Genomic DNA, 144,179 nt, shown 5'->3' on the forward strand with positions numbered 1-144,179 from the left:
GGGAACATGCTCCGGCTTTTGTGGGAAAGCCCGCCGAAAGTTCCTTCTGGATCTTGTTAGAGAATACCTTCAGGTTCCTTCGTGGTTTGGTTCTCATGGGAGAACCTGCTTTAGGTTCATTCATTCTCTCTTGTTCCTCTTGAAGTCTTCTATGTTCCAACCCATTGACTTCACCTAAGTCAGTTCCTGTCTTCACATAAACACTTAAGAGAAACATTAGATTGAAGTTTGTTTGTCATAAACAAACTTCAAGTGAGAGAACTAATTAAACTTAAAGCTTATGTAAATACTCCTACACATATACAACTCATGTATGCATAGTGTACTTACCTTATGAAGCTAACATATGCAAACACCTATTTACATAGTTACCTTCATGGTTCTTTAGCCATCATCGTGTTTATCAACCATAACACTCATCATTGTTCTTGTTTCTCTATTTCTTATCATATATTGCTCAGGTTCCTTATATATATATGTGACTGCTTAGGTTCCTTGTATCCTGTTCCAAGTATAACTTGTTCTTTCTATGCACAACTTAACAAACACATTAGATAGATAATTTTCATTAGTTTACAATCATCAAAACCTAATTACTCAACACCACCAAAACCAACCGGTCGGCGAACCCCGACCCCCAAAATTACCAGCCTCACCACCACCACGCAACCTCGGCCCCCATTACCACCATTAGCGCGAATCCCTATCTCCCAAATCACCAGCCCAACAAATGTGACCCCCAGAACCACCATCCCGCGCGAACCTTGACCCGCATTACCACCAGCAACGCTAATCCCGACCCCCAAAATCACCAGCCCAGCAACCACGACCCCTAAAACCACCTTCTCACGTGAACCTCGACCCCCAAAACAGACAGCCGCGCGAATCTAACCCCGACCCCAAAATTACAAGCCGCGCAACTGCGGCCCTTGAAACCACCGTCCCCCGCGAACATCGACCCCCAAAACCAACAATGTTGACTAGAATGAACAGTACAAGAGGGGGGTTGAATTGTATTGTTGAGGAACTAAGGTAATTTTTGCGGAATTTATAAAGGAATTTGACTAAAAACTAAAAGTGCAAAGAGAGATTTTACGTGGAAAAATTCTTGGCCCTAATCAAGAAGAAAAACCACGACCACAAGGGATTTTAAACTCAATTCTTAATAATAATAGGGCAAACAACCTATTACAAATTAAGACTCTAAACTCAAGTCCCTCTATGAACTTAAGCTCCCTTCAACTGATCCCTCAATCAGTCGAACTCTTAAACTCTCTCTTTCTCCTTGCTTCACTCAAAGCAATAAATAGAGTTTCCCCAAACTCTAACCCAATACAACTCAAAAGATTAAACTCTAAATTGCTAAGTACAAAGACACTCAAGGACTCAAGTGGATTATGACTCTTTTTAAAAGCTTAAAAGACTGTAATGCTCAAGTGTATTTTTCAACTGAAAACCAAGGCTATTTATAAAAGAGTTAGGCAGTTAATTTGTTGTTGCCTTGATCACCACTTAATCACAACTCCCTTAAAACAAGGAAGTGCAACGAGTGGGATCTTTGGCAGCAAGCAAAGCAAATTTTAAGGAAGTAGTTTGACTAGCTTCCTAATTTTTCTCAACCTCTTTTGACAAAGTAAAACACTTGTTTAAGGAAGATAATTTTCCAACTCAGATTTTCCAAAAATAAGATAATATCAAAACAGAAAAATCTTTTTAAGATATTTTAACACAAAAGATATTTTCGAAATTAAATCAGTTAAAATTGGAAAATATAATCTTTATAAAATAAAATTAAATCCACTTAAATCCTATCAATAATCATTGTACTTAACATAATTACAAGTAGCCTAAAGTAAAAATAAAATACATTAGACTCCTTGATACTCTGAGAAGCTTCGATCTTGAAGCTTCAGTTCCTCACTAAAGGAACTTCCCTTCGAAGCTTCAACTCTGGAGCTTCAGTTCCTTATAAGGAACACGACTTGTGATTGACTTCTTTATCCTTCCATGGTGTAGGGAATAATTTCAAGCTTTAATCCCACTAGCTTGAACCCCACTGTGATCATACACTAAAGTACGGTGGCGTCCAAAAGGGAAGAAGATAGAGCAAAAGAGTCGCCAACAAGTTTTTTTAGGAACTTGTAAACCGTTCACAGGATGAAGGTTACACCCCTTAACGATCCAAGAGATCGTCAACTCCATAAGGTCTTGAACCAAATAAGGGTTCAGGGATGAAGGTACAAATCCAACCTAAAAGAGATTGACCTGCCCTAATAATAGGCCTCTACTTTATTCTGATCGTATTCATGTACGCTTTTTGATTAACATGCAATCAATAGGTTAACCCTAAACCTGTTTAATCTATGTTGGTTGAATATAATGCACAAATAAATCTATTATTGACGATCACTTGAATTATAATCACAATTAACCCTAAAAAAGATTATTAAATATCTTATTAAGCGTGATTACAAGTACCAATTCCCTTTAAACATACAATAAAAAGGCGTGATCAAGCAATAACAATAAATAAGCATCAAGCAACTTAATAATAATCAATATCATGAATAATAATTATAATAATAATAATAACATTCATAATCATCATAAATTATAACAATTATAATCATAATCATGTTCATGTTAATATTAAAGCATAATAATAGCAAGATCCTAGGCATGATACTAACAAGATTAATAACAAACCCTAGCATATCACTAAGCAATAAAAATCAAATCTTTGGCCCTAACATGATACTAACAATCACAAATATTAGGAAGAACATAGGAAGCATCATAGCAATCATATTTAATATTAAAGTTACCCTAGACATGATACTAGGAATATCATAATAACAATATAAACATGATTTCTACATCAGAATATCAATAAAATCAATTAAAGCACTTACTTTGATGCATCGTACCTCTTTCTAATAACAAAATACACACGTTAGTAACTTCAAGGAAAATAATAAACAAACAATTAAATTAAATAATTGAAATAGAGATTTGGGACCAAACCCTCAGAAATTAAACCTTTCACGTCTAGGGCGAAGGCAACTTCGAATATGGCTAGGTGTTTCTAGATCTTGTGAATGCGGAATTTTGTATGAAAAACAAAGTTTAGAGAAAGAAAGAAAGAATTGATTAATGCTAATTAAAAGTGATTGTAGATGAATGTAGATGAGAATTGATGATGAATGAATGAAGAAAACGGAGTTTTTAATACGATATTTATAGAGAAAATCAGCCAAAAAGATAAATTAAACAAAACAGAGTCTGACGCACAAAAAACAGAGCTGGCGCCAACCCTGGCTAGCTGGCACCAGGCACCAACACTAGCGCCAGGCGCCAGTCCTGGTTCCAGGCGCCAAGGCTTGGGGTTAGGCGCCAAGCCTAATTGTAGACACCTAAAAATGTCTCCCCGAAACCAAACCCGATGATGAACAACCTTTAACCGCCACTATTGGTCGGGTTTAATATTTAATCCCGAGAGTGCTTAAAAAATCATATTTTATTAAATTCATATTTTTGAATAGTCCATGGATTAGTCTTGATGTTTGGTAAAAGCATAGTTTTAATTTCAGCCCAAACTTATTAATTAATTTTAAGCCCAAACCTTTTTTATTTTATTGTTTTATTATTTATTTTTGGCCCAAACCCTTTATTTATTTATTTTCTTATTTTAGCCCGAATAATAAAAAGTCATAAAAGGCCCGAAATTATCAATCGGCACTTAAAATGTCGAAGGAAATTAGGGTTAAAAATGTATTTAGACGGAAAAACGGGCTGGAATTTCCCGCGCCACGGCAGGTACCTACCGTGTCACGGGAATCCTTCCCGTCTGACGGTGGGATTTCCCGTGACACGGGAATTCTGCCGTGACACGGGACATTCCGTGTCTTTTCCGCGTAAACCCTTGACGCGTTTTCTATCCCGTTTTCTGAAAATTTCCCGCGTCACGCCAAAAGTGTACCGTGTCACGGGAAAGTGTACCGTCTGACGGTGGGGCTTCCCGTGTCACGGTACAGTTTGACCGTGTCACGGGATATTTTTTTAGGGTTTTTATCATTTTAGGGTTCCGTGTGCTCCCTCAGCACATTTTCCCTATAAATACCCCCTCATTTATGATGTACGGGGCACGGAGTAATTCTCTTATTTTTATTTTCTCTCTTCTATGCTTTAGCCTAAACACTAGCCTACCCTTTTCTACTTCAAAATTCCTTCTTCAAGTATTCAAAGGAGTCCATACTTCACTCGTGGTTCTATCCTTAAGCCAAGGCGTGAAAGGTAGAATTGTTTGAGGGTTTGGCCCCAAAATCAATTTTACTTTATTTAATTTAATTTAATCATCGTTTTATTATTTCCTTGAATTTACTAACTCGTTTATTATTTTGTAGTTGCAAACAAACAGAATCAAAGTAAGGATCATGCTCCTTTTATTTTTATTATTTTTCTAACGATTTTATGTTGTTGGAATTGTGATTAAATTGGTTTTAATATTAATGTTGTTCTACTATTTTTATTATGATCACCATATTGCATGTTTAAAGGGAATATGTAATTGAAAATCACGCCTAATAAGATAATTTGGACAATCGGTTTAGGGTCCTTTTAATCTTATTATTAATTGAAGTGATCACTAATATTTTAGAATTATGTGTGCATTAATATTAAACCAATTTAGTTAAATAATAGTTTGGAGCGAATTGAATTATTGTTTGTATGCCTTTGAGATCACAGGAATGCTTTTCAATATAAGAATCGAGTAGAGGCCAATACAGGCGAATGTGACTCCATGACTCACTTCGTACCATCATCCTCGATCCTCCTTTCGTGGTTCCGAACAATATGGAGTTAGTAATCTCATGGATTATGAATGGGGTGTAACCTTCACGGGTCAATCGTTGTTGCCTATCGTTGTCCCTTATCGTGGTTGCCTTTTATGATCCGTGAACGGTTTACAAGTTCCTTAAAAACTTGTTGGCGGCTCCCTACTTTCCTTGTCCCTAATCGTATATGTCAATTCCCACTTCCTATGAGTGCCAAGCATATTCACCACATGCTTTAACGTAGGCGCACTTCGAACGACGCCTACACTAATTTTAAAGCGTTTTTGAAAATCAGATAAGTTTGCCGTACTGGAGGATAAAATCATATAATTTCCTCGAAAATGCTATTTGATTTTGATTAAAACTCTGAAAAAGTCAACAAAAGTCAATTTATCAATGCTAATTGAATTAGGAATGAAAAGAACCTTCTAGAAGAATCTAGAAGACTAAAACCATTCCTAATTGCATTAGGAATGATAAATCATATTAGGCCCCCCCTAGATCATTGGGCCGTACATAAAGCTCAAACCGAGCCCAGTTTGGTAAATTGGCCATAACTTCCTCAATATTCATCGGAATTGGGCCTATAATATATCGTTGGAAAGGTCTTTGCAAGCCCCATCCAACTACACTACTATTGGACCCATATCATAGACCAACCAAACTGGATTGGTTGTTTTCTTAAAAATAAGTTTTCAAAAACAGAGAGAAGAGAAAAGAAAATAAAACTTTCCGCAACACTAGACTTTCCACACTTTCACTTCATTCGATTATGATTCGACGCGAAAGGTACTCATCACCGGGTTTGGTTTTGGGGAGACACAAATGGGTGTCTACACATGGCTAACTTAGATCTTGTTCCATGCTCCCTTCCCACTCAAGAATGTCATAGCATAAACCTGTCATAAATCAAAGCTAAAAACGAAAGTTAAACTAGCATAGGTTTGCTTAGGTTCCTTGAGTCATCATCAAAACATAAGGTCAACAACCAGCTGAGTGAATTTCGACCCCTAAAACGGTGAATTGAAGGGTGGAGGTGCTCTTGGGCACCAGAGAAGGGCAGAGGTATGGTGGTCGGCCGTTGGGGGCAGAATGGTTCGTCTGGTGGTTGTGTGTTTTTTTTCTGATTTTTTTTTTTATTTTTTGTTTTTCTTTCCAATAATTTTTTAACCAATAATAATAAGAGATGTGGCATTTAATAAAAATTAAAAAACAAAAATTACCCCTTCATCAAGTTAATGGTCATTTGGCCTAATTAAAAAAAATGCCCCCCAAAGTTGGGATTATTCAATAATAATGGAAAGTTAGGATTAGTGAAAGTAAATTGCTTAAATTTGGGATTAATAATTACAAATTTTCCTAAATTAAATAGCAACACAAAAGTATTTGCACTAATAACAAAGGAGGGATACCCACTTAATTCCCCAGATAAACAAAATTGGTTTTTATGGGGATATAATTGTCTTTTCAAGTATTAGTGGAGGGGTATATGCGTCTTTTCATGTACTAGTTGAGGGGTACATGTGTAATTTCCTCACCAAACAATAAAAGCAAAAGGCAAACAACAATTGGATAGTGTAGGCGTCGTTTGAAGTGCACCTACGTTAAAAGCATGTTGTGAATATGCTTGACACTCATAGGAAGTGGGAATTGACATATACGATTAGGGACAACAATTGGGGACAAATAAAGTAGGGAGCCGCCAACAAGTTTTTAAGGAACTTGTAAATCGTTCACGGATCACAAAAGGCAACCACGATAAAGGACAACGATAGGCAACAACGATTGACCCGTGAAGGTTACACCCCATTCATAATCCATGAGATTACTAAATCCATATGGTTTGGAACCACGAAAGGAGGATCGGGGATGATGGTACGAAGTGAGTCATGGAGTCACATTCGCTCGTATTGGCCTCTACTCGATTCTTATATTGAAAAGCATTCCTGTGATCTCAAAGGCATACAAACCAAAATATTCAATTCGCTCCAAAGTATTATTTAAATAAATTGGTTGAATATTAATGCACACATTATTCTAAAATATTGGTGATCACTTCAATTAATAACAAGATTAAAAAGGATCCTAAACCGGTTGTCCAAATTATCTTATTAGGCGTGATTTTCAATTACATATTCCCTTTAAACATGCAATATAGCGATCAATAAATATAATAAAATAAACATTAATATTGGAAGCAATTTAACCACAATTCCAACAACATAAAATCGTTAGAAAAATAATAGAAATAAAAGGAACATAATTCTTACTTTGATTCTGTTTGTTTGCAACTACAAAATAATAAACGAGTTAGTAACTTCAAGGAAATAATAAAACAATAATTAAATTAAATTAAATAAAGTAGAGTCGATTTGGGGCCAAACCCTCAAACAGTTCTACCTTTCACGCCGTGGCTTAAGGACGGAACCACGAGTAAAGTATGGACTCCTTTGAGCACTTGATGAAGGAATTTTGAAATGAGAAGGGTAGGCTAGTGTTGAGGCTAAAGCATAGAAGATAGAAAAATAAACCAGAGAGTTAATTGATGCCCCGTACATCAGAAAATGAGGGGGTATTTACAGGGAAAATGTGCCGAGGGAGCACACGGAACCCTAAAATGATAAAAACCCTAAAAAAGTATCCCGTGACACGGCAAACTGTACCGTGACATGGGAAGTCCCACCGTCAGACGGGAAACATTCCCGTGACACGGTGCAATTTTTGGTGTGACGCGGGAAATTTTCAGAAAACGGGAAAGAAAACGCGTTAAGGGTTTACGCGAAAAAGACACGGAAATTCCCGTGTCACGGCAGACTTCCCGTGTCACGGGAAATCCCACCGTCAGACGGGACTGATTCCCGTGACACGGTAGGTACCTGCCGTGGCGCGGGAATTCCCAGCCCATTTTTCTGTCTAAATACATTTTTAACCCTAATTTCATTCGGCATTTTAAGTGCCGATTGACAATTTCGGGCCTTTTCTAACTTACTATCATTTGGGCTAAAATAAGAAAATAATTAAATAAATAAATAAAAGGTTTGGGCCAAAAATAAATAACAAAACAATAAAATAAAGAAGGTTTGGGCTAAAATTAAAAAATAAGTTTGGGCTAAAATTAAAACTATGCTTTTTCCAAACATCAAGACTAATCCATGGACTGTTCAAAAACATGAATTTAATCAAATACGATTTTTTAAGCACTCTCGGGATTAAATACTGAACCCGACCAATAGCGGTGGTGAAAGGTTGTTCATCATCGGGTTTGGTTTTGGGGAGACATTTTTAGGTGTCTACAGAAGCCCCCACTTTGACTGAGTTTGTAGAAACGTCAGTTTCGAAAACGATAGTCAAAGTAGCCGATAGGGACGGAGAATGATTTAAGACGTTCTGCGATCCTAAATCACTCTGTATACGCCGATACCTGCAGAAAATTTTTAGTTCTACAGATAAAAGGGTAAAAGGATAGAATACGTATCTGACACCAGTGTATCGGTGACAAAATGAGTTTGGCAGCTTCCTATGCTTGAAGGAATCCCCTTAGATGACGTATGTTGAAATGCTTTCCATGCCTGAGGAAAGCCGATTGAGGAGTTTGGTAGTTTTCTAAGCCTGAAGAACCCTACCGGATAATACTTTCCATGCCTGAGGAAAGTCGACGTATGAATTTGGTGTCATTCTATGCTTGAAGAAATCCACTGATAATGCCTTCCATGCTTGAGGAAAGCCGACAAAGGAATTTGGCGGTTTTCTATACTTGAAGAAAAAATCCACCGATAACGCTTTCCATACTTGAGGAAAGCCGACTTGGCGGTTTTCTATACTTGAAGAAAAATCCACCGATAACGCTTTCCATGCCTGAGGAAAGCCGAAAATTGCTGAAATTTGCAAGTATATGATGGTTCGATTATCCCCGAACGTGGGCCGCAGATGATTCACACCTTCAAATCGATTATCTGACCATATTAGGTGTTTAAAATGCCGAAAATAGACTTTGATGCTTGCTAGGGGTAAAATGGTAATTTTAGTCCCCTTTAAGTATCAGTTAGAATTTTCCGCGTAATTCCAGCGAAAAATAACTGTCCAATTTACGCGAAAAATCGTGCAATTTTAGTCAAAATGTCAGGAATATTCGCAGATAACTGTGTAGGACAGGCACAAAGCCACCGTGTCACGAAAAAGATTCCCGTGACACGGCACAGGTCCCCGTCACGCGGAGCAGTTTCCCGTGACGCGGTAGGGGGGGTCCCGTCACGTGGAACAAATTCCCGTGGCGCGGGAAATTTGTTGGCTGAAAAATCGGTCAACTGGCATCTTTGACCAGTCAAAGCATGTGCACCACACAATATATGACCGTTACGTGGGAACGGGGTCCGTTGCATGGGATTTTTTTGGTTTTAAATATCAACCATTTCTCCCATTTTGCTCATCCACCATTCCTCTTTCTTGTCCGATTTTCACCCTAAGAAAAATATTTTTGCTCGGTTTGCCGTGTCTTGGCGGCTTCTCACCGGTGCTCGGAGCTCGTTCCCGTCAGCCGGAGTCACCTACCGTGTCACGGCATTTCCGTGTTCTCATCTTCTTCATCTTTTTTTTTTTATTTTCGCTGCAACTTGCCGCTAATCGCTGCTGCTGTTGCCTGAAGTCATCGCTGGTGTCGCCGGAGCTCCGTCGCTTCTCAGGCTCACCGTGACACGGGACCCACTGACCATGTCACGGCATTGACTGACCGTGTCGCGGTGGTCTGCTGCTGTCTTCACGGTTTTTTCGAGCCTCGGGGATCAAATTCTCATCACTTTGGCTCTAATTTTTTGTTATTTTCCTCACTTTCGATTCTCCACAAGGATCCATGTAAGTTTCCTTTGATTTTTGTCTCGAATTTGCTTCAAATGAGTAATTTCATGAAAAACCCTTAAAAATCAATTTGGGGATTTTTGATTTTGAGGTTTTATGTTGAAATTCTTGCCATGAATTTACTTGTATATGTATGTATGTGTGTTTGTGTGAAATTTGAGACAAAAATTGCATGATTTGATGGAGAATTGAGCAAATCACCATTTTTGGGTACTACTTTTTATGAAATGATGTTCTTATTGTTCATGTTACTTCTTTGCACTTGAAATGGTGAAATATTGATGGTAGATGATGTGTTGATTCATTGTTTTTGTGCAACTCCGAAACATATTTCGTGTATGTACTATATCGTCATGGAGAACATAGTATCATGCGGCTAGGAGAACTGTAGTATTAGTTTGTCATGGAGAAACTAAATACTATAAATACTTCCATAATTTCGCCAATTTTTAGCCTTGAGGTAAAAATTTAGCGTATAATGCGATAAACAACTAAATAACTTAGGAAATGATGCTAAGCATTTAGATTTATTTATTAAAATGCAACTCGAATTAAATGTCTTAGGAAATGATGCTAAGCATTTAGATCTTTTATTTTTATAATAGCATGCCTAGGCGACGAGATCGTGACCTTTCCACCCACGGCCGGCGTCAGGCTTTTCGGGAGGACACTCCCACTATTCCTGAGGGTATGGACGACGATGCCTTAGAGTCTGAGCCTCGGGCTTCTTCGAGTAGAGGTAGGTGGGTTCCACCTCTGTGGACTCCAGACCAGTTGGTTTTCTGCCGTGAAAACCACGTTTCTCATCGCCCACTCTCCGGCATAGTCGACGGCACGCTTCGCCACCACGGTTTTGGAGCCGGAGATTTGATTCCTTGACTTCACCAGATCATTACGAGGGATCCTGCTACGAACGCCCTATGGGAATCGGCTGGTTTAGTAATTTCTATACGGCAGTCGTAGGGTTTCGCAGCCCCCGGGGTTGCGGTGCGACGGTCGTTCGCGCATTGTTGGAGTATTTTTGGGATACTACCAACACTTTTCATTTTGCTTGGGGGGAGATGACAGTGACCCCTCTGGACTTCAGTATGATTAGCGGGCTGCGCCTCACTGACCGGGTCGTAGCTCAGATGTCTGATCTGACCAAAGAAGGGAGGCAGCCGATTTGTTAGGTCTGATCGTTCAGCATATCAGGACCCGACCAGTGTCTCGAGGTGGTCCTAGGAGCGGGCGATCGGAGCTGGCTTCAGTTCTAGCTCGTGGCTTCGACATGGAGGAGACATCGGTTGAGCAGCGAGTGCGGATCTTCATTCTGATTCTGATCTCTATGACTCTTTCTCCTTATAGGAGTTCACGCGTACTCCTTTGCTACCTTCCTTCTTTGGCCAGGATCCATGAGATAGGATCCTATAGCTGGGCCACCCTCGGATACGCCGACCTTATCTTATCGCTACGTCATGGCTGTCGGTAGCTGAACGACGAGTCTCCCATCACTGTCTATGGTCTGTGGAGGGTCGTAGAGGTGATGATCTTTTCCTCTTCTTGTTTCACTTTAATTTGTTCGACTCATGTGCTCAAAGATTTTTTTTCATTGCAGCTATGGTTCTACGAGTACTTCCCAGGCTTGGCTCCTCGCCGGCGTCGTGGAGCGGTTCATGATTTCCCTGTTGGGGCCAGCTGGCGTGATCGAGGAGAGTCACGGGCGGAGTCTGTTTCTGCGCTGCGTGGGCTGCTACGCCGAGGCACCTCTTTTGTTGGCGTAAGAATTAGTTTTGTTGCCTGTTATTTTCCCTCTGGCGTTGTTTCCGGTGTTTCATGCCAACTTTTTATGGTATTCAGGTTGCCATTGATGTCCAGTATCGTCCTTGGGCCGGGATGACTGATCTTCCTAAGGCCTTGCGTCTTTCAGCGCACCGCACCATTTTGGTTGGTACCGGACGCTTTGTCTGGTATTTGGGGGAGCGTGTTGTTCGTCAGCATAGCGACGATCGCTTTGTTGTGCCCTCGTCTCCACCAGAGTCGATGTTGGACTCGCGCTTGATTAGGGAGTTGATAAACAAGGGAGAGCGCTACACTTTTCCTTGGCAGGAGCTTGTGCACATGGAGGGTGATTATGCGCAGGACTTGCTTCCCTCTCTGGCTCCTCCACCCCGTCTTCCTGAGGTATGATTTCTTTTGAGGATCTTTGTTTGTTTTAAATAGTCGAATAACTTGATTATCCGATCATATTTTCAGACGACTATTCGCCCTGTGGGGAGGATCGAGATTCCGCCTCAGTCTGTCCGCTACCCGGGGCCAGTTGGTATTACCGAGGACCATATTGCTGACGCGCCAGAGGGTTACAGACAGGCGCAGGAGTCTCTGCCCGAGGTCTTTGAGCCGGTAAGGTTTTTGATGCATTGTTCATCCTTTTATCACCGCTTGTTACTGATTTTTCTTCGTTTTATCCTCAGCCTAACCGCCCGGAGATGATGGGATTCATGAAGCTGGTTGACGCCCTGAAGTACTGCATTATCAAGCTTCGGCGTGGTGCGAGTTGTCGGAGCAGTTCTAGCGACGTTCTTGAGGTATCATTAATTTTTTTTTTTCACTTCTACCATTTGTTTTATTTTGCATTGTTGACACCTTTTGATTTTGTATCTTTCAGGAGCAACGGAGGTCCTGCTCGCGCTCGAGGCATAGAGGCTCGGACGAGGAGGAGCTTGGTCGTGATAGACGATCTCCTGAGATTCACCGGCGTTCTCATTCTCAGCAAGAGCCTCAGATTACTCAGCCGTTTCAGGAGGCTCAGTGGCAGCAGCCTCAGTCTTCCCAGCGCTTTCCGGGTCAGAGTCAGGGGCAGCGGCAGTCGTTTTCACAGCCTGAGTTTGGGTCCGTTTTGACTCCCGTGGATCCTGGTTTATTTTCAGCTCCATCGTCTAGGATTCCTCCACCGGTGTCGGGCTTGTTCTCAGTTCCGATGTATGGGACGATGCCTTCACCGACGATTCCCGTGTCTTTGAGTCAGTCTACACCGTTTGCCGGTTGGACGGGTCCTGCCTTGAGTTTGACTACTGCTGGAGTCACAGGGACTAGTAGGGACACTACTCCCCGTACTCGGATGATGGCGGGACTCTTTGGCTCACCGTTCCCATATTCACAGGGTGGAGATGATACTGATTCTGGTTCTAGAGACTTTTGACCGAGGGTTTTTATTTGTACATACTATGATGACACTTGACGCTGTTTATTTATTATGATTCATTTTGTACATTATTCATAGTTTATGCATTTATTATTGTGTGTTAGTGTGTGCTTGAGACTTATTGTGTGTGATCGTGTATTTATTAATGACGCGACAAAAAACGTAAGTGGAGTAATTGGAGGGTACCGACCTTCCCCAAAAGAAAAAGAAATAAAAAGACAAGTAAAAATAAATAAAATGATAAAGAGAAATAAAAAATAAAATATTAAAGTGATGAATAAATAAATAAAATGAGATGATAAAGATAATAAAAATAAAAATAAAAATAAAAAAGTTGAGAATGTTATTAGGAATAAAACTCTTAGAAAACTGAAAAATAAACGGTGAAGATAAAATACTAAAAAAAATCCGGATAGATACGGGAAAAGATAAAAAAGAAAACGCGTGGGGTGCCGTGACACGGCACTGTACACCGTGTCACGGCAAAAACTGTCGTGTCGCGGCAAAAGTTCCCGTGACACGGTGGAATTTCCCGTGTCACGGTACGCGTATTTGTCAGGGTAAAGTCGTATCCCCTAATAAAAAATAATTACCTAAATCACTAACTAAAGTAGATAGGGAAGTAGGGTCGAACTCCACAGGGAAACAGGTCTTTTTAATTCTAATTAATTATTATAATCTAAATTATCTAAGTAACCAATAGTTTTAGGTATGAATTCTATACTACGAAGAATAAGTTTAGGGAGATCGCGAAAAGAAACAATAATAAGGAAGCCTAGGGTCACAGGTTCACCAATAATTAATATTCCGGGATAGAACGAAGTAATTAATAATTAACAATGCATAGATAACATGATTAACAGGCTCTCGCAATTTACTAATCAACATAGATCTAACAGGCTCTCGCAATTTACTAGACCTAAGTTCCTATTAAAATTAGCCTTTAATATTAAATCAACATCTGCTCGATTCATCAATTTAATATTGCTAAACATTCACAATCAAATTACATCTGCTCGATTCATAATCTAATTGCAAAGAATTAAAACAATTCAATAAGAAATTATCATGCAAAATCAATAATCAATATTAACAAACTATCCCTTCATATTAATTATGGATCCCCATAAACCCTAGAATGAAACTACTCACTAATCATCATAACTAAGCCAACCAAGTAAATAATTAAAAGCATAATCAAGAAAAGCAATTAAAATAGCTGAAATAAAAAGGGAAGAAATTGTACCAAAAATAAATCTGGAATTAAAGAAAGTATTAAGAACAAAAGTTTAGAGAGAATTTTAGAGAGAGAAAAATACTAAGTAGAGAGAGAAAGTCTAAGAAAAAAAGGTCCGCTAATAATTCCGTACATAATCGTCTTTAAACCTTTCTTAAACAAGAATTAAAACTAAACTAATCAGCTACTAAGAAAAACACGCGCCCGATCGGGCGAAGGGCCGCCCGATCGGGCCCGCCTTTTTACTCTGCCCTTGCTTGGTATGCTGCGCTCGATCGAGCCTACGCTCACCCGATCGGGCGCGCTTCTTCCTTGAGGATTGCTTTTGCGTGCACTCGCCCGATCGGGTGTATGCTTGGCTAAATAAACAATAAAAGGGCACAAGCAACAACATGGGTAACAAGAAGGGAACAAATGTATCTAAATACTCTGAAGGCTACCTAAAAGAATGAACGCCTTCGTCCTCCTCATGTGCATAATAATAAGTCATGAAACACTACTCATAGTTGCAAATCAATACTCAAATTCATTGACATATCAGGAACTATGGAACTATCACACATTTCCTAACCAAATCAACTAGTCAAGCACTATATTCACAAGTAGTTGGGCAAAATTGACTCATGTTTAGGAACCCAAGCAATTAAACTTCAAATCATGACCAACAAATCCACAATGCTCATTATCAATAACCAAGAATCAAAACAAATTTTTCTCAAGTATGGGGCACAGGGAAGCATGATTTACAATTCATTGGAACGTATTTTTGAATTTTTTTATTTTTCAATTTTTTTTTTGTATTTTTCATATATAAGAAAGCAATAAAAACTACACTAGGAAAGCAAATAAAAACTATACTAGAAAGCAAATAAAGAGAGAAAAGGAAGAGAATTACCAAGTGAAAGAACACCCCCCCAAGCCAAATCAAGCAATGCCCTCATTGACTTGGGAGAGTAGCCTACTCCTCATCCATCCTCGTATAGCCCCCGCCGTGGCTAGAACCGGCTCCTCCATGGCTAGAGCCACCATCTCCATACCCCGAACCACCTGCAAAGTAGTTAGGGTCCAAATTCCCCCCAAGCCTACCAAAAGGTACATCGGTCCCATAGCCATGGACCGATGAGTAGTCGACGTAGGTACCAAAGGCACTTGGGTTCGTATATCCACCCTGCGGATATTGGAACCAATCAGGGACAAGTGAATCGGGGGGAATAGACCCCCGACGGGCGTAGTCATCATACACGGGGTATAAACCCCTCCCTAGGTTCCTCTCCACATAACCTACCCTTCTATCTAGAGACCCTACTCTAGCATCCAAACCCCGAACCAAACCCTCAACTCTCCCTTGCCCCGTCTCAATCTTATCCAATTGGCTCCTAAAAGCCGAGAAGTCATAAGGGGCGTTGGGGTCTATGTTATAGTTGGTAGAGGAAGTGGGGATATCGTATGTAAAGGGTTGAGGTGGTGGATAATGTGGTGAATGGTGAGGAGGTGAGAGGTCAATGGGAGAGTGATGGGGTTGAGGTGAAGGGTGAGGTGGTTGCACCTCACCTTGACCGTTGAGCTCAAAAGTGTAAGAAGGCTTCCCCTTCTCAAATTTGGTCAAAGTGAGGTGGGGTAAAGTGAAAGCGTTATCCCTCCTACCCGATTCCCGTTGAATCACCCACCAAGTATCCCCTCCCATGACATTAACCCAATTGAGGCTACCTAGATAGGGTAGGTCCATAAGAGTTGGGCCGGCTACCTTACCATCATCGTTAGGGACAAAGCTAAGGTGTTTGACCGCTATATGTGTAACTAGGCCACCAAAGTAAAAGGGTACCCTAGACCTACCCGCTTCGGCCGCATTGGCCACCCGTTGGAAGTGGTTGGCCATTTTGTGGACTATATTGAGCTTTTCACTCCTAGGGATCATGTATGACCCTAGTAATTCAAGCTCATCCCGCCTAACATTGGCGGGTTCATGCCTTCCAAAAATGGTAAGGCCAACAAACCGTTGCCAAATCTTTGGCACGGGATGTTGTATCCAAGTACCTTTAGCATGTTGGAGGTTCAAGTTAGGATCCCCCGTAAGGGATTGGTAGACAACGACAATGTTGTCTTGGGGTGGTTCAAGAGGCCTATCCGATTTCAACTCAAAAATTTTACCAAACTCTTTCAAAGTCAATCTAATATCATTATTGAATAACCGAAATTGAACATGAGAAATTAAGGCATTTGATTTTATGACATTAAAACTAGAAACAAATTCTAAGGTTAAATAATCATAAGTATCGTAATGCATGTTAAAGAAACCGCTCATGCCAACTCCTTTGAATAATTTTTCCACATACTTTTCAATTCCTAGTCTAATGAGGGTAGGGTGATGAATGAAACGAGTGGGAATTACCTGCCTCGTAATGAGGTTAAGCATCCTCTGTTTTTGCTCTTGGGTGGTGATGACCACCCTCTCCCATCCCAAAATTTGCAAGTCCGGGTCAATTTTCGCCTCTTGGTTCCTTGAGCCTTCGCCCCTCACCGTTCTTGACCTCTTGAAAGCCATCTTCTTGTAAAATAGTAGGAAATTGAAGGTTTCTCTCTCTTAAGGTTTGAGAAAATTTGAGAGAAAGTAGTGGAAAATTAGTGTAGATTGTAGAGGAAGATGAGAGGAGTTGGAATATGTAAGAATTTTTGAGTTTTGATGGAAGAATTGGAGGAGATCTTGAATTCAAGTGTAGGTTGAAGGTTTGAAAATGGAGGTTTTAGAGAGAGAAAGTAAAATGAAGAAGATGAAATAAGGAGAAAGTGAGGAAAGAAAGAAGAGAAAAGAAAATAAAGGGGGTCGTGACTGATGGCGCGCCCGATCGGGCGAAAATTCGATTTTCCAGAACTCCAGTTGCGCGCTCGATCGGGCGAGCTCCGCCCGATCGGGCGCGAACACGAAGAAAAATTTCTCCACTTTGCTCACTTGATCGGGCGAGCTTCGCCCGACATATCTTTTCCTTCACTCGATTTTCCACAAAAATGCGCCCGATCGGGCAAGCTTCGCCTGATCGGGCGAAAATAGCTCCGAATTCAACCTTGCTTGCGCGCCCGATCGGGCTGCTTCGCCCGATCGGGCGAATTTGTGTCTGAAATCTTGGGTTGCTTGCGCGCCCGATCGGGTGAGCCTCGCCCGATCGGGCCCGAGCCCAACTCGGCTGCACTCCTATTTCTCCGATTTCTTTTCTTCTTCAAATTTTTCTAAGTCTTTATACCTTTCAAATTCATACCTGTATAACAACACTTATAACTGGTGAAATATCACTCTCCTCGCCTCTCTAAAATAAAAATCAAAAATAAGGAAAAGGGAAACTAGCCTAGAAAGCATGAAATACGGGTTGCCTCCCGCAAAGCGCTGGTTTATCTAGGTCCCGCACGACCTTCTTACCAAGTACAATATCTAGGACCCTTGGCCTAACGCTTGATCGAGTGGTTTCTCACCCGGTCTAGCGGTGTTCAGGTTGTGATTCAGTTTTCTGTCATACCCTGTGGGACGCCAAACCACCTTATCTGGTGGATCCTCTTTGACTTGGATTGGGGGATCTTGAATGCGACGCACTAAAAATCCTTCTTCGATCGAGTGTTGCTTCAAATTGTCATTGCGTTCAACACTTGCAACTCGATCTGGCGGAACACTTACCGTAGGCTCGATTCGCACAACTTGCTTTAACGGTTCCACCTTTTCACCCTCAAAACCAAGACCAACATTGTAGAGTGCTCTTTCTATTGCATCGACTTCCTTCTGCCATTTGTCTATCTCATCTGAAAAGGATGCGACACAAGATACCGCCTCCAAGGGATCTTTTTCAAGAGCTTGGGGCTTATTAGAATAATTTACAACCACATTAACACCGAAACATTTCTCCTTAGTCATGGAGCTTTTAGGGGCATTATTCAGATTAAAAATAACTTTATCATCCCCTACTGATAGTGTTAACTTACCACTTCGTACATCTATGACTGCTCCTGCAGTGTTAAGGAATGGTCTACCCAAAATAAGGGGTTTGCATATCCTCAGCCATGTCAAGAACAACAAAGTCTACAGGTATATAAAATTTACCTACTCTAACGGGGACATCCTCTAAAACACCTAAGGGGTATTTGAAAGAGCGGTCGGCCATTTGTAGAGTTATATTGGTGGCTTTTAATTTACCCATATTCAACTTAGAACACACAGATAATGGCATGACGCTAACACTAGCACCCAAATCACATAATGCATTATCAATCAAGAGATTGCCAATATGACAAGGGATAGAAAAACTACCCGGATCTTTTAATTTAGGTGGAGACTTATTCTGAAGTACGGCACTACACTCTGCAGTGAAAGCTACTGTCTCTACCTCACTAATAGACCTTTTTCTCGTCAATATTTCTTTCATAAATTTTGCATATGAGGGGATTTGTGTGATCAATTCAGTAAAGGGAAATGTTACCTTCAAATCTTTTACCACCTCCAGGAACTTACCAAACTGCTTATCCAAGTTTGTCTTCAATTGACGATTGGGGAAAGGAAGTTTGATAATTGGCTTTGGAACATTATTATTCTTGTCTGGAGTAGCCACCTTCTCTGGAGTTGTACCCTGCAATGTAGAATTAGATATGTTAGTTGTATCCTTTAGCCCTGCAGGGCTATCAACTACATTGTTTGGTTTAATGGAATCAAGATTAGCATTATTTGATAAAACAGGTTCATCAACTTTGGGCATAGAGGGCCCTTCATAGTTTTAACCACTCCGTAGAGTAATTGCAAATGCTTGATCCGTAGGCCTAGTAGGCTGTGCCGGCAAGGCTCCCTGTTGGCGGGCTTGTAGAGTAGCGGAGAGTTGCGCAATTTGATTATCCATAATTTTATTATGCGCTATAATTTGATCAATTGTCGCATCTCTGCTCTCCATGTGCTTTTGCATATTAGCCAACATTGCTCTAATTTCCACCAGAGAAGAGTCAGAAGATGGGGAGGGTTGTTGTGGCTGGTTCTTCTGGCTAGCATTGGGATGATAATATTTCTGCTGCTGTGGCCCCTGTGGTTCTTGTGGTGGTGGATTTTGAACATTAGTGCTCCGATAGGAAAGGTACGGATGATTCCGATACCCAGGATTGTAGGTGTTGGAGTATGGGTTATTCTGCCTATAAGCTTGGAAGGCATTAACTTGCTCCACGGAACTCCTGCAATCTTGCTCCCAATGACCTACAATACCACAATTTTCACAGAAAGCCTCATTAGAATTATTATTAATTGCAGAAACATTAGCTACATTAGCAGTGCTCAGATTATCTAATTTTTGGCAAATAGAGGTTAGTTGAGCTTGCAAAAAGGATACAGAGTCGACACTATGCTTCCCCTTGTTAGCAAATCCTCTGGGATTTCCATATTGGGAATTGTGTATCGCCATATCTTCAATAACCTGACCTGCATCATCAATATTAAGATTCATGAATCTCCCACTAGCTGCAGAGTCTAAAATTATTCTAGAGGAATTTCCAATGCCGTTATAAAAGGCTTGGATTAACTGCCATTGCGCTAAATTATGGTGAGGGCATTCTCTTTGTAAGTCCTTGAACCTCTCCCAAGCCTCATATAAAGATTCATCGGCTTCTTGGGCAAAGTTCTGAATCGCACTCCGTAGTACTGCTGTTCTCTCTGCAGGATAATACTTGTTATAGAAATTCAAAACAAGAGTTTCCCAGTTTCCCAGTCAGTTATACCAAGTGTAGTTCTATTTAAGCCATTAAACCACAATTTAGCTTTTCCAGTTAAAGAGAAGGGAAAAAGAATCTCCCTGATTTGGTCTTGAGTGACCCCGGCTTGCCTGATGGTGTTGCAATATTGACAATAGTCGGCAATGTGAAGATTCGGGTCTTCACCCTTGGCTCCACTGAATTGCTTCCTCTCTATCATCGTTATAAATTGAGGTTTGATTTCGAATTGAACCCCATCAAGAGCCGGAGTAGGGGTGAGATGTGGAAAATCCGTAAGCTTTGGTTGTGAATAATCACTAAGCTTCTTTGGAGCCGTCATCTCTGATTCTGCGTTTGATGATGCCTCAAAATCGCTAGAATCAGTTGGAGGATCGCGGTGATTATTGTTATTATCACCAGAATCCGCCGGGATTTGCTTGTAGAGATTTTTCTGTTTATGGAAGGAACGTTCGATCTCAGGATCGAATGGGATATAACCTGATCTGGAACACCTAGGCATAAACAAAAACAAGAAGCAAATGTGAGATTTGTCTCAGAGAACTATCGCTCTCTGAGACAAAAAGGGAAATAATCTAGACTACAAACACAATCAGAAAAAAAAAATAAAACCGTCTCCCCGGCAACGGCGCCAAATTTTGACAGGGTAAAGTCGTATCCCCTAATAAAAAATAATTGCCTAAATCACTAACTAAAGTAGATAGGGAAGTAGGGTCGAACTCCACAGGGAAACAGGTCTTTTTAATTCTAATTAATTATTATAATCTAAATTATCTAAGTAACCAATATTTTTAGGTATGAATTCTATACTACGAAGAATAAGTTTAGGGAGATCGCGAAAAGAAACAATAATAAGGAAGCCTAGGGTCACAGGTTCACCAATAATTAATATTCCGGGATAGAACGAAGTAATTAATAATTAAGAATGCATAGATAACATGATTAACAGGCTCTCGCAATTTACTAATCAACATAGATCTAACAGGCTCTCGCAATTTACTAGACCTAAGTTCCTATTAAAATTAGCCTTTAATATTAAATCAACATCTGCTCGATTCATCAATTCAATATTGCTAAACATTCACAATCAAATTACATCTGCTAGAGAATTAAAACAATTCAATAAGAAATTATCATGCAAAATCAATAATCAATATTAACAAACTATCTCTTCATATTTATTATGGATCCCCATAAACCCTAGAATGAAACTACTCACTAATCATCATAACTAAGCCAACCAAGTAAATAATTAAAAGCATAATCAAGAAAAGCAATTAAAATAGCTGAAATAAAAAGGGAAGAAATTGTACCAAAAATGAATCTGGAATTAAAGAAAGTATTAAGAACAAAAGTTTAGAGAGAATTTTAGAGAAAGAAAAATACTAAGTAGAGAGAGAAAGTCTAAGAAAAAAAGGTCCGCTAATAATTCCGTACATAATCGTCTTTAAACCTTTCCTAAAACAAGAATTAAAACTAAACTAATCAGCTACTAGGAAAAACACGCGCCCGATCGAGCGAAGGGCCGCCCGATCGGGCCCGCCTTTTTACTCTGCCCTTGCTTGGTATGCTGCGCCCGATCGAGCCTACGCTCACCCGATCGGGCGCGCTTCTTCCTTAAGGATTGCTTTTGCGTGCACTCGCCCGATCGGGTGTATGCTTGCCCGATCGGGCCCGGCTTCTTCTCTGAGGCTTGGATTTCGATTGGGCTCGAGTCCTCGGCCCAATCTGGATTTCCTCATTGGGTCTTTATTAATTGATCCAATAGCCCCGGTATCACATACCGAGCCCTTAATCACCGGCTCTCACCGATCCTGGGCTTCAAGAGTGGTCGTGTCCTTCTAGCTTCCGTAGTCGATCCATAAAGCCCGGGAAAATGCTCTAAGAGTGCAATTTCCTGTAAAATACAACTAAAACTACGAAAACACTAGAACACACAAATTAGTAATAAAAGTGGCCCGAAAGAGCCAAAAACACTACTAATAACGACCAAGGGACGGGGATAAAACACTACACTATATAAAATGGACATATCAGTATTCTATGGCGGTGTGGTTTGCGCGTACAAAAAGATAATTTCTGAGTAGTTCCGAGCGCTTTTGCTATAAAATAGGACCAGTATATTCATGATATGCATAATTACGAAACACAAAATAATTAGAATTTCATATTTCAATAATCATGTCTCAGAATTTTGATAATACATTGCGCGACTGGTCTTATTCTTTGACCAATGCTGACAAAAGAGAGTTAGAATTATTCCATGTCAGGGGTTTACTAGCCCTGCGACATGTAGCTATTGAACATGATTTTCTTAGGGCAGCATTAGATTATTGGAGTCCAGTAACACATTGTTTTAAATTTGATTACGATGAAATCTGTCCCCTGCCGGAGGAATTCGGTGCGATCTTTGGATTTCCTGCTAGAAATCTTATTGCCATGCCTACCCTGCGTGAATATTATTACCAAGATTTTGAACGCCATCTGAATCTAACAGATCCATATTTAAATAGAATAGTATGTGGTAATGAGGTAGACTTAGAAAAACTTGCAAATTTATATTTTAATCGCCCTATCTCTGAGTCTTATCATGTATACCGTAGAGGGGCATATATTTTTTGCATGTTTAGCAAGCTTTTATTTGCAAACGGTAGGGTAGGACATGCTTGTCTAGCGTCTGTGCTTGAACATGTCGAATCTGGGAGATCTCCTATGCCTACGTGCCTTGGAGAAACATTTCGTGGCCTTGACGAAGCGAAAGCTGACCGGAAAGCCATCAGGAAGGGCTCTCTGGTACTGCTGCAGGTACAAATACGTTCCGATTAGCCCCCGTGACATAAAACAGGCGCCGTGTCAAGGTGGGTGTCTGCCGTGACACGGTGTGGTCTGCCGTGTCATGGGAATCTGCACTTTTTTTTTTTTAATCAACGACTGATTTTTTTTTTATTTTTTTTTTTTTTTTGCAGATTTGGTTGATGGAGCGTTTAGAATTATTTGAAGCCCCCGACGATGTTGAAAAATATGGCCATAACGACCTAGTCCGCAGGAAAAAGAATTACTCTGCGAACATGTCGTATGAAGACTGGAAAAATTTCTTTGCAAAGAGGGAATTTTCCATTCGTTGGGTGGTGCCTTGGTGGAGGCTTACTAGGATGGTTGGCACGAATGATACTCCATATTGTCGTGTTCCTAGTATCTCAAAACTGACTTTTTATTGTCCTTCTCGACTGATGAGGCAGTATGGACTTGAACAAGTAGTTCCACGCTATAATGATAGTCCTCGTGAAGTATCGTTGCATGAAAGTAACATTCACAAGTACGAGACTTACTAGATTGTAAGACCTTTGTGGACCGTTTCTGCAAGTGACCAAGCTCCTCCTCCTTTATCTAGTGCATACAAGGCATGGGTTGAACCCTAGAAGTAGGAGGGAACGATTCAGATCACGCAAGTCTGATGTGAAGAGTCGTCTTGGAAATAAGAAAGCACCTCCTAAAGATCGTCTAGGTCCAAGAACACAGGGGATTGAGTTTAAGACTCCTATAATGCCGAAAAGGAAGAGTTATGTGAAAGGGAAGGGTAAAGAGAAGATGGTCTATAGAGAGAAACAACCGAAGAATTTAAAGAAAGGTGAAAGGGGTGAAAGTTCGACTAGGGGTGTGACGGTTCGGGCTACAAAAGACACATTAATGGTGAAGGCCGACCTAATTGACCAAGAGAAGGATGTTCCTAAAGTGAAGAGGGATTAGATCAATATTTATTTGCTTTTATGATTTTTAATTTTTATTTAAAATAAGGCATATGATGCCAATAATTGTAGTCACATTTATTTCAATAATAGCAAATTTATTTCAGCCTTAAATAAAAAAATACAATGACTTTTTTTTTAATTTTTTATTTATCCGAGTCAAGGAGTCGGACGCAATGGAAGAATGAAAATAAAAACCTCGAAATAAATAATGAATTCGCAAAGAAGACGTCACTAAAAAAAAAGTTGGAAAGCCTGAAATTCCACCGTGTCACGGTGAAAAATCCCGTGACACGTCACGGCAATTTTTTTTTTCCGCGCTCAGGTCCACCGCGCCACGGTGGAATGTCCCGTGTCGCGGCAGAAATCCTTTTTTTTTTTTGTCGTGACGCAATGCTGAACTCACGCGTATACTTGATCGACGGAGGGAGGATTTTTTTTTTAAAGTGGTTGGGCCCCCTTGAGGGGTTGCCTACGTATCCTTAAAGGAATCAGACCAAACGTAGCTCTATTGGGTCATGAACCCATGCGACTAGGCATAGAATTTCTTGAGTTGATCCAAGTTGGTTAAATTGTGGAAACCGTTACCGTCCATGTCTACCAATTGTGCCGCTCCGCCAGACAAGATGGCTTTAACAATGTACGGGCCTGACCAATTTGGTCTGAATTTTCCTCTTGGATCTAACACATTTTTGCGAAGTGCCTTAAGCACCAGGTCACCCTCTTTGATGTTCCTAGTCTTGAATTTTTTATTAAAATGTCGCGCCATACGCTGTTGGTAGGTTTGGACATGATGCAAAGTTGCCAAGCGTTTTTCATCAAGTAAGACTAGTTCATCATATCTTGCTCTAATCCAGTCGACTTCATCTAGTTGGCTTTCCAATGCGATTCGAAGAGAAGGGATTTCGAGTTCTATTGGTTGTACAGCTTCAACTCCATAAACCAGAGAGAAAGGAGTAGCCCTCGTTGATGTACGAACAGAGGTTCGGTATCCCCAAAGGGCGAAATGTAGCTTACTTGGCCAATCCTTGTAATTTTCTATCATCTTTTCGATGATAGTTTTCACATTTTTGTTGGCCGATTCGACCGCACCATTTGTTTGTGGTCTGTAAGGTGATGATCTGTGATGCTTGATATAATATTTTTGTAATAATTCCGCGCATTCGGCTTGGAAATGTGTTCCATTGTCACTGATCATCTCATGTGGTACCCCATTGCGGCATATGATATTTTTCTCAATGAGTTGAGCTACGTGTTTCGCCGTCAGCTTAGCATATGAGGCAGCTTCGACCCATTTGCTGAAATAGTCGATTGCTACGAGAATGAATTCATGCCCCCCTTGTCCTGGTGGTGTTATTTTTCCAATGATGTCGATGCCCCAAGTGGAGAAAGACCATGGAGAAGTATATGTGTAGAGAAGCGAAGGTGGAACATGCTGTAAATTTGCGTAGACTTGACACTTCATACATTTCTTGACGTATTCGTGACAATCTCTCTCCATAGTAGTCCAATAGTAACCTTGTCGTTGAATCTTTTGGACTAACATCTTTGCATTCATGTGCGTTCCACATATATCGGCATGAAGGTTTTCCATGGTTTTATGTGCTTCTTTCTTGGCTATGCATAAGAGATTTCTTCCCATTGCAGTTCTCTTGTGGAGTTCTCCCCTGATGAGCACATACTGTGAGGCCAGGAGCCTCAAAGCACGGCGTGCCCTTTTATCAGTATTAGGAGGGTATTCTCCTCTTGTCACATAATTAAGGATATCTGTATACCATGGCTCTTCATCTTCTTCTTGTGGTTCTTGTTCATCGTCGAGTGCGTGAACATAAGCCGACTCATATCTTGTTTCTATGGTCAATGGCATTCTGATTGTATCAGTTGGAATTCGCACCATTGATGCTAATTTAGCTAGTGCGTCGGCGAATTGGTTTTCTTCTCTTGGCAAATACGTATATTCCACTTCATCTAGTTGCTCCGTGAGATTTTCTAAATGAGCTTGATACGTAGCGAGACTTTCACTTCTTACTTTCCATCACTTGGAGATTTGGTTAATGATTAGTGAAGAATCACCATAGATTCTGAGTTTCTTAATTCCCAAGGCGACAGCTGTTTCTAACCCCAAAATACATGCTTCATATTCTGCGGCATTGTCGGTGACATCAAAGTCGAGCTTCATGGAAATTGGGATGTGCTCTTCATTGGGTGATACAAGCAAGACTCCTACACCACATCCTTTTTGGTTTGAAGCTCCATCGAAATAGAGCGTCCAGCTGTCATCTTCGGTCATGAGTAAATCTTCGTCAGGGAAATCGTACTCATCTTCTTCTTTCTCAACTTCTTCTAGCGGAAAGTCTGCTAAGAAATCAGAAACCGCAGAACCTTAGATGGCTTTTTGTGATACAAATCTCAAGTCAAACTGAGCAAGATTGTCTATCCACCTTGATAATCTGCCATTGAGTGTCGCTTTTTCGAACAAGTATTTGAGATGATCCACCTTGGACACGACATGCACCGTATGAGTGAGCATGTAATGTCTTAGTTTCTGTGTGGCCCACACAAGTGCAAGACACAACTTCTCAAGTGGTGTGTATCGCATCTCATATCCTTGAAGCTTCTTTCTCAAGTAGTAGATTGGATTGCATTCTCCTTGCTTTCGATCTCTTGTGCTAGCATTGCCCCCATCGTTTCTCTTATGACTGTAAGGTAGAGTCGAAGAGGAAAGTCAGGTATTGCTGGCGCTAGCACGGGTGGGTTTGCCAAGTACTCTTTGATTTTGTCAAAAGCTTTTTGGAAATCGTTATCCCATGTGACTGGGACATTTTTCTTAAGCTTCTTGAATATAGGTTCACATATCGTTGTGAGCTTTGATATGAACCTACATATATATTGCAGCCTTCCAATGAAACCTCGAATCTCTTTCTCATTCTTGGGCGGTGGCATGGCCATGATCGCTTTTACTTTTGTGGGATCTATTTCAATCCCTCGAGAACTGATCACGTATCCAAGTAACTTGCCTGACGTGACTCCGAATGCACATTTTGCTGGATTTAATCTCATATTGTACTTGCGGAGTCTTTCAAAGAACTTGCGAAGTGCAATAATATGGCCTGGGCGATATTTAGACTTAACGATCATATCATCAACATAGACCTCCACCTCTTTGTGCATCATGTTATGTAATAATGTTGTAGCTGCTCTTTGGTAGGTGGCACCCGCATTTTTCAACCCGAATGACATTACCGTATAGCAATATGTACCCCATTGCGTGATGAAGGTGGTTTTCTCCATATCTTCTTCGGCCATCAATACCTGATTATATCCGGCGTAATCGTCCATGAATGATAGGAGTGCATGGTTTGCTGTGTTATCGACCAGAATGTCAATGTGAGGTAGAGGGAACCCATCTTTTGGGATTGCTTTATTGAGATCCCTGTAATCAACACACATTCTGACCCTTCCATCCTTATTTGGAACTGGAACCACATTTGCTATCCATTCTGGATACTTGGACACTCTGATGAAACCTGCGGCCAACTACTTCCTGATTTCTTCTTTGATTTTGAGAGCCACATCCGGTTTCATACGGCGCAGCTTTTGTTTGACAGGCTTCATACCTGGAATGAGTGGTATCGTATGCTGAGCTATATCCCTGTCAATTCCTGGCATATCTTGGTATGACCAAGCAAATACATCAACAAATTCACTAAGCAAGTTAATTAGCTATTTGCGTTCATCTTGACTTAGTGTTAATCCAATTTTTACTTCTTTAACAGTCGTATCATTGGAAATGTTAACTGTTTCTGTATCTTCGATAACTGCTGTTTTATTTTCGTGTTCTTCCATTGCTTTTATTATTTCTTTGTCATTTTTATCATTAGCAAAGCAATATTGATCAGGGCTAGGGGAATGACACGCATCGTAAGCAAAGGTACTCATTTTATTGAATTTATTGGCTAATACATCAAGAGGGGCAAGGTCGGCTGCGACCTCGCCGGAATTATTTGGTCTAGAATGAGAGGACTCAACAAGAGACTCAGGGTTGAACTCTATAGCAGAAAGAGGGTTGGCCTCAGACTCTAAAGACTCGTCTACAGACTTAGATTCAGACTCGGACTCAGACCCAGACGACTCAGACTCATCAAACATAGGACCTTCGCCAGCGGTTATTTCCAACTTCTCTCCACTTGGCGTAGTGATCCTCAATGTCTTGCGTCATCCCCTTAAAATGTTGTCAGCTTGGACAATTAACTCGGAGGGTTCAAAATCCTTGTTTGCTATGACAACTTGAACGAGCTCGGAGTTATCATTGCGGACCGGCTTAGACTCATTCTTTTCCATTCCAAAAAGCAGGTTGATGCCTAGATCATCAGAGCTTGGGCTAGCTGGTTTTTCAGTCGTGAAGAGCTCTTCGTCTTCATCAAGAAAGTCACAATTGAGAAACATCTCGAACCCTGGTTCACGCTTCCCATCGTAGACGAATGGCTCAGGGAATTCATAGCATAGGAAGTCTTCCCCTTCTTTGATGTACTGACCATTGAGGGTGAACGGATATGGATCCATGGCCATTTCCGTCTTTGTGATTCGAGCATTATTGCGAGCCTTCATCTTCAATAAAGCTTGTTTCACATCTTCTTTTGTTGGCTTGAATCCCAGGCCAAAAGTATCCTTCTTGAGTGCACCAGGATGGCCCCAAGATTCAGCCATTTTCTTTTTGAGTCTCAGGGTCATTCCAGGGAAATGTCCTTGCTTCCTCAGAATGGCATTAATATTGGTGTTTGAATAGGGATCGAAGTCAAGATGGCACTTTTCCTCCTCTTCAATCACGAGAACATCATCTAGTGAAAACCCCCAAAGATCTTCATCTTCTTCGTCATGTTCGACATGGACGATAGGAGTGTCAATAACTTGAATGCGCATAGGAGAAGCATCGATAGTAATTGGAACCCCTCCAACTATGGCTTTCACTTTTTGGTGCAGCGATGATGGAATCGCCTTTAGCTCATGAAGCCAGGGGCGTCCTAACAATAGATTGAAAGAGGCCTTAATGTCCACCACCTGAAATTTAGTGCGACGTTCAATGGCCCCAGTAGTTATGTTCAGTATGATAGTACCCACGGCTTGACGGCGAGTATTATCATAAGCGCGAATCCCTTGAGTGGAGGGAGTCAATTCTTTATGCCCAACTTCTTTGCAGTACGGAGTGGGCACACATTGATTGCAGAGCCATTATCAATCAGGCTCATAGGAACATTCATCTGCCTACACACCACAGTGAGGTGTAAGGCCTTATTATGTTGGTCCCCTTCCGGGGGAAGATCCTTGTCAGAAAACGAAATCAGATTGCTAGTACTTGGCAATTCAGTAGTGAGAAAGTTGACCAGTCCTTGAGGAGTCATGTCATCATCAACTCCTATTTTCACCAGAGCATTCATTACAGCCTTTCGATGCTCGTGGGAGGTGGCCAAAAGCTTCCATACATTCATCTCCACCTTGGTCTTTTGCAATTGTTTGACCACGTCGCTGTTCACAGGGTCGATGGGATCAACTATCAGATGTGATTGTGGTGGAGGTGGATTAGGTTGTTGCAACCGTCCACTTCTGGTGAGAACCTTGACCTCAAAGTCCCCCCAAACATCTTCACTTGTGCCAAGAGATGAACAGGCTATATCCTTGAGATAGACGTCTTCATCGTCACTATCCCAAATTCCATTCACTTCTTCAGAACTCGAGACAAATACAACTTTCGGCAGAGGTTCATTCACAGGTTGAATGAGTATTGACGGATCAAAAGAGACTTCATCTCCCATGATAGCCAAAGCATCAGAAAGAGGACCTGTTTGAATGTTAGGCTTCTTGCCCCCTGGAGGGACAGGAAGTTGATTAGCATCAATCAGGTCTTGGATTGCATCCTTCAATCTCCAACACTTCTTAGTATTATGACCCTTTCCTTGATGAAACTTGCAATAAGCATTGGGGTCATAGCTAGCGGTCCTATTCTCTGGTCGAGGTTCTGGAAATGGTCTGATTGGCATAATCAGTCCTTGACCATGCAAACGGTCATAAGCAGCATCATAAGTCATTCCCAAAGGCGTGTAAACCCTCCTTTGCCTTTGGAATCTTTGAGGAGGAGCATTAAGGGCCAGCACATCATTGATAGCAATATTGTTGGTAGCATTATTGGGCTTAGAAGACGAAGAAGAAGGAGTGTCGTTCTTCTTGTTTTTCCAAGTGCTATTATTATTGTTGCTACCAACAGCCTTCATTAGTTCGTTCTCGATATTGATTCCAATATCGTATACAGCTTCAAAGGTACTCAGAGGCAGAAACTTCAAGTGTTGCTTGTACTTATGAGTTAGATTAGCAATGAACAAGCGAACCATTTCTTTCTCCTTGGGGGGATCCACCAAGAGCGCAGTTGTTTCCCTCCACCTGCTTAAGTAAGTGGTGAAGCCTTCATTCTCTTTCTGTTTGAGAATGGAGAGTTCTCATTAAGAAGTCTTGGCCTGAATGTTACACTTGTAACGATTCATAAAGCTTTCAGCAACATCCTCCCAGGTCGCGACATGTTTGGATTCCAAAGAATAGAACCACTGTTGACAGGCATGCTCCAAGGAAAGAGGGAACACCGTAGGGAAGAGTGTCACGTCTGCTCCCTTAAGAGCCATAGTTGCAGAAAAAGCCTTCAAATGGAAAAGCGGATTATCAGTAGGCTTGAATTTGGGAATGTCAGCAGTGGAAAACTTCTCAGGAAGCTTGTATCTTATGGATGAAGAGGTGACAGGCTGTTCCACATAAGTGAATTCTTCGGAAATCTTGCTCATCTGTTCCTTAATCTTGTCCATTGCAGCGGTAGTGACATTGTTTTGACTGTCTTGTTCTACCGTGCTGACTCTAGTGGTGAGTGTCTGCATCATGTTGGACAACTTTTCAATTGTCTTGTTGAGGTTCTCGATGTCTTCCTTAGTAGCCATTGGTTGAAAGTAGACTGGAGATGGATCTTGTGGAGATGATTGAGGTGGTTTCCTTGTACGCCTCTTTGGTATAAGAGGTTGTTGAGGTATTGACTCGAACCTTAACAATCTAACCCTGCTTCTTGACCAAGTGCTGTGACACCGAAACAAACACACCTTTAATGACCAAACTCAACCTTAACCCATCCGGATTAAAAAAAAGGAAATTTTTTTTTATTATTTTTAATTTTTATTAAAAATAAAAAAAATCTATAATTTTGAAATTCTACTTGTTTATATATATTTTTTTTAAATATGGGAGGATACCATCCGACTTAACTCCAAAAAAAACGACACAAAAAACAAGACTACCCTAAAATACGGTCAAAAAGTAGTGCACGACTAAAGAAAAAAGTGTGTGAACACAATATGTGAGTGATTAAGTGAGGTTATGGACGCGTGTTTTGACCGTACAGCTAGACATGACACCAAACTGGACACAACAACCACATATTTTCGCACTGAAACCGAAAAAAAAAACTGACAAGACACTTTTCTTGGGCACCGTGTCACGGTGCAGACTGTCGTGACACGGCGCAGTCTACCGTCAGACGGTAGAAAGCCCCGTGTCACGGCACTATTCACCGTGGCGCGGTAGAACATGTCGTGACACGGTGCACAGTTCCAGGTCATTTTTGTGATTTTTCCAGATTTTAAACGATTTTATGTCCGTACTAATTACTATGTGAGAATAAATACCCTCGGTCATGGGTTAAACAAAAGAGTAAACACATGAAGGTTAGCACCAAATAACCAAATAACATTTAGGCACGATGATGTAAAAAAAAAGTTCGCAACCTAGAGTCAAGATCTATGTTCAACTATTGGTCAAGCTTTGGGTGTCAAAAGGGTACCATGATTAAGAGTTTGGATGCGTTAGCAAGGCAGCCTCCCTTGAGGGTGTATGCTAACGGGCGGCTCCGCGAGTTCGTGACGAAATCGAACTCGACTCCATGGTTTGGGTGGATTTAATAACTCGGATGAACCCTTATTGCCATGAGCGTTTTTGGGTCGATAGAGCTTAAATCCCCCGGGGCTAAGACGCATGTAGAACACATACGTTTTTTCAGAAAAATCGAAGGAAGTTGACTGTGCGAAGAGAGAATAAGCCACCGGACTGATTTTAGGACTGCCGTGACACGGCAAAAATTCCAGTGTCACGGTACTGTGCACCGTCAGACGGTGCACTGTACCGTGACACGGCAGATTTTGCCGTGGCACGGCAGTCAGAAGATCTGACTGGTGCCTTGTTTTTCTTCGTGCGCAACCAAGTTATCCAATTTTTCCTACGGGACAGACCTGAATGCGACGTTAAAACGTCTATGCAGATGCAAAAAAAATGCCAAATTAATCACAGGAATATTTTTTCAAGAATCTTTGAAGTCTCATCCACTCATCTAATTAAATACCGATCACTCAAATCGATAAATAATCAAGAATCCTCCTCAGTGGAGTCGCCAAATTGTAGGCAACATTTGAAGTGCGCCTACGTTAAAAGCATGTTGTGAATATGCTTGGCACTCATAGGAAGTGGGAATTGACATATACGATTAGGGACAAATAAAGTAGGGAGCCGCCAACAAGTTTTTAAGGAACTTGTAAACCGTTCACGGATCACAAAAGGCAACCACGATAAGGGACAACGATAGGCAACAACGATTGACCCGTGAAGGTTACACCCCATTCATAATCCATGAGATTACTAACTCCATATGGTTCGGAACCACGAAAAGGAGGATCGCGGATGATGGTACGAAGTGAGTCATGGAGTCACATTCGCCCGTATTGGCCTCTACTCGATTCTTATATTGAAAAGCATTCCTGTGATCTCAAAGGCATACAAACCAAAATATTCAATTCGCTCCAAACTATTATTTAACTAAATTGGTTGAATATTAATGCACACATTATTCTAAAATATTGGTGATCACTTCAATTAATAACAAGATTAAAAAGGATCATTAACCGGTTGTCCAAATTATCTTATTAGGCGTGATTTTCAATTACATATTCCCTTTAAACATGAAATATAGCGATCAATAAATATAATAAAATAAACATTAATATTGGAAGCAATTTAACCACAATTCCAACAACATAAAATCGTTAGAAAAATAATAGAAATAAAAGGAACATAATTCTTACTTTGATTCTTTTTGTTTGCAACTACAAAATAATAAACGAGTTAGTAAATTCAAGGAAATAATAAAACAATAATTAAATTAAATAAAGTAGAGTCGATTTGGGGCCAAACCCTCAAACAGTTCTACCTTTCACGCCTTGGCTTAAGGACAGAACCACGAGTAAAGTATGGACTCCTTTGAGCACTTGAAGAAGGAATTTTGAAATGAGAAGGATAGGCTAGTGTTTAGGCTAAAGCATAGAAGAGAGAAAAATAAACCTGAGAGTTAATTGATGCCCCGTACATCAGAAAATGAGGGGGTATTTACAGGGAAAATGTGCTGAGGGAGCACACGGAACCCTAAAATGATAAAAACCCTAAAAAAGTATCCCGTGACACGGCAAACTGTACCGTGACACGGGAAGTCCCACCGTCAGACGGGAAACATTCCCGTGACACGGTGCAATTTTTGGTGTGACGCGGGAAATTTTCAGAAAACGGGAAAGAAAACGCGTTAAGGGTTTACGCGGAAAAGACACGGAAATTCCCGTGTCACGGCAGACTTCCCGTGTCACGGGAAATCCCACCGTCAGACAGGACTGATTCCCGTGACACGGTAGGTACCTGCCGTGGCGCGGGAATTCCCAGCCCATTTTTCCGTCTAAATACATTTTTAACCCTAATTTCATTCGGCATTTTAAGTGCCGATTGACAATTTCGGGCCTTTTCTAACTTACTAACATTCGGGCTAAAATAAGAAAATAATTAAATAAAAATAAATAAAAGGTTTGGGCCAAAAATAAATAACAAAACAATAAAATAAAGAAGGTTTGGGCTAAAATTAAATAATAAGTTTGGGCTGAAATTAAAACTATGTTTTTTCCAAACATCAAGACTAATCCATGGACTGTTCAAAAACATGAATTTAATCAAATACGATTTTTTAAGCACTCTCGGGATTAAATACTGAACCCGACCAATAGCGGCGGTGAAAGGTTGTTCATCATCGGGTTTGGTTTTGGGGAAAAATTTTTAGGTGTCTACAGATAGCTCACCAAAAGTACTGAATAAATGACCTTGCTTTTTCAATATATTTACAAAAATGCCATCAGATTAACAAAAATTCGTTTATCTGGCAGATTAACTTGTATTTTCCGATAACAAAGTGTAGATTTGTTGAAATAGTATGTGCTATGTAGAAGATTTGATTCCATGATGATCTGGCTCAATCTGACAACGAGAAATGGTTCAGTTTTAGTCGTTAACTATTTGTATGGACTAGTTTGACTAGCTGATTGTGATGGTATGAAATTGTTTGATCAATTTCTTATAATTAATTGTTTGTGTAAATATGTTTGGTTGTTAGTTGATAATTATTTTTATTGTGTATGTAAAATGACAATGACAAGATAAGCGTAATAACTAATATGTAATTTACTTCAGGAGTTCAGGATATACCAAAAAAAAAAAAAAAAAAAATCAACTTCAATTTAGGATCGAAAATATATTTCCTCTCAAATACCACAAACCTCTCTTTAAAAAAAAAAAAAAAAACTCTTGACCAAAAAAAATTGTCACATTGATACATTTTCATTAAAATAAGACTAAGAAAATACGAAGCGTATTATTTAGGGGAAGTTTCGTGTCAAAAGATAGCTACAATAAAGAGCATGCAACCTATTTTCGAAATTAGTCGAAGAAAATTAAGAATTCCTCTATCTCCTCATCGTCCTAGCTTAGCTCAACTAACAATAATAACCTCGATTAGTTCTTGTGGTGGATCTCCGGGTGGGATTGTGGGCGGCAATATCATCCGAACCTAATGGATTCCTTCCACCCAATCCAGATATATGGATTAATCTAAATGTATACGGATATTAATTAAACAAATTATCAATAGATCCGAGAAACGAATTAGGTCAGATTTGGGTGGATATCCATCCATCCTATCACCCAACCCATCCTCCCGTCCGTTCCTTTTGTTGATTAAGGTTTTACCATTTCTCTCACAATAGGAATAGAGAGAATAATTTTTTAAAAAAATAATCTTATGTCTATTTGCATTATTGTTAAGGATTGAATTGTGTTTTATTTTCGTAAAAAGCATCAAATAATATTAGAATGATTTATCAAAGTTTAATTTAATTATTACTTCATTCTCAAAACTTAATTTTCATTTTACAAGTGTATAAATACATTTATATACTTTTGTTCACATGATCCATACATAGATGATGAGTGAATCAAATACTACGTATAAACAAATTGATGAAAAGTAAATTTAATGATGGGTACTTGGATCAGGCGGCGGATAAATCATTAATGACCGAAGGGCTAAAACATGAGGCGACTCATTTCCGATTCATTGCCACCCCTGGGTTGGAGCAAATCGAACAATTATGAAATTCTGATATGATGGACCACTATCTGAGAGCCTGTTCACTTCAGCTTAATTTTATTTTAGCTCCAATCAGTTCAGCTCCAATCAGTTCAGTTCAGTTCAGCTCCAATCAGTTCAGTTTAATTTGGTTCAATTCAGCTCTAATTAGTTTAATTCAATTCAGTTCATCTTATTTCATTAGATGTGAACATGCCCCGAATACTTGTATCATAATTTAAAGGAGGAGCCATAATGCCAAATGTAAACATACATCAAGAATATTGTAGTGAAAAGTAGACTTTTAGGCACCTTTTCCTCCCTTTTTAGAGTTTTTGCAACCATTGGGTCCTTTTAATTTTGACATTTTTTATTATGACATACCACGCACACATGCCACATTGATGAATACGATCGATCTGATATGAGAAAATAAACTTTATGATATAATATGATGTCATAGCTACTTTTTATAAACATAATCTTTAACAATTTAACATAATTAGGTACATAGTCGCACAACAATATAACACTATAAGATCCTGTGCACCTTACCTTATAAAAATAATACTCATATTATGTAAAATTAATTTCAATTCAGTAAAATTAAGTTTAATTTAGCAAAACATAATTTTAATTCACTAAAAAATAAATTTAGTTTAGTAAAAATCAGTAACTTTAAGGAATAAATAAATAGAATAGATAATAGTCTAAATAATTTCAATACAGTAAAATCAATTAAAAAAAAATAATTCAATTCAACAAAAGTAATTTCAGTTCAGCAAGTAAGGTGAAGTAAACAGAGTCTAATTGTTAATGCATAAGTTTAACCATTACAGTAAAATATTACCTCGGTATCGTATTATTTGTGACATTTGTCGAAAATACTTGTTTTATATTATTTGCAACAATTTTTTTTTTATTTATAATTTGTCATTTCTCTTAATCACTCTTCTCATCACATGCATCTCTATCTTTCTCTCCTCAGTAGAACACTCACAAACAAATTTTACCTAACAATCTGTACAACCATACATCTAAAGTTGCAAATAATACAAAACAGAGTTAGTATATAATACTCTGTAAAATATTTGTAAAAATTAGTAAAATTTGATATTATGAAAGTAAATATTAATGCCTACGCTATTTAAGTAATATTTTATTGTACATGAAAACATTTAATTCAATTGATAAATTTTTCAAAAAAAATTAAACTTAAAATGAGTAAATTAATAGTGTAAAAAGTTAAAAAAATATCAACAATTCAGATATGAAATTAATATTAGTAAAAATTATAAAAATTATTTTTATTGTTGAAAATAGGATGTTTTTACAGCGGTTGTTTGAAGACTATCATATTATTTAATAATACATAATATGATCAGTTTATTTTTTCACATTATAAAGTGGACACAATTAGTCTTCTTATATCTACAATGCAAATATATTTTTTAAAAATTTTAATCCGACATAAATTAAATATTTTTCGAGAATCTATAAATTAAGAATAAAAATTATATAAATGAAACTAAAAATTTGATAAATTAAAAAACTGTTGATAATACTATTTTATAGCAATAATAAATTATTACAATTAATTACATGGGAAAAAATTGTGTTAATTATGAATTACATAATCATAAAACTTTATGGTAGTCATATTTCAAACGACTATTATAAAATTTTTAGTGAATATATGTATTATTACTAATTTAATAACATCTTACATGCTAATACTTGTGTTTTATGTATTATTTTGTAGTAAAAACAAAATAATAATAATAATAATTAAATATACAATTTATTACATAAAATATACTATTATTATTTAATGTATATTAATAATGTACGTTAAATAATAATAGTAAAAATAAAAAGAATAGACAGTAAATATACAATTTATTATACCAATTTATTCGCGAATTGTCGATAAATTATCAACTTAATACTAAAAAAGAAATATATTAAATGTTAATATTGCAGCCCTAAGGGCAGCATTGCCGCCGGCCCTACATATAGCATTACCCTAATAATAATAATAATAATAATAATAATAATAATAATAATAATAAACAGTCAAAGTTAATACTTATCAACACATGAACTTGATATGAAAAGTCAAGAAATAAAAAATCAATAAAGGCAATATATTGAGTAGGATCAAGAGAATGCAGGTAAAGAATTGTGAGCTCCAATCTATGATGACAAACATTGCAATCATACTCACATCCAAATATGAAATCCACTAGATTAATAATTAACTACGTAATCCATCATCTTTAACAACTTCAAATTAACTGTAAAGCACATTCTTTGTTTCTTTCTTTTTTCTCTGATCTCTTTTTACAGGCTCTCTAAAATCTGACCTCATATATTATATAGTCATCTACAACTAATACTAGATTACAAGTATCTTGATTCTTAATGCTAAAAATTTGGTGTTTTTTTTTTTTTTTTTTTTAAGCATTAAGTATTACGTAGTATTCTAAATTTTTTAAGAGACGATTCAAAGTATATCCCTTTGCCCCTTTTTTGAATTTTGTACTTTGTACATAATGTAGTGGTGTCTGTGGTGATGTAATTCATTACTCTATTCTCTTAAACAATTTATTTGGTTGACATATGCGAGCGTGCACACACACAAAAAAAAAAAAAAAAAAAAAAAAAAAAAAAAAAAAAAAAGCTATCAAAAGACTGGATTTATCATATTCATGTTCATATAAAATAATAGACATACATATTGATTAATGAAAAAAATTTGACGTTGACACAACCAACTTAATTGAACTTGTCGAAATCTGATCACTAATCTTAAATGTTTAATTAATTAGTTAGTTGTCTATCCAATATGTTATATCTTTGTATCAATTCAAGTCAAGGGGGTATAGCCAATGTTCTTTTGAGTTTTGGGCAGAGCAGAGCTGAGTAGAGTAGAGCAGGGCAAAGCAGAGCATAGTAGATTTAAGCATTCTTCTTCTTCTTCTTCTTCTTCTTCTTATTATTATTATTATTATTATTATTATTATTATTATTATTATTATTATTATTATTATTATTATTATTATTATTATTATTATTATCATCATCATCATCTATAAATTAAATATTACTTATTATTTTAGAAACACGGTTCTTAAAAGTCGCAAGAACCTAGCGCTCTCTCTTTCCCCCAAAAAACCCAACCGTCTCTCTCAAAATCGCTCCGGCCATGAGGCTCGCCGGCGGGTGTGCGGCTCACCGCCCATGCCACAACGTCGGCGAGCCTCCGATCTACCTCCTTATGGTGTTTCTTTCTTTTTTCGCTTTGGTTTTTTGTCCGGTCGACCTATCAATTTGCGCCACTCCCCCTTTTCGATTGCCGCTATTCCTCACCGGCCTTGTTGCCGGCTTGTCGCCGCTCTTATTTTTCGCTTCCCCGCCGTGTCTCTGCTCCACCGCCTTGGCCGTCGTTGCGACGTTTTGCAGGAGAACGAGGAGGGAGAGTTATCTCCCTCTGAGTCCCTCGCATATGGTCGTTCTCAGTCTGGTGTTTCCAGCCGTCGTTGCCGCGGTTCAGGGGTGTGTGGGGTTTGGGCTTCTCGGGCGGGTCCCTGCGGGTCGGGCTTTCCTGTACGATCGTATGTGGGTTGGGTTGGTGAACCTCGGTGCTTGGATGGTGGTGCTCGGATTGGCTGCGGGGTCGTTTGCTAGGGTTTCGTTTGTAGTTCTCGTTTTTAATTTTCTTTCTGTTTTTTATTTTAGTCGTTGTGTGTGTTGTTCTTTCGGGTTTGTTATTTTTTTCTTCTTGTGTGGTGCGTTTTTGTGCTATGGGGTGTGCAGATCGGTGTGCTGATCTTCTGGTGCAGGATTTGAACCGGGTTTTTTTGCTATGGGGCTTTGGTTTGATCTTCTTTTGGTTTGGGCTGAAGGGTTATGCTTCCAAGCTGGAGTCCGTGTTTGAATCGGAGATTGTATTGTCAATGGTGAAGTGTACGACACCCACTACAAGAAAATAACCTTTTCGTAGCATTATTTTAACCTTTAGTATCGATTGTAATTGCAACAAAAAGCTTTCCCAACAAATGGTCATTCGATACAATATCCCTCGTTGCCTTAGCCTTTAGTAGTGGTTTTAAATATCGTTGGGGTTGGCCTCAATAATCAATACGAAAAACTACAACCAATCGTGGTGATTATTGTAGCGATTACAATCGCTATAAATGTTTAACTCATTTTCTTAAAAAAAAAAAAAAAACTTGCGTATGATCTTTACAAGATTCGAACATGCAACCTCAAACTCTTATATTAAATGTTTCACCAATAAGCTATGACATATTTTATGTACTCTTTGTCAAACAATATTTATATATCTAGTGTTGAAAAGGCTTTTCGTATCGATTATTAGGATTTAGTGGCGATTGTAAATGATACGATTTCTCAAAATTATATAAATGTGTAAAAATAGTGTGGATATGTATTATATGTTTTCCGTATCGAATTTATATGGGAAAACCATGGTGATTGTAAAAATGATACGACATCCTTAATTATTTCACAAACATACTTTCATATTGTAGCGAATGTACAATCGCTACGAAATAATCGCTACGAAAAGTGATTTTTCTTGTAGTGTCCAAGTTTGATTTCAGGTCGAGGAGTACAGGATTCTGAGTAAATGAAGGTTCACGTCAGAAACTACAGCTTATTGCCAGACCCCCTTGCAAGAAGCTGCATAGGACAGCGTTATATGAGTCAAGGGTATTTCAGAAAGTCATTTTGCGCGTGCAATTGTAGTTTATTTTATTCCGAACTTGAAATTGTTTCATTGGTCTTTGTATTGTTCGATTACGATTTCTTATGTAAGTGTCGTATGGCTTATTATTAATGAATTTTAATCTCCCCCCTCAAAAAATAAAATAAAATAAATATTACTTATTATTAATAAATATTAATAATTTTTATTTTTATTTTTATTTTAATTAAATATTAATTATTATTAATTATTATTTTTAAGCAGAGCAATTAAGTAGAGCAGAGCAGAGCAGATTTTAGCAGAATAAAGCAAAGCAACTCTAAAGAACAGGCCTAAGTTTGCTAACTAAACTCATATGAAATATATAACTTTATTTTTTCTAAAATTCTTGACATTAGTAAAGTAAGTGGGTAAAGCCATTTGTGTTAATTCGGACAAAAAACTTAACACTTACCCACACTAACCCAATTATTAGAACACTAAAACTCAAGTTGGAAAACTTATCACTAACCCACTTATTTTGTATCCAGTTTCCGAACATTGGAATTATGGGGAATTGGGGACAATGGCAATGGAGGAGACTTAACAAGTACTCCCTTCATGTTTTAATAATTATGGGAAATTCTCATTGGTAGTCTCGTACTTTTGCTTATTTCCATTGATAGCCACTTTTTATATGAATTATCTTTAGTAGCCTCAAACTTTTAAAATTTTACTTCTGTAGCCATATTTAGCTAAAACTGCTAAGTCATTGTTAAGTTTAACTGAGATTAGTTTTATAATAATTAAAAATACTTAACTAAAGTTAGTTATCTCATAATTGAATTAATCTTAAATAAATAAAAATAAAAAACAATTTCCCCTAACCAGCCCAGCCATCCCCTCCCGTCTCCACCTCCACTGCCGACGACGACGCCGATGCCCAATTCCCGACAACCCAACCATAATTCACAACACCCCAACCCCAATTCCCGATACCTCAATCCTGATTCTCGAAAACCCCAGGCCCAATTTCCGAACACCTCAGCCCCTCCTCTCTCGCACACTAAACCGGCAAACCCCTCAACACTAGCCAGCCAGCAAACAACCAAGGTTTTTTAATGTTAACTGAGTGACTGATGGAGATGGTTGGTGAGGACGAATGGTGATGGTTGAATGAGGTAAGATCGTGAGCAGCCAAAGAAAGGAAAGAGGAACATGGTTGGTTGGTTATGAGGGTTTTCATAGTAAGTGGGAAAGAGAAAAAAAAATGTGAATTTGTGGTGTATTGGAGGTTGTGGTGGATTAAGGGGGATGGGAGGGACGACTGAGGGTGGGGAGAGTAGCGGCGGCGCCGACAGAGGAGGATGAAGATGGGACCAGGTGAGGGAGATGGTGAGATGGATAGGGCCTAGTGCGTGACTGTGTGGAGAGAAGGGGTGATTAAAAAAAATATTTTTTTAAAAGCAAAGAAATTAAATTAAAATTACTTTAGTTAAATTTTAACACCCACTTAACGGTTTATAGTAAATATGGCTACGGAAGTAAAATTTTAAAAGTTTGAGGCTACCAAAGATAATTAATATAAAAAGTAGCTACCAATGAAAATAAGCAAAAGTACAAGGCTACCAATGAGAATTTCCCTTTAATAAATGTTACAGTTTGACTAAATACGCATGGTGAGACATGTGACTATAGATTTATCTAATTACAAGTATATGTTAGTAAAATTATACTCGTATGAAAATTAATACTTCCTCCGGGTTTTTTTTTTTTTTTTTTAATTGCACCATAGGAGTTTAACACAAAATTTTTGGTAGTAGGAAAAAGGATGAGAGAGAAAGGTAAAAATACAAGATTGCCTATGTAATAGTATACATAAACTAAAAAATCAAGTGTGAAAAAGTAAGGGTATATTTGGTATTTGTAGTATGAATACAAATATTTCTTTTCCTAATATAGAAATGGTGCAATATTTGTGATATTTCCTTAAAAGGTAAGTGGTGCAATATTCAAAAAACGGAGGAAGTACGATAACATTTGTTATATATATATATATATATATATATATATATATATATATATATATATATATATATATATATATATATATATATATGTAAATTAATCAAATCAAAATCATTATGTGAATAGTGAAAAAAGTCAAACTGTAACACTTATTAAAACAGGAGTAGGAGGGTTGTTTGCCTTGTAAGAAAAACCCACCAGTTGTAACACCCCCGATTTACTAACTAATAATAAATAATAAATAAAGGAAAAATAGACAACATTTAAATAAAATTGCGGAAACATACACCTAAATCGGAAGTATTACCGCCACATTCAACAAACTGTCAAGTGTTAAGGCTTACAGTACAAAATCCCAATAATTACAACCCAATAAACTAGGTGAGCTATTTATACAACTTTTCAAACTCGATATAAAAATACTAATCGATCACTTGAGCTCCTTTAGCTACGATCACTTGAGCAACCTGCTTAAACAATCTTGACTGCTCACCATTAAGGACAAATTCCAAAATAGATCGTCGCAAGGCCACCATAAGAAAAAGATATGGCCGCAAACACAAGTAGCACAACAAAATAACACACATACACATCAGCAAAAGCTGAGTAATCACCACATATCAGAATACAAAGAATAATATAATAATTAACATTACTAGATTAATTAAACAATGTAGTTCAAAACTACATTACACATGTACTCTGAAAATAACCTTTATCAACTCAACCTCGAATAATAATACGAACTTTAACTCAATTAACTCATATAACCCATAAGTGTGTCATGCTCGTTGTTCTATACCTATCCTTGGACATGGGTAATTCGAATAAAACCAACAAGTATAAAAACTTGAATACTCCCAATAACCAGAAAACACCTTAAACCAGACCACATACGGGTCAATTCCCACTGTAGGGGACCATAGAAAAACAAATAATAAAGATTGTACCTCATTCTTAACTCATGATCATTATCTCATTACCAACATGTCAAGGACTAAGGTTTATAACACCGAGCCTCAAACCAATAACAAAATAATAATTTTAAACCTTTTGATCTCATACTTTGATCAAATAATCATTTACAAACTAATAAGCAATATCGATCTCAATAATGGCACATTATCCCAAAAATAAATAAAAATATGACAATCTGATTCATAAAACGTCTCAACCCTTATAGGGAAATAATTCTAATACCCAAATATAATCAATTCTCAACCCAATATTAATACTCTGCATTAATAGCCCTGAACCTCAAAACAATACTCCCTAGAACAACTACATTAAAACCTTCAAATTATAACAAAATCAATATAATCAATAATACAACAAAATAATACGACGATTAAATCATATATCACAACATATTAACAATATATACAATAATTGATCATATGAATAAAAATTGTATAAACCTACACATAATAAGACGAATTATAACAAAGCCAAAACTCCAAGAAAATTTCGTGTGGTTACATAAAATAAATAATACAATCAAATTATAAACAAACGATCTAAGGGTTGATAGTGTGATTACCTTCCGAAAATAATTAAGCAAATATAAGAACAAGATACTCCACGATTAACAACAACTCACGCAAGGTACTCCACCAATTCACAAATCACAAAACTTATAATTTTGGGGAAAAGTAATGATAATGGGTTTGATCAAGAGTTTTATGAAGATAAATACTTATCATATGAATTCATGGCAATATGGCTACTGCTAGCTATAACCCACGAGAAAGGAATTTTAATATCAAAACTTACGGCCGCACAAATAGTAATAGGATTAAAATAGTTTATATACGCTTAGAAAAATAAAGAGGCATATTTAAATTAAAATAGGATTTTAAACCTTTTCGAACTTTAGAATAAAAATATGAGATTAAAAAAGTTATATAATAAATAAAAATAAACTATATTTTTATAAAATATATTATATAAAATCATAAAATATTCGGGTATTACACCAGTACAATCATGACTTCAATAAGTCTATTGTAGACCCTGGTCTATATAGAATAAATGGACCACTGGCCCATATACACTACAAACCCCAAATCTTGCGGCTCAAACACTCTCAAAATTTCTTCAGTTTATTTCTTTTTGTTATTTTGCTCTAACAAACATATCTCTCTCCTCTGTAATTGACGAATCGCCATGAAAGAAAACAAGAAAAAGGTCTAGAAAGGTAATTAAATATTTGAACAACTTAAAATTTCTTTAGATTTCTTTAGATTTGTTAATTGATTTCCTTTGAACTTGTTGTAATTTGTTAAAATTAATTAAATTTTGGTAATTTGTGTATAATTTCTAAACATTTTTCACATTTTTTTGACAAATTATTCTACAAGTAGTGATGAAGATGAATTGTTGAAGCTAATCCGATCGATTTCAAGGCGTGCAATGGTATATTTTTACTAAATGTTCAAAATTTGCGATGTTCAGATTTTTTTACTAAAAGTTCAAATTAAAATTTGAAATTGTTCAGGTTTTTTTTACTAAATGTTCAAAAGTAAAGGTGTGATATATTGCGATTGTTCATATATTTTTAATAAATGTTCAAAATTTTCAATGTTCAGTTCGTATTTTTTTTTACTAAATGTTCAAAATTCGCAATCGTTCAGATTTTTTTTACCAAATGTACAAAAGTATAGGCGTAGTACATTGCAATTTTTTTTAGATATTTTTACTAAATGTTCAGAACTTTCGATGTTCAGTTCAGATTTTCTTTTTTTTTTTTTTTTTTTACCAAATGTTTAAAATTTGCAATCGTTCATATTTTTTACTAAATGTTCAAAAGTATAGGTGTGGTACAACGCGATTGTTCAAATACTGTTACAAAATGTTCAAAAATTTTGATGTTCAGTTCAGATTTTTTTTTTACTAAATGTTCAAAATTTGTAATCATTTAGATTTTTTTTAGTAAATATTCAAAAGTATAGGCGTGTTACATTGTGATTGTTCAGATTCTTTTACTAAATGTTCAAAAATTTTAATGTTTAGTTCGGATTTTTTTTTACTAAATGTTCAAAATTTGTAATCGTTCAGATTTTTTTTACTAAATGTTCAAAAGTATCGGCGTAGTACATTGCGATTGTTCAGATATTTTTACTAAATGTTCAAAACTTTCGATGTTCAGTTCAGTTTTTGTTTGTTTTTTTTTTTTTTTTTTTTTTTTCTAAATGTTCAAAATTTGCAATCGTTCAGTTTTTTTTACTAAATGTTCAAAAGTATAGACGTGGTACATTACGATTGTTCATATATTTTTATTAAATGTTCAAAATTTTCGATGTTAAGTTCAGATTTTTTTTTTACTAAATGTTCAAAATTTGCAATGTCCAATTTTTTTGTACAAAATTAATCGATCAAATTAATGACAACAATAAAAAAATATCAATTAATCGACCATATTGGATTACGATTGAAATCGATCAGATTAAGTGCAACAAATTCAATTAATATTAAACAATAATTTCATCCACAAATTCATTGTAAAATCAAAAAATTAATTAATACTAGATGAAGCCCGTGCGATGCACGGTTTGTTTGAATTTTTTAAAATAATTTTTTTATATATATATTTATGTGCTAAAATTTGTTATATATTTAGATAAAATTCCTGATATCAAAAGATAATATTTTATATTTAATTAATTTAAACTTTAAAATCTCATTCGTCAATTTTGCTTACGTGTCAGTTAAATTATTTAATTCTAAAAGAAATTAATAATCTCGTATTTAATTGGCTACCACTAAAATTTATTATCCTACGTGGCGCGTTGAAAAAATTAAATCTTATGTGGCTCTCTAAAAACTCGGGGAAAAACTCCCCTTTATATATATATATATATATATATATATATATATATATATATATATATATATATATATATATATATATATATATATATATATATATATATTAGATTGATCACAATGAATTCATAATAACTAATCTAGATTAATCTCTTCAAGAATATCGACAATTTCCATCACGTTAAATGTAGAAAATTAATGGGAAAAAAAATCAAGGGAATAGAGGAGAGAGAAAATAAGAATTTGAAAAAAAAAATTAAAGGAATGAATTAAAATCGAGAAAGAAATAAAAAGAGATCAGATTTTGTTTTTTTTTTTTTTAAAAAAAAAAGAGAGAGAGAGAGAGAGAGAGAGATTTTGTATAGAAGGAACAAAAAATTAACAAAAAAAAAAGGAAGAAGAAGATGTAAAGGTGCAGGAAGAAGAATGAGTTGAGTAGAGTAGAGTTGTATTTTATTTGTATAGAGGTGTCTTTAGGTGGTGGTCCATCTATTTTAGATGAACCAAGGTTGCGCATATTCTTAGGTGTAACCTCCTGCACCTAGAAATAGGTGTCACTGCTCAAAATGCATGAGAATCTACATAAAACGCAGCCCACTTATATTGTGTTCTCTAATGTTTCTTCCCGCCCAAGTTTCTTGGTTTCCTTTTTCAAATTTTTTGGTTTCCTCTTTTCCAATTCTTTCTCTTCTCCTATCTTTCCTAATTCTCATCAAAGTTTTCCATTACAATTTTCATTACTATATTTTGTTCTCTTTTTTTTTTTTTTTTTTGGACAAATTATTCTCTCCTCTGTTTTTTTTCCTCTTTTGTTTCAATTTTTTTCGAGTCAATTTTTCAATTGAATTTATTATGTGGTGAATTTGTGCTTAATTTTGATTGATTAAGTTTATCTAATTTTTGAATTCATATGAATTGATTTTTTTTTTTAACTTCGATCAATTTCATTTCTGTATGAATTTCATCTAACTTTTTGCATTTTTTTTTATCAATGAACATAATTATGCAAAATATGAACATATGCATAGGTTCCCTTAAATGTGAACATTAACTTTTCATAAAGTGAACATAGGCATAAAAAATTGGAACATATGCATTGCAGAAAGTAAATATAACAATTCAAAATATGAACGTAAGCATTAATTTCCTTAAAGTGAATATAAGCATTTAAAAGGTGAACATATGCGTAAAAAATATGAACACATGCATTCAAGAAAGAGAACATATGCATAAATAGGCTTAATGAGAATATTTCATGAACAACAAATATTTACTATGAATATTTACATTATGAACATATGCATAGGTTCCTTTAAATGTGAACATTAGCTTTTCAGAAAGTGAACATAGACATAAAAAATATGAACTTATGCCTTTCAGAAAGTGAACATAACATTTCAAATATGAACGTAAGCATTGGTTTTCGATCTTAAAGTGAATATAAACATTTAAAATGTGAACATATACCTAAAAAAATATGAACATAAACATTTAAGAAAGACAACATATGCATAAATAGATTTAATTAATATTTCATGAACAACACATATTTACATTATGAATATTTGAAATTATATATGAACATATAAAATATTAGGAAAAATTCATACCATTAATCCCAACTATTGGATGTCTTCTCATATTAATCCCAACTATGGGTTATTCTAGAATAATCTCAACTATGGGAGGTGTCTTCTAGAATTGATTTGTGACCTGTTTTAACTTATTAAACCGGTTGTTTGTATGAGGTGGCATATTGTGATTGACTTATACTTTTTTTTTTTAAACAATCTGCAATAATATATCTTACAAAAAAAAATCGACCCTGTCCTTTTTAAATTATTGAGTTCAGGGAAGAAGACAGAAAGAGAAGAGCTTACATTGTTGATTGATGAACATGACAGCAATGAGAAAAATTCCAATACAACAAGATACAACTACTGTACAACCTATCTATACTACTTATATAAACTATCATTGCCGTTTATGATTTTTCATTATATAAATTATTGTTGTTTGTCCATTGATTTTAAATGAAAAAACACAACAATAATTACTTTTTAATGAAGAGGAGAGAAATTAGGGGCAAGATGAAGTAAAGGAATGAAAATGCAATGGAAATATGAGGGATCGGAGGAGCTGAACTTGATCGGTGCGTGTTGAGTAAAAGTAGTAATACGACAATACGCTGATCAGTGGTGTAGATATGGTGTGCGGTGTTTTGTGGCTAACAAAGAAAGCGATAAATGGTGGTTATTTGTTCAAACCACCCACCGAAAGGAAAAAAAATGGGAAGGTCGTGATCGCAGCCGAGGTCGACAGTGGTCAACAATGGCATTAAGAGGAGAGAGCAGCAAAGGAGACATTGAGCCATTAAGGGCAAGCAAAAAAATGGTGCACATACGTATGTGGCTGGGTGGTTGAGGGGAGCAAAATAGGAGTGGTGGACCGGTGGTTATGGAGCTGGGCAAGGGGAGGAGAGAGAGTGATGTTTAAAATAAAAATATAAAAAAAAACTTTACCTGCTTAACCGGTTACAAGTCATACCGGATCATTTTTGGAAGACACTCTTCATAGTTGGGATTATTCTATAATAATCCATAGTTGGGATTAATTTGGGAAGACTATCAATAGTTGGGATTAATCATGTGAATTTTTCCAAAATATTATTATGAATATAATGCATTTAATTATGAACATAAATATCTGAAGAAATAAAAAATAATATGATTATGAAACATATGCATTATAAGTATTAAATGTTCATTTTTTTACATGATCATTTTTTATTATTAAATGTTCATTTTTTTCATGTTCATATTTTTTAACTAAATGTTCATTTTGTAGAGCGTAGTGTTGATTTTGGCGGATCGCGGATATGTTGTTTGGGTTAATAATTTGGGCCGCACGTTTTGAGCATTCCCTTGTTGCACCTATCTTAGGTGCATCCTGCCAATTGTCAAGGTTCAATTGGTCTTGGCTGCACTCTAGTGCAGCTAAGATAGCTACAACAAGTGAAGCCCAAAACGCGCGGCCCAAAAAAATGAATATTTAGTTGAAAAATATGAACATGAAAAAAAATGAACATATAAAAACAAAAAATGAACACGTAAAAAAAAATGAACATTTAATACTAAAAAGTGAACATGTTACAAGGAAATGATAATTTATTAAAATGAATCTAATTATCATATAATCATAAATTTGCTAGAACACGACCTTAAAAATGAACATTTAGTTAGAAAAATGAACACATAAAAAAAAAAAAAAGAATATTCAGTAATAAAAAGTGAACATGTCAAAAAAAAAAAAGAAATGAACATTTAGTATATTAGAAATGAACCTTTATCATACAACCATAAAATTGAGATCATATACATTGGAAATTCTCCAACTTAAGGGCAAATTCATTGTACATATCATATACTTCTTCATCACTTCTTAGTTGTTTCTTCACTAATTCAGAGTCTTTATCTTCTACAAACACAATTAATCTGTATTCACTAAAATATAACAAATAATCAGAATTTTCATAATCATCACAAAATTTCTTCATAATAATTATTTAGAATGTTTGTAATATATATAATCATCAATACAATACTTAAAAATATAAATAATATTCACTCTATATGTCATATATGTGTTCATAATCAATAACAGATATGTTCGTAAAGAATAACGAAACATATATATTCATAATAAATTGTTCAGATTTTCAACATAAATGTTCAGATAGTTTAACTTTCAACGTATTATATTTTACTTTCAACCTAATAAAAATGAACATTTAGTATTAAAAAATGAACACTTATAAAATGAATATGTAACAAAAAGTTATGAACATTTAGGATATTAAAATGAACATGATTTTCATAAAGGTTCAAATTCATTGTACATAATTATTAATGAAAAATAAAGATAAAATAAATTGTCGAAATATGTTCATTTTTTATGTATTTAATATTCATTTTCGGTGTACTTAATGCTCATTTTGTAAAAGATGTTCATTTTAAATTCCTACGTATTCAGTTTTTTTTTACAGAAATTATATTCAAGATCGATTGTAATTATTGAAACTCTAAAAAATTGATTATAAACCTTAAATATAATCTTGATTCATCATAGAGAAAATAATTATTGATTTGTAACATGATTAGAAATCAAAAGAAAAAAATCAAAAGAGAGAGAAAAAGATAGGGGAGAGAGAAAATAACTACAAATTAAGCAATACAATTGATATTAATTAACAATTAAGCAATTTAATTGATATTCATCACAAACTCATAATAATTTCAAATAATCAAACAATAAATCATCATGCATGATCAACGAAATCATACAAAATACAATTACAAATTGATAAAATCTAACCTCCATTGTTTTCTTTGACCTCAACTTTATCTCTCCTCCATTTTTTTCTTTCCTCTTTGATAAAACCAAATGATTGAATCTGAAACTCATAGATTTAGAAAGAAAGGAGTATACCCATCAAAACACGAATTCCTAACTCAAAATTTTATATAAAGAAGAAGAAAACTTTAAAGATTGAAGGGAAGTGAGGTAAAGAGGAAAGAGAAAATTTTAAATTGAGAAGAAAACTGAAGAGAGAGAAAAATAATAGAGCTAAGGAAGAAGAAGAAAGAGAATTAAGATATAGGGAAGAAAAAAAAACGTATGTTCATTTTAACGTACTATATATTTATATTTATTGCTGTTGCAGCTAGCTTGGAAGAATTTGTAGCCAAGGTTCACACAAGAATTAGTTTGGCACCAATAAATTTTGAGCCCAAAATAAATTCAACAGGCCCATGCAATTATTGGCAATTAACGACTACTGTACTTAGTGTTTGACACTCTTTCAGTCTTTCACAAGAGTAGTGTTGTAGTGATAATCTATCTTTGGGATTGGGTAAATATCATTTTCTCTAGAATTATTGGGTCTAATAAATTGTGGTTTACAAGTTTGTCAATATGTTATTAACTGGAAATACACTATTAACAAATCTAATATATATAAATAAAGTAGGCATTTTTGGAGAGCATTGGGAGCGCTACATAAGAAAACACATATTTTTGACCAATTAAAAATTAGATTTCTATTTTATTTTAGAATTAAAAAAATCACTCGCCACCTAAACAAAAATGACGAATGAAATTTTAAATTTTTGCCATGTAGGTAAAAACAACGAATAGTAATTTATTAGGATTTTAATTATTTGAGAACACTAAATTTTATCATTTTTATTTGTTACAAGACTAAAAATTATCTTTAGATATAAGGATTTATATTATTTAAAAAACTAAAAATTATATTTTGATATTTAAAAAATATAAATTATCATTTGATGTTAATTAAGAGATCACCAAAATATATTTATATACAAAATGTAAATAAAAATTCGTGCATCGCACGCCACATAAGCAAAAGTAATATTTCGACCAATGAAAAATTATATTTATATATTAATTTAGAATTTTAATTTTCAGTCGCCATTTAAAAAAAAATTAACAAATGAAATTTGAGAATTAAAAACAAAAAACAGTAATTTAAGATTTAAATTATGAATAAAAAAAATATCTTTTATATTATCTTTTACATTAGGATTTATATTATTTTAACAAATAATTAGAAATTAAAAAATATATTTTGATTTAATGATTTTATCTAATTATCCGATGAATGAGATAATATTTATTTCAATTTATAAATTCAAGTTCTATATATACGTAAAATTTGAATAAGAATAATTTAAAACTTAACAAAATATTTTACCTTAAATTAATGTTAAAATAATAGAATAGAAAATAAAAACAAAAAATATTAAGAAATTACAAAAAAAAATATACAAAATGAAATATTTAAAAACCGTGCATCGCACGGGCTTACATCTAGTAATAGAAGATAGAAGACTATATTTTGTATCACACTGCACAACTAAACAATGTATGTCTAAGCAATACTCATCACACATAGCCGCATAGGTGCGAAGTAATTGTGTAAATTCAACAGGCAGACCCATGCCACAATTTTTGTTTGACATAATAATTGAACAAAAATTACAAACTATTAGTGCGAAGTTGCACCTGTTGTCACCAAGAAAGAATCACTTTATAAGATCAAAAGAGATTCTATCCCAAAATCATATGACAATACGAGGAGAAATCCTTTAGCTCTATAAAATGTTTAAATTTTTCTTAATTTTTTTTTTCTTTTTAATACGAGGAGAAATACACTTATATATGTTGTTTGGAAATTTTATACTTCAACGGTTCATTTGTTCAACATCCATCTACAGGGACTACATGCATCTCAACCTAAATATTTTTCCGTTCTATCTTGATGTAAAGGAAGATGTAGAAAATTCATTTCCCGAAGTATTATAAAAGGGGTCATCACTCTTGCACAACACATACACAACATCTACCATACTTGGCCGCTTTGAGGGATCCTTATTAACACAAGCAACAGCCACATCCATCATAGTAATCAAGGCCTCAACTGAGCAAGATTCCGTTTGAAGGAAGTTGTCTATCCACTCCATCAACTTCTTCACCTTTTTGGTCTCATCATCAGTGTAGTCCCAAGTTTCATGGGCACTAGCCCAAAGTGCTTTTCCCTCCTGGTCGATGGCCTCCCTACCCGATAGCAACTCGAGCAAGACTACTCCAAATGAGAAGACATCCATCTTTGGAGAGACTATACCATCAGTTAAATATTCAGGTGCAATATATCCTTGGGTGCCTACAATATGCATTGTAATAGCGTTACACCCAGACCGTGCTAACCCGAAATTAGCAATCTTAGCTCTCATATTGGTGTCAAGGAGAATGTTGCTGCTCTTTATGTCTTTGTGAACGACTTGTGGTCTAGTATGCTCATGAAAGTATTGAAGACCATTAGCAATATCGATTGAAATTCTTAGTCTAGCTTTCCAGTTTAATTTGCTCTTGTTTTCGTGTAGCCAAAAATGAAGAGATCCGTTTTCAATGTACTCATAAACTAGGTAGCACGTAGCATCTTCAGGGTCAATGGAAAATCCTTCCAATCTGACCAAGTTTCCATGATTCACCTGTAAATGACAAGAGGAAATGGTAATACAAGTTAATTACTTAATTTATATTCCTTCCATCCGAATTCAGTTGCTAATTTTTTTTTAGAGCGCCACAAGGGCGGGGTGAGATTCAGTTGTCACATTATTACATTAAGTTAAACAATTTTCAGTGATTCTTGCTCCCCAAGATTAAACCCAAGTCCAGGATACAATAAAATGAAATAAGTAATTATCAGAAAATTTTAAACTAAATTGAACTAGTTCATTAGCTCATTGTATACGTACTACACATATCAAAATTAGCATTATAAATACAGCTATTTAGCAGAAAAAAAATTCCAAAATTTACATGTTAAAAGTTATGCTACCAAGACAAACTAATGATTCCAAGATGTTCAATGATGCAAAAATCAGTAGTGTTTTACATTAAATTAATTTAGTCTCATCCACTGTTCACTTATACTAGTTGCTAATTTATATGAGGATGTCCCAATTTATCATGTATGTTTAGGGGTGTCAATTCGGTTAAACAGTTCGGGTTTGGGTTGGGTTTATCAGTTTCGGGTTATAACGGGTCGGTTTATAACGGATTGAAATAATAAACGGGTCAGTTTGGGTCGGTTTTGAAAATTATCGGTCAGTTCAGTTTGGTTTTTTTAATAGCAGTTTCTATTCGGATCGGGTCCTTATCGGGTCGGGTTCTAGTCGGTTCGGGTCATAATCAATTTGGGTGAACTGGGTCGGTTTGAAAACGGGTTTAGCCCATTTAATGTGGGTTTCGGTTAAAAACAGTTCGGGTGTTAATCAGGACGGGTCGTAATTGGTTCGGGTCATTATCAGTTTGGGTTTAACTGGGTCGGTTCGAAAATGGGTTTCGGTTCAAAATAGATCGGGTGAAATCGGGTCCAACCATTATCGTTTCGGTTATAATCGGTTTAGATTGAACTTGGTTGGTTTGAAAACGAGTTTACCCAATTTGAAACGGGTTTCTAATCAAATCATATCGGGTTAAAATTGAGTCGGATGATTATCGAGTCGAATTAGTCATATAATGGGTAGGAACGAGTCATGTTATAATCAAGTCAAGTCATAAATAAGTTGGGTTTATCGAGTAGTGGGTTGAAACAGATTAGATCATAAACATATTGGGTAACAGGTTGTAAATGACTCAGTCATAACGGGTTACGGGTTTTAAACGGTTTGGTCATAACGGGCTACGGGTCGTAAACGGTTCGGTCACAACGGGTTACGGATTATAACCGGTTCGGTCACAACGGGTTACGGGTTGGAACGATTTAGGTTTATCGGATTTTTATCGGGTTTTAACGATTTTCGGTTGAAAACGGGTCGGGTTACTATCGGGTTTAAACGTAATCAGTTTGGGTTGCTTTCAGTTTCGGGTTGTAACGGTTTGGCTTGATAACGGGTCGGGTTAGTAACGGTTTGCACAAATTCGGTTTAGTTCAGTTTCGGTTTGGAAAAAATTGGGTCGGGTCAGTTTTCGGTTTCCAAAAAAGGGGTTTTAAACAGTTCAGTTCCTTTTCGGATCGATTCGAAACAGTCGGGTTTAACGGTTCGGGTCAGAAACTGACAGCTCTATGTATGTTTATCAAGTGTCAATTTGTAAATAAATCAACAAAAATAAGATTTTTGTATATCAATAAGTGTGACGTTTAATGAAAAGTTAATGATTTATTTACAATTTTACCATTTTATGTAATAAACTTGTATTTTTCTCTTACTCAACCAACCATATACGTAGTAAACAATCTTTAAGCAAAACTTCAATAATACAATTTCAAATAGATTAAAGTCAATATTGAGTCAACAATTCACACCTATTACTCTGGATATTCATAGATCTCATTCACTCTCATCCACTCATCACGGTTTTTCCTCTAATTTTATTCTAAGGGACACTGTTTTTCCTCTTGTTTGAATTAATTTGAATTCAAATTAAAAAGTCAATTCAAGCTCAGAGCATCTCCTATTAATTCAAATACTGGTGGCGGCCGCTGTGTACATATAGCTCGATTGTTGTATAGTGGTTCTAGTGGTATTTTAGAGAAATATAACAATGGGGTTGTTTGACAATCGGCGGTTGGTTGTTGGCTGTTGACTTGTTTACTTGACTTGTTTGACTAGCTGAAACTATTAGTTATATGTATTGGCTTTTAAGTTAGTTATCTAAGCCAGCTATTTACAAAAGGATTTGGTAAAATTAATTATTGTTGTTAGCTGTTTATTAGTGATAAAGTGAGCCAACAAAGCCAAAAACCAATCAAAAAGCTACTCTTATCAGCTTTTGACTTTTGGTGGAAAATCCAGCTTAAAAGTCAATTACCAACATATGTTTTTGGCTGTTTATCTTATTCCCAAACAATTTTTTTATTATTTTTTTTTCACATTAATCCTTAATGATGGAAATTTAGCTCTTTCTCTTATTCTCTCTCTAACATCATATCCTTCGTTGTAAAAAAAAAAAAAAAAAAAAACAACATCATATCCTTTATCGTTGAATTTTAAGGGGATATGAGTTTTATTAGTGGTAATCACAATCTTTATTTCTTGTATAAAAGATTTATAAACTCTTCCATAGTAATTTTTTCTTTCGAAAGTTAGGGTGTTTCATCACCTCTTTTGAGAGAGGATTGACTTATAAACACAAATATACGGCTTAACATTTGTTCTAATATATGTGAAATTGTTTCATTATAGAAGAACTGGATGGAAAAATTTGATCATTAATTTCGTAAATATAATATAATAAATTAGATAAAATTATTACTGTTACAACAAATCATTAGATTGTTTTTCCAAAAAGAATGTCTTTTCAAACAAGATGAGCGAAAATGTTCCACAAAACAAGATTTAATCGACAACCGTAGTTTATATTTTATAGAAAGAAAATTTATTTATTTGATTCAATGTGATATTATGAAAAACTTGAGTACTTTTCGAATGTCTTTTTTATCAATGAATCAATATTAAAACTTAAACCTAAATACTGATTCATCAAAGAATATCACGTACAAAATTCACATAATCAACGGAATAATAATACTAGTATACTACGTATTAAAACAAGAATGGAGTTAAAAAATGAGATAATATACCTTTTGCAAGATCTTTAACTCTTCATAAGCATTCCACTTCATCTTCTTCATAGCATAAAAATTCCCATCAATGCAACCTTTATAAACAGAACCATGTATCACTTTCCTCTCATCAAATCCATCAGTAGCCTTTCTCAATTCGTCGATTTCGAAAATCTTATACTTATCCAATGTATCAGAAACATCAGCCAACAGCAAGTTCTGTTCTAATTGCTTCAAAATCCTCCTCTCATGACCTACATTCTCCTGCCTAATAATTTCCTCAAAATCTCTCTCCTTTGACTTTTTCCTCAAGTCAACTTCCCAATAAACTAATAACAACCCTGAAACCAAAACAAGCAACAAAACACTAACCCCTAATCCAACACCTAAACCAACAACAACCCCTTTATGATCACTCTTACTATTCACCACAATTGTTTGATTACTGCCACTATTATTAGTCTGATTAGTAGGAACCCGAGGAGCCGGGGCCGGTTGAATCGGCTGAATGGGTTGATTAAGCTTAACAAGTTTCGAAACCGGAACGAAAATCGTTTCAAAAACTTCAGGATCATCCCCATTTAAATCAGCAATAGATTGCCTAGTTACTCCAAACAAAGATGCAATAATATCCAAATCATCATCAGGCTGAAAAACATAAGTAACCAAGAAATTAACATTATTCCTCAACTGGGTATTATTAGGACACTTACAGAAAATAGGAAAATAATAATCAACCCCAACAGAAAGATTAAGAGGTTTAGCATCAGGGTTAATAATTTCAGTAGAGTTGTAACTAGTTAGATAACCAAAAATTCCAGTAGAAACTGTATAAAAATTGTCATTTGGTTTAAAAGTATAGGACATTTTATCAAAAGAAAGGGATTTAAGGGTTTGATTTTGAACAGGGTGACACCCACATGAAATGGGGATGAAAAGGGGTTGATTTGGGAGAAGAGATGAAGATGGGTTTGAAATATTACTGGGTTTTGCGATCGAAAGTCTGCTGACATTGAAGATATCACCAATTGAAGCAAGGTCTAAGAAATCAGGGGATGTAGCTCTGTATAATACATAGGTTTGACAGGGGTAATTGGTGGTTGTGCTGTTGATTGTGCAAGTGTAGCCATTTGTTTCTGGTTGAGAATTTGAATGCTGGATTATATTTAAAAGTAGAATTAGACAGTAGAATTTATTCAAATGAGAGATTTTTGGCAACATTTTTTTGGAGGGATTTTGGGTTTTTTTGTGATTGTTTGATTTTTTTTGTACAAGTATATATGAAGTACATTTTTTTGATGTGTATTTTATAGGTGAATTGAAGGCAAGTTTGTGGAGATAAATTTAGTGAATACTCAATAGTAGAATTGTCAAAAATGGGTGACCTTGTTAGGCTAATAATCCTAGTGTAAGTTTGAATGTTAGTTGCATTAGGAAGTCTACTAGTATGAAAGCCTGTTATTTATGTGGCCGTTTAATAAATTGTGTCTTGACTCTAATGAGATAAGGACATTGAAAGTGGTTAATCAATTGCACAAATTGAACGGCACTCCACAAGAATTTTCTTCTTGTATTCTCTCTCTTTTATTCCTCTTGTGATTTTATGATTGCCTCTCAAATCTCAATACAGTATTAAGGTTAAAGCGGGTTTCGGACCTTGTCTTATATTAGACCCACATGCTTTTGACTTTGTAAGCCCAATTCACTAATTACTAGCTATGTTCAAATCATCAAAAAAATTAAAGGGTGAGTGGGTGACTTATTAGATAAGGAGTACCAATCTAAAGGTGATTAGGGGTCAGACTTTGCCCAAAAAGTGGGATCATTCCAGCTAAAAAAAAACATGTCCAAACTCACTATTTTAAGCCTTTTTTTTTTTTGCTTAAAATCCAATTTTCAATTAAAAAAAAGAAAGGGTCGGGCCTGAAATTGGCAAATACTTAGCTACAAGCTAGTGTAGCTAAGCTAGACGCCAACAGGTTTAAATATGAACATATAGTACATAAAAAATGAACATACGTATTTTTTTCCTTCCTTAGCTCTATTAATTTCCTATCTCTTTTGGTTTATTCTCAATTCAAAATTTCTCTCTCCTCTTTTTTCCCTATCCTCAAAAGTTTACTTTATTATTTCCCTTCAATCTTTAAACTTCTTTGTCCTGCTCCGGATATTCTCCAATTCGTGACCACCATAGCGTTCTCCATCGTCATCATCTTCGTTGTGATTATGAATCTTAAGGTAGTTTAATTTAATATTTTTTTTTTGTGTTTATGAATATGCATGTGAATGTTGTAAAATTGTTTATTTCAATCAATTTTGCATTTGTGATTAAAAATCTATCATGTTATTGATCAATAATTATTGTCTCTATGATGAATCAAGACTAGATTTAAGGTGGATATATATTCAAATTTTTAGAGCTAAAATAATTACAATTGAACTTGCGTATAATTTATGTAAAAAAAAAATGAACACGAAGTACTTTAAAATTGAACAAGTTTGTACAAAATGAACATTTAGTAGACTAAAAATGAACATTTAGTACACTAAAAATGAACATATTTTAACGATTTATTTTAGCTTTATTTTTCGTAAATTTATTATATACAACGAATTTGAACATATATGAATGTATGAAATCATGTTCATTTTAATATTATATTAAATGTTCATAATATTATTTGACGTGTTAATTTTTTTCACGTTTTTATACTAAATCATCAAATATTTAATGTGCTCATATATTTTTACGAAATCTTCATTGTATTTGGTATGGTCTAGCTATTTTATGAGTGTATGATAAATTTTCATGTCTAATATACTAAAAGTTCATTTCTTTTATTGATATGTTCACTTTTTATAACTAAATGTTCGTTTTTTTAGGCTTTCATTTCTTATTACTGAATATTCCTTCTTTTATGTGTTCATTTTTTTTTTACTAAATGTTCGTTTTTAAGGTCGTGGTCTAGCAAATATATGATTATATGATAATAAATGATCATTTTTTTATAACATGTGCACTTTTTAGTATTACATGTTCATTTTTATTATTAGATGTTCATTTTTTTAAACTAAATGTTCCTTTTATAGAGCGTGGAGTTGATTTGGGCGAGCCGCGAATATATTATCTAGGTTATTTGATTTGGGCCGCGCGTTTGGCCACACCTATAATAGCTACATTAGTATGTAGCCAATACCCATTGCTTGAAATTCTGCCCAGAACTGACACTTTTCGGGTCGAGATAGCTTTGATAAGATCTACACGAGTCCAATTGCCCGAGCCCGACAATGCCCCAATGTGTGCCAGCTTGCATTCCTTAGGCCGGGTAAGTTTATTGCAAGTTTTGAGCAAAGTCTCAACATAGTCTTGCATAGAGTTTGGAAAACCAAAACTCATGTTAAGACTTTGCATGGGGAACAAATGCTGCAATATTTGGTTGTTTGCCAATCAAAACTTGCCACCTCACCAACCAAAAGTGATGGAAATTCAATCCCAATGGCTAGTTTGCATGTAAAGATACTTAACAAAAAAATGAATATATTTTGAAAAGGTTAAAAGAGTTGGAGTGAGTCTTGGGATAATTTGTGAATTTGGACAAAAACTTGTATGAATTTGAATAATATAAATGTATTTAAAAGTTAGTGGAAAACTTATGTGGTAAAGTCTAGAGAACAAGTTTCAATCTGGGGATAAACTCATCAAAATTAATTTATTTATCCGTGCTTTGTTTTATCAGGTTGTTCCTTATTATATGTATACATATATATGTATATATGCTGACCCATGACTCATTCTTCTTTTGCAGAAAGAGTCCATTCCACAAGAACACAGGAGGTTCCAGATAAAACCATATGATAATAGAGGGATCAACCCTTTAGCCTAATAAAGTATTGGGTTTTTCTACACAATACCCCTAAGGTATTCACTTTTCCAAGCTGTGTCCGTGTCCACCCATTTTCAAAATTCCACACTGTAACCCTAAGGTTCCTTTAGTGAGTATGATGTAACCCTATCTAATCTCGTCGTTAACTTTATGTTAACAGTTAACTTCATGTTAACTTCAAAATAAATAAATTTAAAAAAAAAACAAAAAAACCCTAACACTTCTCTCTCCTCCCTCACAAGTACCCACCATTGCATCTCCAATAGCACCACCGCCGAACCTCCAGCAGCACCCGCCGTCGAACCTCCAGTCGTACCTTCGATCCAGCTGCACCACTGCGCTTCGCTCCTCAATCTTTCCTCAACCTACCACCGCGTGACCCTCCTTTCTCCTTCTTTCTCAACTCTTTATGCCCAGATTTTCAACCATTTATAAAAAAAATTTAGGCAAACGTCGAACAATTTCGACCAATTGAACCATAATTCTCGCAGATTTCCATTGGAAAAATCAGTTAAAAAAAGTTTTGTGTATTTAATCTCAATCTAATTGAACCAAAATTGATGATATAACAATTAAAATCAAATCGGGGGAAAAATTAGGGTTTTCAATTGTTTTGAACCAAATTCTTTGATTTGAAAACGAAAACAACAATTAACAGCTTAATTTTGTAATTTGAATCCAATGAAACAAAAGCCCTAAACCAATTTTCAAAATTTCAATTCGAATTAAACTCCTCCATTGCATTCGAACTCTTTCTTTGGTGGTGCACTAGGTGGTGGTGGCCTCCGATGGGTAATGGTGGGGCTGTGATGGGTGATGGTAGGGGTCGCTTGCGAGGTTCGGCTCGCAGGTGGGGTTCGACGAGTGGCTTAGCTGGGGTGTGTTGGTGGGTGGTGGGTCGTGAGGGCTGGGATTTGGCGGTGAGGAAATTAAAACTAACGACAATAGTTAACGGCAACTTAACGGCAGGGGTACATCTATCTTACACATTAAAGGTGCCTTGGGGTTACAGTGTGGAATTTTGATTTGGGTGGATATGACTTGGAAAAGTGAATACCTTAGGGGTACCGTGTAGAATAACCCTAAAGAGTTTAATTTTTTTTTTTTTTTTTTTTTTTTTTTTTTTTCTTTCAATGTGAGACACTTACATGTGTTGTTTGGGAATTTTATACATCAAGAGTTCATTTGTTCAACAGCGGCCATCTACAGGGACTACATACATGCATCTCAACCTAAATATTTTTTTGATCTACCATGATGTAATGGAAGATGTAGAAAACTCAGTTCCCGACGTATCATAGAAGGGGTCATCACTCTTGCACAACACGTACACAACATCTACCATACTTGGCCGGTTTGAGGGATCCTTGTTAACACAAGCAACAGCCACATCCATCATATTTGTTAAGGCCTCAACTGAGCAAGATTCTGTTAGAGGGAAGTTGTCTATCCACTCCATCAACTTCTTCACCTTTTCAGTACCATCATCAGCATAGTCCCAAGTTTCATGGGCACTAGCCCAAAGTGCTTTTCCCTCCTGGTCGATGGCCTCCCTACCTGATAGCAACTCGAGCAAGACTACACCAAATGAGAAGACGTCCATTTTTGGAGAGACTATACCATCAGTCAAATATTCAGGTGCAATATATCCTTGGGTGCCTACAATGTGCATTGTAATAGCGTTACACCCGGACCTTGCTAACCCGAAATTGGCAATCTTAGCTCTCATATTGGTGTCAAGGAGAATGTTGCTGCTCTTTATGTCTTTGTGAACGACTTGTGGTCTAGTATGCTCATGAAAGTATTGAAGACCATTAGCAATATCGATTGAAATTCTTAGTCTAGCTTTCCAGTTTAATTTGCTCTTGTTTTCGTGTAGCCAAAAATGAAGAGATCCGTTTTCAATGTACTCATAAACTAGGTAGCACGTAGCATCTTCAGGGTCAATGGAAAATCCTTCCAATCTGACCAAGTTTCCATGATTCACCTGTAAATGACAGGAGGAAATTAAATTGCATCATGAGCTAATTACTTCATGACATATTACTATATGCACTCTGATCTATAACACCCTAGACTCCATTGTTGAATTCTAGAGGGACTTTTATCGGATTTTATTTTATAAAAACTCTTCCTTTTCTAAATAAAATGTCTTTTCCCTCTTGAAAGATAAGTTTTATTTATTTATTTTTTTATTATTTTTTATATTTGCTACCGTACGAAAGAACTTTTATTTTATTCAATCTATCACATTGTGTACTTGTATTAATTGTAAAATTTGAAAACCTTTTATAGATGTTGTATAATACGTATTAACTTTTTTAATTAATGAATTGATTTTTCTATTAAAATTAAAAAAAAAAATACTCTGTACTAAAAAAATAAAATTATAGAACAAGTTAAAAATGAGATATACCTTCTGCAGGATCTTTAATTCTTCATAAGTATTCCATTCCATCTTTTTTATAGCATAAAATTTCCCATTAATACAACCTTTAAAAACAGAACCATAAATCACACTCTTTTCATCAAATCCATCAGTAGCTTTTCTCAATTCATCAATTTCATAAATTTTATACTTATCCAAAGTATCAGAAACATCAGCCAACAGCAAATTCTGTTCTAATTGATTCAAAACCCTCCTCTCACTACCTTTCCTTGCATTCTCCTGCCTATTAATCACCTCAAAATCTCTCTCCTTTGACTTTTTCCTGTAGTCAATTTCCCTATAAATTGACACCCCAGAAACCAATACAAGCAACAAAATACTAACACCCATTCCAACACCTAAACCAACAGCAGCCCCTTTATGATCACTCTTACTATTCACCACAATAGTCTGATTATTAGGAGCACCAGGAGGTTGAATCGGTTGATTAAGCTTAACAAGTTTCGAAACGGGAACGAAAATCGTATCAAAAACTTTAAGATTATCCCCATTTACATCAACAATAGACTGCCTAGTTACTCTAAACAAAGATGCAATACTACTCAAATTATCATCAGGCTGAAAAACATAAGAAACCAAGAAACTAATAGTAGAATTGGTGAATGTGAATTGAAGGAATGAAGGTATAATCTGCATTAAGTTTAGTGAATTCTTAATAGTAGAATTGTCAAAAATTGGTTATCTTGCTTGGCTGCTATTCCTATTATAAGTTTGAATGTTAGTTGCAGAAGTACTAGTCATGGGAGTTTGTTATTTATGGGGCTCTTTCTAATGAGGAGAATGTGTCTTTATTCTTGAGATAAGGATGTGTTAGACATTGAAAGTGGTTAATCAATTGCACAAATTGAATGGAACTCTGCAGAAGAATTTTCTTCTTGTATTATCTCTCTCTCTCTTGTTTCTCTCATGTTTTTATGATTGCCTCTCAAATCTAAATACAATATTAAGTCTTGCTCTTAAAGATGGTTTTGGACGGTGTCTTGTATTAGGCTCACATGCGTGCTTTGGAATTGGTTAGCTCAATCCACTGTTTACTTGCTATGTTGAAATTCTCAACAGGGCGGCTTAGATAACAGTCTAGAGGTGATCACGGGGCAGACTTTGCCCAAAAAATTGGTCTATTTCAGGCTGAAAAAACCATGCTCAAACATGCTATTTCGGGCCAAAATTTTGAATAAAACTGGACTTTTAGTAGCTCAAAATCCATTATCTAAAAAAGGCCCGGGTTAGTTTCGAAATTATGCTCAAATTAGCATTTTTTAGGCCGAGTTAGCTTTGATCAGGTCTACACCGGTCCAATTTACCCATCTCCATGTCCCATTATGTGTTTATGCCAATATTATTTTATTTATGCGTGCTTTGATCTATCATGTTGTGCCTTATCGTATTTTTCCAAATATATATACGTAGTATGACCTAAGCCTATCACACATAGTGAGATGTCAAGTTGTGTCATTCGTATTTTTTCATGTTAGGTTACGTAGAGCCGCAAGTTGGCCTAACCCATTATCATTTTTCTATATTTTGTCCACCTTATCTTAATAAAGGTTAATAAGTTTGAATTACTTTTAAAAAGGTCCCGATAAGAGGAAAAAGGACGAATTAAGTTTAAATTACAACTAAATTTCTAATTTTTTTTTAATAAGGTCAATTAAGTTCAATAAGTGAAAACCGAGAGCATAAGAATGCACCCAACCCTCATTATGTAAGACTATAAGAGTATTACTACATTCATCCTGAAAATTTTAAGGTACAACAGCCTGTACCTAGCAAGGTACAAACAAAAAAAACGCGGAAAGAACATGTAGTAGTTTTTTAACGAACATAAAGTTGTTTTGTAAAGAACATATAACTGTTTTGTAAAGAACATCCAATTTTATGTTTTTTTTATACATCTAAAAAACATTCGTAATATTTATAAAGAACATGACAATATTATGTAATGAACATATATTCACCATAATTAAAAAAAAAAAATCAAAGAACATTTCACAATAAGTAATTAACATTATATCACAAATAAAAGTACATTACACTGACAATTAAAGAACATATTTCTTTTCACTCTTTTTTAATATAAATATGTTCTTTTTACTTTAGATAATATATGATCATTACTTTTTAATAGTATGTTTTTTTTATTACAACGATATGTTCTTTACATGTATGTAATATGTTCTTTTCGTGAAATAGTTGTACGATGCAAGGTACCTACGCCTGTAGGAACCACACATTGCATTCATCCCAAGATAATTGATACCCTCATTGTGGTCGTTAGTACTTTCATATGTATGTTTGGTAGCTTTAGGAACAATTTATTTATTTATTTTAATTTTTTCCACACATCTATAATTAACACCCTTTGGCCAAGAAAAAACAAATGTACATATTATTTGGACAGAGTACATAAAAAGCCACCAAATATGAGACTATCACAAATTTGAAATTTCTCTATATATAATCTATCATCCCGCTAACAGCCTAACACATGCTTTTTCTTCGCCTATAATACATTATTATTTGCATTTGTTTCTTTTATACCACTAAATAAGTTTAAGGTAAACAACTAAAATTCATCTATAAAGCAAGCAATCACATATTTATACCATCTACAGATCAAAGACTACACCACTACAGGCAGTATCTCAACCTAAATATACCTTTTTTGTTCTACCTTGCTGTAATGGGAGATGTAGAAAACTCATTTCCTGATATGTCGTAGAAGAGGTCATCGCTCTTGCACAATGCGTACACAACATCTACCATACTTGGCCGTTTTGAGGGATCCTTATTGACACAAGCAACAGCGACATTCATTATGTTTGTCAAGGCATCAACCGAACAAGATTCCTTTACAAGGAAGTTGTCTATCCAATCCATCAACTTCTTCACCTTTTCTGCTTCATCAGTGCAGTCCCATATTTCATGGGCACTAGCCCAAAGTACTTTTCCCTCCTCGTCGATGGCCTCTCTACCTGATAGCAACTCCAGCAAAATTACTCCAAATGAGAAGACGTCCATTTTTGGAGAGACTATACCATCAGTCAAGTATTCAGGCGCAATATACCCTTGGGTTCCTACAATGTGCATTGTAATAGCATTACACCCGGATCTTGCTAGCCCGAAATTGGCAATCTTAGCTCTCATTTTGGCATCAAGGAGAATGTTGCTGCTCTTAATGTCTTTGTGAACCACTTGAGGTCTTGTATGCTCATGGATGTACTGAAGACCATTTGCAATATCAATAGAAATTCTTAGTCTAGTTTTCCAGTTTAATTTTCCCTTGTTCTCATGTAGCCATGAATGAAGAGACCCATTTTCGATGAACTCATATACTAGATAGCAAGTAGCATCTTCAGGGTCTATGGAAAATCCTTCCAATCTGACCAAATTTCCATGATTCACCTGCAACCAAGAGGAGGAAATTGTATCAAGATTAAAGATATAAATCATTCTATTTCCACCCGAATTCAATTGTCACATTATTAGTTTAAATTTAAGGATTTTCAGCAATCCCCCCTCCTTCCCAAAAAAAGCTATAAAGAAGGTAAACCCAAGTCAAAGAGACAATGAAATTAAGTAGCTAGTCTAAAATAAACTTGCAGACTGATTTGAACTAGTTCATTGTATACTGCACATCACATTAAGTTTTTTTTTTTTGAAAGAAAACATCACATTAAGTTCATGATAAGATAATTTAAAACAAACATTTGGCAGAGAAATAAAAAAATTCTCAAATTCATCAAATATTAACAAGTGATGCTTCCAAGACAAACTAATGATTCCAAGAAGTTCAATAATATAAATCATCAGTGTTTTATTTTAATTCAATCTAAAACGCTGTCCACTGACATTAGTTGCTAAATTATTCAACCAGCCATATAAAAAATTCTTTAAGCAAACCTCCAATAATAAACTCACAATTTCAAATAGATTATAGTCAATAATGAGTCAAAAATTAACACCTAACCCCTAGTTTTAATATTGGTATACTTGTAATATTTAATCTCAGCTAAGCTAAGAAAACCGCCTTTCTATGTCTTAGACTCTAATCCACATCACGGTTTTTCCTCTATAATTCCATAGGACACTTGTTTTTTCCCTTGTTTGAATCACACTTCAAAGACTTTTCTACTACCTTTTTGGGCCCCCCTAATAAATCATACTCAAGGTACTTGAAATCACATCAAAGAGCTAATTCAATTTATAGTTTGTTTGGGAATTAGGATACAGCAAGCTCCTGACTCGTGAGCTCAGACATGAATGAAGCAATTAATGGATTAGTGTGTCCTGGAGCATAAAGCACAATTTCGGAGGTGCATTCTTATATCTAAATCCAATGGCTCTAGTGATATTTTACGGACTCGTGTGCTTCTTGCTGATCCAAAGATTAACCTATCAACTCTCGAATATCCATCATCTAAACAAAACCTATTAATATCATATCCAACATGACAGAATACTATATGAATTCATATAACACATCAATAAATTATCCAAGAACACACTAGACAAATTATTTACAAACTCCTGAGACAATGATTCTTGTGTAAATAAGGCTGCAAATTAGCATATGCTCCGTATATAGAAATACTTAATAGCTGAATTTCAACATACTAAATACATACATAAAAATCATCACAAAATATACATAACAGAAAAATATCAAGACTGAAACAAGGAAAAAACAATAGATATACCTTCTGCAAGATCTTTAATTCTTCATAAGCATTCCACTTCATCTTCTTAATAGCATAAAATTTTCCATCAATACAACCTTTATAAACAGAACCTTGTATTATCTTCCTCTCATCAAACCCATCAGTAGCTTTCCTCAACTCGTCGATTTCGTAAATCTTATACTTATCCAAAGTTTCAGAAACATCAGCTAACAACATATTCTGTTCTAATTGCTTCAAAATTCTCCTCTCACTACCCTTTCCTACATTCTCTTGCCTACTAATAACCTCAAAATCTCTCTCCTTTAACTTTTTCTTATACTCATTTTCCCTATAAACTAACAACCCAGAAACCAAAACAAGCAACAAAACACTAACACCCAATCCAACACCTAAACCAACAACTGCCCCTTTATGATCATTGTTTCTATTAACAACAATTGTTTGATTACTTCCACTATTAGTCTGATTAGTAGGAACACCAGGGGGTTGATTAAGCTTAACAAGTTTCGAAATCGGAACGAAAACTGTATCCATAGGCTTAAAATCATTCCCATTTAAATCAACAATAGACTGCCTAGTTACTCCAAACAAAGATGCAATACTACTCAAACTATCATTAGGCTGAAAAACATAAGTAACCAAGAAATTAACATTATTCCTCAACTGGGTACTATTAGGACACTTACAAAAAATAGGAAAATTATAATCAACCCCAATAGTAAGATTATAAACATCAACAGTAGGGTTAATAATTACAGTAGATTCCCAAGTAGTAAGATTACCATAAACATGACTAGAAACATAATAAAAAGTGTCACCTGATTTGATTGTGTAAGTCATATTAGCAAAAGAGATGGATTTAAGGGTTTGATTTTGAACAGGATGACACCCACATGAAATAGGGATGAAAAGGGGTTGATCTGGGAGAAGAGATGAAGATGGGTTTGAAATATTACTGGGTTTTGAGATTGTTAATCTGCTGACATTGAAAACATCAGCAATTGAAGCAAGGTCTAAGAAATCTGGGGATTTAGCTCTGTATAATACATAAGTTTGGCAGGGGAAATTGGTGGCTGTGCTGTTGATTGTGCAAGTGTAGCCATTTGTGGGTGGTTGAGCTTTGGAATGATAGATTATGTTGAGGAAAAGTAGCAGAATTAGACAGTAGAATTCACTCAAATGAGGAGTTTTTGGCAACATTTTTTTGGGATTTTTGTGAAAAATTTTCAAGACTCAAAATTTGGTTGTCATATTTATGAGTTTGGATGTGAACTGCATTAGTAATGGTCATGGGAGTCTGTCATTTTGGGGCCCTTTTAAGTTGAACAATTGTGTTTTCACTCTTTTCAGATAAGGATGTGGAAGACTGAAAGTGGTTAGTCAATTGTACAAAGTTAACAGAACTGTGCAATAGAATTTTCTATTCTTCTTTTTCTTTCTCATCTTAAATACAAGTATGAGAGTTGCCTCTCAATACAGCCATACAGGTCCTGTTCTTAAGAATATTCTTAGATCCAGCAACAAAATATATAGCTATTGAAGACATAATTTGGATATTACCAAGCTACCCTTGGTTTAGTAGGGCAGATTGTACTTTCTAATTTTGAATTTAGGGATTTATTCCTTATTAGAGACACTTTGAGAGTAGAAATCCCGTATTTTCAAAGTAACTAGCTTATATATATATTACATAAAAAAATCGTAAGGAATGAGGTCATTTCAAAGTTATTCTCCTTAACATTTAAAATAACACAAATTTTTATATACGGTCTGTTGTACCGTGCGCTGTGTGACAGAGGTTACTTGAGTTTCTCAGTCAGGGGTTACTCGAGTTTCCGGGGTTACTTGTTTCTCGGTTAGGGGTTACTCGAGTTTTCGGGGTTACTTGAGTTTATCGGTCAGGGGTTACTCGAGTTTTCGGGGTTACTTGAGTTTCTCGGTCATTGTTCATTCAAGTTTCCGGAGATACTTGTTTCTCATTCAGGGGTTACTCGAATTTCTTGGTTAGGGATTATTCGAGTTTTTCGGTCAGGGGTTACTTGAGTCACAATTTTTTGTATGCGGCTTGACCAAGAAACTCGAGTAACCCCTGATTGAGAAACTCGAGTAACCCTAACTTAGTAACCCTTAACCGAGTGAACTCCTAGCTAATAACCCTTGACTGAAAAACTCAAGTAACTCATAGTAAAAATAACTCAGATAACCCCTGTCGCATGATGTAGCCTACTACATCAAAAAGTTGCTACAAATTTGTTTTTTTTTTTTTTTATTTATTATTTTTTTTTTATGGAGTTAATTAGTCAAACAATCTATACTAACATATTAAAAGGCGTTACTAAAAATGTCCAGATGTCACGTAGACTCCCTCATTTCGCCATGTCATTTCTTATTATGCCACGTCATCACTCAACAGTCAACACCTTAATATGAATGAGAAGGTTCGAACACTTGACCTCTTTAAATAAAGGTTATTGTTCAACTATCTAGACTAATTGTCAATTATGCTTTAACCTTGCGCAATAAATAATATTATACTATAAAGAAATTAAAGACACATACTACATACACACTATTAGATGCTCTAAAAATTAGCAATTGTACAAATATAAAAGTAGTAACCTGAGGAACGCCCGGGCTACTCACTAGTAATATAATAATAAAAAAATAAATAAAATAATAAAAAAAAAAGGTACGATGATTTCTAACAAATTTTGCATTGATGAGAGGGGTATTAGATCACCTGTGACGTGTTGCCCAACTCATGTGGCTGGCTTTTCATGTGGTGTAGAATTATCAAAGGCGGCGTTCAAAAGAGGGCATTGAATTTATACGCTTCTATTTCAACTTTGTCTTGCGTGTCTTTTGGGGTAGCATTAGTTGGTCTTTTAATTTCGAGATGTCATCCCAATTCCCAAACAAACACTCCTGTGTTTCAATGGTGTACAAGATTTTTTTTTTTAATTTTATTTTATTAATATCTCTCTAAAATAAATATCCATTTTTATCGGCACGTTTATCAATATAGCTTATTAATATTGTATTATATTTAATTATCATTAACCATAGATTAAAACGATTATAATTATATAGGAACACACAAGAAGTTGAGAGGAGAAATAAGCCACAATCATACAATCTACTCGCATTATTTTAACTTATAACTTATGCTCTATCTTGCTCTAATAGGAGATGTACTAAAGTCATTTCTTGAAATATCATAGAAGAGGTCATCACTCTTGCACAAGGCATACACAACATCTACCATACTCGGCCGTTTTGAGGGATCCTTATTAACACAAGCAATAGCCACATTCATCATGTTTGTCAAGGCATCAACCGAGCATGACTCCTTTTGAAGGAACTTGTCTATCCACTCCATCAACTTCTTCACCTTTTCGGTATCCTCAGTGTAGCCCCAAATTTCATGGGCACTAGCCCAAAGTACTTTTCCATCATCGTCGATGGCCTCCCTACCCGATAGCAACTCGAGCAAGACTACTCCAAATGAGAAGACGTCCATCTTTGGAGAAACTATACCATCAGTCAAGTATTCGGGTGCAATGTATCCTTGGGTGCCTACAATGTGCATTGTAATAGCGTTGCACCCGGACCTTGCTAGCCCGAAATTGGCAATCTTGGCTCTCATATTGGCGTCTAGAAGAATGTTGCTGCTCTTAATGTCTTTGTGAACCACTTGTGGTCTAGTATGCTCATGGATGTATTGAAGACCATTTGCAATGTCGATTGAAATCCTTAGTCTAGCTTTCCAATTTAATTTTCCCTTGTTTTCGTGTAGCCACGAATAAAGAGATCCATTTTCGATGTACTCGTAGACAAGGTAGCAACTAGCATCTTCAGGGTCTATGGAAAACCCTTCCAACCTAACAAGGTTTCCATGATTCACCTGCAAATGATAGGAGGATATTATCTTAAATATACTGTTTTTATATGTAAAATTGATAATTAATATTGAAAGTTATTATGCGTGACGCAAGATCTAACGGCCTATAACACCTATTTGAGTATGAGTCAAGATGACATTTATAAAAAATAGTACTCGTAACAATTAGTTTGTGCTAGCAATTTCCATTTGCAAAGAATCATACACTTACCACTAGTTGTTGCCTTAGAAATGATTAATAACCACAATCATAGCAAATAATACTCCTATTATATTAATGGAGCCACCAATAATTGTAATAAACACACACTTTCTTAATGGAATCTATAGTCAATAATTAGTCAACAATTACCACCTAACCACTATGTTTACTAATGATATCTTCACTAACCTCGTTTAATTTAAAAAGACTACCTTTTTAAGTCGTATTAGTCTCTCATACACATGCAAGTTTTATCCCATTGGCAATTTGGCATCATTATTCTTCAATGAGTTTAATTTTTATTCAAAAGAAATTATAACTAATTGGGGATCTTATTTTCAAAAGAACATCTTGCATAAGCGGTTAGTCAACAAACTTATTATTATGCATTTATACATAGTGTTCAAAGTGCGTATTATTTTTTTTAAGTGATCACTCTAAGTTACCTAACATGTTGAATGTAATTATCCTTAATCCTTTTTTGTGTTTGAGTAATTATGTAAAAATGGTTAACTCAAATTACACATATTCTAACATTGGCCTGGCTAACTCAAATTACGCATATATATGTAGCTTTGACAAAAACGAGCTCGACTCTACATTTAGGGCCTGTTCACATTTACTGAATTGAGCTGAATTGAACTGAACTGAACTGAACTGAACTGAATTGAACTGAATTGAGTTGAAATGAATATTTTATGTGAGAGGGAAATTAAGAGCTGAACTGAACTGAATTGATTGGAGCTGAACTGAACTGAACTGAACCGATTGAAGCTGAACTGAACTGATGAATGTATAGTAATATGCTGGATCGGATTTATTCAAATACGAAGTAATTTATGAGGTTTTCAATTGTATGTTATAGGCACAATAATATATACTTGTATAAATTATTCTAACAATATAAAAGAACCATTTTACATCAAATTAGACTAACAATACGAAGTACAAAGATGAGTGAGTTTATAAACTTTCCTTTAACAATTTATATTATTCATCATTTAATTTCACCAATAAAAATAATTTATTCTTGTAAATTAACATGTACAACAAATCAATAAATATATATTAAAATACCTTTCAAAATAAATAAATAAATAAATTAAAATAAGGTTATAAGTTCAAATTACTAACCTTTTGCAAAATCTTCAATTCTTCATAAGCATTCCACTTCATCTTCTTAATCACATGAAACTTTCCATCAATAAAACCTTTATAAACAGAACCTTGAATCACACTCTTCTCATCAAATCCATTAGTAGCTTTTCTCAATTCATCAATTTCATAAATCTTATACTTATCCAAAGTATCAGAAACATCAGCCAACAACAAATTCTGTTCTAATTGCTTCACAATCCTTCTTTCACTACCCTGTTTTCCAAATTTCCCCTGTTTTATCCCTTCAAAATCTCTCTCCTTTGACTTTTTCCTGTTGTCAACTTCCCTATAAACCAACAACCCTGAAACCAAAACAAGCAACAAAACACAAACACCTAAACCAACACTTAAACCAACAACAACCCCTTTATGATCATGATCAATAGTAGTAGAAACCACCACAGTTTGATTAGTGGGAACTCCAGGAGGTTGATTGAGCTTAACAAGTTTCGAAACCGGAACGAAAATGGTGTCGTAAGGGTTAACATCATCCCCATTTACATCAACAATAGACTGTCTTGTTACTCGAAACAAGGATGCAATACTACTCAAACTATCATTAGGTTGAAAAACATAAGTAACTAAGAAATTTACACGATTTCGAAGCTGAGTAGTGTTAGGACACTTACAAAAGATGGGAAAATAAGCATTACTACCAATAGTAAGGTTAAAAATATCAAGAGTAGGGTTAACAATCATAGTAGTTTCATAAGTAGTAAGGTTGCCAAAATGATTAGATGAAACATAATAGAAAGTATCAGCTGGTTTTATGTTGTAGGTCATGTTAGCAAAGGAAATGGACTTTAGGGTTTGGTTACGAACCGGGTTGCACCCGCATGAGATGGGGATGAAAAGGGGTTGGTTCGGGTTGAGACCGAAAGACGGGTTGGCTATGTTGCTTGGTTCAGAGATGGTTAGCCGGCTCACGTTGAAGAGGTCAGCAATGGAGGCTAGGTCAAGGTAATCAGGGGGTTTGGGTCTGTATAATACATAGGTTTGACATGGGTATTGGCTAGTGTTGGTGTTGCAAGTGTAGCCAAATGTGTGTTTTTTGTTAATGGTTGGTTGGGAGTTTGAGTGGTGGATTTTGTTGAGGATAAGGAGGAGAATTAGATAGGAAAAATGGAGGATTTTTGGTAACATTTTTTTGTGGGATTGATTGGTTTAAGGGTTTAGTGTGTTTTAGGTTTTTTGGGTGGTGAAATGAGGATGCATATATAAGAGAGTGTGTTGTAACTATTGTTGGTTGAGGAAGAAGTTGAAAAAGTTTTGTTTACTAGTATTTGGTCAAGAAATTTGGATTACTAGAGTATTGGTCAAGTGATCATGGGGTCATGGTATGTACTACGTAGAGTTTCATTGATTTGAGGGGCCTTTTTATTTGTTGAATAAATATTCTAGTGTTGGAGTAGATAGGCATTTGGAAATGTATTTGTTATGGACTTATGACATTATTTTTTATATGCTTATGCATAATATATAAGAGTCAAACTTGTATACTACGTATGTAGAAAAAGTATTATAATATATACTTCGTATAAGTTATTGCAATCTATATATAAATCAAGACTTTTGTTTAAGTTAGAATTATCCATCTCTTATTAGCTATTACAGAGATGTAGTAGTTGAAATTTAGAAAGTTGGAACAAATGAACAACATTTACAATAGTTGTGACTTGTGAGTTTAGGAGTAGATATATATATATGTAAGAGAGCCACAAATACGAGGTGAGAATCAATCGTGAAATCTTCGAAAATCGGGAGAAAAACTCTAACCACTTAAGCTATCCCTCACTCTCATGGATAGAGGGATATCCATCTTGGAAGAGTCAAAAACTTCGTACTCCCTTTATGTTGCATTAATTAACAACTTTTATGATGAGATGGTATGTAGACAATGAAGTAATTAGATGAGATATAATAAATCACCTCTGACGTGTGCCAACTCATGAGGCTAGTCGTATAGTATGGTGTTGAATTATCAAAAGTTCAAAAGTGGCTTCTTTCAATAGGAACTGAAGGGTAAAAGTGCCAAATATTGTTCTGACCAATCCGATTTGAATTTTTTTTTATTCAGATTTCTACTTGCATATAGAGAAATAATTTAGTATAACTCAACTTTAAAATAGACTCAACCTAATCGAACTTGATCCAAATACACGAATTGACACCTCTAGTAGTATTGGCTATGTAGATGCACTTCAATAATCTACATACTGAAAATATGTGGACTAAGGTCATGTTATATACAAAATACTCCATGTATAGTAGAAGAGGGGAGATAAAGGAATCCCAACCCCAAACACCATTATTTGATTGGATTTGAACCCCAAACCTCTAGGATATCAGGTAAGAAATAACAATTAACATGTTGTTGGTTGTATATAGCTTTCAATAGAGTTTTATAATTTTTTATTGTTTGTCCCACATGGTAATAGTAGGAAGATACTTTTTTTAATAAATCAAAAGTGCTAATAATACATTTATAGATTTAATACTACATGAATTGGATTGAGCCCTTTAATTGGGCTAGCTTGGGTGTGTGCTAGCATTTTGGGCTGTAGAAGTGATGTTTGCTTGTATGTTTTTGCCGCGAAAAAAAAAATGTATACAACTTGAAAAACATCAGTCTAATAGGGATACAATTAGTTATCCTAAAGAGCTATTTACCAAATTAAAGTGGTAACCATCAATCTTTTAAAAATTTGGGTACATTATACACTATGTGGTCTATCATCCTGGGATTGTTGATCAAATCTGATAATTGAGGTACAACTTGAAAGGCTTTGAGTAAGATCGCTAAAACAAATTCCCATGGCGCATATGTTGCCTCTAGTCCATTATAGAATTCGCGCTAGACAGAACCTGTGCAGGAAAAGCAACAGCTCAAAGGCTCAGCTAGACAAACAAGTCCTATGACGACTTGAACATATGAAAGAAATAATAATGAAACACATCAAAGTAATATATAATGGCATACCATTTGAGTAAATTTGGATGCCATTTTTATATGGCTTCAACAAGGCGGTGGCCTTTTCTTGCAAGACCTCCCATGCTATATCGATATGCCTCTCTTCCGTAAGTGGAGCTCCCACAGCCAAGCGTAATACATACTTGCCTGACAGAACCTATATTTTTGAAGAGCAGTATGATTAGGAGCTTTGTCAATAATGCTACCATTACGTCTGACTAATTATGCAACTTAATAAATTTCCTAAATAATCTTAACAAGTTATTTGTAGAATAAAGTATGGCATATACATACTGTGTGAGAAATGAACATCTTTCCAGTAGAGTTGACGGCTTCTAAGAGCTCACGATTGAGCTTATCACACTGGTTTTCGTCTTTGGCAGGATGCAGCAACCGGAAACACAGTAATGCAAACTTTCTAGGAGTAATCACCTGCCCAACCGAGTTTTTAAGTTATGTCGAAAAGCATAATAGAGAAGGCACGAAATCAATAATGTAACAAAAGGATCTGTAGTTGATACAAAACACAGTTATAAATTAACTGACAAGCATGCAGAAGCACACATGATATTGAGGTGAAACTATGAAAACAGGAGAAATTTCAATTAGTCAAAATATGATTATCATCATTCATCAAGCCCTGCTCTACAATGCCACAACCAGCATCACAGAAAGAAAGAAAAGCGAGCCACTTGGTGTAAAAGATTACCTCAAATCTCAAATCTTGACGAACAAGATCTTCAAACCGTTTTGCCAATGCTATATGATTTCTAATATATGATTGCAGACCTTCTTGGCCATATAGCCGCATTACCATCCAAAGTTTTAAGGATCTGCAAGATACTAATCATTACTGTTATGAAGCAAAGTGAATCAGACATCAATTGAAGTGCTTAACTGCAGATTATGATGCAATTATTCTTGTAGAGACGAGATGCAAGAAATAGTAATTAGAGTAAAGCATCATTGATTTATGTAAACTCTATTACCTGACATACATATCTCATACAAGAATGGCTCATAATGAATGTTTTAGGCTAACCTGAATCGACGACCAAGAGGAATTTGCCAGTCTTTGTAATCCACAACTGTATTTGCTTCTGAAGCCTGGTAACCAGTTAGTATTTGTCAGAGAAAGAAAATCATATGCAAAGGAGATCCTCAGTTGAGATTTCTAGTTAATTATAAGCCAGAAATTTAAACAACTAATGCCCCAAAATGAAGGTGAACATCAAACTTTCAGAAAAATCTTGCTGACACTTTTCATGCAGCAGAACAGCCCCATCATACAGCTATGACATAATTGACATACTCCGATACAGAGTCAAGCAGATAAATATGCAACGCGAGAGCTTACTTTGTTTCTCAAATACTCTGGATAAGTGGACAAGGATTCAATCAGAGCGCTTCTGTCCTGTAAACATGAAACATTGTAAGACCAAAAGAGTTGAAAAGATACATACAGTGACAAATTTAATGAGGTAAGCAGATATATATGCAAATATATATGAGCTGACATACTCTAATCCAAAGAGCTGAGCAATCAAAATTTGTAAGGAGCCATTTATGTGCATTCATACAAAATGAGTCAGCTTCTTCAACGCCATCAAGATAGTGGCGAAATTCAGGACATATACAAGCACTTCCAGCGTAGGCACCATCAATATGAAACCAAATTCCATTACTCTGTCGACATTTTAAACAAGAAAGTCTTCTTAAGATACTAAAGATTAGAACAAGCCTAGTAAATTGTTATTATTATGAACTCCTGTACCCATTTCAAACTCTGAGAATTACTGGTTAGTCATTAGTATTTAGCTGATTACATACCTTAGCAATCTTTCCTAGAGCAAGCAATGGATCAACTGCAGTTGACGAGGTTGTCCCAATCTGCAAGCAATCATAATGCTTATTAGTCTTGTTAGATTTCAAAATTACCTTTGGTATCACTCCCGGTATTCCAATGATCATTACAGCACACGAAATACTTGCAGAAACGAGTCAGTTGCTTAAGGTAAGTCCACCAATAGTAATACAAACATTATCATATTTCTTAGTCAATCTGGTGAAACTTTAGAGTCCTACTCATTTGGTTACTGTTTTGATGCCAACCTTGGTATGGATTTTAGGAACTATTACTCCGGCCTAGATCTCACGCCGCCCTGGATATATGAGCTTACAGTATTTTACTGGTCTTAAAATTAACATTTGCTGTGCAAGTATTTTAAAGATTATACTTTGTAGTTGTTTAAGCAATTCTAGATAATAGTCGGACTAAATCACTTAGAAAAGAGTTGGAAACTAGAAGAAAAGTGGAATTCTCGCGTCTCACTAAAACAGCAAACAAAATCAGGATTGATATGAGGTATCAGAGTAATAAGGATTGTTATTCTTACAGTAGCACATAAGAAAAGAGGTATGAGACCAGAAGCAACATCATGTGATACCGCTTCAGAAAGTACTTCAGGACAAAGAGCATATTCACTTGATGAATCCGTCTTCAAAATTCTGATGTTCTCAGGATATATTCCTGCAATCTTATGTCATACAGAAAAGACAGAACATCAGAATCAAGAATCAAACAAGTCTTACAAACGCAAAACTTTTAGTAACATTGTCAACTTTCTTCTTCACCATACTCGAACTTGGGTACTTGTGTTACATTAGGCAAATAGGCAAGACTTGTGTATTTCATGTGAAGGATCCAAGTAACATAGCTATGTATTCAACTATTCTATAAACATGATCTTATGTTAGCTGTTAGCATACCGTGATTGAAACATTGACCCTTAAGATTCCAACAGACAAAATTCAAAATGTATTGGCAATTCAAAGCATTCTTATTGCTAAATAAATTTGTTTCATAAGTTCTGATAATTAATCTCATTCTAAAAGGTTCATCTTTTCACCTACTTCCCCTGTTTTTCATTCTCGAAGTAGAATATATTCACTGATCACATGTAGAAACAATTCGAAACCCTGAGCACATGACTTCAGACTAAATGACAGAAAGATGAGGATAAGAAAGAGTCAGTTACCAAATACCTGACAACCTTTCTTTACAGAAGCATGAGTTTGATCAGCAGTATAAACAACTAGTTTCCCCAAAGAATCTTTTCCTACTTTCTTCAACATCCGATCACGCGCAGCCACTAATGCAACCAGAACTGCTTCACTGGCAGTTCCCTGTATGACACCACCGCCTTTTCCTGCAATATCATTGGAAGCATCAGTTTTCATTGCACCCCACTTTCATGTACAATATTGATGTCACGTTCTTTAGATGGCCGTGTCTGACACTTGAACACGTATCTGAGTTCAACACCTCCAGACGCGTCTCAGTTACATAGCATGTAACAGCACTGCATCAGTCAGACTTACCTGAAGAAAGGAAGGCATCAGGTAGTTTAAGCAATTTAGCAAGCCAATCTAGAACAATCACTTCGAGTTCTGTTGCTGCAGGACAGGTAACCCAGCTAAAGCCAACAATGTTGACACCAGCACTAAGCATTTCCCCCAGGAATCCGGCGATACTGCTGTTAGAAGGGAAGTACGCGAAATAGCCAGGGCTTTGCCAATGTGTTACCCCTTGAAATATCTTTGATTTTATATCTGCAGGATATATACGACTCAAAATTTGTCGATTATGATTTAAAAAACATAAGACAGTCTAAAAATGGAGCTGAAATAATGGCCTAACCATTGAGAACATCTTGTAAGGATTCCGGTTGAACAGGTGGAGAGTCCGGTACAAGCTCACGAAGATACCCTGGCTGCATTTCACAGAGAATGCCATGTTGACGAGTTATATATTGATTGGATACGTGGGATATTATGTACATAAATCCATTAGTCTAGCTGAATCGTGCAAGGTCACAATAATCATCTACTACGACATGATACGAGGACTAAAATGAAGACGAAGATGAACAGATAAGATATCACCAACATTCCAAGAACAAATTGGCTTAAAATTTCTCGTTTCATATTATCCTAAGTATTACTTAGGAAAAATGCACTACAATTTGTTGGTTTTATATACGTCAATTCATTATTACTTGTTAGTTTTATAAATTAATGCAATAACAACAATGACTAACACCTAAACCTGTAACCTCATTGATGTCCTTGAATATAGTTGATAAAAATTTAGGGAGTATCATTTTACTATTGTTTTAATTCGAAAATATTCAATCTTGAAATCCACTATAGATTTCAACTTTTAGGAACATGAGACTAGCTAGAACAGGTTAAATTTTAATATCAAATATATTACATTCATTTTGCTCATGACATATGACTGGCCTTGCCATGAACTCATAGGTAAGATAAGATAGTACATAAATTTTACGTTCATATGATTAAGTACTAATTATGCTAAAACCACAAAAAAATTCGAACAAAAAATGCACATAAGGCCATGTTGACTTACTTTAGATACATCCCAGTATACGATAGAAGTTTTATAAAGTCTTAGGGCCTGTTCTCTTACGTTGAAATTCAGTTCAGTTCAGTTCAGTTTAGTTCAGCTCAGTTCAGTTCAGTTCAGCTGAGTTCAGTCAATGAGAACAAGCCCTTAGTTGAATCTATGCAAGAAATTTGAAAAATGCTACATCACCAATAGTGGTAATTAAGTACTAAGTAGTGGAATAGTGGGGACTAGGGAGTAGTAGTTTCAGTGATGAAGCCGTAACCAGGCCACTTAAACTGAATAAAGCTGTACTGTGAGTCTGTGACATTTAATTAGAGCAATCATAAAATTTTCAAGTCATGATTTATGACTCCCTTTCATTTCTGATTAATTGCAACATTGTTTTCCTTTATAAAGTATTGTACTCGTATTTGTTTGTTATTAATTGCAACCATTCTTTATTTGATAGAGCCCATTGTCGTGTAACTCGTGTTAGCTCAACCCAACTATCTAAGTTATAGTGCCCCCTCTCCCTATCCAAACTCCGTACAATAATTCATACCCACGATAAAATATGGGACCACTGCCCACCTGAGCTCTACCACTTAAGATCACACATGAAATTCTTAGTTTATCTTGCACAAAGTATATACTACTTCCGTTAAATGTTATGTGCAACTTTTGGGTATTATTTGTGAGATATAAAATATTTCCAAGTTACACATAACATTTAACGGAGGTAGTATTTCTAAATAGGCAAAAACTAATGAAGGTCTAGGGGAATTGGTAAGATGCTAAAAAAAAAAAAACTATCATATTAAAATAAATATTAATAACACCGATCGACGCGTAATTATGACATACATTTCCAAATTAATACTCCGTATTACCTCCGTCCCCGAAAGAACGACCCATTTGGCTTAAAATTTTAGTCCCAAAAAGAATGACCCATTTGCATTAAAATTCCCACCAGTTTGCAATAATATTTGTGTAAAGTTAGGTTTTCCATTTATAATTTTGTTTCCCTATGCACTTTTATTACTTTATCTCTCTACTGGTACTTTTTTACAAACCCCACGTAAATTTATATTTTCTATATATTTTTACTTCTTTTTATTTAACTTACTTAATACCCGCAAAATCAACCCAAATGGGTCGTTCTTTCGGGGACGAAGGGAATACTATTTTTAGAAATATTTTTAATGTTCGTTAGCAAAATTCTATATTTAATGCACATATTACAAAAGACAGTTACAAGATTGCCCATTAATAATGTAAATATCCAAATGTTGCAATTGAAAGAAATCAAAGAATGGAGAATGTAAATGTCATATGGATGATAATAGAAGACAATTCAACGGATTGTGTAACATTTACATCATCAATCTAACTAAATTTAGGAGGTCATTTATTACTCACCAATCACTTGAAATGCAACATGTCAAGTAGATCAAGTTTTAAACAAAATTGTCATTCTCTATCTATCTTAATGCTCCACCTTCCAACAACTTCTTCCCAAAATATGTGACATTTCCCTTTGATGGCAAAACTTACATATCACAACTTATTACACCAAAAAGGAATATGAAGGAAATTATGAACATTGTTTTTTTTTTTTTTTTTTTTGACAAGAACTTATGAACATTGTTCTAGAAACGTTACTTTCATAAATTATATTATACAAGTACATTCTATCTAATACTACGAATATGGAATGAATTATATTATCCATGATCAAACTACAAAAGAATATCTTTTTCACCATTATGTTTCCCATTTTCACAATTATGTTTACTAATGGATTTTTTTTAATTTTTTTATTATTATTTTTAATCAAAATAAACGGAGTCTAACTGTTCACATAGAGCGAGAAAAATAATCAAAGTGCAATTTTTTAGCCACCCAACCACCTATCCCTCTCTTATTGTTACCTTTTTTTTTTTAAGGAATCTAATATTTTTACTTAATCACCCTTCAATTCAAAAGAATCATTAATTAGCCTTTATATATTTTTAATAATTTCGCTACATTTCAATATTAAACATGCATCCTATAGTCAAAATGGCGATACTACCTATAAAAAATAATAATAATAATAAATTATGAAGGAATAAATTTGTAACTTGGAAGTTACTGATTTATTGTTGCATGTATATAAAACCTATTTTCACTTAAATAAAACTATTTTTTTTTATACAATTATAGAAACACTTTCAATGTGAAGTCTAACTACTCCACTCACTATCCCCCTCCAAAAAAAATTAAAAAAATAAAAAATAAAATAAATAAATAAATAAAAAAGCATATGAAGGCTTAATTAATTTGTGTATCCTTACCTTAAAAAAAAAAAAAAAGTAATTTAAAAAATTGAAGTCCCCATAAATTAAATACATACGAGTAAGTGAAAATGACCGAAGAGGAAGAAATAAACCTGAACTTGGCTAAGCACGGGAAAGTTTTCAATGGTCTTGTAGTAATCAGCTACAAAATCCACCATTTGATGTCCATATTCTCTCAATTGCTCTGCATCCATGGCCTTCAACTTTTCTCCCTCCCTATTATTTATTTTCGTATCCATCACCAAAATCGCGCAATCAACAAAACCATATATGTCGTATTACACATTAATATACTAGTATTTCCGTAGATCAATGGCTAGAGATGATCAATGGTATTCTTTACAAATTTTACAAACGGGTTATGCAAGATATAAGCATTGTAACGATTAATACTAGCTACCTCCGTTCTTTTTTAATTGACAGGTCGGATTTTAACAAAGTATGTAGAGAAAGGAATAATAGGGACTTACATTTTAAATTGGTGGTGGACGCCTGGTCTTTTTACTTGTGATGGAATCGAAATTGATTGTGAGCGTTCTGACGCAGGAATACACTCACACCCTTGACACTTTATATAGCAAGAATTTTTTATTTTTTTTAAATATTTTTTAAAATTCTTTTTATACAGTATTTATTTTTATGAAAACGATTAAATAGCAACTTAACATCTAAAGTACCAACTAATCCGTTACTTGGTGTTACCAAGTCAACATGAATAAATAGTACGGAGTAATTATAATTGACAACCATAGCATATTTTTATAAGATCAAATACTTCTTTGATCCTCATCAAATGATCGCGAAAATTGAATAATACTTTGTAGTTTTTTTTTTTTTTTTTTTTTTTTTTTTTTTTTTTTTTTTTTGAAAGGATAATTATGTACTATGAAATACATGATATTAATTACAGTATATCAATAATATTATAACTTGGGAGAATGAACTATCGAAGATACAAAAAATGAGAAAGTGGGAAAAGGAAAAAGAGAGAAGAAAAAAAAAGGTCTCCAGTTGCTCGTGGGAAAAGAAGATTAAAAAGTGAGAAATAAAAGGCAAAAAATTACCAGTACTCCCGTATTTGTGATTTGTGAACATATATAATTACTCCGTATAAAATTGTCGTTAATGACATGAGAAACAAAATTATGCGTATAATTTACTGACTCTATTTTTTTATTATTTATAATAAAAGGGTATAAATTATTTATAAGAGATATAATATTTCTTTATTGTAAATAAATAAAGGCAGAGGTAGTATTTGCGTGTTTGATTGATGAAGCACACAGCCACACGGGTGCATTCTAATTGTAAAATAAATACTAATGACCGAGCAGTGTATAAATTGTAACCCGACTTCTGCCGTTATGTCTCATATCTTTCCATGGATGGATCGAATGGTTGACTTTTCTCATTGACTAATTATGATATTTGTAAATATACAGGACTAAAAGCTATCATGTCATGTCATCCTTAATATAGTATGTGACAATCCTTTAATGTATTTAACTATTTATGTACTCTCTTTGCTCCTTTATATTGTGGCTACTATGAGGTACAACTTACAACTAACCATACCATTAATTAACTCCAAAAAGGCTTGATTATCTTCTAGTAGTTTGGATGAGTCATTAGAGCATTGCCACTAGTGGGCATTTTTTTGGTTGCCCAATCTCTCTCTAACCACTTTCTCACTCCTCCTCCCCATGGGCATTTTCTTGGTCATTTTTATTCTACACCAATGGTCATAAATTATAATCCCCACCATTCTCTCTCCTATTTTTAACCCTATACCCCACCAATATTTATCTCTCCTACACATCATTAAATTTGTAATTTAGTATTTTTTAATTTTATTGTTAACAAAACTTTGTATTGATTAAATTATTTATGAATAGTACAATATTAATTATTTTTAATATTAATTTTTGCAAAATGTATTTTTTAATAAAATAATAATATTTATTCTTAACTAAAATTTTTTATTGATTAAATTATTTATGAGTACAATATTAATTATTTGTGTCATTATTTTATGTGAAATTTCATTTTTCATTAGTACAACATTAACGATTACAACATTGGAACATAATGATCGTACACCAATCATACAAACCAAATAAATTAACGATTACAAAACTATTTATTCATTACGACCGTATTTTTGCCAAATATGCTCAACTAAATCATCTTTCAAAGAAAAATGGGTTTGGCTATCACGCAGGGTAATTCTTCTTTGAATATACGCGTCAAAATCAACGTTTGGTGGTCGGCCAACGTCAAATTCGAAAGGCTCGTTGTTATTCACTGTGGCACTTGTACTCGGACCGGACCTTGCTCTATGAAGCTGAGGGCGATCTTCTTCGTAATACCTTCTCAAAACTTCGGCACGAGTGTAATTGTGTCGTTCATCCTCGACAATCATGTTGTGCATAATGATACAAGCTTTCATTATGTCGCTCAAAATGTCTTCGTCGAAAGCAAGTGAAGGTTTTCGTAATATGGCAAACCTAGCCTGTAGAACTCCAAACGCACGTTCAACGTCTTTCCGAGCTGCAGCTTGTTTATCTGCAAATAACTTGTCCTTTTGGAGTTGAGGATATGTGATACCTTGTATAAATGTTGCCCAGTTCGGATATATACCATCTGTTAAGTAGTATCCCATGTTGTACTCATGGCCGTTTACCATAAAACTAATTGGTGGTGCCCGACCTTTCAAAACATCGTCAAACACCGGAGAGCGGTATAGGACGTTCAGATCATTACAAGAGCCGGGTATTCCAAAAAATGCATGCCAAATCCACAAATCTTGATCCGCAACAGCTTCGAGGATAAGGGTTGCATTCTTGCTACGACCTGCGTATTGTGCTTTCCAAGCCATAGGACAGTTCTTCCACTCCCAGTGCATGCAGTCGATGCTACCGATCATGCCCGGGAATCCACGCATTTCATTTTGGTGAAGGATTCTCCTTAAATCTTCATCTGTTGGACTTCTTAAGTACTCGGCCTCAAAATGCTTGATCACCCCTTGAGTAAAATGTTGCATTGATTTTCTAGATGTTGTTTGACCCATGCGTATGTATTCATCTACGGCATCCGGAGCAACACCGTACGCTAACATTCTTATTGCAGCGGTGCATTTCTGCAGAGGTGATAAGCCAAGCCTACCAGCTGCATTCCTACGCTGCTGGAAGAACGGATCGCCCTCAACCACTTTATTCATAATCCGACAGAATAAAGGTTTGTGCATTCGAAATCGACGACGAAACTGATTTTCGGAATACACAGGATTTATTGCAAAGTAATCATTGTACAATTGCAAATGCCCTTTCTCCCTTTCTCTATCTCCCCTATGCTGCGGGACTGTTTCATCTTCATTTACAATTTCGGTCTCGGATGGAGGTGGTTGAGGAAGCATTATGTTAGGTAAGTGATTTGTGACAAATTCGTCAACTAGATTATCAAATTCCGCATATTGATCTGAATCAGAAGAATTTGAGCTTGAGGTTGAGCTTATGGAAAACATTTTTTGTGTTTGGTTTTTGAATGTTTTGGTGTTGTGGATCAATTTATGGATTTCACACCTTTAAATAGGAAATGTTATCAGTGCATGTCCTTCAACTGAGTGTGAACTGACTACTCAATGGTTGTATAAAACAAAAACTGCAATTGGACTTGACTACTCAATGGTTGTATAAAACAAAAACTGCAATTGGACTTGACTACTCAAGGGTTGTATAAAACAAAAACTGCAATTGGACTTGACTACTCAATGGTTGTATAAAACAAAAACTACAATTGGACTTGACTACTCAATGGTTGTATAAAACAAAAACTACAATTGGACTTGACTACTCAATGGTTGTATAAAACAAAAACTACAATTGGACTTCACTCATAAATGAACAAAATATATGAAAATGTAATATAATTTGATAAATTTTTGGAACATAATTAATAATAAAAATTAATTCATTGCAACATAAAATAAAGGGAATACTTGAAATCATAATGCATAATAAACTACTCTACTTTCCACCATACACTTCTTGAATTAGTTCCTCCTTCCACGCTTCTTCAGTTGGTGTAAGTGGCGTCGTTTTGGACATAATTGCTTGCAACATATCAAATTTCATCTTCTTCTCTTGTAATTCGACCTGTTTGTTTTTCCTCTTTTCCTTTTCCCTTTCAAGCTCCAACCTTTGCTGCCGTAAATTTGCCTCAAAGCTTCTTACTTCAGTACAAGCCTGTATCTGTTCACCAATACTTAAAATTGCACTATCATGAGCAATAGCTTTTCCCTTACGCTTAGCCTTTGCTTTTTTTACCCCGTCGGGTCTGGGTATACCTCCTGATGAAAACCCACCAACGGGAATATCTCCTTCAGCTTCACTGTCAGTTCTCGATCTCTTTCCACTTCCACTGCTATCCTCGGTGTCCCCTTCCGGACGCAGTTGACAATCCTGTCGTTCCTTTAGTGACAATGCCCATCTGAGTTTAGGCCTCCACTTTGGGTCATTCTTTATCATTTCCCAAGCGTGGGGAAAAACAAAATTGTGTGGTGGTTTGGCTGATATATGGAACAACTTCGAGGCCTTTTGAATTCGATCAACTTCGTTGTATCCACTTCCAGTTAACGGACCCGCTTCATCATAACAACTTGTCCATAACAGTACATCTGCCGCCATCCTTCTCCAACGGTTCTCCAAACTCTTCGCATTTCTGGGTGGTAGTATTTCTGGCTTCTTAGCTTGAACCATGTCGTACGCCGCAGATATTTGTCGCCAAAGTTCAGCTGCTTTCATGCCCGTACCCACTATCGCATTTCCACTGTATTTTAAATATAGCCCAATAAGAGCTTCATCTTCTGCGACTGACCAAATACGACTAGCTTTAGCGAGTTGTTGGTTGGAACCCACCCGCATTCTTTGAGTCGACGGAGGGTATTGAGGTGTCTCAGGCACATTTTCTTCTTGGCTATCATCGTACTGAGAGTTACTTCCTTGGTAGTAAGGAGGTGATTGTTCGTAATCAGTGTTTTCAGTTGGAATTTGTGGAGGTATTTCAAGTTGTGGAGGTATTTGTTGTTGTGGAGGATTTTGCAGAGAGGTGTTGCTCAATCTTTGTAGGAAAAGTTGGAATTGAGGTTGATTCATGAAATTCTCATCAAAATCATTACAAATTTGAGAAAGTATTGAGTAAAAGGGGTTATTGGGATCCATATTATTTTTTTTTTTTTTTGGATTATTTTCAAAAACTAACACAATAATAACAATAATAATAATAACTATTATAAAAATAATAATAATAATAATAATAATAATAATAATAGTAATAACAACAATAATAACGAACAAGAATAATAATATTAATAAGCTAAAATAATAACAATAATAATTATACTTCCAATAATAATAATAATAATAATAATAATATTTATTGTAATAATAATAATAATAATATTTATTTTAATAATAATAATAATGATAATAATAATAATAATAATACTAATATTAAAAGGATGACTAATTATGAGGGAGAAATTGAGAGAAAATGTAAATACAACAAATTTATGTGAATTTTGAAAATATGAAAATATAGGCAAAATGGGTCTCTATTTGTAGAGAATTTTTTTTTCTAGCCGTTGGTATATTTTTTTTTTAATTTTATAAGCACAAAATACCCGTTACAAAATTATTACTGTTGCAATTATCAGAAATTACGTGATTGGTCCAAATAACCTGACAGGACGCGTGGCAGCGCCTGATTGGGCGTGCTGACGCGCCTGTCAGGGCTGCCGATATTATTTTTTTTTGCTTTTCGAACCCTCAAAACGCAGCGTTTTGAGGTGAAGCAAAGCGTAAGCTTCCTCAAAACGCTGCGTTTTGAGGTGTGCTTAGCAAAAAAAAATTATTGTTGCAGCTTGCACGTGGGGCCCACTTCTTCTTGGTCAGTTTTTTAATTTTGCCCAAACTTTGATCAAAAACTGATTTGCCCATGGGCATTTCTCATTTTGACCATTGATGGAGAGTTATTTTTTTTTTGTATTAAAACCCAAAAAACACCCATGGGCATTTTTCTCCCCATTGGTGAGAGTGCTCTAATAGGACTTAGAAGACATTTCAAATGCCTAATGGTGAGCCGCGAAGAATATATCTCTTGAGTAAGTTTAGTCCCAAGTCTTAAGATTTGGGGGTGACATCATCATTTTGAATCTTAAGACTTATGTTTAAAACTTTTCTCATTTTTTTTTCTTAAATATCAAGCAAGTCTCAAATTGAGTCTTGAAATTTCAAAACTCAACTTAAGACTTGAGATTGGATCCACCTCATTGTTATTGTTATTGTTAGTGTTGTTGTTGTTGTTGTTGTTGTTGTTGTTGTTGTTGTTGTTGTTGTTGTTGTTGTTGTTGTTGTTGTTGTTGTTGTTGTTGTTGTTGTTGTTGTTGTTGTTGTTGTTGTTGTTGTTGTTGTTGTTGTTGTTGTTGTTGTTGTTGTTGTTGTTGTTGTTGTTGTTGTTGTTGTTGTTGTTGTTGTTGTTGTTGTTGTTGTTGTTGTTGTTGTTGTTGTTGTTGTTGTTGTTGTTGTTGTTGTTGTTGTTGTTGTTGTTGTTGTTGTTGTTGTTGTTGTTGTTGTTGTTGTTGTTGTTGTTGTTGTTGTTGTTGTTGTTGTTGTTGTTGTTGTTGTTGTTGTTGTTGTTGTTGTTGTTGTTGTTGTTGTTGTTGTTGTTATTATTATTATTATTATTATTATATCTCGAAAACAAAAGTCATACAACCTACAATAAATTAGTGGGAAGCTGAGATACAATCTGGGTCCCCACTCCTCTAGCTATAGCAAAGCTTACCCTAGTGAATATATGAGCTGCAGCACGAGCCCCAATATCTTGCGTCGTCGAGAACCTTTGAATCCGCTTCAGCAACGTAACAACCTCCTTCTCTAAATCCCCAAGCGAAGAAAAGGAGAAGGGAATGAAACCATATCCAATCTCTAGACAACGAGCTTCATACTTAACCCACTTCCGACGAACCGCATCAGCCACAACCCGTCCCGGAACAAAGTCAGATAGCCCTGCCTGTGTCAAAGGAGAAGACCCTGTGAATTCGACACATACATCACGACCACGATCCCATGAATAAAGTAACACATCGGCAGGTCTGAGGGCCCCGTCATTTCCTCCAGACAATCTTATGTCAACCTCCTTTCTTGCTGAAATCCTAGATCTGTAGCAAATATCAACAAATGTATCCCGAACAACATTGTGCCGATGTTTAATACCTACAATGCCAGCACACGACACCGCATGGTCACTGAATACATCCCCAGTAAAAACCCGAGAGCAAGCAAAGCACGGTGTCGAGACAGAGAACAATGGAACACCCATCCGATAACACATCACACATCGGTATGTCTTAGCTTTCATCGTCTAACCCAATCCAGAAATACGGACTGCCCGAAGCCAAGCAGAGGTGTGATCACCCTACTACGACTTCCAAAATGCCAACTGCCGAGGAGACAAAGAAAAGGTGGATTCTGCAGAAGCGGTAACCTTTGTAAAATATATATCTGCCAATTTCTTCATGAGTTTAGGGGCAGCGACCTCACAAGGATTACCTAAAATGTCAGACTCAACCGTTCCAGTAAACAGACTCAACGCATCTTCAAAAGCTTGACCAAGACACACAATGCCAGTACGATGCAGAAGTTGCGTCTGCAACCAAGCAGACTGCAATCGAGAAGTTAGAAAAGCATAATGACAAAAATCACCTGCGGAATAAACACCAAGCCCTCCAAACGCAAATGGTAAGGTGGCAAGCCGCCTTTGCCAATCACCAAACCCGGGCCCCGAAGCAGTAACAATATGCTTCAAGGAAGATCGAAGAGCCTCATCGAAAACGCGCTAAGCCGCCTCGAATGCACCTGGAGGACAAATACGCAAGGCAAAGTAGAGTTTAGAAACTCCAATACATGCCCTAATGATAAGTGACTTTTATGTCACTTTTAGGGTGTTTATTGAGTCACTTTCCGGCTTATTTTCCAATAATTTAGCCCATTTTGTCCTTTATTTCTTTTATTTGCTTATTCTCGTCTTTTATCTTTTTTTTTTTTTAGTATTTTTGTAGTTTTTAATAGTTGTTAGTTTATTTTCGTATTTTTAGTTAATAATTCCTAGTTTCTCTCATTTTCTTATTTTATTTTATTTTCATGTTTGTTTTCATTATTTTATTTAATTTCTTTTGATTTTATTTTCAAGTTATTTTATTTTATTTTATCTTTATTTTATTTTATTTTATTTTATCTCGTCGTAATACCCTCGTGTTTTTGGTTGTAGGTGTTCCGGGTTTCAAAGTCATATTCGTGTTCGAGGTCCGAGGTTTGAGGCAAATAAATGCACAATACTCCTTGCACAAACAACTTGCTGCCCCTTTTGCTGCCCTCTTATCCTTCACCACACCTCACCTTAACCTCCACCGCACCAAAACACCAAACTTCCCCTGCTCCCTCTACTTTACTGCTCCCTGCCTTCCTCAACAATACCAACAGCAACAACAACAAACTCTCTTACCACCACACACACCAGCCACAACAACCCAACAATGTCAGGAAGCCACGCAAACCACCACCTCTGTTCGCAACCCACACCACCAGCCACCGCCAAAACCGCCAGCAATCACCACCACAATCCCCTGCTCCCTCACGCACTCCAGCCATCAATCACCACCAAACAACTCACCAATTAAACCCCTCAACTCACAGCAGCAAACCACCATCAACAACCACCCATCAATTCGACCCCAGCCTGCAACTACCTCCAACCAAACTCACTCTAACCATCAACCACCACCTACCCAACAACCACAAATCGCCAGCAGCGGCCTCCAATCAGAGCAGCCCGCAGCACCTGCTGCGCCTCCCTTTTCGCCACCAAAACCAGCAGCCAAGCAGTAACCCCTCTCCATTCACCACCGCTGCACAACCACCAATTCGCACAAGCAAAAAGCCCTATGAATTGTAGCAACAGAGTAGTCCGCAACTTATAGCCATAAGCCTCAATTTAGCTCCAATTTGATTGGGGCTTCGCGGGCGCGCAACCCTGTCAGAAGGCGCACAAATGGAGTCCAAATTCAGATTGTAGGCAGTAAGTTTGCGCGACCTCTGTGCGACGTCTTCGCGGGCGCACAAATGTGGGTTCAATCACGAGCTTCTCACGTGATTACTTATGAAGATCGAATGGTGTTGATTTATTGATGCCGATTTTTGATGTAATGAGCGGTGTTGATTGAAGGGTAATTGTTGCTGATATTGTTTGATGGGATGTGAAGCATGGGATCATTTTCCCCATATTAGAGCAATTTCAATTCGAAGAAGGGGAATGAGAGGGGGGTCTGACCGTGGGTTTTGGTGGACTTGATTTGTTTTTCTTTTTTTATTTTATTTTCTTTTTCTTTTAATTTCCTTTTCCTTTTACTTTATTTCTTTCCTTTTTATTTTTCCTTTCTTATTTTCTATTTTCTATTTTATTTTCTATTTTATTTATAGCTTTGTATAAATACCTATTTTGGGGGGTAATTAAGGGGGGGGGGGAGATTATTAGATCTTTTTCTCTAGTTTTAGGAGAGCTTCTCTCTCTAGGTTTTAGCTTAGATAAGATAATTTTTAGGGAGAGAAAGTAGATTATTGCTCAATTTTCTTCCAAGTATTCAACTTTTGGTCAAGTTTAATCTTCAAGCAAGCAATTCCTTCAAGTTTTCATCTTTCATTAATCCTTTCTTTAGTAATCTCTAATCCTTTCCGTCCTTTAGCTTCATTTATTTGCATTTATTGTTGCTTATTTTTGTTAATCTTATTAGTTCATCTAGTTGTTATTGATTTCATTGTTTTTAATCATGTTTTGTTTTGAGTTTCTTGAGTTTGTTTCTAGTTTTGATATTATGGTTAAACTCCCTTCTCTAGGCTAATCTTTTAGCTAGGGGAAGGGGTGGAAAATATGAGTTGATATTGGATGAATGATGATGGTTGGATTGAACTTATGCCATAAATTGATGAAAGAGATGATTTTTATTAGATTGAGATTATTGTTGCACTCTATTTGATATTTTCTAGTTTAAATGCATGAAAGTGATTTGAAATAGATTAAGATCATGTCTATTTTAATGATCGCATGAGAATGAGTTATTAAAGTGGAGTTTTTATGGATTGTGCTTCTTTATTCTCTTGATTTGATTGTGACTAATAGGATGCATGAGAATGATCCTTATTAGTGTAGACCTCTTTCATTGATTTGCCTAGACTATTGCATGAGAATGAATTATTTAGGTAGAATCTTGTGTTCTTTGGCATGTGTTTCATGATAATCATCATTATTCCCCTCTTTCTAATCATATTTGACACCCTCGTATCCCTAGCGTCATTTTCCCTTGGTTTTAATCATCAATTTCTCGCTTATTTGTAGTTTTAGTGTTCTTACTCAATAAAACCAACAAAAACAATCCCCTTTTTACTCTTGCATTAGTGATTATTGATGTTGAATTAGTGTGCTTCCCTAGTAGTTCGACCCTTTACTTGCCACTAACTAGTTTGGTGTAAGTTTAGGTATTATAAATGATTAATTTGATTAAGGTAGTAGCTTAACGACCTATCTAACCCTTGATCACCTAAGTAATAACAACTCACATTGAGGATCATCTAGCATAACAACCTTATCCATAAGCGCACTGGTCTTGGTCACCCTCTACATCACAAGCTCACCACTAAACCTGGAATCAGAACTAACGGAACCACCAAGCAACTTAACACCATGCAATGGTCGAGCAATAGAAGGGGGAAAAACACCCACAAGCCTGCTTCGAGGGTCTTCTGTAGGCCAGAAAACTTCAGTTTTTCCCACATACATTGAGATGCAACCCAAAACGATGTCCTTCCTCCATAATCAACTGTAGAACCTTCCCTACCACCAAAGTGTCTCCAATAATAGTACCGTCATCTAAATACCACACCTGAATACATACCTCAAAAGCATCTTTGATTTTACACACAAGAAGTTGTAAAACCAAAGAAAAAAGGAGAAGATCAAGGGGATCACCCTGCTGCACCCCCTGAGATGACCATAAGGTGTGGTCCCCATAATACAATATGGCTGGATTAGAGTAGCAGAAATCAACCCACAGCGAAATACCCGAACAACAACGACGGACTTCACGTAATATGACCGCACAATCAACTAGATTGAAGGCATTTTGAAAATCCACCAACAACATAGAAATACCAACGTCAGAACCATGATCCTTAATCAACCAATTCACAACATGAAGAATAGCCTCACCCCCTGAAGAAACCCCAACGCCAAATTGAAGACCATCAAAGTAACTTCCCAAAGACTGGCCAACCATAACAGCACCGACCTTCGAAACCAAACGTCGCCAAACAGTACCCACAGCTATAGGACGTATACCACCACTGGGCTTGATAAGTGGTGTGAGAGGAGCACCAGCAATATACTCTCCTAGTTCCATAGGACATCTGCCAGTAAGAAAGAGATTAACCAGGCGGTATACGCCATATAGTCACACATAAAATGCACTTAAACTTCATTGTTGAAAATTAGTAAAATTGAAAGAAAGGAAAAAAAATGATAATATTATTGTTGGAATCTTGGATAATATTATTATTTTAATAATTACTTAAACTATATGTTCATTTTTTAAAAGTAAATACTTCATATGTGTTTCAAATTATATAAATACTTTATCTACCATTACTAGAAAACAGGCCGTTTCCGACAGAAATTTTCCGTCAAAAACACCCTGAATTCCGTCGACAAACCCGTTTTCGACGGAATTTCGTCGGAAACGGTGGTCGAAAAAAAGGTTGTAGGAAATTCGAACTTTTCCGAAGGAAATTCCGTCAGAATCACTTTTCCGACGAAATTTCCGACGGAAAATCTGTCGTTGCCAAATTATCCGGTACTGGAAAAATCCGTCGTAAATCTCCGACGGAAACAAAGTCCGTCGAAACTTTTCGACGGAATTTCCGTCGAAAATTTTGTTTAAAAAAATAAAGAAAAACATCGCACCACCACCGGTGTGGCATATCACCACCCTAACCACTGCCATTGTCCCCTACCGTACCACCACCAAGATCGACCACCACCACCGAACCCAACCCAGACCCACCAAACCCACAAACCCAAACCCAGACCCACCACTGCGAATTCACCCCACCACCACCGAACTTTCCCACAACCTTAACTTCAACGACCCCCCACCACAACCCACAACCAACTGACCCAGATCCACCCATAATCCAAACCTTAACCCGAATCCACCCACCAAAACCTTAACCCGGATCCACCCACACAAACCCAAACATCAAAAATTTTGACAAAAAAAATATAAAAAAAAATCCAACTAATACCCAGATTTATCAACCATCAACACAAATTTGTTTAAAAAATCCAAAAAAAAAATAAATAATGAATATTAAAAAAAGAGAGATACATACCTTAATTTGACCACAAAAAACCACAAAATTGGGTTTAAAAGGCCAAATTCGAACATACAAACACCAAATCTAGAGTTTTCATGTTCGAATTCGACCTAACAAACCTTCGTTTGCACCGTTGACGAATTTTAGGGTTTGGGAAAAACCTTTTTTTGATGTTGTGATGAAAGAGAAAGAGGAGTGAGTGGTGAACGAGAAGTAGAAGAAGGGTAAGAAGGAGAACAGGGGACTAAGAAGAGGGAAAAGGAAAGAGAAGAGGGGACGAAGAAGGAGAACAGGGAACGAATAATAGGGAAAAGGAAAGAGAAGAGGGGACGAAGAAGGGGGAACAGGAAAGAGAAGGTGCAGAGAAGAGGACGAAGGAGAAAAGAGGACGAAGGAAAGATAGGCGGAATTAAGTGAGTGGGGAAATAAAAGAAAGAGAGAAGGGCTGACTCTTTTAGTGTTTGGGAAAAACGTTTTAATTTTTTTTATTATTATTTTTCGACGGAAAATTCCGCTGGAAATTTCAGACGGACTATAAATCCGTCGGAAAAGGTAATTTACGACGGAAAATTCTGTCGGAAAGCACATGTATTCCGAAGGATTTAAAATCCGTTGGAAATTTACGACGGATTTCCGACAGATTTTTTTAATTTCGTCGGAAATATCCGACGGAGCAAAAATCCGTCGGAAATTTTGCTTTTTCCGACGGAATTTCGGGTCTGTCGTAACTTATCCGTCGGAATTTGCCTGTTTTCTTGTAGTGTACAATTTTTTGTATGCGACTTGATATACCGTGCGACAAGGGTTACTCATGTTTCTCGGTTAGGGGTTATTCGACTTGTCGAGGTTACTCGAGTTTCTCGGTCAGGGGTTACTCAAGTTGCCAGAATTACTCGAGTTTCTTGGTCAAGGTTACTCGAGTTGTCGGGATAACTCAAGTCACTTGGTTAGGTAACCCCTGACCGAACCCTTAAGCAACCCCTGACTCAACTCCTTAAATAACCCCCGATCGAATTACTCGAATAACCCTTGACTGAACTCCTTAAGTAACTCTTGACCGGGTAACTCGAGTAACTCCCGACCAAGTAAATCTAGTAACCCATGACCGCGAGTAATCCCTAATCGAGTAACCATTGACCGAGTAAACTTGAGTTACTCGAGTAACTCCTAATCAAGTAACCCATAACCGAGTAATTAGAATAACCCTTGATTGAGTAACTCGAGTGAAACACCTAAATCTAGGGCTGGCAAAATCTGACCCGACCCGAAGACACGACCCGAGCCTGACCTAAAAATAGGGGGTTAGGGTTGAGGTTTTCGAACCAAAAACTTAAATGGGTTGACACGAACCCGACCCGAGATTTAAATGGGTTAGGTTAAGGTTGAAAATCTCAACCCGAAATTGACACATACACATAACCCGAAAAAAAAAATAAAAAAGCCTAAATTTATCATAAGCCCAGCCCAAATTCGAAATGAGCCCACCTAATAACATAAAATACCCTAAACTCGTCTATTCTTTCTCACTTTCACTTAGTCGTTCTCAGTTCTCCTCCATTCTCTCTCTTAAATTTTCTCTCTGTTCATTCCCTAAAATCTTCTCCAACCTTTTTCAAACTTAATTTCTATTTAATCCTTGAATTTTTTTCAGCAATCTACACTTCCTCGCGTTATCTCAACCTCACCTTCATCAATCCAAGTTATTTTTATATTTTATGTATCAGTTTTCTGAAAATTACGGTTTGTTATGAAAATCCCTCGGCGTTTTTCCACCACCATCACATCACACTTTCTTTGCTTTATCAGCCTCACCTCATCGTTGATTCAACACCGCTCGATCGATCTAGCAACAACAAGCATCAACCTCATCGTCATCTTACAATATCTAAATGATATTTCCGCAAATCATTGAAATTGGAGACACGTTTATGTTTTTTTTTTTTTTTCAATTTTAGATCTTACGTAATGTAATTTAATTTGGTATTTTATTATCCAAGACTCTTTCTAGAAGGGCAGCTGTTATATGTTTATGATCTACACTTTTAATTTGTTGATGGTATCAATTTGATTATTTATCAATGATTATTTGTATAAAATTAAGATATTAATATTTAAAATTGTAATGGGAAATATTAGATCTGAAATTTTAAGTAAATTCAGAATCGAAAAAAAAATGATCCAAAAACGTCAGGTCAGATTCAGGTTGACCCGAACCCGAAAAAATCAGGTTAGGGTTGAGCTTTTTGACCCGAAAAGTTAAATGGGTCAAGTTCAGGTCAGGGGTATTCGACCTGAAATTGAACTGACTCAAACACGAACCCGACCCGACCTGATCCGTTTGCCAGCCCTACCTATATCCCTTTGGCCGGGGTTAATCATACCCTTAATTTCTTAAGGTTTTTTGTTTATTTTGGCGTCACTCCATTAGAAATGGTAGCGTTTGATGTTATTACCATGTTGTTTGAGTATATATATAGGGGCGGGTCAATGGAAGTTAATGAGGCAGAGGAGAGCTGAGAGAATGCTTGTGTCAGAGAGACAGGGGCGGACCTATTAAGCCCTTATGGTGAGCAACTACAACCCCATTTTATAAAAAAAAAAAAGGTCCATAAGCCCAAGTAAGTTAAAAAATAAATAAGCCTAAAAAAATTGAACCCCCATTCTAAATGTGTTTGTTACATTAACTACAAACAAGTAGTGACTCCTTATTTCTCCTAAATGTTCACGTGATTGGGGAATATAAAAAGCAATATTTATTTTTTTTAAATTTTTTTTAAAAAAAAAGGTTCTTGTACAGTCACCCTTTTCACAAAACCCTTACCTAATTTTCTCTCTCAACTCAAATGCCTCAACACTTGCTCAAATGCCCAATTTCCCAGATCTACTGAGTACTGAGTAGTACTACTGCCGCCCAACCCCACCGCAACTGCATTTGCCGACCTGATTTTGCTAATTTGCTGCCGGAAAAGTTCATCACCGCTTTTGAGATCCGACTTCGTTCAACTTCTCCAAGTCTACAATCTACACTTGGAGATTTTTTCCTTATTGTACAAATTTAGATATTTCTTGCCTTTACTTTAGCTGTGTGATTTTTACAACATTATAATTTAATTTATTGTGTGTTTAATCAAGATTCAAGATTTTATTTTTACTTTGTTGAATTAATTTGTGTATTTGATTGATTTAGATTGTAGATTTTAACTTTAGAGTACTAATTAGACTACTAAAGTAACTGTGCCAGTGATTAACTTAGGTAATTGATTGACTTTGGATTAAATTTACATAAAATTGAATGATTGTCTTATTCTAAATTCTAATACTGTGCAATTGCCAATTGTGCAAATGTGACTGATTTTTTTCATCAGTTTGTTTCTGATAGTGTGTAGTTTTCGGTGATGTATCTTTGATATTTCTTTACTTTGTTGTTCGTACATTGGTATGATTAAGTTGAAATTTTATTTTGAACCCCCATTTATAAATTCCTAGATCCGCCATTGCAGAGAGAGGTGAGTCTTCTCTTTTTGGCTTTGCTCCTCCATTGTCAAAGTGTTATATGTCTTTATCTTTATTTAATTTGGCTCATTTCCTTCGTTGTTAAAGGAAGAAGGTGGGTCTAGCTTCTCTTTAGATCATTTACAGACGTTATTTGAAGAAGTTATGATGACATATAAGTCCACGTCATCACTAAAGGGGAGCTGTAATATTTTAACAAAATCTGCTCATTTCTCGTTAGATATGTGAGGGTAAAACATAGCCCAGCTTTAGGGCCTATTCTTTTATGTTGAAATTCAGTTTAGTTTAGTTCACTTCATTTCAGTTCAGCTCAGTTCAGTTCAGTTCAGTTTAGCTTAGTTCATTTCAGTTCAGTTCAGTTCAGCTCCTAATTTCCTTCTCTTATAAAATATTCATTTCAGTCCTGTTCAGTTCTGTTCAGCTGAGTTCAGTCAATGAGAACAAACCCTTAATTTGTTAATATAGAATATAATTAACTAGCTAGCTTATAAGTATTAAATATCAAAGATGATCTAGTATACCTCAAACCTCTTTCCACCAAATGTCCATAATCTTGTATTTGACCAACTATTTGTATATGATTTGTTATTTGGATTTAATGTTAAATTAAAGTTTGCAAGCTTAAAAATTAGGAAAATTTGCGAGGAAGGTCCTTTTATGAGGTCGACCTTGTGTGGAAGGTTTTATGAAAAAGGTGGCACGAAAGGTCCTTATATGAACATTGGGTTGCGAGGAGGATCCTTTGACCAAATTCTGGCGTTGACCAAAATTTTCCGACCATTTAAAATCACGTGACCCCTTAAGTTACCCTTTTTTTTTTCCCTTTTCCCCTCTTTTCTCACGATTTTCCCTCTTTCCCCATTTCTCCCTTATGAAACCCTAATTTCAGAACAAAATTAATCCCAAATCTTCAATTCTTATCCCTAAAATTACAATTGAATGCCAATCAAAGCCATTCAACCATAGCCGGTGTTGCATGTTCTTCTTTCCTCCTCACCTTAGTGTTGTTAGTTGCTTGAACTTTTCCCCATCGCCTTCTTCGTTCTTTAAATTTTGTCGGTTATTGGTGGGTGGGTGTTCGTGGGGGTCGTGGGGTTGGGTTCTAGTGGGGTGGATGTTCGAGGTGTGGGTTTTAATGGGTGGTTTTCGATCGTATGTAGGTGGCCGGTTCTGGTTTTGGTGAAATCAAACACCATAACAATTAACAACCATAATTCTAATTCTAATTCTAATTGTTGTTTCCAAGCTTAATTTAAAGGGAGAAACGGAAATTAAGGGAAAAGAGGGAAAAAGGAAAAAAAAAACCTCATTTAAGTGGTCACGTGCACATCACGTGATTATTTTTAGTCGGACAAAATTGGTCAACACCGGAATTCGGTCAAATGACCCTTCTCGCAACCCAATGTTCATATAAGGATCTTTCGTGCCACTTTTTTCATAAAAGGACCTTCCACATATGGTCGACCTCATAAAACAACATTCCTCGCAAATTTTCCTTTTTTAACGTTCTGACAATGAAAATGACTTCGATTATTCCTATGATACACCTTTAAATTATGTATGTTCTTTTAAAAAGTGTTGGTATAATCCATTCACCATGAGCTAAAATGGTCAGCAAAATATTCTCCACTATGATAACAACCACGTTGTGTGAAACGGCATGTAGTATAAAAAATCATAAAGTATAAAAGATGAGTAGATACGGATTTAGTTTTTGGATACTAATTCTTTGTCCCATTTAACCATATTCCAAATTTGGGCAAATAAAATATCTCTAACTCTCTAAGTTATTATTTTTTTCTTTTTTTTTTGGCCTAAACAGAACCTCTCCAATAGTCCAATATATTGACAATGTGCGCTGCCAAGGATTCTAATCACTGTTCATCTTGAGAACAAGGGCAATAAATTTTTGGATGATGAAGGTCCTTTTAAGTAAACCTTTTTGTGACAAAGGCCCTTTTATAAAAAAAAAAGGTGGCACAAAAGGTCTTTATATCATGTTTGGGTTGTGAGGAGGGTCCTTTGACCATTTTCCGGCCAAAAAAAGCCATGTGTAAAGCACGTGACTTATTAACTTCCCTTTTTCCCTTGTTTTCTCTTATTGTGGGGAGGATTAGCCTTGAATTACTTTGAATAGCCTTCAATTTTAAATTTTAATTTATGGAATTACAATTGAAGTTTTGGTGTTAATTGTTTTCAGAAATTAGGGTTTAATAAAGGAAAAAAAGGGAAAAACGAGGGAAAAGAGGAGGGAAAAAAAGGGAACTTAGATGTGACTATTTTTGGCCAGAAACTAAAAAAGTCAACGCCGGAAAATGGTTAAAGGACCCTCCTTACAACCAAAACATGATATAAGGACCTTCTTGTGCCACCTTTTTTTTTATAGGATTTTTTTTGTGAAAAACTACCTTTTATATACAACTTTTTGTGAAAAACTACCTTTTAAAAAAAATGTTGTAAATGACTACCTCTTTTTTAAAAAATGTTGTAAATGACTACCACTTGCCGGAATCTGGCCGTTGACTCACTTTTCCGGCGTTGATCACCCCATGTGGCGGCCTTTTCTCGTTTTCGACCACCCTCACCCCCTCCTCCTCCTCCATTTTCTAGTTTTCGACCACCCGTACCCCTTTGTCGTCACCTTCCCCTCCCTTGTCCAGTTTCCGACCACCCCTACACACTTCCGACTGCCGCGCTTGTTGCCCCTCCGCCTCCCTTTTCCAATTTCCGGCCATCCCCCACCCCTCGTAGCGCTCCTTTCTCCTAGCCCTCCTTAACCCTTATTGCAACCCTAGCCTCAAACAAATTATCAATTTCCGGGCACTCCCCTCCCTACCCCCACTTCCATTGAATCCGGCAGCCCTTTCCTTGCCAACCCCCTTCAATTTACTACTCATCATTCCCCCGAACACCTCGAAACCCTTCCCTTTCCTTTCCTCAATTGAGGAGTTATGATGTTGTTGTTTGAGGGTCGCGGAATTGGGGAGAAATTGAGGGTTTGTGTTGGATTTGTCGGGGTGGAGGCGGTTTCAAGTGGGGTTGGGTTGGTTTTGGGATGCGTGGGGGCGGTTGTAAGGGTGCTTTGAGGTGGGTTGAGGTGTTGTGGTGGTGGGGCGGTGGTCAAGATGGCGGCATTGCTGGTGGTGCATGCATAGAAAAAAAAATAAAGGTCATGTGACCGGCACGTGGGTGGTCAACGCCGGAAAAGTGAGTCAACGGCCAGATTCCGGCAAGTGGTAGTCATTTACAACATTTTTTAAAAAAGAGGTAGTCATTTACAACATTTTTTTAAAAGGTAGTTTTTCACAAAAAGTTGTATATAAAAGGTAGTTTTTCACAAAAAATCCTTTTTTATAAAAGGGCCTTTGTTACAAAAAGGTCTACTTAAAAGTAGGATTATTTGTGAAAAACTACCTTTTATATACAAATTTTTGTGAAAAACTACCTTTTAAAAAAATTGTTGTAAATGACTACCCCTTTTTAAAAAAATGTTGTAAAAGACTACCTATTACCGGAATCTGGTCGTTGACTTTTTTTCGCCGGCATTGACTAAGTCACGTGAGTAGCACATGCCCTTTAATGACCCTTTTCCCACCCATTTTCCCCCAAATTTCACGAATTCCTCCGATTCAGTCCCTTTTTGTAACCCTAGCTAGAACCCTTTTTTCTCAATTTCTTCTCCAATTCAGCCCCAATCTGTTGAATTTTCTTCTAATTATTGTAAGTTTTCCTTAAATCCATGTTTATCTTGCTTAATTCGTGCAAACCCCCTTTTCAATTGCTAGGTATATGCGAAAAATGAATGTTTAAAGCAATTGTGTTTTTATGTATTGATTGCGATTGCGAATATGATGCAGGTTCGATGGCTTTTCCTTCCAGAGACTAGTGCAATTGTGGTTTGAATTTAGGGAAGTTTGAAGTTTGTGAGAGGAATTTACAATAATTAATTTTTGAATTTGATTGTTGCACTTTTGTTGTTAGTGTACCGTGGTTGGGATGGTGGTTAGTATGGCTGCTACTTGCAGCTTAATGGGGTGTGTTGGTGTTATTGTTGGTGGCGTCAAGAGGTAGAGATAGAGGGTGGTGGTGCGGTGATGGCGTGGGAATGTGTGTTTGCTACGAGAAAGGGAATGTGCTGCTGTGAGAATCGCGGAATTGCGAAGTAGTGTGGGCTTGGATGTGTTAGATTCGACAGGCTAAAAGGTGGTTTCAAGTGGGGTTGTGTTGGTTTTGGGATGCGTGAGGGTGTAGGCCGGGGTGTTTATTTTGAGGTGGGTTGAGGTGTTGTGGTGGTGGTGTAGCTGGTGGTGCATAGAAAAAAAAAAGAATATTTTTTTTAAAGGTCGTGTGATTGGCACCTGGGTGGTCAACGCCGGCGACCAAAGTCAACAACCAGATTCCGGTATTAGGTAGTCATTTACAAGAATTTTTTAAAAGGTAGTTTTTCACAAAAAGTTGTATATAAAAGGTAGTTTTTCACAAAAAATCTTTAAAAGTACCTTCCTCACAAATTTTCCTAATTTGAATTTTTTTTTTTTAATTATTTGATCTATTGATTGTGATCGGTTTTATTGCTATAAAATAAAAAAGAGATTAAACATGTCACTTTTAGTTTCAATCGACATTACACACAATCTGAATCTATAAATAATCCACTTTAAATAATAAAACCGGAGATGATGACTTATACCAAACCCTAGTAAAAGGCTAGCTACTTCAGTTGCTACTAATTAATTTTATTATATCTACTTGTAACAAACACTTGTATGTATAGTTGTATGCAATAATGCAATAGTCATTGTATGACCTACAAGTGGAACACTTTATCATATATACTTTATTCACCTATTATCTACCTATTAAAAAAAAAAAGAAGAAGAAGAACTTTAGGCAATTATTAACCATACTGATGCACATAAGAAAAATAAGCATCTTTCACAACTTCACAAAGCCAAAACTAAAACAGTAATAACAAAACCCTAAACTATTTGTGTACATGAGGAAGAGCAGCAGCAATGGCAATAATAGTGCAGCGCCATTGTTGGAAATGGAAAGAGGCGGCAAGAGAAGATGGTGGGAGAAGATGATGGACTACAAAGAAGGGAAGGAACAAATATTGTATTCGTTGCCATTGGTGCTAACAAATGTGTGTTACTATCTCATTCCATTGCTTTCGGTTATGTTCGCGGGTCATCTTGGTCAGCTTCAGCTTGCTGGTGCTACTCTTGCTAATTCTTGGGCTTATGTTACAGGTTTCGCTTTCATGGTTTGTATTCTACTCTTCCCTTACTTTTTTTCTTTCTAGTTGTTACGAAGTATTAATTGTAAAAAAAGCAAAACTTGACATACACTAAGGGCATGTTCTCATACGTTGTAATTCAGTTTAGTTCAATTCAGTTCAATTCAGTTCAGCTCCTATTTTCTTCTCTTATAAAATATGCATTTCAGTTCCGTTCAGTTCAGTTCAGCTGAGTTCAGTCAATGAGAACAGACCTTAAGTATGTAACATTATTGCATACTTATATCTTATTATCAGGCAGATCCTTGAAGGTTTAATTCTCAAAATCATAAGCAGTAGCAAAAAAATGTGCATTGGAAAAATTAGGGGATATATATAAAATTTAATGATGTTAATTGATCGACTTTGGTGTTTTCATTCGAAGATTTGAGAAATTGATCAGTACATTTTCAATTTTGGACCTTTAGGACAACATTTATTTTTAACTGAGCAATCCCTTTATTTTTACGAGTAATTCTTATCCTAACATCGTTATACTAGTAAACAAGTTCTAATTAGTTAGAATTGGTTTAAGATTATATTTCAGCTGAAGTAATTGAGTTTGGATATTCACGAAGAATGTTTGTCTTCCTAAAAAACAAACTAGGAATTAAGAACGTCTAAATAATTATCATGTTATTATTATCACATTGAATAAAATTTAACTTACATTATATGGAAAAAATATGATATGTGCATGTGCAATTTGTAATTAAGTAGGCGGGAACATCCTATGATTTTTCTTTATCTTAAATTTGTTTGTTTCGTTCTAGCTTGTCTATTTTATGGCTTTAGAATTATACCTACCCCCACTTATAATTATTTGTTTTACGAGTTTACCTATTAAATGCTTATAAAAATCTACTTTATTAAATTGAAACTTAATTATATGCATCTACTTTATTAAAACTAGTATAAACTTGTTTTTCCTAAATAGAGGATGATGACTGTTCTAGTAACCCTCGATAGATTAATGTTTATTTAATTATTTGTAGAAAATCCGTGATCAATATATATATAAATTTGCTTAATTTTCTTTGGTTAAAATGTATATATATTAATTACTAATTGCGACCATTTTATGAATTATTGTAGCTTGGCTTAAGTGGTGCACTTGAGACACTATGTGGACAAGGTTACGGTGCAAAACTATACAAAATGATGGGAATTTATCTTCAAGCATCATGCATAATAACATTCTTTTTCGCCATAATTATATCAATAATATGGTGGTTTACTGAACCAATTCTAAATTCCTTACAACAAAACCCTGAAATCACAAAACAAGCAGCTATTTTCCTTAGATTTCAAATACCAGGAATTTTCGCATTTGGAATAATTCAAAACATCTTAAGATACCTTCAAACACAATCTATTGTTTGGCCTACTGTTGTTTGTTCCGTTGTACCTTTGCTAATGCACTTTGTTATCAACTATTTGTTGGTCTATTACACCACCCTTGGCCTTGGTGGCGCGGCATTGGCTACTTCCATCACATTTTGGATTTCCGTTATTATGTTGCTTCTTTATGTCAATTATAGTAAAGATTGCGAGCATACATGGACCGGCTTTTCTAAGGACGCGATTTATTATGTTGTTGGCAACTTGAAGTTAGCGTTACCGTCCGCTGCTATGGTTTGGTACGTCGTGCATACATACTTACCATTATTGCTTAATTTAATTTGTCATCTATTTGTTATTGTTCTTAACCATTTTTTCATGTCTAACATACAATTGATCAATTATATACGCGATTTTTCATCAGTTTAGAGTATTGGGCATTCGAGATCTTGGTGTTGTTGGCTGGCCTGTTTCCAAACTCGGAAATAACAACTTCTCTAATCGCAATGTGGTAAAAATCATCAAATTTAGTACACCCTTTTTCTTGATTATATGTTTACAATAGTAATTAATCAAAAGATTTTTTTTTTATTTGTATGATTACCAGTGTTAATACAGAAGCAATTGCATTCAATTTTACTTACGGCTTAAGTGCAGCAGCAAGGTACTTACACCCTTAATTAACGTTACAAAGTACTTTGTATATATTATATAAGAGTACCTTAATGTTTATAGTAATTGTAAGGAAAATTTGTCTTGAAGGGACTTATATGTTCACTATTTTGTCTGAAATGACCTTATATGCTGAAAGTTGTCTAAAAGGACATTATAAGTATGTTTTGTTGTTAGGAAGGACCTTAACATCGGAATTCGGCGTTTGACTTTGATTCTCCAGCATTGACCCCGGCCCCCACGTGCATGTCACATGGCATTAAAAAAAATACCCTCTCCCTTTTTTTCCCCTTAACATTGGAATCCGGCGTTTGACTTTGCTAGTGTTTTGAAGGCTAGGGTTGGAGGGAAAAAGGGGGGGAAAAAAGGGAGAGGGTAATTTTTTTTAATGTCACGTGACATACACGTGGGCCGGGATCAACGCCGGAGAATCAAAGTTAAAGGCTGGATTTCGATGTCAAGGTCCTTATAGACAACAAAACATACTTAAAAGGTCCTTTTAGACAACTTTCAGCTTAAAAGGTCCTTCCAGACAAAATAGTGAATATATTAGTTCCTTCCAAACAAATTTTCCTAATTGTAATTACGTGTTAACATAGTATTTTCTTTGTGGTAGCACGAGGGTATCGAATGAGCTAGGAGCAGGGAGGCCGAGTGTAGCAAAACACGCAATGGGTGTAACATTGAAGCTATCAGTCCTGTTGACTGCTATAATTCTTCTTGCTCTTGGTTTTGGGCACGATGCGTGGGCGGGTTTCTTCAGTGACAACACTGATTTAATGCATTCATTTGCTTCCATGACACCTTTTGTTTGCATTACGATATTTCTTGACTCAATTCAAGGCATTTTATCAGGTATGTACTAAATCATCTATATATTTGTCCTCAAAAACTCAAATATAATTATGAATTTATGGTTCGTTTTTGATATTGCATTGTGTTTTCGCCGATGGATAGCGGTGTGTAGGGGATGTGGTTGGCAACATTTGGTGGTCTACATAAATTTGGGTACATTCTACTTCATTGGCATGCCCATCGCATGCTTACTTGCCTTCAAGTTTGATTTGTATGTCAAGGTAATGTATTCAATTCTCTCTTTGTGCACTAATTATTTGAACTCTATTAGCTAATAAACAAGGACATATCTGTGTATACATTCGTTTATATAAGTGAATGGATAACTAGCTAACTATATAGAATGAACTTTTTGTTTCGTGATTGATGCATGCAACAACTGAACAACATATTACAATACTTGTACAATATATCTATATATATATATATATATATATATAAAATAAAAATATGAATCATTATTATAAAATGAACTTTTTTTATTTGTGATGGATTATTATGGGGTGTGAAATATATTTTTAGAATCATTGTAAACTAAACAAGGTTTTTTTTTTTTTTTTTTTTTTTCCTAGGGTCTTTGGGTAGGCTTGGTATGTGGGCTAACAGCTCAAAATGGTTCACTTTTCCTTATTACTCGACTTCGGAAATGGACAACAATTGAGCTTTCTCCTAACGTCGAAGATTTAACATTAGTACCTTAATTGGTTTTCAGAAAAAAAAAACATTAGTACCTTAATCGGTGTAACTTAATGGAATCAAAACCCAACGCATCAAGTAGAAGATGTGAACTTAGTTTTTAGCTCTCAACAATGGCTAATATGTAGCATGCTTACTTTGGAGTAATAGTTAACGCACGCATACATATATTCCTAATGATTGATATTTCTGGACATTGATTTTGCTTAACAGGTTATCTTACATCACTAATCATAGCATGTTGAATTTGATTTATGATTTGTCTTTTGCATTTCTCTTTGGTGGAAAAAATAATGAAGAGATAGTTTCATACTCCCTATGACCTGATTTGTTTGCTCTATTCCCCCCTCCACCCTCTTTTTAGCTGGTATTTAAAGATTGTTTCATGCATGCTACAAATATCACTCTATGTATCTCTCTCTTTCTTTCTCACTCACTCGCACACACACAAAAGCAGTTTGTGATTCGTATAAGCGGGTGTACCATATGCATGGTACATACGACCTATAAATAAAAGAACATAACTTCTAAATAAAAGAACATTACATATAAATATATTCTTTGAATTCATATAATAATGGACGTATATAAAAATCGTAGTTATAATAATTTATTATACATTACGAACGAACATAGTGTACATCATGTTTTCTGAAAAAAAAAAAAACAAAAAAAAAACATTACATATAGAATAAAGAACATTACATTTAATAAAAGAATATTAAATAAAAATCGTAGTTATAATAATTTATTATACATTATAAACAAACATGGAGTACATCATATTTTCTGGAAAAAAAAAACAATACATTTAAAATAAAAAAACATTAAATATAAAGGATTTTTTTTGTGACAAACTACCTTTTATATACAACTTTTTGTGAAAAACTACCTTTTAAAAAAAATTGTTGTAAATGAATACCTCTTTTTGAAAAAATGTTGTAAGGGACTACCACTTGTCGGAATCTCGCCGTTGACTCACTTTTTCGGCGTTGACTAGATCACGTGGCAGCATTTTCCCGTTTTCGACCATCCCCACCCTCTCCTCCTCCTCCCTTTTCTAGTTTTCGACCACCCCTACCCCTTCGCCGTCACCTCCCCCTCCCTAGTCCAGTTTCCGAATACCCCTACACACTTGAAGAGTGCCGCTCTTGTTGCCCCTCCGCCTCCCCTTTCTAATTTAGGCATGCAGTAAGAACATCACCTCAGTACGTCGTCCCGTCAAATACTCCATCAAACGGTGGTGCAACCACCATTTCCGCCATTACTGCAACTCCAATCCAATGGACAAGCTCCCAATTCTTCAATTCGAAGACAAAATCATTGAAACATTCAAGAACAACCTCATCACTGTCTTAATCGGAGAATTGAAACTGGATCCAGCAAAAGTACCCAAATTTCCCAAATCCTCTTCTAACATAATTTCGCCGATTCCAATACCATTTGCGTCACACAACCTCATTATATCGTCTCGTCGTCTCCGTTGCACGCCACGTAGCCCAAGAAATGGGGTTCCGACTTTGGGAAGAAGTTGGGTATGCAATTCAATTTGAAGATCGAACTTCAACAAGAAAAAAACCCCTCGAAAACCAGAACCCTTCCCTTCCTTTTCTTAATTGAGGAACTTATAGATATTGTTGTTTGAGGGTCGTGGAATTGCAGAGCTATTGAGGCGATTTCCAATGGGCTTTGGTTGGTTTTGGGATGCGTGAGGGTGGTTGTAAGGGAGTTTTGAGGTGGGTTGAGGTGTTGTGGTGGTGGGGCGGTGGTGAAGATGACGACAATGCTGGTGGTGCATGCATAGAAAAAATAAAATTAAAGGTCACGTGACCGGCACGTGGGTGGTCAACGCCGGAAAAGTGAGTCAACGGTGAGATTCCGGCAAGTGGTAGTCCCTTACAACATTTTTGTAAAAAGAGGTAGTCATTTATAACAATTTTTTTAAAAGGTAGTTTTTCACAAAAAGTTGTATATAAAAGGTAGTTTTGCACAAAAAAATCCAAATATAAATAAAAGAACATTAAATAAAATCAAAGTTATAACAATTTATTATACATTACAATCAAACATGGAGTACATCATGTTATTTTGAAAAAAATTACATTAAAATAAAGAACATTACATAAAATTAAAAGAACATTGCATAAAAATAGAAGAACATTAAATTTGTCCCAATGCTTTTTTTATTTTATTTATATGTAATGTACTTCCGGGTGTCCAATGCATATGGTACACCCTCCTCTACTATATTATTTTCACACAAAAGAGACAAAGAAAAAAAAAGTTCTATTACTTTTCCCTTTCATTAATTTCATCCAATCATAATTTAATAAAGTAAAATTTATATTATTTATTTCGCTTGACAAATATTGCAAAATTACCCTATTGAAAGTTTCACAAATATTGAAATAATTCCTTATTTGCACATATGATTTAGGTTCATGTGAAAACTATGTTTATGGTGCGAAATAGGGGGTGAACATGGTCTAGTTTGGTGCGCGGTTTGAGTCCAAACCAAACCGCAAAATATGATTTGGTCAATTTTTCAAACCAAACCAAAAGATAATAGTATTGAAATCAGACCAAACCAAACGGTTTGGTGTGGTTTATGTTGAGATGACATTTTTTCTTTAAAATGCTAAATAATACCACATTAACTTATACGGAGTAATAAAGTTTAAATTATTAGCCCAAATGATTAAATTTTATTTCAAATTTACAATAAAAATTATAATTATTATTTCTTTTAATTTTTTTATTATATAATAATTAAATTATTTTTATTTATTTAAAATTTATATAAATATTAAAATTTGGTTTATTGGTTTACGGTTTGGTTTATAAATTTTGAAAAACCAAACCAAACCGTAAACTATATTTACAAAAAATTCAAAATAAAACCGTATTTAATTTTTATAAACTGTAAACCAAATCAAACCTCTAAAATACAATTTGGTCTGATTTGGTTACGGTTCAGACCAAACTGTGTACAGCCCTGGTGCGAACTATTCTTACAGTAAGAACCACACATATGGTACATGCAATAGAACTAAAAAGTACATCAATTTTTTTTTTTTTTTTTCATTTTTTTCCCTTATCATATTCCTTTCTATCTTTCCCCTCTTCTTAAAATCAGTGTTCACTCCTATGTTGCAATATTAGGAGAATATAGGAACTATGAAGTATATGACAAGTACATGTATAATTTTATTTTTGTTGATCATGCAATTAAAGTCCAATGATTTTTCCTCCATTTTTTTTTTCCTTTTCTTGGCAAGACTAAAGTAAATGTGTGTCACATGACATGGAATAATATAATGGACTAAGACAAGTAAAATAAAGGAACGTCAGAATCGTGAAGCAATATTCAATAATTGTTGATGCAGCAAAGAACATTATAAAAGGAGTAAAAGGATGGCAAGGCATGTTAGAAGCTTTCAATAAAAAACCAAAACTTAAATGAGGTCTCTATAAGCTTTTCACCTTGGTAAGTTTGGTATCAGCAAAAGTTAAAAGCATGTTTGAAAGACTGAGAGTTTGTTATCATTGACTGAAATCAGCGGAACTGAACTGAACTGAACTGAACTGAACTTAGTAATTAGTGATTTTTAACTACGGATTAGTGATCTTTGATTATTTATTGATTATTTATTACTATACATATGTACATATTAAAATATTTATGAAAAATATACTTTATAATTATAATATTTACGGAAAATATATTATAAACATGAAACCCCAAAACATTTTAAACACATATACTATATAATTCAAAAATAAAATAGTATTATGACAAAAGAACACAAAACACTTTGTTGTTTAATTTTTTTTTTAAAAAAAAATAAAAAAATAAAAAAAATAAAATTACGTTTTCAGTTGCAAATAATCGTTGCTTATTGTACTCTACACAATTTTATTCGTTTACATGAACTAGGGATTCCATTCACGCACCAAGTTGAAGTCATGGAGTGAAGAGAAGATCATACTATGTACGATCCTAACAGAAAAACAACTATGGATATTGTACGACAAGAAATAACTGATCAGATATGGGAGTCAGTTCAGAGGAATGCCGAGGTAATGGAGGAGCTTGGTGGACAAGAAGAAGACGAAGAACTAACTAATTATGAAAATTAGTTTAAGTTGTGTAGTACTCAAACTTTCTCAATGAGTTTAACAATAGAAATGTGTATCAAAAAAATAGAACTATTTGAACAATGAATTATATCAATATTATTATTATTATTATTATTATTATTATTATTATTATTATTATTATTATTATTATTATTATTATTATTATTATTATTATTATTATTATTATTATTATCTTCGTTGTAATAAGAGCTTAAAAGAATGAAATTTGGGTTTATATCATTAGCAATATCATTAGACATAAACTGAACTGAACTGAATTTCAACGTATGAGAACAGGCCCTGAATAATGATTGTATGGTCGGCTTCACATACTACCACTTCCTTTCACATGCTTGTTAATTAGTGATCTTAAAAATTAAAATACCATATACTACCTCCTTTTTTTTTTTTTAACTTGACACATTTTGACTTTGTGCACTATTCACATAATCTATATTGACTTCGTTTTAGTATTAGATAGATAGTTACATTTAAAAGTATGTGCTTGCAAATGTTCTTAAATTAAATGTCTCAACTAATAAAGATAGAGGAAGTATTAATCTAATTAATCTTCTAAATTTGTTTTGTTTTTTTAATTTTTTTTTTGCTTCACCACACAATTTGATAGAGCTATATTGTGTAATAATAATATTGTCACAAAACCACAACTACTTATGTTGAAGCATAATGGTTTTGATGATGAGGAACTTGAACAACAAGCAAACTCAACTAATAAAGATTCTCTAGTGTGTGATTAGTCAAGGTGCAGATTGATCTTGGTGATTGAAGAACCATCTGAAACTAAGAAGATTTTAAGAAGATCCTTTTTGAAGAAGTTAAACAAATCAGAGGAAGAGTTCTCTAACAAGAACTAAGTTCCCTAACAGGAACGTTCCCTAACAGGAACTTGAAGACTAGCAGTTAAGTTCTTTGGTGGAACTTGATATGCTTGGAGCCCAAGTAATTTACCTGATCAAAGTGCGGCGCAGCAATAATAGTTAAGGTTTTATCTTAGAAATTATTGTTAATATGTTAAGTAGGTTAGTGCACGAAATTTATTAGAAACGTGATAAGTTTGCTTGGTAAATAAAATAAATATGGAAAATAATAAAAGATAGATTCTAGGAAAAGATTTTCTAAAAAGATTATTTTCTCTAAAGTCGATTTGTTAAAAAGATAAGTCTTCTTAATAAATATCTTTTTACACTTATTTTCGGAAAAGATTTTATTCCATTTGATTTGCTAAAACCGTGTTTAAAAGATAAGTTAAGTTAACATATTTATCTTTTTAGAAAACCTACTTTCTATACGAGTGTTACTTGTATAAATAGTAGAGAGCAAAATGATTATGGCTTTTTGTGAGTTTATGCGTGGAGAAATCACAATGCTTTAAATGAGTAAGTTTACCAAGCTTCTTACTTATCATATTAGTTTTGGATTTCGTGCATTGCTTACCTATCATACTAGGTGTCTTATATTTGTGTTGGGTTATTTGGGTGAATTTATAGTTTGTGTTACATACAGTTTTGTGTTAGCTTCTAGGTGAGGCTGTGAGTTTTGTACTGGGGTGGTACGAGTAGTTGTGCTTTGGCAGTACGTGTAGTACTTTGGTGGTACGAGTGAATCTAAGTGTGGTGCTTATATTGGGTGGGATAGGGTCCTATCAAGTAGCAAGTCCAGTGAGGAACTTGTGAAATAAAGGTCCGTGTCTAATAGGTTGTAACTTGGTGTTTGCTCTATTATAGTGAAGTGTTTTGTGTTTGAAATCCCTAAGGTAGGATCGAGGTTTTACTTCCAATTGGGCCCTGGAAGGTTTCCTCGTAAAATCTGTGTGTTTTATTAAGTTCCTATACGCATTGTTAATTTATCTGCAAAAAGTAGTCATTAGGAACTCTATACAATTCACCCCCTCTTGTATTAATCGTCTCAACTAACAACAACTTATATTAACCAAAAAAATCTTCATCTGTACTGTCTTAGAGTGTTCACATGTCGGATAATTAAAATCCAAAATCCAATCCCAAATTGAATTAAAAATTCAGACTGGATATTAGTATATCAATCTCCTATATTTTGGAAACTTTATTTTCCTCAAGTAAATTAGTTTGAGCATCCTACTTTTATTTTTAGCTCTAATGGTCACTTTAAAATGACTTGGTTAGTTGGAAGGGGTTAGGAAGGATATGAAGTATATGGATTTGCATGAGGATGAAGCATTGGATCGTAAGGAATAAATAAATAAGATTTTTGTCGATGACTACACGGAATAATCAAATTAAATTTGGTTCATGTTAGCCGACCCCACTTATGAGATTAAGGATTTATTTGATTGATCGATCGATCGAATGGTTACTTTCATAATTAGAGACCTGGACTTTTTAATATTGCAAACAACTCCCTAATTATAACCATTAGAGTTACTTTAGATTGAATGAAAATTTTCTTAAGGCCAACAGGTAATAAAACAATTATTTAGAAATCGTCCAAAATTGTACACATGCAAGTATTTAATACGGGAGTATTATCTACTACCTCCGTTATATATTATTTGCAACGATTAGACAATTTTCCTCTCTCTACTCTATGTCAAATCGTTGCAAATAATATATAACGGAGGTAGTATTAAAAGAAAGAAACCCTGTTTTTTAATGTTTTACTCTTGCGTTATCCAGGTTTTCTTTGGCACGACAAATAGGAAGATTGATGGAGAATGAAGAAAATATATTGATATTAAAATGTAAACGTAATCCACACCATATATTAATGATGATATTGAATTAATATGTAGAGTTATAAACAACATGATTGATGAAAAAATACAAAAGAAAAATGAAAAGTAGATTATATTGAGGAATAAAATAAAGTTACAAAGTAATTTGTTAAAAGGAATTCATACCATCTTCCTTGAAATAGAAACATATCTTACACGATCATTACGTAAAGAATATGAGCAAGTTAATTAAGATCCCCAGCAAGCTAAGCTAGTAGTATATATAATGATGCGAAGGTGAAACCAATTTACTAATTAACCTTTTTAAATGCTTTTTTTTTTCCCCTTAAAAAAAACCAAGCAAACAATTACAAACTGATAATTCATCATGTCATCCATGGAAGATAGCCGGAAGCTTTTCATAGCCGCCATGGATGGCAACATAGGCGTCTTCGAGGAAGCACGAAACAGAGAGATTGAAAATTGTGATGAAGAATACTTTTTGAGACAAACCTCATCTGATAAGTACAATATTCTTCATATTGCGATCAAATATCGGCAATATGAGTTTATTCAGAAAGTATTTGTAGATGAGTTATTGCCAAGAGCAGTAACTGATAAGCTGATTAATCAGCGGGATAATGACGGGAATACCCCTCTTCATGCTGCGGCAGAAGAAGGCCACATCGAGGCATTCGAAAAGCTCCTTGAATATGGGAAGGGGCAGCAGGAGGCCAACAAGGAGGCAAAACCGCTGGATTGGAGTGTCAGGAATAAAGATGGCAACACGCCCTTGCATGTTGCACTTCTCAGATGCAATTTTGAGGTTGCTGAATGGTTGGTAAAGCAGCAACCTAAGGTGGCTGGTGTAACCAACAATGATGGGAACACCCCTCTTCATGTTGCCGCAGAGGTGGACGCCGCGGGCTTTTTCAAGGTGCTCCGTGATGATAATTGTTAATGCAGCAAAGAACATTATTAAAAGAGTGTAAAAGGATGGCAAGGCATGCTAGAAGCTTTCAATTAAAAGCCAAAACTTAAATGAGGTCTCTCTCTAAGCTTTTCACCTTGGTAAGTTTGGCATCAGCAAAAGTAAAAAGCATGTTTGAAAGACTGAATAATGATTGTATGGCCGGCTTCCTTTCACATGCTTGTTAATTAATGAGCTTAAAAATTAAAATACCATATATATATTACCTCCTTTTTTTAAGTTGACATGTTTTGACTTTTTGCATTATTCACATTATCTATTTTGGCTTCGTTTTAGTATTAGATAAACACATAATCATGTGAGATTTTCTTAGATTCATCTTATCTCAATTTCTATTTTCCAAATATCAAAATTTTATAATTTTTTCTAATACGTATGTGCTTGCAAATGTTCCTAAATGAAATGTGGCAACTAATAAAAATAGAGGAAGTATTAATCTAATTAATCTTCTAATTTATTTATTTATTTTTTTTATTATTTATTTTTTTATTTTTTTGTTGTTTGCTTCACCACACAATTGATAGTGCTATATATTGTGTAATAATAAAATTGTCACAAAACCACAACTACTTATACTAACCAAAAAAATCTTCATCAGTACTGTCTTAGAGTGTTCACATGTCTGATAATTAAAATCCAAATCCAATCCAAATTGAATTAAAAATTCAGATTGGATATTAGTATATCAATCTCCTATATTTCAGAAATTTTATTTTTCTCAAGTAAATTAGTTTGAGAACCTTACTTTTATTGTTAGCTCTAATGGTCACTTTAAAATGACTTGTTGGAAGGGGTTAGGAAGGATATGAAGTATATGGATTTGCATGATGATGAAGCATTGGATCGTAAGGGATAAAGGAGGAAGATTTATGTCGATGACTAGACGGAATAATCAAATTAAATTTGGTTCATGTTAGCCGACCCTACTTATGGGATTAAGGCTTTGATTGACTAATCGATCTCATGGTCACTTTCATAATTAGAGACTAATTAATATTGCAAACAACTCCCTAAATATAACTATTAGAGTTATTTTAGATTGAATGAAAATTTTCTTAAGGTAAGCAGTTAATAAAACAATTATTTAGAAATCGTCCAAAATTGTACACATGCAACTATTTAATACGTGTAGAGGGAGTATTATATATTAAAAGAAACTCCGTTTTATAATGTCTTACTCTTGCGTTATCCAGGTTTTCTTTGGCACGACAAATAGGAAGTATACATAATGATATTTAAATGTAAACGTAATCCACACCATATATTAATGATGATATTGAATTAATATGTAGAGTTATAACTTATAAACAACATGATTGATGAAAAAATACAAAAGAAAAATGAAAAGTAGATTTATATTGAGGAGTAAAATAAAGTTACAAAGTAATTTGTTAAAAGGAATTCATACAATCTTCCTTGAAAAAGAAACATATCTTACTCGATCATTAAGTAAAGAATATGAGCAAGTTAATTAAGATCTCCAGCAAGCTAAGCTAGTAGTATATATAATGATGCGAAGGTGAAACCAATTTACTAATTAACCTTTTTAAATGCTTTTTTTTTTTTCCCTAAAAAAAAAACCAAGCAAACAATTACAAACTGATAATTCATCATGTCATCCATGGAAGATAGCCGGAAGCTTTTCGTAGCCGCTATGGATGGCGACGTAGGCTTCTTCGAGGATGCACGAGAAAAAGAGTTAGAAAATTGTGATGAAGGCTACTTTTTGAGGCAAACCTCGTCTGATAAGTACAATATTCTTCATATTGCGATCAAATATCGGCAATATGAGTTTATTCAGAAAGTATTTGTAGATGAGTTATTGCCAAGAGCAGTAACTGATAAGCTGATTAATCAGCGGGATAATGACGGGAATACCCCTCTTCATGCTGCGGCAGAAGAAGGCCACATCGAGGCATTCGAGAAGCTCCTTGAATATGGGAAGGGGCAGCAGGAGGCCAACAAGGAGGCGATACCGCTGGATTGGATTGCTAAGAATGAAGATGGCAACACGCCCTTGCATGTTGCACTTCTCAAATGCAAGTTTGAGGTTGCTGAATTGTTGGTGAAGCAGCTTCCTGAGGTCGTGGTTGAGGTAACCAACAATGATGGGAACACCCCTCTTCATGTTGCGGCAGCGGTGGACGCCACAAGCTTTTTAAGGGTGCTCCGTGATAAAAATGTAAAATGGAGGGTGCAGAATCAAGATGGCAACACGCCGTTACATGTTGCAATTATCAATTACAATTGGTATAAGACTGCTAAATTGTTGCTGGAACTGGATGCTGAGCTTGCTCGTGTTACCAACAAATCCAAGGAGACGCCTCTTCATCTTGCAATCATCAAATATCCATTTATGGGTAACTACTCCATCACTCTGCTCTCATTAATATATTGTCGTACATATTAGTTTAATAGAAATTTTGTTAATAACCACCCTTCAAAACACACTATTTAGAGAGTCATTTTAGTCCTTTGGGTTTGATTTAAAGTTACAATTGGAAAAAAATTATAAAAACCGAGTTGTTTTCCTGCTAATAATTACATTGTATTATGTGTTAATAGTTACATCATCTTACGTGATACATTCAAAATGAGGCATTTTTGATATAATTTTCAAATTCTAATCTCAAATTGATCCAATGACCCTACAAACCTTAATAGGGCAAATTTTGGCATAAAAATTATGTACTTATTTTTAAAATTGGAACTATTTGTTAAGACCAAAATTAATCATAGGTTTTAAGATTCTAGATGACATCATCAATTTTTAATTTTGCGGTCTTAAAAGACTATATTATTTTTAAGCATTTATGAATTTTGGTCTTAATAAAATCTGAAGTAAAATCTTGAAACTTTAAGACTCAACTTCCCAGGCCACTTTCATCAAGATTAGCCCTGGTGAAATCTAACGTTTTTTAATTTAATTAAGGGGTGGTTTTATAATTACGTAAAAAAAAGGATGGTTAGTTTATTCTAATAAAGTGTTTTAAGGGGTGATTATTTAAATTTTCTAGGTAGATTAAATGAGAAATATATACTCCATATTAGACCTATCAATTTCCGACCCGACCCGAACCCGACCCATTTTGTGTGGTCTTAAACAAAGTTTTTTGACTCGTAATCCGATTTAACTCGAACTCGTTTAACCTATAATTTGTGTGGTTAAACCCAACACGAACTCGACCCGTGGTCTCGATTTTATGGGGTTTTTTTAGTTAAAATATTTATTTAAAATTAATATTAGGTTATTGATTAAGTTTGATTGTTTGTCTACCATCAAACAAACATTTTATCTCTTTCCCATTTATCCGTTTCATATAACGATCTCTTGCTCAAATCCACACCAATCACCTCCTACACCAAATATATCAACCCACATTAATCGCATCTGTATAACCCACGTCGCTGTCGCGTCATACCACTGATTGATAGGTCTACTAAGTACTAATACTAGAGAAGGTTTTGCGTAGAACGGACTCACGTGAGTCCAGTTAATAATGACATTCATCCCCCACCCACTGCCACCCATGTCAGCCCATTCGACCGCCCGCTTTCGCCGCCATACGCCATTCCCAAATCGTTTAATCTTTGTCGCCATTAGTAGCGATTGAAGACGGTTGATGTTGTTATCGACTTCAATCCTCTACTTTTGCTGGTTTTCTTCTCTCTCTTCTTATTTCGCCATTGTTGCACCTCTTTTAAGCTCCTTTAATAATGTTGCTGGTTTTCTGGTTTTGTTCTCTCTCTTCTTATTTCACCATTGTTGCACCTCTTTTTGTCTTCTCTCTGTAGATATTTCTTTAATCTTAGTTGCCAATTCGCCATTAGTAGAGATTGAAGACGCCATAATATATTGTTTTGTTAGAGATTGAAGACAGTTGATGTTGTTATCAACTGGTTTTGTCCTCTAATAATAATTTTGGCCTCCAGAAACTTCAACAGTATATATGCCTCACGAATATTATGTAATACCTGACTAAAATTATCTAATATCTGCCCAAAATTATCTAATTTCTGATACTTATAACTTATTATGTAATACCTGACCAAAATTATCTAATATCTGCCCAAAATTATCTAATTTCTGATACTTATTATCTAATACCTGACCAATATTATTAAATTTCTTACACTTATTATCTAATTTCTGATACTTATTATCTAATATCTGACCAATATTATCTAATTTCTGACACTTATTATCTAATTTCTAATAATTAAATTTTTTTTTTTTTGTATAATTGGACTCACGTGAGTCCGTTCTACACAATACTTTTCCCTAATACTATGTCAAGAGATATTATATATAGTCCACATATATAATTATGTTGGTCTATTCCTTATATTTTCATATGTTTACAGTTTTATTTAGGCATTGATGTGCTTTGGTGAAATCGTGACAATTTAAATTATGAAGTATGTAATGGCTAAAATTAATGTGGTGAAAAAGTTTAATTAAAAAAATGGAAAAAAAAATTAGTATAGCAAAGTAAACTTGAAAATTCAGAAAATTGTAAAAATAGGCAAAAATAATTAAATTATAGATTATTCTAAACTCGTGAGGTCAACTCAAACCCGAAACTTTGAGCTAGGGTTATTGTCCATTTCTTGATTCGTGACCCAAATAAGTGACGACCTAACCCGAAATGACCCGTGACCCGGCCTAGAGCAACCCGACCCGATTGACAAGTCTACTTCATATGTTTCTATTTAAATGTCATATTGTCTCTATTTCTTTGACATTTTTAGATGCAATATTTGAACTGAAATATTATATATATATATATATATATATATATATATATATAATATTAGTTGCAAACTTGCAATGTTAGAATACTTTATATCTCACAAATAATACTTCAAAGTTGCAACTAATATAATTTTTAATGGAGGTAGTATTACCAAAAAAATAAAAAATAAAAAATAAAAAAAGTATACATATTATGTACTACATATATATGAAAACTAAAAATCAAAACAAATCTAACAAGGTATCACGTAATGAATAAATTATTTTATGAAATATTGAAAAGAACTTAAAAATAAAATATTAGGTATACATTATTTAGTAGAGCACCAATTATTCCATGTTTAGTTAAATAAAAAATGAAGGGTGACTTTGTTGCTGAAATAGCTACTTTTAAATTGCCCGTGCCATATGATTGAAGTGAGGAATGATAATTCATTTTTAAATTTTTTCAAGGAGTGGGAATATTTCGAAATGTGCAAGACAAGAACAATCCAAAATACTCGAGGATATCTACTATGGAGGTGCACCTTGAGAATGCTGCAAAGGAGGGAAATGTCGAGTTCCTTAACGAAGCACGAAACAAAGAAATAGATGATGGCAACTATTTTGCTGGGCAAAACTCTAGTGGAGACAATATCCTTCACATAGCAATCAGATCAAAGCAATATGACTTTATAGAACAAGTTACAAAGAAGTTGTCAAGATCAATAATTGATAAGCTGATAAATCAGAGGAACAACCACGGTGACACCCTTTTTCATGTTGTAGCTGAGGTTGGCAACGAACGCACTTTCAAGCTGCTCCTTGAATTTGATGAAAGTGGGAAGTGGTATGTCAGAAATTCAGATGGCAACTTGCCCTATCAGGTTGCTATCTTAAGTAGCAATCACCTTGATGACCTGGAAAGCGATAATATCACTGATTATCTTGCCAAGGAAATTCAAATTGGTAGCATAGATGAGGATTTAATAACAAGTCTTGTAGTAAAAGACAGTAGCGTGGCATGTTGGCATGATGAAGGAGGTTTGACCCCGCTGCATAGAGCTGCTTCCCTCGACATTTCTATTAATATGAGTGTCATTGAAAAGATACTTAAATGCTGCCCGGAGTCTGCAAAGGTGGCTGATATAAATTCTGGCAAGACCATCTTACATTTTTTAATAAATAGGGTATATACCTACCAACATGCCAAAGAGATGATGGAAATTCCAGAAATTAGCCTCCTGAAGGATGTCAAGGATAATGAAGGAAACACACCATTAGATTTAGCTTGGATATCCAACTTTAAAATGGCGCGACTTCTATTCCATTCCTCCACTACTTCAACATCTCACGCTCAGCAACTCTTTGATTTTCGTCAGGTTAGACAACCTTTCCGAGTATTAATATTGTTTGAAAAATTTGTCTGGAAGAAACTTATATCTTGACTCTTTTGCCTAGAAGGACCTTATATGTTCAAAGTTGACAAAAAGGACCTTATAAGTATGTTTTGTTGTCCAAAGAGACCATGACGTCATATTCCGGTGTTTGATTTTTTGACTCCGGCGTTGACCAGTCCCGTGATTTTAAAAAATCACCCACCCTTTTATTTTTTTCACCTTTTCCCTCCAATTCACATTCTCTCTCTTCTGTTCCCCTTAAAAGAATGGGATTGGGGAAAAAAACCGTAAGCATTGTTCTTACTTGATGCGAAAAGGCCTTAATCGAGAATTGCTTGCTTGAATTTCTTCGAAAATTGAGAACATCCAATGAATTAGATTTAACCTTGTTTCGTGAGGAGAGAGAAACAAATTTGGGGAGAAAATGAGGGGAACAGAAGAGAGAGAATGTGAATTGGAGGGAAAAGGTGAAAAAAAAAAGAGGGAGGGTGATAATTTAAAGTCACGTGATAGTCACGTGACTGGTCAACGCCGGAGTAAATAAGTCAAATGTCGGAATCCGGCGTAAAGGTCTCTTTGGGCAACAAAACATACTTATAAGGTCCTTTTTGACAACTTTGAACATATAAGGTCCTTCTAGACAAAAGAGTCAAGATATAAGTCCCTTCCAGACAAATTATCCATATTGACATTGCAATAACTCCCCTATTTTTTTCCTCCAAGTAAAAATAAATCTAAGTTTTATATATATAAAAAAATTAACATGAATAATCCTAACTATGAAAGACATTCTCATTTTAACCCGACATGTGACATATATATAACTCAAAATCTCAACTTTTGATATATATTTTGTATATATCGATAATAAAACTCAATTTAATAATTTTATCTTAAAAACTAAAATACACTTTAATAATCCCAATTATGGGCGATTTACCTACAATAATCCTAACTAACGTTTATTCTACAATAATCCTAACTATTAGGTCATCAGTTTTCCTCCAACAGTCCCAATCTGGTCAACAAAAGTCAACAACCTATTATTGTAGGTTGTTTGACACGTGTCAGCGTGTGAGTGGTCCCAAAAATTAATTAAAAAAAAAACCAAAAAAAATCTAGTAGCCAACTCTAACCACCACCTCTTGCCGCCCAACCACCACCTCCAGCCCTAACCATCACCTCCACCTCCTGCCGCCCAACCCTAAAACACCACCTTCTCCAGCCACCTAAGCCGGAAACGACTCCCACGACCAACTGTACCCCCAAAACCGGCCAACCACCCAAATCGCACAAGCAACACCCCAAAACCCTTGCCCGTGAAACCCTCTACCAAACATCTAACCCACCCCCAAACTCCGAAACCACCAACCTAGCTCACGCTAACCCCGAAAACCACCAACCTAAGCTACAACAACCCTCGAAACCTGCCCCCTACTTGAATCCGCCGCTATAACTGCCCCTCCTCCCTTCTCTCACCACCGAAACTGACGAATTTGAGAGTGGGGAAACGGAGAAGGGTCGTTTTAGGTGGCGGAGAAATGGGCGGTGTTTTGTGTTTTTGTTTGAATCGATTTTTCCGTCAAAGCGGAGGGAAGGGAGGAGAGTGGTTTAGGGGGTTGGGGTCGATCGGGGGTGTGTGTTTCGAGGGTAGGGAGAGCCGGCCAACAATTTTCGGTTGGTTAGGGAGGTGGTCGGCCGGTGCCGATCAGCTGCGGGTGGCTGGGAACGGCAGCGGTTGGCGGCGGTTGGCTGGGTTGGTTGAATCTGGGGATCATTTTTTTTTCTTTTGTTTTTTATTTTTTTTTAAATTAAGCTAATCATGTGTTGACATGTGGCATTTAAAAAACCAAAATATTTACCTTTTCAACAGCTAACCGATTTTTGGGACTGCTGCAGGAAAACTGACCTAATAGTTGGGATTATTGTAGAATTAACATTAGTTGCGATTATTGTAGGTAAATCGCTTATAGTTGGGATTATTAAAGTGCATTTTTCCTAAAAAACTATCCACAATAATACTTATTTGTCGCCTACGTGGTTCGTCATGCAATCCTTTTTTATAATGCAGTATATTTAGACATATAATATTGTATCGCTTATTTATATAATAGTATATATACATAGGTGACAAATAACTATTTATTAAAAGATGATTCATTTTGTATCCAAGTTAAAGGATATATACAAAATTAATCATAACTTTTAATAAATATCCTTTAACTTGGTTCTATTTCCATCATAAAATTGTTTTAAAAAATTATTTAAAAAATAAATAAACTCGATTTCGTAGCCAAATCACGAGACACTGACACTTGGCATTTCAACTTTTCACCAAGTGTGGAGCTATGTAGGCAAAAAATAGGTGTGACTCATATGATACTAAGTGAATTTTGGATAGATTTTTTAAGATAAAAATGTTAGTTGGTACATAGTTTTATTATTGACATACTTTAAATATTTCATATATAAAAAATTAATCGTAACTTTAATAAGCATCCTATAATTCATTTTGATTCCCATCATAAAATTCATTTTAAAAAGATTTTAAAATAAGATACATTTATTATATATTTAAAGTTAATTAAAAATTTGTAGGAAAAAAATATTATTAAATAATAATAAATAATTTTAGTTTGGTAAAAATAATTTCTATTCATTAAAATAAGTTAAGTTCAATATAAAAATTCAAGTAAATATAACATAAATATGTATTTAAAAATGAAACTATAAAATGTACACTATTGTATAAATAAGCGATAGTTTTTCAATAAAAAAAAGAATAAATAAATAAGCAATATAATATCGTATGCATAAATATACTACATTATCAAAACGGACTATGTGGTTATATTTAACATTCATGCCTAAAAGGTTACCCTAAAATTTTATCAACAATCCGGGCATCGCCCGAGAACAAAACTAGTCACTAATAAATAAAGTCGGTCTCGCAGCCAGGCCACGAGACGGATACACCTGACATTTCAGTTTTTCACCAAATGTCGCGACACATAGGCAAAAATTAGGTTTTATTGTGCCACATATGATACTAATTAAGCGAAATTTTGATAGATTTTATAAGATAAGAATGAATATTGTATAGAGGTTTATTATCGATATAGTTCTAATATATTATATATACAAAATCAATCATAAAATTCATTTTAAAAAGGTATTTAAAATAAGATCCATATATAATATATTAAAAAAATAATAGAAAATCATTAAAAAAAATTAACTGGTAAAAAAATTTAGTTTGGTATATATACTTTCATTGCAGTTTAAATAATTTAAGTTCAATAAAAATAATAAGATTTTACAAACTAAACTACATAAACTATATTATTATTTAAATAAAGTGATATATCATAATTCTAAATATCCTGCATTATCAAAAGGAATTATAGGATCGCATTTAACAATTCAAGAGAAGAACTTTATCTCAAAATTTTATCAACCATCAGGGTATCACTCGGGCACAAAACTTTATTTTTAAACTAGTACGTGCCCCGGGCATTTTCCTAGATACCCATTTTTAAGAGTTTACTTAGTTGTGGGCATGTTTTGTATTATGATTATTATAATTATTATAATAATAATAAATTTATTAGTATTTATATATTTTTTTTAAATATGTTAAATACAAAAAAAAAAGTAGAAATACTAATATTATTCTTTTTGGACGTTTGTTATTATTTTCTATTTTTGTAAGTTGAACTATTTCATAGTATGGTCTGCTACGATCCATGTTTGTGAATTATACATACAATATATATATATATATATATATATATATATATATATATATATATATATATATATATATATATATATATATATATATATATATAATTAAGAAATTGTTTATCAAAGTTTTATGTCGACTTATGTGCGTGATAAATTTCAATGGGACAATAAAATAATAAAGGGAGTATAATTTTGTGAAAAGATGAGTGTGTCAGTAAAAAAAAAAAAAAATTAAAATAAATAAAAGGTTAAAAGTAATTATTGTTAAACACGTAAAAACAACAGATTATATTATTTAATTAGACCATTTGTAAAATTATTTTTTCTCATTAAAACTTATTGTTTTTTTTTTACTAAATTTCTATTATTTTTTAAAAATAAATTAAATCACAATGCATTTTGTATTTGACTTTCTATTGGTTTTTAACTAATTTTCTATTATTTTTTTAAAATAAATTAAATAACAATGCATTTTGCATGCGGCTAGCGACATCATCTGGGCGAACAAAGTACTCCCTATAAAAATGACCAGGTAACACCTATAAAACTGACCGGGCAACCTTGTAATACTAACTAAGTAATAACCTCTAACACTGACTAAGGGTCTGTTCACATTTATTTAATTTCAGTCCAGTTTAGTTCAGCTCAGCTTCAATCAGTTCAGTTCAGTTCATCTCCTAATTTCCTTTTCTCATAAGATTTTCATTTCAGCTCATTTCAGCTCCAATCAGTTCAGTTCAGCTCCAATCAGTTCAGTTCAGTATAGCTCTGTTTAGTAAATGTGAATAGGCCCTCAGTAACCCCTATCTATATCACTAATTGAGTAACCACTATAACACTGACGAAGTAATCCGTAAGCTATATCACTAGCGAAGTAACTCTTGTAACAGTTGGTGACATAGTTTGGCGAGCTACGTATTAAATTAAAGCTTGTGATTAAATATATTATATAAATGGATCTTATTTTTAAAGAAACTTTTTTAAACGAATTTGATGATGGAAGTAAAATTGAGTTATATCATATTTATTAAAAGTTATGATTAATTTTGTATATATGAAATATTAGAATTTTATTGACAATAAAACTGTATGTACAACAATTTTATTGTAAAAATTTATCCAAAAATCGCTTATCTTTCTTAGCATCATATGTGTCACAATATATAATACCTATTTATCATCTATGTGACGCGACACTTGGCGAAAATTTGAAATGTCAAGTCTCGATGTCTCGTGGTCTGATTGCGAGATCGGCTTTATATATTAGTGATATAACATAATGTGATATTATATTTAAAATAAATTGATATAAGCTAACCACAAAAATGTTGTCAATGTGATCGATTAATCAAGTTTCAGAAATAAAGAGACGTACGGTTTGAAAAGGTTGCCTAAGTATATGATTTGGATTATACAATTATTGTTGGTTATAGCTAGTGAAGTTGGAATTAAATTGAAAAGATCACCATCCAATTGTCGAGATTATTGGCGTTAATTTTTTCGTTCCGTATAATTATGAGAGCTTATGTTCTAGTTTGAGATATCATTGGTATGACTCCGTATAATTGTTTTGATAAAATTATTATTTCTGATCGAATATATCATTGGTATGTATTCCGTACAATTGTTTTGATATCTAATAAATTGAATTGAAATTGCATGGAATGTTGATGACTTGTACAATATAATTTAATGCAGATGAAAAAGAAAATAAAGTGGACATTGGAAGAATATGGAGTAATTGATGGGGTAAATATCCAATTTATAAGGGAGAAAATATCAAAGTTTGGAATAAATTTTTTGTCCTCACGAGATTGCAAGAGAAGAAATGTGCTTCATAATTTGATGCGGTTAGAACGGAGAACTCCAATAGAATATGATGAATATTTGGATTTCATCATACAAGTTGTTGATACATATCCCATACTAAGTGCTCAAACTGACATTAACGGGGACACTCCAATTCATATTCTAATGCAAAATTCTCCTGATATAAAGATTTATGGTTGCACTACTACCCAATCAAGTTCCTATGTTACATGGTTTAAAAAGAAAAGGAAAGAAATTCACATGTGGCCAAACAAGTATACATTATTGAATCATCTCTTCCATATGAGTTACTAGTAGCATGTGTGTCATCTTTTCACAGTGCCGGAAAGTATGATGACCCAATGGTGGTACAGAACGTGGAAGGAAATACACCCCTTCATGAAGCACTCAAAGCAAATCATATTCTACCTGCTTTGTTATTAATAGATTATTATTCGGATGTGAGCAGAACAGCATTTGGAATGACTAACAAACATAAAGAAACACTTCTCCATCTTCTAGTTGGAAGCACTTTGGGTAAGTTTCTATTCTATTTTCTCGCCCAATATTCTTCATTTATTACTCTCAACAGAGTAACTACTCTAGCTACCAATGATATCATTGGTACTCTGTATAATTTTTTTGATTTAATGCTGGGTTAGTAGAAAAGAACATTTAAATTAGGAAAATTTGACAATTACCACCTGCAATTGTCGCTGTTTTTTTTATTTTATTTTATTTTATCACCTACTATTTTTCAAAACATCAAAACTTCCCACCTACTTGACTCTCAACTCAAATATAACGTCATGTGGGGCCCATTAACCACCTTTTTCCACCATATCTTTCTTTCTCACTCGATTTCTCATTCCTATGTATTGTAATCCTCTCAAAATTGGGGAAAAACTTCAATTTGTAAAATAATTAACATGAATATGTAATTTAATTTATGTTTTTCCCCAATTTTGAGAAAAATACAATATAGGGAAATGAGGAATTAAGAGAGAAAGAAAGAAAGAAAGAAAGAAAGGGAGGGAAAATACAGTTAATGGGCCCATATGACGTTACATTTGATTTAAGAGTCAAATAGGTGGTAAGTTTTGATGTTTTGAAAAATAGTTGATGGTAAAATTAAAATAAAATAAAATTATATGTGATAATTGCTGAAGCAGCAACAATTATATGTGGTAATTGTCAAAAAAATCCTTTAAATTAAAAGAACATAATCAAGAATTACAGATCTTAAGCTAGAGTAGTTACTGTGGCGAGAGTATATGACTATATGTATTTGTTATAATGTATTTTGCATTTGGGGCCTAATCAAACACGATGGATTCAGTGGAGTGGCCGCCTAATGTGATAAAGAAAGTGCAAAATGTAAATGAAGAGGCAGCGATCAGCCAAGACCAGGATGGTCTAACCCCGATCATGAGAGCGGTTCAAGCTGGTCACATATATGCAGTTAAGACATTGGATGATCTTAACCCAGAAGCGTCGAAACTTGTTGACAATAATGGTCATACACTCTGGCACATGTTACTGAATCAACCTTCACCCGAGACAGAGAACTTCGTTGATGACATTGGAAAAAAACAGCATTTGATACATCTATTAAAAATCCAAAACGCCGAGGGGAAAACGCCATTACATCTGGCGCTTGAATCTCGACGCTCTACCCATGCACGTCTTTTTCTCAAGTGCTCATATGATGATTGGTCATCTGCAGAAAAGTTGATATGGATGAGAGAACTTCTACGAATAAAAGATGGAGATGGTATCACTTCCGGTGATCTATTAGCATCTATTCCAGATCTTCCGCAAGATGTAAGTAAAATCTTTACTATGTTGTTTTTAGCATATTGGTGTGATCAACTAGTTTACGTTGATTTTGATTTATTGAAGGTTGGTATGGTATCCAAAGAAGTTCAATCTAATTTACTACAGTACCTATAGAACTAACATTGCTCGTACTATTTTAGACGGCCTTGTGTATTAAGAGTATTCCACATTGTCCCGTAAAAAAAAAATAATAAATAAAGGAAAATTTTTAAATTACCACCCAAAAATATAACCATTTTCGAACTAACCGCCCAAAAAAAAAATTATTTTAAATTACCACCCCTTAAAATAAATAATTGCTCATATTACCACCCATTTTGAAAATCCGGTGGGTTTCTGACTAGTGGGCCCCACTTTAGTTATTTTCCTTCTTACTTCTCCTCTCTTCTCTTCATCATCTTCTCCTCCTGGCTCCTACTCCACCTGTTCCGCCATTAAAGCTCCCTTTTCCCACCTTCTTTCTCTCTCCTCCAACCTTAATTTCTTCCCCTTTCTTCTCTCTTCTTCACATTTCTCATCTTGCCCAAATCAATCAAAAAAACCCTAATTTTTAATACCACCAAATCAAACACCCATACAAATTAAAAATTTCTCACCACATCAAATCAAATCGATTCAATCCATTCAAATCCGATTGAAATGAAACCCAGTGGAAACTCTTCACAATCGGATTAATTACTTTTTGGTACTCCTCAAACATCAGCGTAATCCTATTAAACAAGTATTTTGTTGAGCAATTATGGATTGAAATACCCAATTTTCCTTACAATATGTCATATGACAGCTTGTTCTCTCTTCAGTTACATCGCCATTGTTTGGTTGAAGGTTGTTCCGATGCAAACAGTTCGATCTCGTGTTCAATTTGTGAAGATCGCCGCTCTTTCCGCCATCTTCTGTGCCTCCGTCGTTAGCGGCAACATCTCTCTTCGCTATCTCCCTAATTAATTAAGCCCGCAAATTCCCCCAGTTACAATGTCACAAGAACCCTAATTTTTACAGAAAAATGAGATTAACTTTTGCAAATTGAAGTTCATTCATTGTTGTAGATGTGGTTGCAATTACAAACGAGCTCAAATTTGTGGATAAATTGCAGGTAGGATTGAAAATTGAACTAGGGGAAGAGCTTTATAGGAAAAATCGGGGAGGAAAACAATAAGAAAGCTGAAAATAACCATTTTTAGCCGTTACGTAGGGCCCACAGGTCAGAAACTCATCGGATTTTCAAAATGGGTGGTAATCTGAGCATTTATTTGATTTAAGGGGTGGTAATTTAAAATAAATTTTTTTTGGGTGATTAATTCGAAAATGGTTACATTTTTGGGTGGTAATTTAAAAATTTTCCAAAAATAAATGTTTGAAATCAGAAAGACTATAGAATAGCTACATTAAAATTGTGGCGTCTATACATATTACTTTTTGATTTAGACACTTCAATAGTTAGAGGAGACCTTATCCATTCATTTATTTAACCATAACTTTTTTTTATCCAAAAAAAAAAAAAAAAATTCTGATTTTACCAATTAATTAAAAAATCAATAAAACTCCATCGATTTATTTAACGAGGTATAACTGTTCCTCCATTGATGGAAGATTGAGAATCAATTTCCACACATATACTCGTATAATATAAACATTAAGAATTAACATTATATGATGAAATATCATTAGATATTGATTCACGTTAGCATTAGAATACAAAAATCGATTAAGGTATAGAAGAAATGATCAACTGTTGAATTTTGACAAATGTAATGTTTTTTAGTTTCGTTCTACTGTGTATGGTAACCTATGAAGACAATGAATTCATGGTAGAAAATCAATTGAGTAATTTACAAATGTAATATGAGGATTGGAGTACGGAAAGGAAGGAGGTTGTTAGTTAAGATGAACTACTACAGGAGGGGGGTGAATAGTAGTAGGTTCCAATCGCGGAACTTAAGCGGAAATAAACAACTAAAACGTAAAGGAACTTAAAGCACACATCAAATTTTACGAGGAAACCATCCAATGCCTGACTGGAAGTAAAACCTCGGCCCTATCGGGACTTATGAACAAATTCCACTATAATAGGCAACTCTCCTAGAACAACCTATTACACAGACCTTTGCTTTGCAAGTTCCACCACGGACACTTGACTATATGATAGGACACCTCCTACCAAACCTAAGACACCTCCTAGGACCCTTTTCTCCCTTTACCCAGGACACCTCCTTGGTGACCCAAGACACCTCTCAAGTTCTTTTCAATCACTGTGCACACACAGCTACCTCGAATTTTAGAGAATTCAAACTCATACACAAGCGTGAATTTAAGAGAATTCACAATCTCACCCCAAAACCAATTACAACACAAAGACACACTCTAACACATAAATGGAAAGCTACACATGAAACCCGAAATCAAAATGATAAAGCTTTAACCTTTGGCAAACTTACTCTGAAGCACTAAGTGGTTTTCACGCTTAAAACTCTCATCTTTCTATGCTGAATTACTTCTATATTTATAGATGTTGCTCAGCTCACAAAGTAGGGTTTTCACAAATAAGATAAGTTAAACAGAAATCTAAACTTATCTTTTTAAAACCGAAACCAAAAAGATTTAATTTCGCTCTTTATGAAAACCAGATTTTATCAAATTCGCTTTTGTTAAAAGATAGAGTTTTATGAAAAAGATAAAACCGAGTTGAAACAGATTTTTAAAGATAAAATCAAATAAATATTTTTTCATAAAACTTATAATTATCTTTTACGAATTAATTTGTTTGCCAACCTTTATCTGATTTCTAATAAGTTCCATGCATAACAGCCATTAATGAGTTTACATCAACCTACAAAACAAACTTATCTTTTATAAAACTATAAGTTATGAAGTCCATCTTTTTCGGTTAATATCTTATTCTTCGCACTGATCTTTGGTTGTTGAGGCTTGCCCCAGCATTACACCGGAACCAGGTCGTTACAACCCGTTTTGAAGTTCCTGTTAAGAAACTTCAGGAAGTTCCATTGCTGGAACTCTTCTTCTGTCTTTACTTGTCCTCATGGATCTTCTAGAGTTCCTTTGTCTCAGTTCCTACTTCAGCCAACGCTTACTGAACCTGCAAACATCACAACACTAGAAAATCCTTATTAAAAGGAAGTTTGCTCAATTCTAAACATCATCATCAAACCTCATTAGGGTCAACAGAGGTAATGCAATTTTCAAGTCAACGGACTCAACTCAATATGGAAGATGATGAAGGATAATCCTAGGATTAGGATAATTATCTACTTATATGTCCTATAGTGTTTATGTCCTGTAGCCCTTTCTATTTGATTCTGTAATTTGTACACCTGTACGTAGTAGGTAAGTAGGGCAAATCATCCTTGGTATTGAGTCCTAGGAGTATAAATAATGGGCTGCTAATGATATGTAATCAACCTTTTCAGCCGTCTTCTTTTGCTTTCCTATTTTCATTCTCTTGCTCTGCTTTCCTCTCCAAAGATTATCAAGTCTTCATGGTATCAAAGCAAGGTTCGTTTCAACAAGAGAAAAATTAATTGCAGAATCATCTTGACTTGATTTCACCGTAAAGATCAAATCTTGAATCTCAGACCACCCTCTAGCCTTTAAAGTTTCGATCTTTCTCACTTAAAATGTCAAAAATATCTCTTGCTGATATGCAAAACCCATTGTACCTTCACCCTGGAGATGGGCAACATTCTGTATCTGGGGAAAAGCTGACAGGTGAGAGCAACTATAGGGAGTGGAGGAGATCTATGGAGATCAACCTGGCTTCTAAGAGAAAGCTGGGATTTGTAAGTGGTCTGGTGAAGAAGCATGACACTGATGATATGAAAGCTGATCAATGGGACACATGCAACAACATGGTGATATCATGGTTGACATGTAATATGACTGATACTATCAAAGAGATCAGTGATGTTTCTTAACACTGCTGCAGAAATATGGAAGCAACTTGAAGTAAGATTCTTGCAAACTAATGGTGCAAGAAAATACAAGCTGAACAAGGATGTCTATGACATCAAACAAAATGGTGAATCCATCGGTGAGTATTACACTAAAATCAAGTCTTTATGGGATGAAATAGAAGGACTGAACGTGTTACCTCCTATTGTAAACATGACTGCAGAAATCCATGCATTTGTGAATGCATTGAACCAGCAAAGGGAAGAACAGCACATGTTTCAGTTTCTCAATGGCTTAGACACTGGATATGCTGCTCAGAGAAGCCAAATACTGATGCAGAGTCCTCTGCCAAGTGTTGAGACAGCTTGTGCAGCTCTTTAGCAAGAAGAATCTTAGAGAACAACTCTGAGTGAAGGCAAGCCTGAGGAGGAGCCTATTGCTTTGTATGGCAGGGAGCAGGAAAATCAAGTCCCAGGTTGTACTGTGTGTGGAAGAAAGAGGCACACTGCTACCAATTGCTGTTAGGTGATTTACAGGTTATCCTAGCTGGCATCCTCAGTACAAGAAGCAAGGAAGAGGTGAAAATGGTGGAAAACCTAAGTGGAACAAGCAGAAAGAAAGTGTTGGGCAGAAAGTTGCTGCAAATGCTAATGCTGAGGATTCAATAGAAACCACTGCTGAACAACTGGAAAAATTGCTGAAGCTGGTCCCATCAACATCAAAAGGAAACAAATCTGGATATGATACAGAGGAAGAGATAGATGCAAACTTTGCAGGTACGGTAACTTGTTACAATGCTTTCAATAATGAAAATAGTTGGATATTGACTCAGGAGCCACCCATCACATGATAGTTAATAAAAAAAAATGGCTAGATGCATGTAAACCTGCTAGAAGTAAAGCAAAAATTAACCTGCCAACAGGACAGACTGCAAGTATAACCTGTATTGGAAATATATGCTTGAGCAATGGATGAAACTGAACAATGTGTTGTGTGTTCCGAAGTTCAAATATAATTTGCTTTAATTTCTGTTGGAAAACTAGTGAAAGATAATGCTTGCAAAGTTAAATTTTTTCCTGAAACATATGTTATTTAGGACCTCGCAACTCAGAAACCTAGAGTAGTTGGGAAAGCTGCTAATGGATTGTTCTATCTTGAATTGAAGGAGGAATTGAAGAATAAGAAAAGATCAATTTGTAATAGCTCTAGTCTAGATATGTGTAGTCTATGGCATATCAGGCTAGGTCATGCTCCTATGGAGAAAATTATTAAGACTGGTTGTGTAAATAAAGTTGATATGACTGATAATTCTATGTGTTTGACTTGTCCTATGGCAAGATTCACTAAGTTACCATTTTCTGCAAGTAAATCTCATGCTCAAAAGTTGTTTGAATTGATTCATATTGATATTATGGGTCCATATAGAGTGTGTGCCAGGGGAAATTACAAGTACTTTCTCACTATAGTGGATGACCACTCTAGAGCAAATTGGGTGCAGTTGTTGAGACTGAAATCTGATGCATATAGTGTAATCAGAAACTTTATTCAGTTTGCAAAAACTCAATTTGGAGCCACTCTCAAGATACTGAGATCAGACAATGCTCTAGAATTTGATGATATTAAATGTAGGGAATATTTTGGAGACTTAGGAATTGTTCATCAAACCTCATGTGCTGATAGACCTCAACAAAATGGTAGAGTTGAGAGAAAGCATAGAAATGTTCTAGAAATGGCAAGAGCCTTGAGATTTGAAGCAGGTTTGCCCTTGCAATTTTGGGGTGACTATGTTCTCACAACCTACATCATCAACAGGTTGCCAAATTCTGTGAATGAAAATGTTTCACCTTATGAGAAAATGTTTGGGAGTAAACCCTACTACTCATATATGAAAGTGTTTGGTTGTTTTGCAATTGCATATAATCCTTCTCTAAGCAAAGATAAATTTGCTCCTAGAGGAGTGCCTTGTGTGTTTATTGGCTATTCTCAAAACCAGAAGGGGTATAGACTCCTGAATCTAATCTCTCACAAACAATTTGTCTCGAGAGATGTAAAATTCTTTAAGAAAATATTTCCTTATCACAAGAGGAACTCAACTCAAGAGTACAGGACACTTGTAAGCTGAAAGATACCAATAAATGATATCTCTTTGGAGGAGGATGTGCAAGAAGAAAATAATAATGATGTTAATCAAGGAGAATCTGAAAATGATCATGAGGAAGAGAGTGATGAAGAAATTTTTAGAGAAATACCGATGCAAGATTAGATGGTAACTGAACCAGAAATTACAGTGCATCAAGAAGAAGAAAATCAAATCCAGCAACCTGAAGTGAGAAGATCCAGTAGAGTAAGAAGACCACTAAGCTGGACTAAAGACTATGAACTTGGCAACAAAACAACTCAAACAACATGTGTTGCTAATTCTGTATCTGCTGTAGTCCACCCTCAATTTCATTCATTTCTCTCACAAGTATCTTATCAAGAAGACCCGGTGTGCTTTAAAGATGTTGTTAAAGAAGAAAAATGGGTGGCAGCAATGAACGAGGAGATAGCACCACTGGAAAAGAATGAAACATGGGAGATAACTCAACTCCCATCTGGAAAGAGAGCCATTGGCAGCAAATGGCTTTATAAAACCAAACTGAATCCAGATGGATAAATTGGGAGGTACAAAGCCAGAGTAGTGATGTTGGGTTGCAGACAGAAACATGGGATAGATTATGCAGAGACATTTGCTCTAGTGGCAAAAATAAGCACCGTAAGATCACTGTTAGAAGTTGCTGCAATGGAAAAATGGTTTGTATGGAAAATGGATGTTAAGAATGCCTTCCTTCATGGAGAATTAGAGGAAGATGTATACATGAATATGCCTACAGGGCAATCAGGCTGGTAGAGCAGAATCAAAGTCAATCAGCAAGCTCAAAACACTCATAAGTCTCAACTGGTCTGTAAGCTCAAGAAATCTTTGTATGGTCTAAAACAAGCTCCTAGACAATGGTTCTCGAAATTAACCATATCATTGGTATAGTTTGATTTTTCTCAGTCCAAAACCGACTATTCACTCTTTGTGAAACAGCAAGATCAGTCATTTGCAGTGGTTTTAGTGTATGTTGATGATCTCCTACTTGCTGGAAATGACATGTCTTTGCTTACAGAAATCAAGCAATACATGTCATCTCAATTTCATATGAAAGATTTAGGAGATGTGAGATACTTCCTTGGCTTAGAAGTCGATAGAACTAAGTAAGGATTCTTTTTGTCTCAAAAGAAATACACTCAGGATTTGATAAAGGAATTTGGGATGCAAAAGGCAAAGCCTGTAAAAATTCCCATGGATCCTCACTTGAAGCTCACTTAAAGCACTGGGGAAACACTATCTGATGTGACTAAGTATCAAAGACTCATTGGGAGAGTCATCTATCTAAGTCTCACTAGACCTGACATCACTTATGCAGTAAACTCTCTAAGCCAATTCATGCAACAACCCACATCAGTCCACATGCAAGCCGCAAAACGAATTTTGAGATACTTGAAACTGGCTCCTAGACAAGGAATTTTGCTAGCATCTGAATCTGCAGCTATTTTGACTGCTTATGCTGATAGTGATTAGGTGGGTGTCCAATTACAAGAAGATCAACCACAGGATTTTGCATCATGTTGGGATCATCACCGGTGTCTTGGAAGTCAAAAAAGCAACATGTTGTTGCTAAATCATCTGCTGAAGCAGAATATAGAGCCATGGCTCTGGCAACTTGTGAAGTCACTTGGATCAAGCAATTATTCAAAGATATAGGCTTGAACAAAATTGGTCCAACTGTGCTGAAAGTTGACAATAGAGCTGCATTGTCTATTGTTGCGAATCCAGTTCACCATGAAAGAATGAAGCATGTTGAACTAGACTGCCATTTTGTGAGAGACAAGGTCATTGCAGGGGAGATTATGCCTCAATATGTACCATCACACAACCAACTTGCTGACATCTTCACGAAGCCTGTGATTATTAATCAGAAGCAGCGTTTATTTCCAAAACTAGGAATAACTTTATATCATTCCTAGTTTGAGGGGGAGTGATGAAAGATAATCCTAAGATTAGGATAATTATCTACTTATCTGTCTTATAGTGTTTTTGTCCTATATCCCTTTCTATTTGATTTTCTGTAATTCTGTAATTTGTACACCTGTACGTAGTAGGTAAGTAGGGCAAATCATCCTTGGGATTGAGTCCTAGGAGTATAAATAATGGGCTGCTAATGATATGTAATCAACCTTTTCAGCCGTCATCTTCTGCTTTCCTATTTTCATTTTCTTGCTCTGCTTTCCTCTCTAAAGATTATCAAGTCTTCAGAAGACGTGGATCGGAATTAATACCGACAAATGTACGATGATGATTTAAACCTAATAATGGCCACAAAATTATTATAGTCATTGCAGCAAAATTGTCCATGAAATCATGCATAATACTTGTAATTATCTATATCTTTATTTCTTTGTTACTATAACTATATGCACGTGGTTTTAAAGAAAAATAACTATATGCACCTGTTGTGTGCAATAGATATGATTGGAAATATATTTATTTCATCTGTCTGATATAATTTTATTACATATACTAGTATAAATTTTAATTGAAAATAAATATATTAATTTGCGAATATAAAAGGGTGGAGAAAGGTAGTTGAGCTTGGTATCTAAACTATCAATGGTATCAAATGATTGTAAATATTTGGACTCAATTTTAAACAAAGAGCATGAATTTGATTGATTGGAAACTTATTTTTCTGGTATTAATTGATTGATTGTATAAATTGACATAATTAAAATAAATTTGTTTATTATTTATTGACATAATTAAGTAATTGATTGCATGCTACATTTATTGATGATGAGCGTACTCTTTGCTGATTATTATTGATGTTTTATTTATATTTGGAAAATTTGTTCAAAAGGACCAAGAAAGGTGTCCTTTTTGTTCAAAAGGACCAATCAGGATCTTTAACCAAAACGGCTAATTTGACAAAAATATTTACCAAAACGGATATACTTATTAAATTTAATTCCAAAGCTAGCTAAATTTTTGTAAGGTTATTATCCTTTTTTTTTTTTTTTGAACCAGTTTGGTTCACTTAATTGATTTTTTTCTTTTATATTTATTTTTTCTTTTAGGATTTTTTTTAAGTAAGAAAATTTGACCATGTACATATATACAAAGTATGTAAATAGTCGCGGAAACCCTAATTTGGATCACAATAAAAATAATAATAATATTTTTTCGTCTATAGTGTATCACAAAATTCTGGGATTTCAAATACGAGCTTTTATCTTCCTATCCCCCCCCCCCCCCCCGCGTAAGTGCAATAGATACTTTGGGTCTTTATTCCTTAATACAATTATGTCTTTATTTATAAGTTAATAAAAGAGTTGTATTTTTTATTTTATTCTTTAAAAAAATTGTTAATTGGAAGTTTGGAACAATTTTTTTGATTGTTTTTTTTTTTTTTTTTGTGTAACTTTTAAAAAAAAAAATTGAAAGTTGTTGCAAATATATTATGTTGGATGTTATTTGTCAAATTAATGGGAATTTTACACTATGGCATTAGAATTTCCCAAAAAAACAAAAAAATCAAAAATATAAATTAACCTAAAAACATTAATTAAAACAATAATGTTTTTTTTTAAAAAAAATCCGTAAAGTGAACCAAACCCGTTCGAAGGAATATAAGAAATAAATAATTTCCTTCAAAGTCAATAATTTAGCTAGTTTTGGAATTAAAATTTAAAATTAGCCGGGCCGTTTTGGTAAATATTTTTGTAAAAGATCCGACCAATTAAGCCAAAGTTGCTCAAAAGGACCACAAAACACACTTTGGGTTGTTGAGTGGGACCATGTCACATTTTTTGGCATGTCAACCCTGGTCCGGCATCGACCATCATGTGCTAGTCACGTGACTCATTAATTTGGGTTAAAAAAATAATCTTCATGACTTTCCCCCAAAATTCACCTTTTCCCCCAATTTTTCTAATTCTTCTTCTTCCTCTCTCCTCGAATGACTGTTCATGGCATTTCATTTGCTCTGCCATTGTTGGTGAGATTAGAGAATTCGAAGAAGTCACATCTTTCCACCATGTCTTCATCAATCCATTCAAAGAAGTCGCAACCCCTTTGCCCAGTTTCAAAGTCGTAAAATTTAGAACATCTAAATCGTCTTCAGGGTTGTCATGGGTCCAAGATGTCCTTTGCGCCAATGGAAACCCAAAATTGCACTTAGTTCTCTTCATTTTGCTCTAATTCAATTTGCTGCAATTCCAATTTTGTAGATAGCACAAAAACAAACCATAACAACCAAGATACCTAAAAATCGAGAAATTCAAAACAAATTCAATGTTTACCTTACCTTGTGCGACTTGACCTAAATTAAACTCTGATTTTGATATGAGAAAGAGGGCGCAATTGGATCCGATCAATCTAGGGTTTATGCAAGGAGAGAAAAAGAAGAAGAAATGGGATAAAAGGGGGGTAATTGGAAATTCTTGGTGTAATTCATGGAAATGAGGGGAAAAAATGATTTTTTTTTTTACCTAACTAAATGAGTCACGTGCAAAACATGTGACTGTCAATGCCGGAGTCCGGCGTTGACTAGCTTGAAAATAGAATGTGGTCCCACTCAACAAGCCAAACTGTGTTATTTGGTCCTTTTGAACAACTTTTGGTTTAATTGGTCTTTTTGAACAAAAGAAACCACTTAAGTGGTCCTTTTGAACAAAATTTCCTTCATATTTTTGTTGATTGATTGATTTATTTATTTAGTTACCTCTTCTATATATATAAAGAAAGGAGTGCTTATGTCTTTTTAGGTGGATACCATAATCTTTCCCTTCACTTATATACAGTTTAATAGATATATACTTATTTCTTTGATAATTTATAAATAACATGTGTCAATTTCATTTGATGTAGTTGGAAATTCTTGTAATAGAGAATCCTGTAGAAATGATGGGTTTTCGAAGTTTGTATATTTCTACGGTAGAGATGAAAGACTATGTGAACACGATGGGCGTAATAGCAGCACTTTTGACAACAATAACTTTCACAGCAGCATTCACTGTTCCAGGTGGAGCACTCCAAGATGATAATGATGTCAAAGATAAACATGCTGTAGGGACTCCACTTCTTATAAAGGCGGTAGCTTTCCAAACTTTTATGTTCTTTGACATATTGACAATGTGCCTCTCAACTATGGTCTTATTTTGTCTTCTTTGGATCTTCGCTACTAAAAGTAAACGCACATCGGTGATATTAATGGATTTTAGCATCTTAATGCTCTTAATTTCATTCTACACAACTCTTTTGGCTTTCATGGCAGGAGTGTATGCTACAACCATCCTTGTTAAGCCATGGATTGCTATATACACTTTGGTAATGTGCTCTTCGTTGATGCTGCTCATGCAAAAATATGTTATCATCAAGTATCTTGCACCTATTAGTCCAATTGTGACATCTACCGCTCGTAAGTATTTTCGATGTCTTTGTGATCTTAAATTGTGTAAGAAAGTGAAAGATATGGTTTGTCATGCCTCTAACACCTTTGCGAGAACTGTGCCAACCCCTCATCGCGATTGACTAGTCAGACGATTCGGTCCTATATATATGTAACTTGATAGTATGTACATACATAACACTTGTTTTTATTTGGGATTGTATAAGTTTGTATTGTTCGACACTACTTTTTAGCATATAATAAGTTTGTTGATTGTAAAGGTATTGTATTTATGTTACTTGTTTCTACATAATACTCCTTTGTGTTAGGGTAATAAAATCAAGATGTCCTAATGCGAGGTCTAATGAATGTCCGAATTCTCCTCAGCTATGCCTTGCTATCCGAGAGCTAGGCCTGCAAAAGAGAGAGAAGGTTAGCTGCCCCGGGGGTGTAACCTGGGAAAGCCCCTCCGATGCTTAAGTCAGCGAATGTACTTTCTAGAGAGATAAAGTAGAGAGAGAAGATTAGAGAATTAGGAAAAAGTTACCATCATTAATGATTAGATAGCTATTTATAGATGTACTTTCAGGTGGCAGATTATAGATGTACTTTCAGGTGGCAGAAGTTGTACTTGTTTGGACAGGTTAGGGGTAAATCCGTACTTTACTCTGATTAATGATGGGCGTGATCATGGAGGGGTATTTTCGTAATTTTTGTTCAATGGGCTTAGGACAATGGACTTGGCCCAAACATTTAGCCCCACGCGTGATGTGGGAACGAGATTGCATGAAGTTCGGAAATCACGCGGAATAGAGATGAAAGAGGTTGTCACATATGCAGGAGTGAATCCCGAGGCGTATTCGAGAGCTAAAACGAGCTCCAAGAGTATCTGAGGGCTAAAAAAGAGCCCCAAGCGACTTGCAAGGGTGAAAACCAACCCAAGCAATGCATTGAAGGTACTTTAATTCAGATGATAGAGCAGTTTGGAGAGCTAAGCCTGATGATGGCTTAGGGGTAACTGATGGATTTTCCTTTTTCAGAATATTTTTCCAGGTTGAGCTCCATGTATTTTGCTGAAGATATGTATTGTCTCTATTTTTGGCTAAGCTTGGGATTTTTAGGGATAAGCTGATGATAATTCCATGCTAATTAAGCTTGTAGTTAAGCTTAATCCTTCAATGGTGATTTTCTGGGCTCAAGTACTACCTAGGCCCATTTGAACCAAGGTTTTGAGGAGTTGCCATCTCCTTAGCTTGAAACATATGAACTCCCACCTCACTTCATTTGTTTTTCATTTCTCACTTGCCTTAGAGAAATTTCTCAAAAAATTCTCTTTAAATTCTCTCCCAAGTTCTTGAGAGTTTGAGTGTTCAAGTCACATAACCCAAGATCTCATCAACAGGTTCATCCAAGTTCATCAAGATCTTCAAGAGGTATGTGAAAAATTTTCCCTCTTAGATTTATTTTCATAAATCCGAAAGCATGTCTAGGTGTTTATGTACTTGGAATTTCTGAATTTGCTGCTTTGTATGATGATAGAGATCATACTGAAAAACAGAAGAATTCCGGCATTTATCCAATCCATCAACCGAGAAAGACACCTACGTTACACTAACAGGGGCGCGCTTCTTTATTAAAAAAAAAACATTATGAAATGAACCCACATAGAAAAGTGGTCCCCTTTTGCGGCAGAGTGTGCAGCATTCCTGCACGAGGGAGAGCGATGCTGCCATTCAGAAAGAACGCAAGAAGAGGAAAAAGTGCTACCTATAGTTCATTATAAGTAGACAGTTACTTACTGACTTAGAGTTTTCGGCTATGAATTCGAATTTTTTTATATTTTTTTTAATTTTTTTTTTAATTTTCAGAGGTATGTATAGCTGAAATAAACTAGGGTAATTTTGCTAGTCTACATTTTTTATTAAGGATGAGAGGGGAAAAACGAGGGAGCTATTAGATTTTGAGGGTGTATAGGATGGTCGGGGTAGATGCGCCGAGGGAGTTCCCTGCAATCCGAAGGGGAGAAAGGAGAACTGAGTTATGCGAGGTTTTCCTGAGGGCATTGGAGAGAGAGATGCGAGATAGAGAGGGATTTGAGGAGTCACCCATCAGGCCGATGGGGTTATTGTCGGGTGACAGGCTCAAGTCGTATTTACCTAATAAAAAATAAAACCTAAATCCACTAACTATGTAGATAGGGAAGAAAGGTCGAACCACAGGGAAACAGATCAATTTATTCCTAATTAATTAAAAGCAGTCTAAATTATCAAGTAACCAAATTTATTGTAAAAGAGTAATTGAACTACTAGAGGTAAAAGTAGGAAGGGAATAAAAAGGGATGTAAATCAATGAAGGGAAAACCTAGGGCATAGGTTCACTAATAAACAATACTTCGGGGTAAATCATAATAAGCAATCCAATAATAAACAATATCAAAAATTTTGACAAAAAAAAAACATAAAAAAAATCCAACAAAAACCCAGATTTATCGACCATCAACACAAATTTGTTTAAAAAATCCGAAAAAAATAAATATAATGAATATTTTTTAAAAAAAGAGATACATACCTTAATTTGACCACAAAAAACCACAAAATTGGGTTTAAAAGGCCAAATTCGAACATGAAAACTCCAGATATAGAGTTTTCATGTTCGAATTCTACCTAACAAACCTTCGTTTGCACCGTTGACGAATTTTAGGGTTTGGGAAAAACCTTTTTTTGATGTTGTGGTGAAAGAGAAAGAGGAGTGAGTGGTGAACGAAAAGTAGAAAAAGGGTAAGAAGGAGAACAGGGGACGAAGAAGAGGGAAAAGGAAAGAGAAGAGGGGACGAAGAAGGAGAATAGGGGACGAATAAGAGGGAAAAGGAAAGAGAAGAGGGGACGAAGAAGGGGGAACATGAAAGAGAAGGTGCAGAGAAGAGGACGAAGGAGAGAAGAGGACGAAGGAAAGAGAGGCGGAATTAAGTGAGTGGGGAAATAAAAGAAAGAGAGAAGGGCTGACTCTTTTAGGGTTTGGGAAAAACGTTTTTAATTTTTTTTAATTATTATTTTCCGACGGAAATTTCTGCCGAACTATAAATCCATCAGAAAAGGTAATTTACGACGGAAAATTCTGTCGTAAAGCACATGTAAATCCGTCGGAATTTTTAATTTCGTCGGAAATATCCGACAGAGCAAAAATCCGTTGGAATTTTGCTTTTTCCGACGAAATTCCGGGTCCTATAGGCACGTAAATTTTATAAGTGCCACATTGGATATTGTTCGAATCAAAGTCAAATTGTTGACTCGGGTATATTGACTAAATAATTAATCTGGGTTACTTTGGCCCATGTTATTTATTTTAATTAGACTCATTTAATTATTAATAAAGTCCAACAAATTGGATTTGGTTATAATTTAAATGGGTTATTCATAAAATGAGGTGAAAATGGATATGAGGCCCATTTAATGGTCATCTTGAAACCCTAGCTTGGGAAAATTCTATAAATAGTCTCTCCTCCCTCATTTCATACAGATAAAAAATCCGAAGAGAAAAAGAGAGGAAAATCTAGAGAGGAAAACAAAAAGACTACATCAGAATACAGAGCAAGCCTCTCAAAATCCTAAACCTCTCCAAGGAAAACCTCTCAAATACTCTAAACCTCTCCAGAGAAAACCTCTCAAACCTAGAAGAACAACAAGCATTCGATGTGCTGTTCTACTCTAGAAGATCACCCGTGGAAGAGATCAAGCCTCAACGGCCCTCGACACGAAGGAAAGAAGAACCTCAAATCATCAACAACACTAGTTCAACCTCTACGTCAAATAGTCATTGATCGAGATCAAGCCTCGTCGGCCCTCAATCAAGAATTCAAGTCAAAGGTCTACATCAACAACAAGTCAAAGGTCTACATCAACATAAGTCAAAGTTCTGCATCAAATCTTCGATCGAGATCAAGCTTCGACGCCATCGACGACCCTCGTTTGAGAATCAAGTCAATCCGTGAATTACGTCAAAGTCAAAGTGGAGATCGAATTAGAGGATCAAATTAGAGATTGTACCCAAAATTATCAAATTAATAAAATTCACACTTTGTTGCATTTGTTTTGAATCTATATTTTACAGATTTAAAATTTGTGTTTACAAATTTGGCACGCTCGGTTGGACAATTTCTACCTCTCATCTCTTTCTCCACGAATTGAAATGATGAATCACGTAGGAGAAATGATAACAAAAGACGGTGCACAAGACGAAGTCGTCAATGTCATGGCAATCGAAGCAAACACCATCAAGGAGGAGTTAGCAAATATGAAGCTACTTCTTGAGAAGCTCTTCAAGGACAACGAAGAAAAGGGGGCACAAATTAAGCTCCAAAGCGAACCAATTGCTGCACTCGAAAGAATACTCGAGAAGCACCCAATCGAAGAAAGTGAAGGTGATAGCAGCGGGTCAGAACTTAGCATAAAGACAAAGCATAGTTTAGAAAGTGAAAAAAACCAAGTGATCTGTTTAGCTTCCAAGCAATCCAAGAAATGATAGCTAATGCTATCAAACAACAGCTCGGTAGAGACGTCGGCAAAAATGGTCGCTACAGCGAACCTTACACCAAGAGGATTGACAAAATGAGAATGCCAAGCGGTTATCAACCTCCGAAATTCCTGCAATTTGATGGGACTGGCAACCTCAAGCAATATATTGCACACTTCATAGAGACATGAAATAATGCTGGGACCTCGGGAGATTTGCTGGTCAAGCAGTTTGTTCGCTCTCTTAAGACTATTGCTTTCGATTGGTACACAGATCTACCTCGA

General features: G+C 35.3%; 7 protein-coding genes, 1 long non-coding RNA gene and 1 other non-coding gene across 12 annotated transcripts; 3 read left to right on the forward strand and 6 right to left on the reverse strand.

Moving 5' to 3' along the window:
* Window positions 1-19,654: 19,654 nt before the first annotated feature.
* Window positions 19,655-19,761, forward strand: LOC145625747 (small nucleolar RNA R71). Its single transcript, XR_014110653.1, has one exon. It is a non-coding gene; the product is annotated as a small nucleolar RNA R71 (small nucleolar RNA).
* A 32,064-nt stretch (window positions 19,762-51,825) lies between these two features.
* Window positions 51,826-57,329, reverse strand: LOC145616237 (serine/threonine receptor-like kinase NFP). Of its 2 annotated transcripts, XM_081670940.1 has the most exons (3): window positions 56,787-56,944; window positions 55,822-56,451; window positions 51,826-52,723 (listed from the first exon to the last, which is right to left on the reverse strand). In XM_081670940.1, exons 1-3 carry the CDS (start codon window positions 56,814-56,816, stop codon window positions 51,986-51,988), a joined length of 1,398 nt encoding a protein of 465 aa, XP_081527066.1. In that variant the 5' UTR covers window positions 56,817-56,944; the 3' UTR covers window positions 51,826-51,985. The 2 variants fall into 2 exon arrangements, with proteins under 2 accessions (XP_081527066.1, XP_081527059.1); XM_081670933.1 differs by having other exon boundaries at window positions 55,822-57,329.
* A 3,143-nt stretch (window positions 57,330-60,472) lies between these two features.
* LOC145616251 (protein LYK5-like) lies at window positions 60,473-63,158 on the reverse strand. The gene is made up of 2 exons (XM_081670950.1): window positions 62,104-63,158; window positions 60,473-61,674 (listed from the first exon to the last, which is right to left on the reverse strand). Exons 1-2 carry the CDS (start codon window positions 62,770-62,772, stop codon window positions 60,937-60,939), a joined length of 1,407 nt encoding a protein of 468 aa, XP_081527076.1. The 5' UTR covers window positions 62,773-63,158; the 3' UTR covers window positions 60,473-60,936.
* A 1,402-nt stretch (window positions 63,159-64,560) lies between these two features.
* On the reverse strand, window positions 64,561-68,178 carry LOC145624152 (serine/threonine receptor-like kinase NFP). Its single transcript, XM_081677119.1, has 2 exons — window positions 66,837-68,178; window positions 64,561-65,541 (listed from the first exon to the last, which is right to left on the reverse strand). Exons 1-2 carry the CDS (start codon window positions 68,016-68,018, stop codon window positions 64,807-64,809), a joined length of 1,917 nt encoding a protein of 638 aa, XP_081533245.1. The 5' UTR covers window positions 68,019-68,178; the 3' UTR covers window positions 64,561-64,806.
* A 1,662-nt stretch (window positions 68,179-69,840) lies between these two features.
* Window positions 69,841-73,346, reverse strand: LOC145624153 (serine/threonine receptor-like kinase NFP). Its single transcript, XM_081677120.1, has 2 exons — window positions 72,056-73,346; window positions 69,841-70,722 (listed from the first exon to the last, which is right to left on the reverse strand). The coding sequence occupies exons 1-2, from the start codon at window positions 73,220-73,222 to the stop codon at window positions 69,988-69,990; spliced, it is 1,902 nt and encodes a 633-aa protein (XP_081533246.1). The 5' UTR covers window positions 73,223-73,346; the 3' UTR covers window positions 69,841-69,987.
* A 1,165-nt stretch (window positions 73,347-74,511) lies between these two features.
* On the reverse strand, window positions 74,512-82,637 carry LOC145624154 (phenylacetaldehyde synthase-like). 2 transcript variants are annotated; one of them, XM_081677122.1, is made up of 14 exons: window positions 82,271-82,637; window positions 81,893-82,016; window positions 78,751-78,823; window positions 78,432-78,662; window positions 78,096-78,259; window positions 77,447-77,587; window positions 76,881-76,940; window positions 76,572-76,736; window positions 76,408-76,464; window positions 76,093-76,157; window positions 75,760-75,883; window positions 75,345-75,482; window positions 75,060-75,207; window positions 74,512-74,944 (listed from the first exon to the last, which is right to left on the reverse strand). In XM_081677122.1, coding segments are annotated over exons 1-14 (1,503 nt in total). In that variant the 5' UTR covers window positions 82,273-82,637; the 3' UTR covers window positions 74,512-74,933. The 2 variants fall into 2 exon arrangements, with proteins under 2 accessions (XP_081533248.1, XP_081533247.1); XM_081677121.1 differs by lacking the exon at window positions 82,271-82,637 and having other exon boundaries at window positions 81,893-82,225.
* Window positions 82,638-85,825: 3,188 nt separating this feature from the next.
* LOC145625322 (uncharacterized) lies at window positions 85,826-87,019 on the reverse strand. Its single transcript, XM_081678380.1, has one exon. The coding sequence runs from the start codon at window positions 87,017-87,019 to the stop codon at window positions 85,826-85,828; it is 1,194 nt and encodes a 397-aa protein (XP_081534506.1).
* A 15,657-nt stretch (window positions 87,020-102,676) lies between these two features.
* On the forward strand, window positions 102,677-110,749 carry LOC145616262 (protein DETOXIFICATION 19-like). Of its 2 annotated transcripts, none has more exons than XM_081670966.1 (7): window positions 102,677-103,061; window positions 104,169-104,713; window positions 104,839-104,925; window positions 105,022-105,078; window positions 105,703-105,941; window positions 106,044-106,162; window positions 110,575-110,749. In XM_081670966.1, the coding sequence occupies exons 1-7, from the start codon at window positions 102,792-102,794 to the stop codon at window positions 110,677-110,679; spliced, it is 1,422 nt and encodes a 473-aa protein (XP_081527092.1). In that variant the 5' UTR covers window positions 102,677-102,791; the 3' UTR covers window positions 110,680-110,749. The 2 variants fall into 2 exon arrangements, with proteins under 2 accessions (XP_081527092.1, XP_081527086.1); XM_081670960.1 differs by lacking the exon at window positions 110,575-110,749 and adding an exon at window positions 106,514-106,846.
* Window positions 110,750-131,830: 21,081 nt separating this feature from the next.
* LOC145616278 (uncharacterized) lies at window positions 131,831-132,660 on the forward strand. The gene is made up of 2 exons (XR_014107621.1): window positions 131,831-132,053; window positions 132,138-132,660. It is a non-coding gene; the product is annotated as an uncharacterized LOC145616278 (long non-coding RNA).
* The last annotated feature ends 11,519 nt before the right edge of the window (window positions 132,661-144,179 follow it).

Source organism: Chenopodium album, chromosome 3 (genome assembly GCF_948465745.1).
Source record: "Chenopodium album chromosome 3, dcCheAlbu1.1, whole genome shotgun sequence".
Classification (NCBI taxonomy): domain Eukaryota; kingdom Viridiplantae; phylum Streptophyta; class Magnoliopsida; order Caryophyllales; family Amaranthaceae; genus Chenopodium; species Chenopodium album.

Coding starts and splice junctions, on each gene's coding strand:
- LOC145624154 (XM_081677121.1), bottom strand. CDS start 82,039: ATGGATACGAAAATAAATAATAGGGAGGGAGAAAAGTTGAAGGCCATG. Junction 76,941..77,446: donor CTCTTTTCTTATGTGCTACT/GTAAGAATAACA, acceptor GATTGCTTGCAG/ATTGGGACAACCTCGTCAAC. Junction 76,158..76,407: donor CAGAGTATTTGAGAAACAAA/GTAAGCTCTCGC, acceptor ACTGGTTACCAG/GCTTCAGAAGCAAATACAGT.
- LOC145616262 (XM_081670960.1), top strand. CDS start 102,792: ATGAGGAAGAGCAGCAGCAATGGCAATAATAGTGCAGCGCCATTGTTG. Junction 104,926..105,021: donor ACTTCTCTAATCGCAATGTG/GTAAAAATCATC, acceptor TATGATTACCAG/TGTTAATACAGAAGCAATTG. Junction 105,079..105,702: donor GGCTTAAGTGCAGCAGCAAG/GTACTTACACCC, acceptor TCTTTGTGGTAG/CACGAGGGTATCGAATGAGC.
- LOC145624152 (XM_081677119.1), bottom strand. CDS start 68,018: ATGTTGCCAAAAACTCCTCATTTGAGTGAATTCTACTGTCTAATTCTG. Junction 65,542..66,836: donor AATTAAAGATCTTGCAGAAG/GTATATCTATTG, acceptor TCTTGGTTGCAG/GTGAATCATGGAAATTTGGT.
- LOC145625322 (XM_081678380.1), bottom strand. CDS start 87,019: ATGGATCCCAATAACCCCTTTTACTCAATACTTTCTCAAATTTGTAAT.
- LOC145624153 (XM_081677120.1), bottom strand. CDS start 73,222: ATGTTACCAAAAATCCTCCATTTTTCCTATCTAATTCTCCTCCTTATC. Junction 70,723..72,055: donor AATTGAAGATTTTGCAAAAG/GTTAGTAATTTG, acceptor TATCATTTGCAG/GTGAATCATGGAAACCTTGT.
- LOC145616237 (XM_081670933.1), bottom strand. CDS start 57,024: ATGTTGCCAAAAATCTCTCATTTGAATAAATTCTACTGTCTAATTCTA. Junction 52,724..55,821: donor AGTTAAAGATCTTGCAAAAG/GTATATTATCTC, acceptor TGTCATTTACAG/GTGAATCATGGAAACTTGGT.
- LOC145616251 (XM_081670950.1), bottom strand. CDS start 62,772: ATGCAGATTATACCTTCATTCCTTCAATTCACATTCACCAATTCTACT. Junction 61,675..62,103: donor AATTAAAGATCCTGCAGAAG/GTATATCTCATT, acceptor TGTCATTTACAG/GTGAATCATGGAAACTTGGT.